Source organism: Crinia signifera, chromosome 1, assembly GCF_055691185.1.
Source record: "Crinia signifera chromosome 1, ASM5569118v1, whole genome shotgun sequence".
Classification (NCBI taxonomy): Eukaryota; Metazoa; Chordata; class Amphibia; order Anura; family Myobatrachidae; genus Crinia; species Crinia signifera.
Window position 1 is genome coordinate 460,756,991 of NC_139217.1, and position 134,026 is coordinate 460,891,016.

The 134,026-nt window shown below is 45.6% G+C and overlaps 2 protein-coding genes across 9 annotated transcripts; both read left to right on the forward strand.

Moving 5' to 3' along the window:
- The first annotated feature begins 12,039 nt into the window (after window positions 1-12,039).
- On the forward strand, window positions 12,040-64,458 carry ZNF532 (zinc finger protein 532). 8 transcript variants are annotated; one of them, XM_083155267.1, is made up of 12 exons: window positions 12,040-12,223; window positions 19,463-19,900; window positions 31,134-31,265; window positions 35,130-35,264; window positions 36,079-38,447; window positions 41,742-41,923; window positions 42,816-42,992; window positions 46,137-46,299; window positions 47,212-47,496; window positions 58,011-58,123; window positions 59,478-59,625; window positions 60,564-64,458. In XM_083155267.1, exons 5-12 carry the CDS (start codon window positions 36,105-36,107, stop codon window positions 61,059-61,061), a joined length of 3,909 nt encoding a protein of 1,302 aa, XP_083011393.1. In that variant the 5' UTR covers window positions 12,040-12,223; window positions 19,463-19,900; window positions 31,134-31,265; window positions 35,130-35,264; window positions 36,079-36,104; the 3' UTR covers window positions 61,062-64,458. The 8 variants fall into 8 exon arrangements, with proteins under 8 accessions (XP_083011393.1, XP_083011390.1, XP_083011395.1 ...); XM_083155264.1 differs by having other exon boundaries at window positions 12,040-12,219; XM_083155269.1 differs by having other exon boundaries at window positions 12,040-12,219; window positions 19,495-19,900.
- A 16,740-nt stretch (window positions 64,459-81,198) lies between these two features.
- On the forward strand, window positions 81,199-113,596 carry LOC146022292 (O-acyltransferase like protein-like). The gene is made up of 11 exons (XM_083155273.1): window positions 81,199-81,247; window positions 83,186-83,353; window positions 85,087-85,189; window positions 94,260-94,361; window positions 95,349-95,514; window positions 96,990-97,069; window positions 101,530-101,643; window positions 103,893-104,019; window positions 107,077-107,263; window positions 110,405-110,547; window positions 112,990-113,596. The coding sequence occupies exons 2-11, from the start codon at window positions 83,203-83,205 to the stop codon at window positions 113,086-113,088; spliced, it is 1,272 nt and encodes a 423-aa protein (XP_083011399.1). The 5' UTR covers window positions 81,199-81,247; window positions 83,186-83,202; the 3' UTR covers window positions 113,089-113,596.
- Window positions 113,597-134,026: the final 20,430 nt, after the last annotated feature.

The following is a 134,026-nucleotide window of genomic DNA, read 5'->3' on the forward strand; positions in this document are numbered from 1 at the left end:
CGCGGCTGTATGGAGGGGGTGAGCAAAGCGTTTGCTTGGGGCCATCTTTCAGAACGTGTTTATGTGATTATATCTGGAGAGAAGAACGTAACATAATGCGAGTCTTTTTCCTGATTAGTTTCTGATTATTTTATATTTGGGGGGGTGTTTTTGTCTCGCCAGAGGGATGAAATCCAATTTGGAACGAGCGGCTGCATTGATTTTTCCAAATAAATGCCAAAATACTCATCTGTAGTGAAGCAGTAACATTCATCTATTTATCAAGTTCTTGTTTAAAAGGACTGTTGCACAGTATAGTAGTTTCCCTGATGACAAGAACATCTATGTAGAGGCAAATAACAAAAAGGGGCATAAAAGTGTAAAGATGGCCGCCGTAGATGTGCATAGGCAGATCCCACCAGTAAGTGGTGAGATTAGGATAAGGCACTATTGGCATGATTCAGGCCTGTTCGCTAGGCAGTAACAAGTAGGTAAACGCTGCCCAGCCGAACAAATCCCTACACTAGCATGTGAGTGAGTGCAGTGGCGTAGCTAGAAATTCTTCTCCCCCCTGCCCAAAAAAATCCAGCGCCCCCCCCCCCCCCCCCCCCCCAAAAAAAAAGGGGTGAGGCGATGGACTACAGGTGCCGCTGGCTGAGCTGACCGGCGACCCTGGCAGCAGTGAGTGAGAACCTAGCGCAGCCCCCCCCCAAAAAAGGGGTGAGGCGATGGACTACAGGTGCCGCTGGCTGAGCTGACCGGCGACCCTGGCAGCAGTGAGTGAGAACCTAGCGCAGTGCATATTGAATGAGGGGGTCCCCACCCCATGCATTTGTAATGAGTGGGACTCGCTCATTACATATGCACGGGGCTGGGACTTGCTCATTCTATATGCACTGCACTTCGTCCCCCGCTCATTAGATATGTACAGGGCGGGACCAGCTCCGCGCTCACTGCAGCCTGGGTCGCCTGTCAGTTCAGCCAGCGGTACCGCAAGACAATACAGGACAAATACAGGGTAAATGATTATAGGAACATCAGCCAATTGCTGCAACATAAGTATCCAGGTGGCAGCAAACAGCGAGCTTTGGTGCAGTCGAAGACTGCTGAAGTAAGAAAGGATAAGCACATGAGGTAAGAGGTCCGTGCTTGTGAGAGCTTACATTCTAAAGAGGGGGGGGGGGGGGCAGACAGACAGGGGTGACACCGGAGGAGTAGATAGGGCAAGGAATACATAAGGATAGAATTCCAAAGCATGGCAGTCCCACCAGATTACAGGACAGTCCTGGTGGGATGCAAATAGATATAAATGCTACTGGAGGTTGTGTGGGGATCCTGAATATGATAGGCTTGCCTGCAGAGGTGAGTTTTCAGGGAATGCTTTTAAGTTTGGAGGCTAGAGGAGAGTCTTAGGGCGGTATTCAATGAGCCTGATTCGCCATGTTTTTATGGCGAATTTGTGCTGTTTGGCGAATTTTTGACTAAAACGGTGAATCACCCTATTCAATGACCAGATGGCGAATACATTTGAAGGTTTTTTTCGCCATGATTCACCGAGTAGCAATCGCTATCTTTTTATGGTGAAGTGGAATGTGAACTTTTTTAATAAAGTGGGTTTTTTTTAACAATTGGTGTAAAAAAATCAGGAATTTTATTCTGAGCAGGGGCATGCTATATTTATTCATGTGCTGTAAGCACATGAATATATATTTAACTAGGTGATTCATCGCGCCCTACGGGCGCTCACTCTTCACACCGTCGTAAGGGGCTGCGCCCCCTTAATTTGTGAAAATTTGTATATGAGAAATATGGTTAGAATTGTATGAAAGATGCCTGTATTGCAACTTGAGTTATAGGTGAAATGTGTTAAATAGAGAGCATATGATGTGGAAGGGGGTGTGTATTGTATTGTTTAATTAAAAAGCGGTTACAGAGTAAGATGTACATTGATAGTGTGGATGGTACAGTGACATTTGTGGGTGTGGGGGGGGGCTGTGTGTGCATGTTGTTTAGGTGTGTGTTGTGTGTGTGCAATAGTATAGTAGGGTGTTTCTGAGTCAGCGGCTCCCCACTGGCGGAGGTCACGACACAGGAAAACAGGAGGCTGGGTAGTGATAGGGGTGTGTGGGCATAAGGGGGACTAAAGAGGAGGGTGGGAGATACTGTGCAGCTTCTGCCAGTGGGTGAGGGTCCAGCGTGGCAGTACAGGAGTACAGGATGGTGGCCCTTAGTCAGTGACTCCTCCTACTGGGTGGGAATTCGGGTGCATGAGAGCAGGAGGCTGGGCTATGAGGCATGATAGGGGCATGTGGGCAAAACAGCGTCAGCGTCTCCCCAGTGGTGGAAGTTACGGTTCAAGAGAGCAGGAAGCTGGGTAGTGATAGGGGTGTGTGAGTATACGGGGGACTAAAGAGGGGCTTAGGGGTGCCGTGAATTGCGGGAGGGGCGTGGGGGTGCCGTGAATCAAGGGAGGGAGGGGGCGCAGGTGTCGGCGAATCGTGGGAGAGGGCGGGGGTCCGCAAAGCGTGGGAGGGGGCGTGAATTGCGCAAGGGGGGGTTGCGAATCGCGGGAGGGGGGGTGCCCGTTGGGTCCGGTGAATTGTGGGAGGGGGGGGGGGCACGGGGCGCGATGAATCACCTAGTTGGTTATATATTCTTGTAGAAGGATGGTAGGATGTTGCTGTCATTCAGAATGCATTTACATAAACAGTAATAGTAGCAGTAAAAGGTCTGACTTAAAACACCTACAGTAAAACAGAACAGGTGTTATATATTATACAAAGAATTGGTTGATGATGTGTAGGTTGACGTGCACATAGTTCATAGTTCATAGGACTTTCATCGGGCTGCTCCCATCCTATGAATGCCCTTCCATGCACAATTAGACTCTCCGCTAGCCTCCAAACTTTCAAGCGTTCCCTGAAAACTCACCTCTTCAGGCAAGCTATCATATTTAAGTTCTACACGCATAACCCTCTGAGGCACTTATGTATTATATAGCTTCCCTTCTGGACTTGTAACTTGTTGGGACTGCTATGCTATTACTGATGCCTGTCCTTGTGTTTCCCTCCTATATACCTAATAGATTGTAAGCTTGCAGCAGGGCCCTCTAACCACCAAGTCTGTCTGTTACCCAGTTTGTTTTATCACTGTCTACTATTGTAAAGCGCAACGGAATCTGTTGCGCTATATAAGAAACTGCAAATAAATAAATAATAAATAAATAGTTGTCACTGGAAAAAAATTGCTACAAGAAAAAAGTTCAACACATGTAAATGTTGACATAAGTGTGGCACTTCATCGGTGTCCATGTCGACACATGAGAATGAATATGAAAACATTCAAAAAAAGAAAAATAAATCTTCAAAAACTCATGTCAACCTTTTTCATTGTCGACCATAGCCGTGCCAGTGTTTTGCATGTGCCATTTAATCCTGGGGTTGCTGTGAATCACGCGTGGGGGGGAGGGAGGAGGTGAGGGGTGTCCGCGAATCACGGGAGGAGGGGTCGTGGGTGAATGCCGTGAATTGTGGGAGGGGGGGTCGCGGGGGGGGTGTGGGTGCTGCAAATCGTGGGATGGGGGGGGGGGGCGGGGGGTTGCAGTGAATCGCGGGAGGGTGGGTCGCAGGGGCGGGGGGTTGCCGCAATGACAGGAGGGGGGGTCAGGGGTGGGGAATCGCGGTAGGGGGGATCGTGGGGGGCACCGTGAACCGCGGGAGGGGGGGCCCGGGGGGTTGGCGCGAATCGTGGGAGGGGGTGTCACGGGGGGGTCGCGGGGTGCCGAGAATCGCAGGGGGGGAGTCACGGGGTGGGGCCGCGAATCGCGGGAGTCACCGGGGGTACCGCGAATTGCGGGGGGTGTGCTGCAAATCGTGGGAGGGGGGTCGCATGGGGTGCCGCGAATCGCCACAAGAAAAAATCAACACAGAAAGGTCAACACATGTAAATGTTGACATAAGTGTGGCACTTCATTGGTGTCCATGTCGACACATGAGAATGAATATGAAAACATTGAAAAAGTGAAAAATAAATCTTGTCAACCTTTTTCATTGTCGACCATAGCCATGTCAGTGTTTTGTATGTGCCATTTAATCGTGGGGATGCCGTGAATGGGGGGGGGGGGGGAGGTGCATACCCAACATGACCCTCTCCAGGAGGGACACATTGCTCTGTTTCTGGACTTTCTTCTTAATTTATGGATTACCATCACCTGTGCTTAAACACCTTTCTTATCAATTACCCTGTTTCAAATGACAGGTGATGACAATCATAAATTAAGATGGAAGTCCACAAACAGAGCATTCTGTCCCTCCTGGAGAGGGTCATGTTGGGAGGTATGGAGGTGTGGGGCGCTCACCTGGTGTGTCTGGGGAGTAGCTGTGTCTTTGCTGTGTAACATGGAGAGGCAGAGGGTGTCTGGCACTGTCTGTGGGCTCACTGGGCTGGTTCTCTGTCATGTGAGTCAGTCATGTGAGTCAGAGGCTCCACTCAGCGTTATAGCTCCAGACACACTTTGAGTGACAGATGTAGCCAAATATATAAGAGATTTTAAAAAAATATATATATTAGGGCGGAGTGAAAAAACTGAAATTGAGAAATTCAAAATCGGCTAGTGTGGAAAAGTTGTGACTTGACCTGAATAAGAAACGTGCAAAAGCTTTTTGATCTGAGTCAACATCTTCTGTTCTGGCAAGAGGCCTGAAGTTTCACTTTTTTGGTGAAAATGACGAAAACTATGAAGATGCTCCGATCTAGTTAAAATTATGTCAGGATGTCTTAAAGTGGTTCATTAATATACTTTAGCATAGTAAAAGAGAGTACGAGCTTGTCCTAGTGCAAAGTGAATGACTTTGGTGGGAGAAAAAATCCCTAATAATTGATCCATTTTCATGGTCACAATTGTGAATATTTTGTGTTTTCTCCTGAACGTGTTTATAATAGAAGAAGCACAAATACTCTAAATGGAATTTCGGTGACACTGTGTGAAATATAACACTGCATAATAGCCCTTAATCAGACCTGATCCCAGTACAAATTTGTTCTCAAAATGGGCAAAACAAATGCTGCATTGCAGGTGGGGCAGATGTAACGTGCTGAGAGAGTTAAATTTGGTTGGGGTGTGTTGAAACTGAAATCTAAATTACAGTGTAAAAATAATGCAGCCGGTATTTACCTTGCACAGAAACAAAATAACTCACACAAATCTAAAGGTGGCCATACATCTACAGATCGATTGTCAGATTGGGCCGGTTGGAACAAACAGCTGGTAATATCTGAATGACAGTTTTTCAGCATTTCAAAGCAAATGGTCAACTGTCATTTGCTCTCATCTTTTACCAGGATTTTGTTCCAACCAGACAGATCGGACAATAAATCTGTAGATGTATGGCCACCTTAAATCTCTCTGCACATGTTACATCTGCCCCACCTGCAGTCCAGCATTTTTTTGCCCATTTTGAGAACAAATTTGTACTGCAATCAGGTCTGATTAAGGGCCATTATGCAGTGTTATATTTCACACAGTGTCACTGAAATACATGAAATTGGATTTATGCTGCTCTCTTTGCAGTGCATATACAAAGATAGACAATCCTGTGTATATAAATAAGAAATAACTGTTGCAGTCTGTTATTGAAAAACAGTAACTGTTACAATAATACCACTTTCACATCGCCGACACGTTTTAAAAACCGGTATTTTAAAACGGTAATTAAAACGGGTCAGAGCCTTACATTGCCACAGATTACTGTTTTAAATACCGGTTTATACCCCTTTCACATCGCACTTTTAAAACGGTAAATTGCCGTTTTTTTTTCCCTTTTTAAAACGTTTAAGCCTGCACTGTGAATGCATAGCATTGTACACATTCACATTGCACAAAAAACGGCAAGGAACCGTGTAGGACTCTGCTTTTTACACGGTTCGAAATGCCAGTTAACTTTAAACGGTAAATCGGCTGTGGTGCATTCACAGTGCAGGCTTAAACGTTTTAAAAAGGGAAAAAAATGGCAATTTACCGTTTTAAAAGTGCGATGTGAAAGGGGTATAAGTATTACAAGTAAGTGTAAACTGACTAATGTATCATTTTACATATCAATTCTGTTTATTGACAGAAAACAGTGTTGCATCCCCTATACTGGGAACATGATTGGGCTGCATTACAGCATATAATTATGCCAAAGATAAGCCAATATATTAACTGTTAAATACGTTGAAGTGTATTATGATGTAATAAATTGTAAGCTTGCAGCAGGGCCCTCTAACCCCCAAGTCTGTCTGTCATTACCCAGTTTGTTTTATCACTGTCTACTATTGTAAAGCGTAAAGGAATCTGCTGAGCTATATAAGAAACTGTAAATAAATAAATAAATAAACAAATATATCTAATGTTTAGGGGAAAAAAAAACAAGAACATTGATTCAAAAAATAACTGGTTAATCATTCTATGAGTGGTGTCCAGCAGTACATATATGCCAATCACTGTGTTCATTTCTAGGCAGCAGGGCCGTCTTAACAGCAGTGTGGGCACCTGGGCAAAGCAATGCACTGGGGCCCTTACCCATTCTCCCCTCCTAGGGGTGGGGGGTGGTATCAGCAGCTTTGATGTCCCACGGGTGGCAGGGGGTGCTCTATCTTCCATTCAACATGTAGGACATGGAGCAGTAACTTCTGCTAATTACTCCTTTACTGCACAGGTGGTGGGAGGGTGAACACTAACATGTGGAAGGGGGCACTGAGCTGTATGAAGGGTCCCTTGTAAATGACTTCCAGGGAGGTAGGGGGTGTTTTATACACAGGGGACGGTTGGATAATGGAGTGGGCTTAATATTCGTCATTTTCCGGTGGAAGGGCAGCTTGTTTGACTGCAGATATCGCCATTATCTGGAAATAGATTTCTTAGCCTAGTATAAAAACCTAGAGTCCATACTTTCAGGAGGTGCTGGGAACTTGGGTATCAGAGATCAGGAGCCAGAGCAATCCATTGACAAAAATATAAAACTAACCCAGACGTTTGGAGCTGGAGCAGGGACCGGCTGCTTGAAGGCTGATATCTCTGGTTCTGGGCATGATAGAGACAAGCCGCTAGTGTCAGAGAGAACCTGAGAAATATGACTGGCAATTGTACTTAACAGGTCGGATGTGGACTGCTGCTTTGAAGTTGGATATCTGCAATTCCCCAGGGCCGATTTTCAAAATTCTGGTATCCCTGGAAAAAGGGGATCCTCAGCTATCAACATAGAGCCCTTATACGCCTGGGGCCCCTGGGCAAGTGCCCATACAAAAAGACAGCCCTGCTAGGCAGGATTGATCAGCAACACTTATTACAGCATAATGCACTTTAATGTATTTAACTGTTAATATATTGGCTTATCTTTGGCATAATTATATGCTGTAATGCAGCTGCAGGTGGGGCAGATGTAACATGTGCAGAGGGAGTTAATGTGGCCATACATCTACAGATTTATTGTCCGATTTATTGGAACAAAATACTGGTAATGGATGAGAGCACTTTGCTTTGAAATGCTGGAAAACTGCCAAAAACTGTCATTCAGATATTACCAGGTATTTGTTCCAACCAGCCAGATCTGACAATCGATCTGTAGATGTATGGCCACCTTTAGATTTGTGTTGAGTTATTTTGTTTCTGTGCAGGGTAAATACCTGCTGCATTATTTTTACACTGCAATTTAGATTTCAGTTTCAACACACCCCACCCAAATTTAACTCTCTCAGCACGTTACATCTGCCCCACCTGCAATGCAGCATTTGTTTTGTCCATTTTGAGAACAAATTTGTACTGGGATCAGCTCTGATTAAGGGCTATTATGCAGTGTTATATTTCACACAGTGTCACTGAAATTCCATTTAGAGTATTTGTGCTTCTTCTATTATAAACACGTTCAGGAGAAAACACACAATATTCACAATTGTGACCATGAAAATGGGTCAATTATTAGGGATTTTTTCTCCCACCAGTCAGTCACTTTGCACTAGGACAAGCTCATACTCTTTCACTATGCTAAAGTATATTAATGAACCACTCTAAGACATCCTGACATAATTATAACTAGATCGGAGCATCTTCATAGGTTTCGTCATTTTCACCTAAAAAGTGAAACTTCAGGCCTCTTGCCAGAACAGAAGATGTTGACTCAGATCAAAATGCTTTTGCACGTTTCTTATTCAGGTCAAGTCACAACTTTCCCACACTAGCCGATTTTGAATTTCTCAATTTCAGTTTTTTCACTCCGCCCTAATATATATATATTTTTTTTTTACACAGACCAGCCAGCAGGGGGCCGGAGCCGAGCCGCTCATTAGATATTCATATATTCACTTCACCCGATCATTACATGATCGGGTGTAGTGAATATACCCGGTCCCCTGCTGGCACCCCCGGGGGGCAGCCTGTGCAGCCTGGCTCCCGGAGAGCCCACCTCCCCCCCACAAACGTTCTGGGGCAGGCAGGGAGACTACCATCTCCCTGCCTGCCACCGTCCTCAGGCTCCCTGTGGCATTGCCGCAGGAGCACAAATTCGCCATTCAGGGGCAGTGAGCCCCTGACTCGTTGAATACCGGAGCTGGCGAGGCTCCGGAACGTGGCGGGCAGTGGCGAATGTGCAGCGAATCCTAAACAGGATTCGCTGCACATCGCCATTTGTCTCATTGAATACCGCCCTTAGTGTGCGTGGAAGGGCATTCCATAGGGTGGGTGCTGCCTGAGAAAAATCCTGCAAGTGTAAGTGTGAGCGAGTAATGATTGTGAATGAGAGACGCAGAGAGGTCGGGTGGGGATATATTTTGACATAAGTGAAGAGATATAAGTCGGTGTAGTCAGAGTAATGGCTTTGTATGTAAGTAGTATTTTATATTGAATGCGGTAAAATACAGGCAACCAATGGAGGGACTGACAGAGTAAAATTAAGTATATGATGTCCCAATTATGCAGTTGTCAGGCCAGAGCACCCCCATATCACTGAATGCATTGTGCTCTCTGCACAATGGAGGCAACTCTGGGAAATCATGTATAACCAATAGCACTGATGGGAATCTGAATACATTAACCCTTTGAGTGCCAATTAGATGGGCCAAGTGGTGCGAGAACTCAGCCAATCAGAGGGCCCGCCAGTGTTTTAAGCTGGTTTTTCAAATTCTGCCACCACCGCTGACCCCTGCTGCCTGCAGCGCTACGCTACTCCGCTCCATAACAGCACTAAGCTACGCAGACGGACTGCACCATCGGTCCTTCCATCCCCCTCTCCCCAAACTTACTGCCGCCGAAAGCGCTCCCTCCACCCACGGATTACAAAAACCATGGTTTGGTTCAAATCCACTTGTGATCGCTCCTGCAAATCTATAGATATTATGTGCAGCACAAACAATCTATTGACACGGCATTCGACCGGCGGGCTCAGGCATCGCGTCGTCTCTAAAATGTTCATACCATTCTTCGATTTATTGAACAGATGTGGTCGAAGTGGAATGATTACATGCAATATCTCATAAGTGTATGGGCTACACGAGAGGCGCAAAATATCCGCTAAAAATGCCGGCGTCACTCACATATGTTATATAAATACAAATAAAAATGTTGTGTAAAAAAAAAAAGATATTTCCTATATAAGGTAACATTACAGGTCATTATAATGAATAAAAAGGTTTGCTTGCCAATTATCACACCTATTTTGACAAATTCACTTGGCACTCAAAGGGTTAAGCAATGATCACTTTACCAATCAGACGCACACACACACGCAAGCACGCATGTACACACACACACACACACACTAAGAGGTACCATAGAATAACTGATTACAGTGAAATAAAGTGTTCTCCATTGTTATCTTGTTCTACAATAAATAAAACAATTAAGAGTATTTCACAATCTGTCTTCCGCGCTTAATAAGATAATTAAGGTCACAAGAACCACCGTGCGGGATGAGATGTCAGCTGGCAGAGTGCTTGCCATTTACCGCTAACATTTCTGTTTGCTTATGTCATTCGACAACAAGGTTTGCCTATTAGAATCTGCAGAGCCCATTCCTCTAATCACTGACGGTGAGCGCAGCTACCCCCCTTCCTTCCCCAGAAAAACAAAGTCTTACCCAAACCCACCTCCCATCCCCTTCTGGCATCTCGTCATCCCACAATCCCCCTCCTCCCCTCCTCCTTCCTTCTCAGTCTCCCTTTCCACTCTGAGAGTACTGGGCCTTAAGCTGTGTACAGACGGCTGCAATAGGGGCAGAAATCACTGGGAATATGGTCGCTGGCGACCATATTCCCAGTGATGGGAGTGTGTCCCGGCGATAAATCGCTGGGTGCGTGCTCCCCTTTTAAGCCCCGTTCTAATCGCTGGTCGCAGGAGCTTGCTCCAGCTGATTACCTCTCCGGCACCTCCGGCGACCATCTCTGGTCGCTGATGAAAAGGAGACACTGAGCAATATATGGCTGAGCAATATATCTCCCCCCATGTGTACACAGCTTTACCCCTTGTCTCCCTGAATAGATTGTGTGCAAATATTGGGGGAAATTTACTAAAGGAAATTTGTAAAAAATAGGTGTACTTGTATACAGAAATACATTTATTTTTTACATTTATTATCCCGAAAATACGGCAATTCATATTCATATTGATAGCACATCAATACGACTATGAATTGCCGTATTTTCGGGATAGTAAATGTCAAAAATAAGTGTATTTCTGGATACAAATACACCTATTTTTTTTACAAATTTCATTTAGTAAATTTCCCCCATTGTCTCTCTCGATATATATTTCCTTATTTTATATATTTATTTTAGAAACCCCTCAGAAAAATGCGTGGTCTTCTTTCCGGAGACGATGCCCCCTCCATATGCCACACTACTCCATTTTTACCGTGCCCCATCCAACCTGTTGGCCCCCCTGTTTGCTACTACTGTATTTCAGGGAATCTCTCTTAAGGCCCCCCCGCCCACTAGTGCGAGGCATCGCATGCTATACCCCGCTAACTCACCCAGCAGCCCCGATGTACTGCAAACAATACATCATATTCTGACCTTTTGCATATTTTGTTTCGTATGCGATCCCAGTCATGGTTGCGGACAAATATTTATGGCAGCCATGATGATCTGCACCTCCGATCTGGGAAGCACGGGAACGAGCCTCAGATCAGAGAAGGAGGAAAAAGACAATGTTATATGGCAATTTCTTATCCATTCCCTCATTCCGGAAGCAGATGAAATGCGGCCATATTGGACTAGTGGATGGGTGTCCTTACATTTAGGGAGAGTTGCAAGTGCTGCATTTATGAATATCTAATTCTGGCGCATAGCGGGTGCGGCTGGAGGGGTGGTGAGCTGGTCAGGGACACGGCATCACAATAGCATCATTGTGGAACAAAAAGAAGTCATTGTATACCAGGGGGGGACAAACGTGAACCTTATCATCGTGCCCCCCCCCCCCCCCCCCACATAGGCCCACTCAACCCCACCACAACCTGCCCCTACCGAAGACATATAATCACTATTTACATTCCTTTAAGATTTTTTTCCTGTATTTCTAAACGAGAACCCAGCGACAGGATCGCGCACCATACACCGCGCGCAGTCCTTTTGCATACGATGCGTTATATGTGATCCCAGTCATGGCTGCGGGATCTGAGAAATATTTATGGTAGCCATGGCGATCTCCAGTTACGGGACTGTGCGTATCGGATCTGAGGTAAAACACATAGAATTTGACACTTTTCATCCGATTTCTCAGCCCGATGCATCGGAATCGTGTGCAAAGGGCCCAAATAATTTACTGACACATTTACTAGAGAAGAAGAAATCCTCACAGATTAATGAAAGACACCAGTGCAATACAACAGAGGTGATTAATGAGGATTAATAAAACAATAACATAAACCCTGATTTCTGGTATAATAATTCCCAATATTTCCTTATATAGTGTATATGGAATTTCTATATACAGTATGTATATAGTATATGCACTGAAGGCAGGCAATGTTGGCTGCAGGTGATACACTGTATCCCTGTCACACTCCCAGTGCCCCCATTGCATTGTGGCCTGTGTGTGTGTGTGTGCAGCCCGGATCAGCTCCCCAGCATGGCTGCCGCGGTGCAGGGCTGAGCAGTGCTGCAGGCGGCCCGGGGATCCCGTGTGTGCGCGCGGCCTCAGCTCCCCCACAGCACAGACTAGAGCCACCACCACCACCAGCAGTAGCAGCCGCCGCCGGACACACAGCCAGCCAGGTAGGTGGGTGCAGCATGGCCTCCCCTCCTCCCTGCATGCTGGTATTGCTCAATAATGATATAAACTGATATATACAGTATGCACAAGAGATGGGGGCTGAAAGGTGCAGGCATGGGGCTGCAGGGCTTGTACATTGCACGTTAGCATCACACAGACTCCCCATGTCATTATATACAATAATTGTTACTATACATATGCAGATACAGTGGTGTACATTGTGTTACAAGCTCCCCCATTCCCATGCTCACGTTTCCCTTATGCACAGTCACAGCTGTGGGATACTTGTATGGACACAGGGAAAATGGAGTCTGGGTGTAGAGACACATGGACTAGTAGTATATATGTACATGTGCATGGTTTTTGCTATACACAGGTGTGCACGGTTATGTATACTTGCACCCGGCGCTTTACGTTGCATGCAGGGGGCAGAATATACAGAATTCCCTGTATATTTTACTGTTCTAGGATTTTAAGGGGATAGGCAATCCTGTGACGCTATTGTGTAAAACCCACTGCGATTGGTGTATAAAGCCTAAGGGGGCGCTACTGTGTGTATATTGTGTGACACCACATACAGGAGGACTATACAGTACATGCTTAGTAAATACCAAAGACTTATTTTCTGACAGATTTGGCAACTGCGGTCATCCTTAATGCCATTCTTGTCCCCTATGCCATCCACCGTGCCATTCCCGTCCCCTATGCCATCCGCCATGCCATCCGCCATGCCATTCCCATCCCATCCGCCATGCCTTTGCCATCCACCATGCCATTCCCATCCCCCATGCCATCCGCCATGTCATTCCCGTCCCCCATGCCGTTCCCATATGTTAACGCAGTGCTGCATTCTTAAAGTAACATGTCGACATGAACACCATATAAGTCTACCCGACTTATATGTGTTCTCTTTCTATGCCCACTTGGACCATAAAGTATGAAAAAACACTTTTTTTTTCAACAAAAAAAAAGTGAGAAACTCATGTTGACCTTATATATGTCAACCATGTCTATGTCGACCGTAAGATTATGTTGACCTGGCAGTGTCCGCAGCAGTCCAATGAATCTTAACCATCCGTGGCAGAGAAGGCGGCAAAGTTTTTTTTTTTTTCTGTCCTAGCAGATTGAGCGGGTGTGGTAAACAGTATCCCGATGTCGGAATCCCGACTGCCGGTGCTCCGCTGATCGCCATGCTGCAGGCTCGGTTCTGTTCTCCCTCTATGGGGGTCGTGGAGCACCGGCAGTCGGGATTCTGACATCGGGATACTGACTGTTGGGATCCCCCCTGTCGGAGCGTCATCCGGCGCCGGATTGAGCATAGACTTTAGCCCCACCACCTTCTCAGATTACATAGCCCTGTCCTATTGCCCGCCACCATACATGTGCCGTCCTTCACGCAGTCAAAGTGTCTGACTATAGTGTTTGTGATGGCCATCGATGCTGCACGCCATTGATGTTTCCCTGCTGATGGCTTTGCAGCCATTGAACACCGTTGGCACCATCGTGGACCCTTTGATGGTCCTAATGTCCATCAGAAATGCAGAAAAATTGGCAGTGTTGGGGCACAGTATTCCATTGACCTGTGCTCACCTGCAAATTGAGTAGGGCCGAAAAAAACAGTATGCCAGCTGCTAAATTTATATATAGAGAGAGAGAGAGACTTTGTTCCCAGTGTCCGTGGTACTCATTGGCTAAATCTGGCAGGCTCGCTGCTTAGTCATGTATACTCCCAGCCAATGGAATAAGCTTCCTTCTAAAGTTCTAATCCTGGATATAGCACACTTATACCGTTTTCCGATCAGGGTCGGACCTGGGATTTTGATACCGGGCCCGACCCTTTTACACAGGGTCACCCAGGTTTAATGCTTCCTATAACCTGGGTCGGATTGTCGGGTTGGTTGACTCCGCTTTCACACCGCACCTCGACTTAGGCCGCCCTGGCAACAAACCAGGTTATTGCTGTGGTCTAAAAAAAGGGGTATAAGGCAGTAGAAAACTAGGGATTGAACTTGGGAAGAAATTTAGACAATGATGAATGGTAAGGTAAGGCACATGGGGGACTTTTTCGAAATGTATATTTTTGGATGCTGGTGGTAGGTGCATTAGTAAGAACTTTCTTTTTTAACATTAAGTTTTCCTGGCCATGCCCCCATGTTTGGCCACACCCCCTTCTGGCACTGCTGTTGGCTTATGGCAGCTCTGTTGTTGTTTAAGAGGAGCACAAGGCCAGATCCTTAGAACCTTTGGAGACCAGTCAGATCAGTTGAACATCGCCCTGAATATTAGTACATCACTATATATTTCTTTTTACTAAGCCAGATATAAAGTGTGGTATTCAATGCCGCCGGCGAGGGGGTGTCGGTGTCTGTGGCAAGGATGGCTTGTTTTGGCCATCCTCGCTGCTTAACCCCCGCGCCAGCCACTCACCCTATTCAACGTTCCCGGGAAATTCTCGCTGCAAGAGGACGGCGAGATTTCCCCCGAAATGCGAGGTTCGCGGCTAATGCAGGGAGCCCTCTGCATTTAGCCGCGAGCCGGAGGCCGCACTCGCCATTCCCACCTTGCTGTAAAAACCCAGCAAGGTGGAAACAGCGAATGCAGGGGGGGGTCGGTTGAATACTGACCCGCGAACTGTGACGGCGAGCAATCAGCACTGCTTGCAGTCACAGCTTGCCAGGTGGCATTGAATATACCCCAAAGAAACAGCCAATCAGCTCCTTACTGCCATGTTACAGGCTATGTTTGAAAAATTACAGTTGGTAGCTGGTTGGTTGTTACTTTATTTCCGGCCAAGACTTAGTAAATATAACCTTATATTTTCTCATAGTGTAAAATGAAGGAATACGCTTAATGAAGCGTATATTGTCTTTTTGTTTAAATCTTGTGTCGTCTTGGCATTGCAGACACAGCAGAACACCGCTCAGTCTGCGCTGGAGATGGTAGACTGGTTTTATTCACGTACAAAGTCACAGATATAGCACAACGGAACTCGCCGTGAGAAAAAGCCGTGGCCGCTGCGCAGGGGAAGCAATAACCCCCATAAAGGGAGACTCACACCGTTATTCCGGGAATACTAGGGGCCAGATTCACTAAGCAAAATGTGATAAAATGGAGAGTGATAAACAGCCAGCCAATCAGCTCCTGTCTGACATTTTTCAAACACAGACTGTGACATGGATACCTCCCAACAGTCCCGATTTTATCGGGACAGTCCCGATTGTCAGGGCCTGTCCCGATGTCCCACCCGCGGGCGGCAGTGTCCCGCGGTGTGGGGGGCTGTTGGGAGTCCCCCCTGTCAGCTGCTAAGCAGCGGGGAATAAACGCTGTGCGCATGCGCACAGCGTCTATTCCCGCAGCCAGGGGGCTGGGGGCATGGCTAGAGGCTCACAGAGCCTCTGGGTCATGCCCCCATAGCGGCAAAATGGGGACGTGGCCTCGCGGAAGAGCCGCGAGTATAGGCCACGCCCCCAAATTAGGCCACGCCCCCGAAAATTTCGCCGCACCTCCGGCGCGCAGGAGCATCGTCCCGACTGCAGAACTTGAAAAGTTGGGAGGTATGGACATGGCAGGCAGGAGCTGCTTGGCTGGCTGTTTATCACTCTCCATTTTATCACTTTTGAAGCTTAGTGCATCTGGCCCTTGGAGAGGGATGTGGGCATTAGGCTGACAGTGTCTAGTCGACCATTTTTGGTCTACAGTCAAAAGGTGGACACATGAAAAAACATTAATTTCTCCACATTTTTTTATTTAAACCAACTTGTTCACACTTTACCAGTTAAACTTAGACATTGTCCATGTCGACATAGACTCTAAAAGACTGTGAAAAAGTCATGTCGACCTTTTTCCATGTCGGCATTTTTCCATGTCAAGTGTATGACCATGACAACCTAATGCTTGTTGACCTTTTTCACGTGTCAACCTTTTGATTGTCGACCAATAGTGGTCAATCTTTTCACTGTTGATCTAGTGACCCATACCATTGGAGAGCCCAGGGTGTTTTCATAAACCATGAGAAAATATCATGGCGAATTGGATACTGTGCCCGGTGCAGCTGAGATGCCCGGGACGTGGCGCCCAGAGACGCGTTGTTTGGCGCGACCGAAGCCGCAGTGTATGAGAACACATCTATAAACAGTGAAACCATTATTGTTGAACTAGGGCCGGGACTCAGAGCACCGATAATCTTATCGCATCCTCTGTGCCGGCCAATGAACTCACACTATTGATGAAGAGGATCATTTCAAAGAAAAAAAATGGTTAAATTGGGCCTTATTCTAGTTCACTCTTTCTGACAAAATCCTTCTTAGATGGACAAAACCATGTGCACTGCAGGGGCGCAGATGTAAAATGTGCAGAGAGAATTAGATTTGGGTGAGTTATTTTGTTTCTGTGCAGGGTAAATACTGGCTGCTTTATTTTTACACTGCAATATAGATCTCACTTTGAAGTAAAACCCCACCCAAATCTAATTCTCTCTGCACATGTTACATCTGCCCCACCTGCAGTGCACATGGTTTTGTCCATCTAAGAAGGATTTTGTCAGAAAGAGTGAACTAGAATAACCCCCATTATCTACATGGGTGACGATACGCATGCACATACAAATCCGCTGATCCCAAAATCAGTGTATTAAACAGATCAGCATTTTGTGAGAGGTGCATTCAGCCTTTTGTATTATACTGTATTTCCTACCCCACTTTATTATGTCTCACTCTATGCCCATTGAGTTAGTGGTGTGCCTGGCGTTTTGAGGTGCCCCGTTCTGTCGGAGCCCTCCGCCGGCTCCCCGCTGCTCCCTAGTCTCCCCCGCAGCCTCCACTCGCCCTGCCCATCTCCCTGAAGTGGAGACGGGCACGGAATCTGCTCCCCGCCGCCGTGCTGACTGGGACACGCGAGCATGTGAGACCAGTCAGATGTAGCTCCTGTCCGCCAGCCTGCGCCAGCTTAGGAGATCTGAAGATAGTTCAGGCTGGCTGACAGGCGCTCCAGCTGTACATCGACATAGACACCCAGCGTGACGAGGCCAGAGGTCACGCTGCGCAGGCCAAGCAGCTGCACTGACCCGTCCTGGGCGCGCAGCATGACATCATCGCTCGTCCGCCCGGCTCCTGGATCCTGCTGCTGCCTCGCGGCTTCACTACGAGGCTGCTCACTCACCCGCCCGCCTCCCGGCATCAGTAATCAGCCGGCCCAGCTTCACCGACTACCCTCCCGGCCGCACCGCACATGTAAGTAAATATGCGGGGTGGCCGGGGCGGGTTTTTTAATTAGGGAAGCCAATCCCTGGATTGGGCATTTTTCAATCCCGAATTCCGGGATTGAAAAAATGCTCTGGGATTGGCAACCCTACCCCCAAGCATAATACATCTGCCCCAGTGCGTGTTACAGTTACATTTATGCTTCTATTGTTCTACTGCATGAAATTTCTCATTGTCCTTTTTAATCTATCTATCTATCTATCTATCTATCTATCTATCTATCTATCTATCTATCTATCTATCTATCTATCTATCTTTTACATCCGTCCTGTAGCTGATTAAAACCAGGTGAGATGCAGGCTTAAATTAGGCATCCGCAGAACCTGTGTAAATCATAGGCGTCCTGGATTAAAGGGAATTTATGGCCAGCCTATGTAAAAGGGTAATCTACTCCGCTGGTTCCTTCTGCATAGGATTATACATTAAAGGGTGTAACCCGTCATTGTACGGTAATATAACGGCCATATTTAGTTATATTGTCGAGTGAAATAAACAGCAGTTAGTACATGACATTATTTTATGTCTCACTGCAAACAAAGGACGTAAGGTGATATATATATATATATATATATACTGTTATATTAATGTCTCTGTTCCAATATTCCTCCCTCCTTTTGTATCTCCTATCTGTACAGGGCCCCCTGTACATTGCAGTAAAAGATGGTGATGAGAGAGAGGGGGGGCTGCCTGCTGCCCGTCCCTGCAATATCTTTCTCATTATCAGAGCAACCTGATTGCGTAAAAGGGGGGTGGGGAATCTAATGCAAAAATATTGGTAGAATTAGATAACGAGGGGCCTGTGATTTTGGGTCTAATGGCTTGCACGGTGGGGATGCCATTGCCCCTTTATGTAGGGATGCTAGATCCGGCTGGAACTGGTTTGAGGCAGATCAGCCTTGTGGACAATGCAGGGGACTCAGCTGCGGTGGGATAGAAGAGATTACAAGAAGGTACCAGGGCCATTCAGTATGACTTTAACTATAAGGCACATATGACGCATGTGACGCGCAGTGACACACGTGTGCAGTTATATGTGTGCGTGTGTGTGTGCAGACACGGGGAGGGGAGGGTTGTCTTCTGCAATAAAGAAAGAAAGCTCAAATAAGACCTCTCTGGATGCAATTGCACTGGCAGGGTTAAGAGGCAGCAAATTGGGCAGGTAGAGAGACACAGGATACTGCCTGGGGGTGGTGGGGGCAGGGTGTGTAGTACATCTGTGCTTGCATGTTCCGACAGTGCACTGCATGCCTCTTCTCTGTGCTTCACCGCAATGCCATGCTGCAAAAACAATTTCACGTACAGTACGACTCCTTCCGCGCCTGCAACTTTAACAGGTAACCTGCACTCCTATCTGTGCGCTCCAGTAAACCGTGACCTGTTTTCAGAGCTTTTTTTTTTATTAACCCTTAAGCCATCAGCTTGCAATGAACCACACTGAAGGGTCAAAGTTCACAGGGCGGGGTTGACCTTTACAGAGCATCCACAAGGGCAAAGTTGTCCTTTTGGCGTCGACGTCCCCTTTATTTATTGCGGTAATATTTCTTCCGTGCACGTCACGTAAACGTACATGTTAATGGGCGCCGGTGCCCTTGTTACATCATAGCCCAAAATAATCCACATGATCATTTCTATTGAACCTTCTATAATATTGCAGCAACCGGTTGTAATTAAGAAACCCCCAAATCTGCAGTTTATTTAACATTAACCATGTGTTCTCTAATATACACGCATCTGTATTTGCAAATACTCATATATACAAATGTTCTGCAGTATATAGCTAACAAATAATTACAAGTACTAATGCGCATGTAATGTATACCGCAATGGGGGCGACTGCATGAGGGTAATTTATGACGTTGAATTTTGCCGACGCAAATTCGCTTTTTTGTTGTTGGTTTAAATGTTTTGTTTATAAACAAATAGAATAGATCAGCGATGGAAATGTTTTACAAACTGTGTCAGTATTGTGTCCAATTTCCCATTACAGTGTGGCAAATGAAAGGAAAACCTGTCTTGTAGGGGGAAAAAAAAGTGCACGCATTCATCTGAGCTCGCTTGTGCATCTTACGTGTGAGCTGCAGGCCTGGAGAGAGAGAGAGGAGAGACCGTGGCAAGCGAGGAACACACAGGAGACAGCTGTAATGGATGAGCACAAGACACAAACAATGGCTTCCTCGCCTCAAAGGATGGACCTCTAACATATTCCGCCTCGGAGAGATCTGGTTACTTCCCATAGCAGGAAATCAGCATCCCCCTGTCTGACGCTAAGTATACTGGCCGCCCCCCCCCAGACCACAGCTGGCATTGTGATAGCTTCAATCAAGAAAAATGGAGGACAAAAGTGATAATGTGCCCAGGTTTTCAGTGTGACACTGGGCTCCTCAGAATAAGGAGGGCCTTTGAGCCTTGGGGATTGTTGCACAGGGTAAGTTGTGAATGACACAAGAGCTGTTTACAAGCTGGCTTTGCTTTAAAGGGTGTCCTGGTTGAGCTGGGGGGGGGGGATTTAAATGTCCTGAGTTCTGTTTGCAAACCTCCATTGCTTGGACGTGAGAATTCCAAGCATTCCTTGTCAGAGGGGAATACACTCTGTGCCTTCTGCTTCCACACAAGGGGGCAGCTATACATGCATTAAATCTATACAGGGGCATATCACTGGCTTTGCAATTCTAATGCTTGTGGTTCAAGTCATCTGTCTTGTGCATTTCGTATGGTGTCATTTCACACATGTCCATCTCTGAAGGTGTATATCTGCCTCCTTCGCTGCTTCTGTTTGCCTACTCTACAGAGGAGGAGGGGGGTTCGAGCTGTGGATTGCAGGCCTTCCTTTGTCAGGTTTAAAGTCGTTTTGCAGCCTTAGCCCCCTGCCGTACCCTCTCGTGTGCTGTGACTGCTTTTTATGAATTAACGCTGCAGTTGAATCCCTTTGCAATTTCAAAAAACAGAAACCCCAACCACTTTTGCCCCCCTGAATTTCACACAGGGGGTGCCCGGGTGTAGCTTTAATTAGACACACATGCGTGTAGGTGGCTGTACTAGGGGACAGTGGATTAATAAGCTAAATGGTTTGAGGGCCTCTTGTTTATTGCTGGTGTTGGAGAGGCAGGGGCCTGCTTGCTGCGTTTGGATTCTTCCCCTCCTGTGATTGCCTACAGCTGTTCCAAAGCTGGAACCAACATCAGCCCACATGAAATCTGTGTTATTGTGGCTGGAAGAGGGCACCAGAAAATCCCAAAAAGCCAAAACGTAAGTCACCGCATAAGGGGATCAAACTGATCAGCTTTTTCTTGTTTTGTTTTTTTCCTTAAAGGGTTAACGGTAACAAGGGGACAAAAAAGACTGGAGAATCGCTGTGTTCTGTGCAGCCTTTTGTGTAGGCCCGATTGGAAGGCCTTCCTACGCTACAGATCTTTGTTCTTTGTCAGGAGGGCCTGGCTGTGTTTGGGAGTCAGATGGAATTTGATAGAACGATTGGGCAGTTTACTGAGATCACTGCTTGCGGTTCTCTGCTTTAAATAGTGCAGTTGTGCATGGGTTAAATGAGCAAAATGAATAAGGGGGGGTTAGGTATACTGCACAATAGTGACAGCATTTATCAACACAAACTCACTCCACCTGCGTTATAATGCTGTGGCAGCAATGGCGTAATCGTGTGCATGAGAATTAGGTGCCGCAATCAGTTATATGCAAATAATCACTCATAAAATCACTGTCATGCATGACAGCAGAATATTGACTATATTTTTCCCTTTGGTTTAAGGGAACTTGTGTTCGAATAATAGGTGCCAGCATCTGTATTTTGTAGCAGTTGCATGTACAATGTATTGTTTTCCTATGCCGTATCATGCAGTTTGTGCACCTTTACATAGGACGCATTTTATCCTATACTCAATGGCCTGCTCATGTTTCTCACTGATTTGCCGAATGCAGTGTCCGGAGCTAAAGTAATTGATGGTAAAACATTTCCTTTTCTATAATAATTTCAGCCAAGGTTGCTGTAGGCATTTGGTAAGTAAGCTGGAAGCAGAGGCTGTGTCCCTGTACAAGGGTGCATGTTGTAAGGCAAATAATGGTGCAATGGCAGCGTCCTCTTCTGTTGGATTATATAGTGTATGGCTACAGATCAGATACATTGAACCGGCTGCAGAAATGTTTTCCACACAATAAAATGGCAAAATTATTTTCATTATACTTATAATTAGGCAGTCATTTGTGTTTCCCTCTGCCAGGTGTTTAGAAGCTTTTAAGTGTTGCTAAAACATCGGTAGGTAGAACACCCTATATCAGGCATGTCCGAACTATGGCCCTCCAGCTGTTGTGAAACTAATAGTCCCATCATGCCTTGCCACAGTTTTGCTGTTAGGGAATGCTAAAACTATGGGAAGGCATGCTGGGATGTGTAGTTTCACAACAGCTGGAGGGCTACAGTTTGGACATGCCTGTCCTATATAATAGGCGAATGCTGCTCCTCACCTCTATGGGTGAAATTCAACATGTTGGCCTACCTTATTTCCTGACTTTCTGGTCAGGGATCCAATTGCCTTTTTTATTTTATTTTTACACTCAATCATCTGCAAAATGGGTGTCGTAAAGCAGGTTGACACATTAAAATGCCAATACAAATTTATTTTATTACTGGCCACATGCAAGTTGATTGACAGGAAGCCGGCATTTGGAGGTGGTAACTAGCCATGTTCTGGGAGTGTCAGAGAAAACGCTGGTGTGCCCAGGTGTTTGAGGGGAAGTCATGTGATGCCAGCTCCGGCCCTGATCAGGCTGTTTCTATGGCAACCACCCAGTAAGTCCTGGGCTATGCACAGACTGCACACACTGGGGGAATCATTCTATGGTGAGGGGCGTGGCCAGGTGTTTGATGGGAAGTCATGTGACGTCAGCTCCGGCCCTGATCAGGCTGTTTCTATGGCAACCACCGAGTAAGTCCTGGGCTATGCTCAGACTGCACACAGTCTGTGAGCGGCTTTCACAGGACGGGGTTTAACTCTGGCAGGCAGTGTATACCTGAAGGATAGGGTCACTAGGTCTACCCTATTTAGGTCGACATTCATTGGTCGACCACTGAAAGTCTACATGGCTTAGTTCGACAACTGAAATAGATCGACATGGCTAAGGTCCACAGGGTTGGATGGTCGACACAAGCATAGGTTTTGACAATGGGAAGTCGACTCGACAGTGAAAACGTTGACAGGAGTTAAAAAAAAAAAATTGAGCTGACATGTGCCGACAGGCGGTATTTAGCCATATCGACCTATTTCAGGTGTCGACCTTCAGTGGTCAACCTAGTGCATGTCGACCTAAATAGGGTCAACCCAAGGACCCATAACCATACCTGCATCCAGGGCTAAAAGCAGCCCAGCGATAATGTCTGAATTAGGCCCCTTGTCTGTTAGGAAATCCCTGCAAAACGCAGAAATGTCTCAGTATATTGCTGACGTGACATGCGGTCGTTGGATTGGCATTGACCTACGTCAACGGTCATGATATCGACCACTATTGGCCGACAGGGAGCAGGTTCGACATGGTCAAAAGGTCGACGCGTGCAAAATATTGACATGAAAAGGGTCGACATGAGATTTTCATATTTTCCATAGGACAGGCTCATATAGGGCCAGATTTTCTAAGCTTCAAAAGTGATAAAATGGAGAGTGATAAACAGCCAGCCAATCAGCTCCTGCCTGACATTTTTCAAACACAGTCTGTGACATGGCAGGTAGGAGCTGATTGGCTGGCTGTTTATCACTCTCCATTTTATCACTTTTGAAGCTTAGAGAATCTGGCCCCTTAACTTTTAGCATTTGCCAAATAAAATTACCCATGAAGCACCATGTGGCCGTCGGGAACCCGGCTGTCAGTGTTTTGACAGTTGGGATCCCGACACCTCTGCCCAGCTGCTCTAGGCAACCGTTCACATTGGCATCAATAATATTGATGTCATCACTGGCCTGGGGATGCAGTGTAAATCCCGACGTTCAGAATCCCGACCGCTGAAATCCCGACACTTTCTCCCTCCGGGGGTGTCCACGACACCCCCGGAGGGAGAATAAATTAGTGTGCCGAGCGTAGTGAGGCACCGGGCCCGCTGCGTGGCGAAGGCAGCGAGCCCGCAAGGGGGGGGGGGGGGCGATCCACGTCCCCCCCTTGTCGGGATTCCAGCATCGGGATTCTGAACGCCGGGATCCCGACCGCCGGAATTTAATACTGAATCCCTGGCCTGATGTGTGTGTGTGTGTGTGTGTATATATATATATATATATATATATATATATATATATATATATATATATATATATATATATATATATATATATATATATATATATATATATATATATATATATATATTCGGTCTAGAACATGGCACTGACAGTCGAGAGAAAGAAGGGAGAGAGGGACTCGGAGTGGAGTGAGACAGATGGAGGGAAAAGGGCCGATATATGGGAAAGGGGGAACCTTGGAGGGAGATAAGCCCATAACAAATCTTTTTTAAACTTTTTCATACTTGGAACTTTTGGGAACGGTAACGTGTGCCGAGCGCAGCGGTGGCGGAGCGGGGCCCTGGCCCCAAGCACGGCGAGTGAAGCAAATGGTGTCTACAAATTGACACCAAATTGAACACAAAAAAGTGGACCATTTGGGGCCATGTACAGCCATGTACTAAATGTTTACACTCCGCCGCCCTACAGTGTTAAATCTGGGCGTGTCACAGTTCTGCATTGCAGCTGGATTCCTGGCCGCTCACCACTAGCCGCCCCATCCAGACGACTCATTTACAGATTATTACTAGCTATAAATCCTTCCACTTCACTCTCCCCTTGGTCTAAAATAGGCCTCTAATTAGCATTTGCCATTCTCTGGGGGAGATAGATCAAGCTGTAAAGATGTTCCGGGAAGCAACCAACCAGCTTCTGTCATGTATCTAGCACAGTCTCTGAAATGACGGTTAGAAGCTAGTCAGTTGCTTTGGGAAACTTTTCCACTTTACCCATGATTGCCCAGTCTCCAGGATTGGCCGGAAGGCTCCTGAAAATCAGATTGTATTTCCTGCTATTGCGCAAAGCGGGCTATGATAGAATTGAATGTAGAATCGTGTCATTGTGGCCTCGCTTCCTGCCCCACAATGCCAGTAACACTGGGCGGCATTGTATGGAGGGGGTGGGGCTATGATCATGTGGCCATGCCCTGTTCCTGCTTTAATAGCAATATGCCACGCCCCTCGCCACACCATGCCCCACACTGTTCTGACTTGGCTGTAAGGTGGGGGAAGCCACAGTGCCTGCAAGTATGACTTTATCACTCTCCAAGGCTTCATACTGTATGTCTCTCCTTCTGTGAGTTTTGACATCTTGGGCTAAATTTAGTAAAGCCTCTAAAAGTGAAGAGGTGCTGTTGCCCTTAGCAACCAATCAGATTCTGTCGAGAATTTTTCTACTGCATCCTAGAAAATGGTTGCTATGGACAATATCACCTCTTTAAATGTACGACTTGGACTGAAGATAACAAGAAGGATGAGTGCTCATGAGAAAGGAATGAATGTAGATTTTTGGGTACTTGTGTATTTTGGCGGCGCCCCCGATGTCCGTCGTACGACGAACAGATCGCATCGCATCGCATGCCATGCACCCGATGGCATGCGATGCGATGCGACGCGATTTTGACCCCCTATACGACCAAAAATCGTATAAGCACCCTAAAGGGTGCTTTTGAGCACCCAAATGGGTGCTTACAATGTTAAATGCACCCCCACGCCACCCCCCACTATAAACGTGAACCCGAAGCGTGGCGAGCGCAGCGAGCCCGCGAGGGGCGGCGGTACGCGTCCTACGACCTTTTCATACCCCCACTATCCACGTCGGCGTGGAGTTGAGAATAGAATAGTGTGGCGAGCGCAGCGAGCCACCGAGCCCGAAGCGTGGCGAGCGCAGCGAGCCCCGCGAGGGGACGCGGATACCTTCACAGTTATACGCGTCCCCTCGCGGGCTTCACAGGTGTCCGTGGCGACGCGGACACCTGTGAAGCCCGCGAGGGGACGCGTTTACCTGTGAAGGTATCCGCGTCCCCTCGCGGGGCTCGCTGCGCTCGCCACGCTTCGGGCTCGGTGGCTCGCTGCGCTCGCCACACTATTCTATTCTCAACTCCACGCCGACGTGGATAGTGGGGGTATGAAAAGGTCGTAGGACGCGTACCGCCGCCCCTCGCGGGCTCGCTGCGCTCGCCACGCTTCGGGTTCACGTTTATAGTGGGGGGTGGCGTGGGGGTGCATTTAACATTGTAAGCACCCATTTGGGTGCTTAACATTGTATAAGCACCCATTAGGGTGCTTATACAATGTTTAATCGCATCGCATCGTATGCATCGTATGCCATGCACAATGGCATACAATTTCAAAATTGTATGCCATCGTGCACTATCGTACGATATCGCGTCGCATCGCATACCATCGTATGTGTTATGGTATGCGATGCGATGGGCGCCGCCAAAATACACAAGTACCGATTTTTGTTGCAAATTTGGAGTTGGGTGAGGTTACGGCGTTGCGTCTGCAAATTTTTTACGGGGCGAACGCTGGGCGTTCTCATGGTAACAAGGCCGTGACGTGGGTGCGGGGCGGCAGGCAGCTGACATCACCGGATATCAGCTGCCCACCCATTTTCGTCCCACCGGGTGGGGTTTGGTGGACTCGCAAGGCTGCCAATTCGCAGTCCGACAGCTCTTGCTCACCTAATCCTATTAAAGGGCTAGGGGCCAGATTCTCTAAGCTTCAAAAGTGATAACATGGAGAGTGATAAACAGCCAGCCAATCAGCTCCTACTTGCCATGTCACAGAATGTGTTTGAAAAATGTCAGGCAGGAGCTGATTGGCTGGCTGTTTATTACTCTCCATGTTATCACTTTTGAAGCTTAGAGAATCTGGTCCTAGATAAGGATGGCTCCATCTGTACCTCCCACCATGACCCATTCCAGGAGGCACAACATGCTCTGCTCCTGGACTTCCTTGCCAGTGGCAGTTGCAGAGGTGGGACTGCACCACTGTCCAAAGTACAAATAGGGGAGCCACACCTGCCAGTGATCCCTGGACTGTGGTGGTTGGGGTGGCAGTTGGTGCAGCTCCCCTATCTGATATTTGGACTGTGCTGAAGCCCTGCAACTCTGCAACTGCCACTGGCAGGGAAGTCCAGGAATAGAGCATCTTGTCCTCCTGGAATGGGTCATCTCATGTTGGGAGTAAACGCACATTAATAGGCAACATTGCAGTAAGTTAGGGGTAGATTTATTAAGCTTGGTGAAGTGATAAAGTGTCTGGTATTTCATCACCGGCCAATCAGCTCCTACCTGTCATTTTTCAAACCAAGCCTGTAACTTCACAGTTAGGAGCTCATTAGCCAGTGATAAAGTACCAGGCACTTTATCACTTCACCGAGCTTAATAATTCTGCCCCTTAGATCCTTAGCATGTGTAGCCTGTGATGTTCCTGGTTAGTGCCCATTTCATGGCCTCTGTAGCGGCTGGTTGGCGCGGCACCTATGATGGGAGAGAGATCCGATGCTGCGTCCTAGAATATCGGTTGAATCACTACTGATATGTAATAGAATTACCATACAGCGATATCACGGCTGCTTCCATGGACGGAACTCCAACCGCAGCTGAATGAGTCTAATAGATTCGGGTCAGGGACCAATTTGCCAAATATTCTGTGAAAAGTGGCGCAGAATATAAATAATTGGTAATAATAATAAAAAAAAATTGTTCTAATACGCAGGGAAGAAAACAGCATGTGAACATCGCTGTGGGTATAAGATGTATGTATGTGAAACATAAATTTTATATCTGATTAGACTTGGATCCAAACTAGGGATTACGCTGATATCCAAAATAATTGTGGTCCCCAGCGTTTTGGATATGGGAGACTCAACCTGTACATCTAAACAAAATGAAACTAAGAAGCTATTTTTTAACATTTATCCCCCCCCTAGCAGAGTCTGGAGCGATGAAATGGAGAGACAGAACATAACACGCATGCATAGAAATTGTTGTAGACCTTCCACAGAGGCCTGGTGACCTCGTGCGACCCTATGGGCTAGTTTTATGAAGTGCATTGCTTCTCACCCAATGGGGAATTTACTAAGACGGGAGTTCAATTTCAGCTGTGCTGTTGCTATAGGCAACCAGTCAGATTCTATCCTATTATATTCTAGAAATTGCTAAATAAGTAAGTAGCTTCTCATTGTTTGCCTGTAGCAACATCCCATCTGAAAAAGAACTAAGAACTCCCACCTTAGTAAATCCCCGCCCCCCCCCCCCCCCCCCCCCCCCCCCGTGTACTGTACCCAGTGTTTGTGCTGAATTACATTTTCTTGCCTAGAGGATGTGGCTCCAGTTGATTATTTGTTGGCTGCGATATTGCCACTGGTCAATCACTACTTGGTTTTTCCATTGAGCTATTAGTGGCTGAGCAGTGATTGGGTTCCGTATTTATTACTTACACTACTGTATGTGAATGTTTTATTTTGTTGGGTCTTCGAGACTCTTCCTGTGACTTCATCTCCCTGCTCTTCCCAAATAATCATTCCTTGACCCCCTTTATGCTAATGAACCTCAAAGCTTCCTCTCCTCCTAGATGACCAAGCACTTCCTAAAACTTGACATGGCTAAGACTGAATCACAACTTTCCGTGAAACTGTACATCTATCTTCATTTCCCCGCCCCCTTCTTCACTCTCTTTATTGCTTTATTGACTTCATCACCCTCTGCTATGCCCACTTGTGTTGTGGCTGCCTCAGAGTCTCTCAAGGAACCCCCCCCCCCCCCCATAATTTTCTCTACCTGTTGTTGCTCTGTAAGGGCCGGGTATATCAAGCTTCAATAAGTGAAAAACAACCAGCCAATCGGCTCCTGTCATTTTTCAAACCCAGCCTGTAACATCATGGGTAGGATCTGATTGGCTGGTTGTTTATCACTCTCTCCTTTATCACTTTTTAAAGCTTGATACATCTGGTCCTAAAGATTTTTCATTGATCTCATTAATTTTTTTCTTTCTACGCTTCCACCCATGTAAATATCATCAACTTCTTCAGCCTCAAATACCATCTTTGTACCCCGATGATACTCAAGTGTCCCTCTCCTCCTCTGACCTCTCTCATCCTCTCTTGACTTGATTGCTGTTCCTGATCCTTTCTTCACTTGTGATCTCCTTCGTTGGCTTCCTGTCATCTCGAGAATCCAAGCTTCAACCATTCAACCCAAATTTGAATAAAACCCCTAATGCTGCTTTCACACTGCAAAACCTGCTTGGACCCGGTATTTAAAACGTTTCTTAAAACGGGTCAGAGAAAGTTAAAACCCCTTTAAAAACCGGGTCTTAAGCAGGATTGCAGTGTGAAAGCAGCTGGAGAACAGGACACACAGTAGCAATGAGACAGGCTGCTGGTATCACCACGGTCAGGGTGAGAGGAGCGCCATAGACTACATCCCTGGCAGGGCTACAGGCAGGTGGCAATACCTGCACGCTGCCCTGCTCACCGCACGATGCCCTGCTCACACTCCCGCTCATTACATATGCGCATATATAATCAGAGGGTCCCGCTCATTAAATATGCACTGCAGCGGGTCCCCGCTCATTAAATATGCATGGAGCCGGACCAATAGTGCTCACTGCTGCCTGGGTACCGTTTCAGACCCGTACAGACTGCAAAAAAAAGTCTGAAACGGGTAGGACCCTGCTTTTTGACCCGTTTTAAAATACTGGTTATTTTAAAACTGTAAATTCACTCTGCACCTTTCAGACAGCACATATTACCGTTTTGAAACAGTAAAAAAACGGGTAAATACCGGGTAATAAATGCGGTCTGAAAGTGAACCCCTTACCGACGCAGCATGTTTTTGCCTTCCTGACAGAGCCCTTTTTTTCAAATCTGACATGTATCACTTAAGTGGGGATAACTTTTTTTTGCTTTTACTTATCCCAGTGATTTTGAGATTGTTTTCTCGTGACACATTGTACTTTAAATTAGTGGTAAATTTTGGTCGATACAGTTTTTTTTTTTGTGAAAAATACCAAAATGTCGTAAAAAATTTGAACATTTTGCTATTTGCAAAATGTAAAATTTTCTGCTTGTGAGACAAATACAGTAATCATACCACTCAAAATAGTTAATAACTAACATAGACCATATCTAAACTTTATTATTACATCATTATTTCAACTTTCTTTTATTTTTTTTGGACACTAGGGGGCAGCAGAGTCTAAATTTTACACATCACACAGTAAACGCTGCTTTTGGCTGTTCACGTTTGAACAGCCAATCGCAGCGATCGCCCATGGCGGGGGGCATCGCTGCCCCCCCTGGGCAATGAGGGAAGATGCCTGCTGTCAGGGACAGCAGACATCGTCCCTCTGTCACCGCGTCTCTAGACGCGGTGACACTTTGAAGTCATGACGTACATTTACGTCATGTGTCGGGAAGTACATCCCGACCATGACGTAAATGTACGTCAAATGTCGGGAAGGGGTCCTTCCCCAGCTGTTTCTCAATCCTCATCTCTGCCATCACTCCCTCTCATGCCCTGCTCCTCTTCCTCCTCTCCTTGCTGCACTTCTACTCTGATCACTCCCTCCCATGCCTACTTACAAGATTCCTCCCACTGTGCCCACACACCTGGACCCTCACCCAATGCGACTTTTTTCTACTCTCCTTTTCGCTATAGACTGCCAGCCCTTCTTTTTACTCTTCTCTCACTCCATCCTCCTATCCACCTTCTCTTCATCCCAGTTTACATCCCTTGGTGAAGTACTCCTTGTAGAATGTGATCTCTCTCAGACAGGGCCCTCTCACTCTTCCCTTTTCTCCTTCCCTGCACTACCCTTACCACCAGTGCTTCCTGTCTTTTATCTCTGCCTTACCCTCAGTGACTCTGACACTGCCTGCTGGGTACAGGATCACTGACTCCTTCCCCTGCCAATCATTAATGCCTGCTGACAGCAAGTGGCCCTTTCCCCTGTCCTTGTGACTCCTTGCCTTGGCTTTTACCGACATACCACTGTAGCTCTTTTTTTTCTGTGTGGATTATTGGGTCAACAGTAGGACGACCTCTATTGCTCAACACATGAAAAAGGTCAATATGGAAATGGTCAACACAGGAAAAGGTTGACGCAAGTTTTTCACGTTTTATTGGTAACTATGTCAATATCTGTTGACATGGACACCGTATTATTGTAACGCGTCCCCTCACCATGCTTCCGGCACACTATTGTATTCTCCCTCTATGCCCACTTGGTTCGCGACGTAAGAACTGGTCCGTTTTCAAACTATATATATCTAAAACTCTCTTGCTCGTATTGGACCATTTTGTTTGTCAACCAAAACTTGTCAACCTTTTTCATGTGTCGAAACTAATGACCGGATACCCTTTTTTTCTATCTTTTTCTGTTTAATTTCCTTTATCTCCTACATTGTATTTCTCTCTGTGTTACTTTGTCTCTCTCCTTTCTGTGTCTGTTTATCTTTGTGTAATATATACTTGTTTCGCTCCGTGTCAGTTTGTCTGTCTCTCCCCCCCCCCCCTCTCTCTCCTGCATTTAGCAGTAGTTGTCTATAGGAAGATTCCAATAACGACACTGAATAAAATATTTTTGGTCTTTGCAGTCCAACATGAGGGGCAATCCGAGCACCTGGGCATCTCTCAGCGTCCCGGCTGATAGAAATGACTGCTGTCCATCTGTCAAGATGCACTAAACAGCCCGTGTGTACTAAGAGGACAGCGGCCATCACACTACGGTAACTACCCCCCATGTGCAGTATCTCCCGTCACTTTCCTGTAGTCCCCGGCAACCATTCATTCTCCTCCGCTTCATTAGCTGCCGGCAAACAGATAAACCTGACAGATAACATGTGCTGGGAGCCTCTGTTTGCACAATTCCATGTAATGGATCTGTTCATCCGGTGACAGACAGGACGGTGCTGTTATCATTATCTATATTATTATTGTATTCCGATTGATGTGCGAGGTGCAACACTAGAGAAGTGTAGGACATACATAATGCATTGGATGCAGCTTTTATACAAAATACGTACAGGCCTGAATACAAAGTTGGGGCGGGTGCATATATACGGGGTGACATAGTGATAGGGGATATAGGGTGTACGCTGGGGCAGGGACTGATGTGAGTGTTCAAATAATTGCAGAATTTATGGTCCATAGTGATCATTCTAGCACCCTGCATCTTTCAAAACGCCTGCAGATCCTCTTCCTTACCTGGGGTGTTGCTCTCTGCTGTGGTGCTTTTAGCACACGTCTGGTCTGCAAATCAGAGCCGTAATACAGACAACACTGTGCTAGGAGCACCACATCAGAGAGCGACACGCCAAGCAGGGAAGAGGAACTGCAGGGGGAGGTCCCTGGCTATGGCGGCGGGAGCTGGGTGCTACCTGCAGATGGCACACGCAGCTCCCGGATGCCGCTGGGAGGCTGGGGGTGACATGGAGGCAGGGGGAGCTACAGGCACTGGCACAGGAAACAGCAATGTGCACCTACCCCCAGGCATCAAGCTTTTATGGCAACGAGCATGTATTCCCCCCTGGGCAATAAGCGTATAATTACTGTACCTGAGACAACAAGCATGTTATTCCCTGTGGCAACGGGAATGAAACCCCTGGCAATGAGCATGTACCCATATGGTAATGAACATGTAACCCCTGGCTATCAACATGTAACTCCTTGTAACTAGCATGTAGGTAAGCGGCACTTATGTGGCATAATATCTACTAGGCATTGCAGCATGTCGCATAATGTGTAATGGCCATTATGGTGTGTGGTATAGTGTGTAATGGGCATTATGGCATGTGGTATAATGTGTAATGGGAATTACAGTAATCGATGCTACAGTGTGTGGTATAATGTGTAGTAGGCATTACAGTGTGAGGCATAATGTGTAGTAGGCATTACTGTGTAAACTTTTGGTGCGCAGTATTCCTTTTTTTTAGTGTGTGACGGAGGTGGGGGGACACCAATTACTTTTGTGGTGCTGCTACTAGGCACATTGTATTTTTTATATTGCAGATAGTGCCAACAGGCGGTGCTAGACACTGGCGGCATTAAAAAAAAAATCTAATGTTTAGTAAATGTTCCTCCAAGTCTACTTCTAATTGGAGGCTTATGGCTGTAGGCGTGAGATTTATGCACCAGTTAGCAGTAGGTGTAGCTGTAATGGCCAGACATGCCAGAGAAGGGCTGCCTGTATACCACTGGTCATGCGGTGTATCTGGAAGGGTTCAGCGTGACGCCAAATCCACACTTTATACCATAATAGAGAATATCTCAGTGTTAATGCTTTTCACACATAAGGAAGAAAAATCTTTTCTCCACTGACTCAAAACCAGAGCTTTTTGCTGGGTCTGTACAAGTCTGGTCTCGCGCTTCCCTGGGGGCACACAACTGTGTAATCTCTTTGGTATTCCTCCCCTGTCTTCCTTCAGGAAGAGAAGCAAATTGCGCAGCCCAGCCAGTCTGGCCCCTTTCCTGTGCATGGGGGGAGGGGGGGTCACCGGACTGGGTCTAAAGCTGATCCTGACGTCTTCTATAAAAGTGGCCTTGTACGGATCTGAGTTGATCTGTTTTACCTCAGTGCGCATTGCTTCTCAGTATAAAAGCATAATGTCAGCGTCCCATTATGGAGAATGGTATATTTGGCTGACTCGTAGAATTCAATAACTTTCTGTGAATCTTGTCCAGATGCAACTGGCTGATTTCCGAATAAACAAGGAGATGTCATATGAGGATAAAGGCCCATTACACAGAACATCTTATTTTTGTCTCATATTTCCCTGTGTCCTACCCAGCCTTGTCACTGCATCGCTAATATACTAGGGTTACACTGAAGAGCCCTGCTAGGACAACACAGTCTGCTGCAGCTGTCAGGAAATGGCTACCAGCACTGGTATTAAATACCCAGCTTGTTTCATTTCTGTGGGGAATGGAAGGCAAGGAATAACATATCGCTGGGTTAAGACTCCATCGTGGTGTAAGTGTAAGGGTGCTTCACATTATGTGTTACCGCTTTCTCTCTGTGTGTCCTGGAATTCCGGGATTGAAAAAAATGCCCCGGGATTGGCATCCCTACTATAGACCTTTCACTCCTAAACAGGGTTTATTCCCACATAATAATAATAATCAGCATCATACTTTTATTTATATAGCGCTTTTTCTCCAATAAGAATCCAGGCGATTAATAGATAGAATGAATGTAATACAGTACAGGAACAATGAAGTATGGAAAGGCTTTTTCATAAACAATACTTAAGGGAATAATGGAAATGCTGGAGTAAACAGGAAAGTCTTGAGTCTTGTTTTTGAAGGATTCTTGAGATGGGGCCTCTTGAACTGTGCTGCAGGGAAGTGAGTTCCATAGAGGTGGCTGAAAGCTTGACCCTCAGATAAATTAGGGGGGATTTTAGGTACTGCTAAATCATTAATCTACAGACCGCAGTAATCGGCTGGGACAGTATGGGATCAGAAGCTGCTTCAGGTACCTTGGGCCTTGGTCATGGAGGGATTTGAAACTCAGTAAATTAATCTTGAATATGATTCGCCATCTTTATAGGCAGCCAGTGAAGGGAGTAGAGAATGGGGGAGTTATGTTGCAGGAGCGGGGCTGGTTGGTTGTCCTAGTCCCCAGTAATAGGATTATTACTGTCATTTGGAAAGTGACCATTTTTCTTAGGGAGGAGTTTGTAGCAACGAGTCACTCTTTTGTGACGAGGACTGAGGGACAGTAGCCTTCACCTATTTCCCAGAATGATAAATAGATCTCCGCTGTTTAGTCTGTATATTATTCATGTTTAGAGTGTGATCTAGAACTGTCACGCACCCATACAATCCCTGGGTATCCCAGATGCACCTAATTGAACATTCGAAGTCTGATTTCATTTTAAGTGTTTGTAATTGCTGCGGTAAAAACACTCCGTGCCGCCGGGATACGGTCACTAGGTCGACATGGGGAAGGTCAACAGTCAAAAGGCTTTTTCACAGTTTATTTGGAACCGACAGGCGGTATTTCATGCCCTACCATCCACTAGGGCGTGGTGGGAGAATTAAATAGTGTGCCCGAAGCATGGTGAGCGCAGCGTTACGTTTCAGTGTCCATGTCGACTGTGTCTATCTTCGGGACAAAAAAAATGTGAAAAACCTCATGTCAACCTTTTGACTGTTGACCTTTCCCATGTCGATATAATGCTTGTATTGACCTACTGACCCTATCGACCTAACCCATGTCGACCTAGTGGTGTCGACCTAATGCTTGTAGACCTAGCTGCTGTCTATCCAATGATCCCATTCCGTGCGGCCTTTCTGTCTGTGTATAGAAATGCATAGGCAGAAAGCCGGAACTGATGACTCTTGAGCCTTTTTTGATTATGCACCAAAATACGCCCAACATTTCTAGTCCGATGACGTACGTCTGTCACGCTATATCGCAAAAGGAAACAACACTAAGCCAAACGCATTCAAAATATTTCACTCCCAAGTTCGGGCGCTGTGGATCCCTTGTGGCGCCATATAAATAAGGATGATGATGGTAATAATAAAATGTTTGCTACTAAGTTCATGAGTAAATGCATTGAATTGTTTTTCTTGTTCTGTTTCAGATGTACTACCATAAACCGTGACATGGCGCAAAGTTACTCCAGACTTTGAATACTGAAAGCACCTACCAATTCTAAGGGGTAGAATAATCTCCCTGCGAGGTCCTGCCGGAGCCTTGTGTAATGTGCTATATTACAGTAAGTAAATTCGGGGATATATTTTTATGCACTTTTATGCGCATATTTATTACCTGGAACATTCAGTGAGGTTCCTACAGATGAATTAAACCATCCTCTAAAAGGGTCTTAAATTTCCGTTCTGGTATCTTCCAGGATCCCTCCATTCTCACCGGCAAACGCAACCCCCAAATGTTTCTATGCGGGATGTAACGCTGCCAGATTTACCAAGCGAGATTTGCCCCTGCAGCTATGGCCATTTAAAGATGGCGTTAGCCCACTGGCGCCTATAGGTTACTTCCTGCTGTTATAAACACAAATAATTTAATGTGATTTCTGGGCGCTAAAAGCCCCCATACACTATGCAATTCACATGCATGTTGGGCTCGATTGCAGTGATTGCTGCGATCAATCACAGGAAAAGAGCCCAAATTGCTGGTGAATGACAGCCGGTCCGAAATGATGTGCGGTCCCGTGCACATTGCACCAGAGCCTGCGAGTCGCAATCTCTTGGATTGCTCGTGCAGCCGGGCAGGCTTGGCTGGAATCGCATGCGATATACCGCCTGCAAAAGGATCGCATGTGATATATTGCATGCAATCCTGCTTTCTAGGCTAAAGGGGGATCACAGGCGACTAATCCGAGCGGACATTTTCGACATAATTATTTACCATAATTTCCATCAGTGGTAATTTACAACCACAATTATGAAGACAAATGTGAACACGAAGCATTGGTACAATTTACCGTAGTGCTGTAGATAAATGGACAGACATATATAGGCTTGGCAGATGTTTTTGATTGTCTTTGTTAAGTAGTTATCTCCTCATTACAGGATTGAATGACTACAAACGTGTGATCATGGGAGATATGAAGACCCCAGACTTTGATGACCTTCTGGCAGCCTTCGACATTCCTGACATGGTGGATCCAAAAGCAGCTATTGAATCTGGACACGATGACCACGATAATCCTATCAAGCATAGCGCTCAAGGAGATGACGAAGCTCATGTTCCTTCATCTTCTGACGTTGGTGTAAGCGTTATAGTCAAGAACATAAGAACCATCGACTCTACTGAGTCATCCGAAAAGGATGGTCATCACACCGCTGGTAATGGCTTGCACAACGGCTTTCTTACCATCTCCAATCTTGAGCGTTTCAACAAAGAAGGGCTAAAAGCCCTCAAAGAAAAAGCTGTGGTATCTGGCACCATCCTTAAAGAGTCTGTTTTTAACCAGTTCAGTCCTATTTCCAGCGCTGAAGAGTTTGATGATGATGAAAAAATCGAAGTGGATGATCCTCCCGATCGACGGGACTTAAGTAGAAGCTTTGGGTCTAATATTTTAATGGGATCGATTTCTCAGCACCCCTATGAACGGGACAAAGTCCAGTTGATGGAACAGTTGATTAAATCTGGAACTGCTCTTTCTGGCAGCGTGGACAAGAGCAAAGAGGGCCAGAAAGACTTTGAGGCTGGTTCAGCTAGTTTAAGTGTCTATGACGCCTTTAAAGGGAAAAAGCTGGACGAAAAACTGAAGGAAAGCGCTCAGAGGCTCTTGGAGAGCAGAATTGTTGATGGGAAACTAGATTCCGATAAAAGTGAAGTCAACGGACTCAGTGTATCACAGTTGAAGTTAAAGACCTCTGCAAAACTTTCTTCATGCATTGCCGCGATTGCTGCTCTCAGTGCTAAGAAAGTAGCCTATGGCCCAAAGGATATTCAAAGCAATACAGAGGAGACCTCAATGGTGTCAAAAGACATTAGTGATTCATTGACGAATGTGAAGTCTCCCGATTCCCAGTTGACCATGCAAAATCTAATTGACAGTACAAAGAAGACCCCTGTGAAACAACCCGATAGTCCAAGGAGCGTGTCCAGTGAAAATAGCAGCAAAGGTTCACCATCGTCCGGTGGTTCCACCCCAGCTATTCCAAAAGTAAGAATTAAGACGATCAAAACATCATCTGGAGAAATCAAGAGAACAGTCACCAGTGTTTTACCTGACTTTGAAGCTGACGTGACAAAACAACCTTCCGATCAAACATCGTCTTTGGTAGTGTCCTCGCTTTTGTCATCGCCTACATCTGCTTCAGCTGTGCTTTCATCACCGAGAGCCTCTGTACAGACAAGTGTTCCTAACAATGCCACCTCTTCAACAGATGTTACTCCGAAACAGGTCACCATCAAACCCGTGGCCACCGCATTCCTACCCGTATCTGCGGTAAAAACTGCAGGCTCGCAAGTCATAAACTTGAAGTTTGGTAATAATACTACGGTTAAAGCCACAGTTATTTCTGCTGCCTCTGTCCAAAGTGCCAGTAGTGCCATCATCAAGGCTGCCAGTGCCATTCAACAGCAGACGGTGGTGGTTCCAGCTTCGAGTCTTGCCAATGCTAAGCTTGTGCCAAAGACGGTGCATTTTGCCAATCTCAACCTCTTGCCTCAAGGTTCTCAAACCACCACCGAGCTTCGCCAAGTGTTAACTAAACCCCAACAGCAAATCAAGCAAACTCTTGTGTCATCCGCCACCGTGATTGCACCCAAAAAGGTGTCAAGAGTCCAAGTAATGGCTTCCTCTCAAAGCTCTGTGGTGGAGGCCTTTAATAAGGTGCTGAGTAGTATTAATCCAGTTCCTGTATATGTCCCCAATCTTAGTCCACCAACCAATGCAGGAATTACCTTGCCTGTACGTGGATACAAGTGTTTAGAATGCGGGGATGCTTTCGCCCTAGAAAAGAGCCTTTTGCAGCATTACGACCGACGGAGTGTACGTATAGAAGTCACCTGCAACCACTGCAAGAAAAATTTAGTTTTTTATAATAAGTGCAGCCTACTTTCTCATGCACGGGGGCATAAAGAGAAAGGTGTGGTCATGCAGTGTTCACACCTCATCCTAAAGCCAGTCCCAGTAGATCAGATGATTGCTTCCTCTCAGAACAGTGTTTCCACCACATCCGCCCCAGCTACCCGGCCGAACCCTGCAACAGTGGCGGCGCACGCAGTATCGAAGGTGCAGACTGGAGCGTCCGCTCCGGTGATTTCAGCTCCCGTGAGCGCTCCCATCACACCCGCTATGCCATTGGACGAAGATTCTTCCAAGCTGTGCCGGCATAGCCTGAAATGCTTAGAGTGCTCCGAAGTATTCCTAGATGAAACCGCCCTAGCGACACACTTTCAGCAAGCTGCGGATACAACCAGACAAGTAGGGTACCATATATACTTCCGAAGGTTACCCAATATTCTGTTATTTCATAATCATTTCAATTTGCGTTGTTCTAAAGCCCAACTGATGTGCAGTTATCCTCTAAGTGCAGCCATTTTGTGATGAAATTGGGGCAACCAGGCAGCCATTTTGTCAGCTTTTCTAGTCACCATGAGGATGCCCTCCTGCCTATTCAAGTTCCAGGAACCACTGAAAAAGGCAACCAGTATTTCCGCTAAGCCATTTATTTATAATCAAGCAGTTTATTGCTTTGCAGTGACCATATTAATTCCTAGAGCATCAACAGCCAGGGTTCTTGTGACCCATAGGCCAGCCGGCAATATGGCTGCCTGTGTGTAGATGACATGTGCTGCTCAGCATCTTATAATTATGTACACTTTCTCATAGGGAGCCAGATGTATCAAGCTTCAAAAGTGATAAACAACCAGCCAATCGGCTCTTATCTGTCATTTTTCAAACCCAGCCTTTGACATGGCAGGTAGGAGCTGATTGGCTGGCAGTTGATCACTCTCCATTTTATCACTTTTTGAAGCTTGATACATCTGGCCCAGGGACTGACAAGCAGAATCAAGAAAAATATAAACCCACACTGGCATAAATCTCCCTTGTCATTTATTGGGAAAATCTCAGTAGCCACAGTGGTGATCTATAAAACTATAAGGTCTATGTACTAAGACGTTGAAAGAGATAATGTATCAGCCAATCAGTTCCTAATTGCCATGTTACAGGTTGCACTTGAAAAATGACAGTGGCTGGTTGTCATGGCCACTGGAAGTATTATACCGGAGCCCTTGAACTGTGGGCCTGATTCAGAGTTGATCGCTGTTGTGCGAATTCGCAATACTATCGATTATTGAATGGTGTACAGGTTGTAGCACGCATGCATGTGGCCAAATAAAAATTTGAATTGAGTATAGATTTGCAGAGAATAGCGATGGGTGTGCAATTCTGTTGCAGACTTGTACGGGGCGGGTTTGTTTTCACTCAGCTATCTGCTCACATTCATCTGCAAATTTGCAGGTCTGAATTAGGCTCAGAGTACGGGATCACAGTCCCAAGCTGCGACACGCCCCCAACCAGTTGTGACACCTACGTTGCTGTCAATCACTTTGTGACTGGTGCTGCAAGACCACCGCAGCGCATGTGCAGTGACAAAATATTCCTCAGCTGCGCACAACCTCGACATTACATAGTTTGTGCAGACTATTACCAGGAAAACTTTCAGCAGGAGTGGAATGTGCGCCAGCTGCTGGACACAAGTAGTACTGCAACCTAATGGTTATTTTGTGTTTCTCACCTTTTTATCCATTGTGTTGTCTTTATATTTACCAGTTCCATGCAGTACTGACGCTTTTTTATATTACGTTTTCCTCTCTTTTATTGTCACTTTCACAGACTCTTTCCCTCCTTGTTCTTCAACTGTTTTCCTAACGTTTAGCCTCCTTTTAAAGGTTTTCATGTAAGGCTATAATTTTGGCCTTATACACAGAAATTAGAATCAGCGGTTAGTGCAGACATTTAAGGTTGTTTTTGAAAAGTGACAGTTAGGCACCGATTGTCTGGTTCTTTATCTCTTTCCACTTTCTCACTCTCCAAGGCTTAGCACATCTGTTTTATAGTCTTGACGCTGTGTTGTCTGGCGAGTGGGACAAGGGGATGGCTGCGGAGACGGTCTTTCGTATGGGAGCCGTTGGGCGCATCGGAGGCTGTTCTCTGACAGTCCGTCCAAGTTTTGATAGTTGTGGCTAAAGTAAAGACACACATGCACTTATTGTATACACCACATCAGATTGTGTGTGTGCGGTTGCTGCTTGGCAGAACGAATGCTATCTAATTGGGTACAGAGTATGAGTATGACCAAAACTTCCAGTGGAAGAGTTGGATTTCTGCTTGAATAGCCACCTAAGGATGTATTGTTATGTATATGGTGCACACATATTACACATCAGTCCCTGCCCCAGTGGAGCGTGTAATCTATATTCCCTACCACATGTATGCACACACACTTAAGATGTGTACACACTAGGGGGGTTATTCTGGTTTACTCCTTCTTGCTAATTCCTTCTTAGATCGACAAAACCATGTGCACTGCAGGTGGGGCAGATGTTACTTGTGAAGAGAGAAATAGATTTGAGTTAGTTATTTTGTTTCTGTGCAGGGAAAATACTGACTGCTTTATTTTTACACTGCAATATAGATCTCACTTTGAAGTAAAACCTCACCCAAATCTAACTCTCTCTGCACATGTTACATCTGCCCCCCTGCAGTGCACATGGTTTTGTCCATCTAAGAAGGAATTTGCCAGTAGGAGTAAACCAGAATAACCCCCTAGGTGGCAGTGTGTGGTTGGGGAGAGTGCAGTAGGTTGAAGTTTCGCCTAGGGTGCCCAGAATCCTTACACCTCCGCCCCCTGCACAGTGGCACCCCGGCCAAAGCATTAAACCCCAAACTAGTTAACCCTGGCTAGTGATTCCAGGTGAAGTGGGGACTCCCTCCAATTCAGGGGTGCCTCCTCTCCAGTGTACTCCAGGCCTGGGCTGAAGCCACTCACAGCCAATCAGTGGCCTGTTGCCATGGTAGTCGGGCCGTACAAGTGCAGTAATCCACGTGGGTTCTGTCACCTGCATGCAAAAGAGCAACATGTGTCCCATAGGTACCAGGGGGCTCTTAATCCCCACATGCTGGTACTTGTGGCTCTCCAAGTGCCGGCATGTGGGGAAGGCTTGCTGGGACCTGTAGTTCTCTTGTAAGAGACAATATTACTTACATCTATCTTTTACTGGAAGATATTAACCCCACACTCAGGGGAGCGGGCGATGGTCGTAGGCGTTAGCCCAGGTCTGGGGTGAGCCCATGAAGTGTGTCCCCCTGACTGCGGCATTACCCCTCTGCTAGTGGAAACCAGCCCTGGTTGTAAAATACAGGGGACCCGACTAGTTTTTTCCCCCTTTATTTTTAGAACCAGCCTCACACTATCAAACGCAATTGCATACACCATCGGAAAACACGGTTCTTAGTAAATTTGAGTGGTTGATCTTAAAGAACTCCCCCCCTATATCCCAGTGGGGTGTAAACTCTGACCCAACAGCGCATCTTAGTACATTTACCCCAGTGTTTCGCGAATGTATTTACTTGTGATAAACTCCTGCATTTTGCATGCACACCTATGTTGGTTATTATAATGCTTATACACAGTGTAAATGACATTTAGGCAGTCTCATTGTATGGTAATAGTAATGATCTAATGGGAAGTTCTTGGCTTTTGCTTTCTAGAGGACGTGTAGTATCTGTATGATGCTCCTGCCCAACCAGTGCAGCTTCACCTGTCACCTGCGCATCCATCAGCACCGATCTCCCTACACCTGCCCCGAGTGCGGTGCAATCTGCAGGTCGGCCCATTTCCAGACCCACGTCACCAAGAACTGCCTGCACTACACACGCAGGATCGGCTTCCGGTAGGTGTGCTGCTATGCCATCAGGCTCGGGTAGTGCCTCAGTGCACATCCACTTACTTCGGTATGGTGGGTCCAGCATTATGCTCCGTGTCCAGCGGTCATCTGAAGATGACTTCTTGTGTACCCGGCGGCAATGGCTCCTGTAAGCATCGCTAACTCTGTCTATGTGCCTCACCCTCTCCTCTCGCAGCCTATCCTCAGCCATCCGCTGCCGCTCCATGCAAATGTCAGCATTGAACATTTTGACATTGTGCACACGCTGGCAGGTTCAATGTCACTATATCCACTATCCATTGCTGATGTGCCACCATATATATTTATTCAGCACTGATTGATAAGAGGACCTATCACTGGCCTCGCTTGGGGGGGGGGGGGGGAGACGGAGGGGGGCGGGCTACAGCAGTATAAAACATGAATGGACAGCCACTCCCAGTTGGGCAGCCGCTGATTGGCTGAGAAGATCTCTCAGCCGATCAGCGGCTGCCTATTCATATATATATGTTTTTGTTATTTTTTTAATTCGCCCGCTGCCCAGCTCCTCAGCCCGGCTCTCCGCAGCCTCCTACACGGCGCCCCCCTGCCCAGCACATCCCGCCCCGCGCCACGGAGTCCTCCGCATCGGATACGATCCATCGTGGGTGCTCTTAAGCCACTGATGGCTGCACATACGAGTTATCTTATTTGCAGCACGTATGACCTCCGAATCTGTTCCAATGCACACTGGACCGCTCATGGAATTGTATATCATACACATGCGATTTGGGATGATTTTAGGGCCCGATCCACCGGAATTGTGTGAAATCGGGCCCATATCGCATAGTCTAAGGAGGGCCTATTGATGATGTAATCAGATTTGACCCGATTCATTCTGATTTCTTCTCCTCCCTTACAGGTGTCTGCACTGCAACGTGGTGTACTCAGAGATGGCTGCGTTAAAGTGCCACATTCAAGGATCCCATTGCGAAGTGTTCTACAAATGTCCCATCTGTCCTATGGCATTTAAATCTGCACCTAGCACCCACACCCATGCATACACTCAGCACCCAGGGGTGAAGATAGGAGAACCCAAGTATGTATACGGCATCTTTGGGATGGTTTTTTTCTTATTACTATGAAATTTCTAACAATACATTTTGCTTGTATGTGTTGCCCCATTTGTATATGTATATATTTTATTAAAGGGTTTCCAACCAGCAGATTAGTTTATTATATTGAGCCATACGTGCAAATGGTAAATAAATACACGTGCGTCATCATGCCGACTCCCCGGGTGCGTTATCCAGGCCTTTATAGCATCAGCCACAATTGTTGTTTTGGTAGGAAACTACGGTTTATTTCTACATTTGGGAAAAGGGTATGGGTCATTAGGTCGACAAATGAAAAAGGCTGACATGCATCAGATCGACATGGTCAAAAGGTTGACCTGACAAATGTCGACATAGGAAACATTTTACATGCGGTTTCACGTTTTTTTGCGTGTATGTCGACATGGACACCATAAATGTCGGCACACTGTTGTATTCTCCCTCTATGCCCACTTTGATGGTAAATTCTGAACAAGTCTGTTAAAAAAAAAAAAAATCATGAAAAACTAATGTCTACCTTTTTACATGTCGACCATTTGCTTGTATTGACCTTTTGACCATGTCAATCTAATGCACCTTGACCTTTTTCACGTGTTGACTTTTTGACTGTCGACTAATAGTGTTCGACCCTTTGAATGTCGACTTAATGACAGAAGGTTTCGGATTTAGGTCGATAATACGATGGTCAACAGCATTTTGTTAGACGTCTTCACCTGGTCGACCACGTTTACATAGACTGTAACGCTAGATCGACAGAAGTAAAGCATTGACGGGAAGGGGTCGACAAATTTTTGTTGTGTGTTTTTTGGTGCCGAATGTCTGAGGGGTGCCCGTGGGCACTGTATATGTGAACAGTGTCCCTTCGTGTAGGGTCCCTCGCTACACTTGGCACACTATTATAATCGTACTCTATGTCCACTCGGATCGTAGAACAGAAACAAGTGGACCGGCACCAAAAGACCCGAAAAAACTGGTGTCGACCTTGCTATTGTTAACCACGTTCCCGTCGATGCTTTACTTCCGTCGGTCTAGCGTCACTCTCTATGGAAACGCCGTTGACCAAGTTTAGACATCTAACTAGACGCCGCCGACCAACCATAGTACTGAAAACTAGCCCTACTGTATTATCTGTACTGTACAGTACTGTACTGTATTGTCATCATCCTTTATATAAACAGAAACAACATAAAACACAACTTCCAGCATAGAACATGGACAAGGATTATAGTATTGCTGCATCCTTCATAGTACTGAAATGAGAATTGGAGCGGCAGAACCAAAGATTTTTTTTTTGCGCTGGTAGGGGCTGGGGATTGGATTATGGTTTAAGTCAGGGAAGGAAATGTTCTTGAGGACTGAGGGCCCTGCTCTTTAGAGCTAACATTCTAAATGCCCAATTCCGGTGTTGCACTTATTGCTTGAGAGATGGAATTATGGAAAATGTCTATATAGGTTATGTAAAAGAAAACTTTTTTTTCTATTCCAATATCCTGGCACAGAAAGGTCTGTCTTTAAAACCAGAGGTGGGCTTCCCACGTCACCGTCCTATCACCAGGGGTCAAAGTGAAGTTTAATTATCTGTTTGTATTTGAAGGTAAAAATCGGAGATTGCGTCCGTAGTTGATTACTGTGGCGGTCTCTTGTTTTAGTACCATCGCTTATCAGCGAAATTCTTTAGGTCATAGTGCCAGACAATTAAATCCGGGTCAACCTATGGCATTTAGTCCAGACATCGTTCATTTCTGTACGTTCCACATTCAAAAGTTATCAGGAAGAATTGTTATCGTTTTGCTCTTTCAGCCGGAGACAATGTCAGACCAAAAGAAAGGTTGGGGGGGGGTCTCATTCATCGTTCAGTATTTCCCTCCTTCATAAAAAAAAAATTTACAACTTTAAAAAATAAAAAAAAATTTGCTCAGGGCTGGAAGGAACGAGGGTAGAATAGAGGACCACAAAGTTTTATTGCTCTGTAAGGCACTGACTAATCAAGTACATCACATTGCTTTTCACAGGGATATAAAACATTCTTTACTGATTACCGCTACGTGGGGGCCATTGTAACAACTGTTTATTCTTTAAGGGGGATGATCACATTTTTTTACCTATTATTCTTTTGGCTTGATTAAAAATTGGGAACATGCTGAGTTTTTTTTTTCTTTTCTGTGGTGCATGCAAACAATATTACTAGTACATACCCTTTAAGTTGAAGTCACGATGCAGTACCCTACCCCGGACAGGTAAAACAATGCACCTGTCAAGGCTGCTTCAACTGTTGAGACAGTTGACCTCTTCTGCCTTCGCTTTTTGGCTGGACTAATCATTTAATGGAGTTGACATGTCGACCAGGCTGCCTAGCCTGCCAGGCCCACTGACGTGGTCACAGGGCTGCCCTGGTTGTACTAGAAAACTTGGAGCAGGGATAGGACACTGGGGAAGCAGGATAGGGCCCCAGTGTAGCCAAGGCATATGCTGCCTGACTACTGTTTCAATAAATCTGTCTGGTTGCTTAACAACCACAGACACACGACCTATGATGTGGTCAGCAGGGAGGCTGTGGTAAAGGGTGTACGAGCATATTTTTATATCATCCCTCTTCTGTCCTTCTATATCATGTGACCACTATGGAGGCACTTCTCTCTCCCGTTCTTGTTTTTCGCTGTGTTCATTATATAATCCAGTGTTTCCCTTCTCCAGTTCTCACGCACTCCTAAAGCTTGTATGTTCAGGAGTTAATCATTCACGTACAGGTAACTTTATGACTCCTCTAAAAAATTATTTTTCTATAAAAATAGCCTTCAAAAAAAATTTATTCGTGTCCCCAGTGATGACTGTTGCGACAATATTCATCAGCATTGCGGATTCGATAGACGGGTACAACCCAAATCCTTCAATAATTCCAATTTCCACAGGATTTTAGGGCTCTCCGCCCTTCAGTCTACATGGCTGGGTGAGTGATTAATCTTACCTGTTTCCACAGACAGACATCCAGGAAACATGAACTTGTAGGAGGTGCTTGAGGACTGGAGTTGAGAAACGCTGGTATAATCAATAGTGTGAGTCTTAAAAGCCAGGTGAAGCGATCGTCTTCCGATAGCCAAAGTGTCTCCTCTCGCTCTTCTCTCTTTCAGAATTATCTACAAATGCTCAATGTGTGACACCGTGTTTACCATGCAGCCCCTGCTTTATCGGCACTTCGACCACCACTTGGAGCACCAGAAAGTGTCCGTGTTCAAGTGTCCGGACTGCTCGCTCTTGTACGCACAGAAGCAGCTAATGATGGACCATATCAAGGTAAGAGGAGATTCCAACTGAAGATAGATCGTCTGTTCTGGTCAAGGTAGACTTTTTTTTCTTGGAAGTCATGATACATAGATTAAACATTATTATTGGCCTATACGTATGTACAGGTAACTTATAGTCAGCTGCATTCCCTCCTTTCAAGGTTATGGAACCCTTTAATAAAAGATGTTTATCTATATATATATTAATCAACAAAGGACCTTAGCCTAGCTGGAGAGGAGGAGGATCCAAAAGTATGTATGAAACCGTGCTAGAGATGGAGCGGGACCGAAAATGCGGCAGGGCGGAGCTGCAGACAGAGATGTGATTGTGCAGAGCAAAGAGCAGAGGGTGGGCGCGGTAGCATACGCAGGGGGATGGAGCAGTGGGTACAGAGGAGGGTGGTGATGCGGAGCTGAGATCAGAAGATGGGTAGCGTAAATAGAGTGGGCAGTGTGTACCCAATGGGTAGAGGGGAGGTTGGGGTAGACAGAGAAGGGGGTGGAGTACGATAGATCAGGGGTATGGAGTAGCAGCATACAAAGGGGAGGTGGTACGGCAGAGAGTGTGGATGGGGTAGCATACAGAGAAGGGGGTGGCGGTGCAGAACAGGGGCAGAGCATTGGGTTGGGCAGAGTGGGGTCAGGATGTGGTGGAGAAACGGGTGGAACTAGTGTATTCTGGTACCTTTACTAGTAGAAATAATAATAAAATATGGGATATAGACTGCAATTTGGTTTGGGGATTTATCATGAATGCACAATTCTATAGATAACTGACATATATTTGTGCAGGCCTCTTTATCAGTTTCCACCAGCAGAATGGTGAATTGTCCTTACATGTGGACATCTAAGCTGCCATTGTAAGCATCCGTATCCTCTCTGTGTGATTACTAACCTACCGATGATTCTGTCTTGGTTACAGTCTATGCACGGGACACTGAAGAGCATCGAGGGTCCCCCTAAACTCGGTACCAATTTACCTCTGAGCACCAAGCCCACCACCCAGAACTCCACCAGCCCCATCAAGGAGGAACCGAAGCAAGTCAACGGGACCAAGAAACCAGAGAAGGAAGAGGCCACTCCAGAGAAGAGGACAAGCCGAGGGGGGAGGAAAAGCTCAAAGCCAGGCTGGACCTGCTGGGAGTGCGATCAGCTCTTCAACCAGAGGGATTTGTATATAACACACATGAGAAAAGAACATGGGAAAGTAAGTTCAACTCCGATCATTGTCATTAGTCTCGTGTCGGTTTGATTTGTTCTGCAGGTCAATCTGGGACTATTATTCTGTATTATTGTAATATTGTAACTTTTCCCCTTTTTTGGGCTGGGTTTTATGGATGTAGAATAGATGCATGGATGTCTGATGCAAGATACTGTCCAGGCTCCACTGCTGCTATGGGGCAAATTCACATTTATTAGGGGGTAGTTTTCAAAGGTTGGATCTTGCCAGTAGGCGGCAACAGAAAATTGTGACTTGATTCCATTTTCCATAATGAAATATCAACCCCACCGCTCCTTGCTTTATGCCAGTAATAACTGGATACATACTTATAACTATACACCGTGAAGACTAATATACACCCCATCAACGGCCTCTAGATTTTGTCTACCGCGCTGCTACGCTTTCACGTGTCCCCAGCTCTCCAGCTTTTCCCTCACATGCCTCTGTACCCCCAGATATTCCCTCACAGGCCCTTCTGCCCACCAGCTTTTCCCCACATGCCTCTCTTCCCCCAGATATTCCCTCACAGGCCCTTCTGCCCACCAGCTTTTCCCTCACATGCCTCTGTACCTCCAGATAGTCCCTCACAGGCCCTTCTGCCCACCAGCTTTTCCCTCACATGCCTCTGTACCCCCAGATAGTCCCTCACAGGCCTTCTGCCCACCAGCTTTCCCTCACATGCCTCTGTACCCCCAGATAGTCCCTCACAGGCCCATCTGCCCACCAGCTTTTCCCTCACATGCCTCTGTACCCCCAGATAGTCCCTCATAGGCCTTCTGCCCACCAGCTTTTCCCCACAAGCCTCTCTTCCCCCAGATATCCCCTCACAGGCCCTTCTGCCCACCAGCTTTTCCCTCACATGCCTCTGTACCCCCAGATAGTCCCTCACAGGCCCATCTGCCCACCAGCTTTTCCCTCACATGCCTCTGTACCCCCAGATATTCCCTCACAGGCCCTTCTGCCCACCAGCTTTTCCCCACAGGCCTCTGTACCCCCAGATATTCCCTCACAGGCCCTTCTGCCCACCAGCTTTTCCCCACAGGCCTCTCTACCCCCAGATATTTCCTCACAGGCCCTTCTGCCCACCAGCTTTTCCCCACAGGCCTCTCTTCCCCCAGATATTCCCTCACAGGCCCTTCTGCCCACCAGCTTTTCCCCACAGGCCTCTCTTCCCCCAGATATTCCCTCACAGGCCCTTCTGCCCACCAGCTTTTCCCCACAGGCCTCTCTACCCCTATATATTCCCTCACAGGTCCTTCTGCCCACCAGCTTTTCCCCACAGGCCTCTCTACCCCCAGATATTTCCTCACAGGCCCTTCTGCCCACCAGCTTTTCCCCACAGGCCTCTCTTCCCCCAGATATTCCCTCACAGGCCCTTTTGCCCACCAGCTTTTCCCCACAGGCCTCTCTTCCCCCAGATATTCCCTCACAGGCCCTTCTGCCTACCAGCTTTTACCCACAGGCCTCTCTATCCACCAGATTTTCCATTACATGCCACATGTCCACCAACTTTTTCCCCTCATATGCTCCTCTCCCATCTTAATACACATGAACTTTGCCCTCTAGCTTTTATCTTCTTCCAAACTGCCCATTGGCTATTTTCTAACTTGGTACTCCGCCTAAATGGAATGAGGCAGTCACTAGCCTGAAAGAGCATCTTTCCCCCTTTGTCCAAAGTGATGCAGCCAGAATAATTTACTAGGGGAGAAGGAAGAGCTTTTCCAAAGGTCTTCCATAGCAGCTGAACATGTAGGATGATACAACACTGCATTGTCCAACATTTCTAGGAGATGTTTTCCCATAATCTCTCGAAACAGCCTGACATTGCCAGCAGCAAATGCTGATTACTACCATAGTCATTGCAGGAAATATTATTCCCCAGCTGTACGGTGCCCAACCCATCAACCACCAGCCACTTATAGTTATTATTTTTCATTTGCATTATAGCTATTCTTTTTCATTTGCAACATCTTATTCCTCTCATCCTCCTGCACCTGAACGAAGTGTCTGATAGGAGAGCAGAGCCATTCTTTCCGAAGTGGGGAAATGGAGTGGTGCAGATAGCAGATTTTGCCGGCACACAGGCGAAGAGCTCATTATGATGTTGCACCATGTTTAAAACAGCATTTTATGTTGCACAAAGCAGCAATTTGCTACTTTTAGATTTGTAGAGTGTTTGAGATCTACCTGGAACAGTAGAGGTTGATTCAAATGTTCCAGGCACCCCCATGCTGGGCATCTGTACGAATGGGCACCCGACAGAGAAATTCAATTGTTGCCGTGGTCAGACTCCCGGTTGTATCGTCCGCTAGAAGTTTCTACAGCTTAATATGTTGGATCTTTATACTGTATACTGCTTTCACTTGGTGCCATGGATGGGAATGTGAAGAACCTGCTGAGCCCAAACTGGGGATAAGTTATTAAGGCAGCAATGCCGCATTTTTGTACTGGATAAAGAGGCGGATTCAGCATGGACGGAAAAGGTGCCATTTAGCAGACAGTGGGGGAAATTTACTAAGAATACGAATACGATTATTCTTAATAGGAATGAATATGACTGCAAACGGCTGTTTTAGCCGTACGCAACTTCGTATTCCAGAGGGGAATTTACGAAGCAGCCGTATATAAGGGCGCTAATACGAATTGGTATAGGCAGTCTGCAAGGATCAGTTAGATCCGTGCAGGCTGCAGTATATAAAAAAAATAGAAAAATAAATAAATAAAAAAAAACGGAGTGGGGTCCCCCCCATGGCCGTAAGCAGCACAAGGCTGAAAGAGCCGGGGCTGGTTCTGAAAAATCAGGAAACCACCAAAATAGGGCTTCGCTGAATTTTTAAAACCAGCCCCAGGCTGGATCCCAAAATAAGGGGTACAAAATGAATAGGGGTCCCTCGTATTTTAAGAACCAGCCCCAGGCCCAACCAGCCAGCAGGGTAATGCCACAGCCGGAGGGAGACTTTTAATACAAGTCCCCCCGGCCAAAGCATTAACCCTACCGACTAGTCAGCCTGGCTAGGGGTCCTGGGGGAGTGGGAACCTCCCCAATAAAGGGGTCCCCCCCCTCCAGGACTTCCCTGGCCAGGCTGAAGCCTGGTGCTGTACCTGGTAACCCTGGGCTGTGGGTACCGGGCTGATAAAGTTTAAAAAAAATAGAAGAGATCATAGGGTTTTGTTGTGGAACTAAGAGTCCCAGCAAGCCTGGGACTTGGAGAACCACAAGTCCCAGCATGTGGTCCATTAGTGCGCTTGCTGGGACTCTTAGTTCCACAACAAAACCAATAGTTAAATAAAAGCACACTGACACATAATAAAAATAAAACTTTAATACACAGAGTCCATACATACTGATACTTGCCTATCTTGAGCCTGTAGGTAGCCCTGTCCTGGTCCACTGCAATTTAGATTTATGTTTGAACACACCTAAAGCATATGTAACTCTCTCTGCACATGTTACATCTGCCCCTGCAGGGCAGCATGGTTTTGTCCAATTGCTTGCTTTTTTTGATCCATGTCATCCCATTGGCTGTCACCCTTACAGCATAACCCAGAAAGCCCCACTGGACTGATTTTTAATTAAGTATATTTCTTTACATCTTTCTTTATTAAACAATATGAGAAGTCTAAAAAAAATCATGTCCTGGGATCTGGGTGGTCATCTAGTGCATCTTACCCTCCCAGTCCGACACTGAGTCACCTCCTGCCACCTGCCAGGGGGTGTGGGGGGGGGGGGTGACTGTGCGCACCTCTAACCTTGCTAGGTGTCCTTGTTGCTGCCGCCGGGTAGCAGGAAGCTGAGCTGCCGCTTGGGGGCCGAGAAATGTTACAAATTGCCAATAATTAAATAAATGTCACCTAATGTGATGCTACAATTACAATTAAGGAGTATTTAGTAGCGGGGCTCTTACCTCTGCAGAGGAGAGTGGCTGCCATGATGTGGGCCCCGCTGCCACTGATGCTGCTGTACTCCCCGCTGCAGCCGCCGCAAATTAATCCCAGCCGCCGGTCCCCTGCACTAGGCCTCCGCAGGTCCCAGGTCCGGCGCATACACAGTATCATCCGCGGTACTGCGCATGTGCAAAACCCGTTTTTAAGGCCACCCCACAGCTGCACATGGAGAGGCATCCCGAACACCTCCCAATGGGATGCCTTGAGTGACTGGCAGGTCGGACTTCCAATAGGAAGTCACTGCCAGTCACAGTGAAGCCGGTGCAGTCTCACAGACTTCATCTGGCTTCACTTAGGCAGAGAACAGTGGTGGATTTTACCTGGGGGGGGGGCTACAGCCCATAGATAAAAACCTCCACTGGTCTTTAGTCTCTTCCACCTTAGTAGTTTTCCTGTTATGTGGTGCAGATGGGATGCCAGCAGTCACATTGCCGAGGCTGGCATCCCAACTAGAGGCCAGAAGACAGGTGCTGGAATTCCCACTTCGATAAGGATGTTAAAAATGTTAATCTACAACAGTTAAAACAGCGCCACCTGTAGGTTATAACAATACAATCAGGAACATTTGTTCAAACCAGTGTTCCCTGCACAATAATAGTTAAAAGCCCATCAATATTAAGGCTTCTGCAATGTTCTTTCACTTTAAGCTGTGACAGTTTTTTTTTTTTTTTTTAATTCAGTGTTTTTATTGAGATTTTTGCATTATACAAAAGAACCATATAAACAATTTCTCGACAGAGATAAAATGGTCAAGTAGCATATAGGTATGAGCAATATCTTGAATTGACATATGATAATGTATACAGAAAATTAAGTTGGGTTGTATCTGTTCCTTTTACCACTATAGATGAAATGTGTTGGCCCGAAGGCGCCATCCGGGCACACACCTCAACAGGAGATACTGAAGCACATATACAGGATTATGATTAAAACGACATTACAACCCCATAGGAGCAAGATAAATCAGGAAATAGTCATCTGTCGGGAAGTCTATACTAAACCTGCTAATCTAATAAAGTAAACCACCCAAAAGCCCTAAGCAAACTTACCATAAAACCCCCCACCCTGTACAACCCACCCCCAACTGAGGCGTACTTGGATCCCATTAACTACCCCTGTGCCCTCCCTAGACTATACTAAACTACCAAACTTCCCTCCCCCCTCGTAATGTCAGAGTATTGTAGAAAGGATATATCAGGGGCAGTGGACTTAAACCTTGAATGAAGTTACATCAAGATTGACAGTTTCCCCGCCAACATAAATAACGCTTTAACGCCTGCCATATATGGTATATAGTACACAGGTTCACTTATTAGAGATATTAGAGATTATCTAAAAAAAATAGTAAGGACAACTTAGTAGGCATCAAAATTCAATCAGAAACAAGTACAAGTAATAGGTATATATGGTATTAGCCCAGCCAGCTTGCAACCAACATGCCAGGATAGTAAACCAGTGTCGTTCTCATCCGTCCCAGAACACTTTAGGGTAGTCAATGGTACTATCAAAATAGCTAGACAGCAATGGACGCAGTTTGGGGATATTTGGTGAAAACACGGTGGTCCCACTGTAGCCAGACATATTACGATTATAGTCCTTTGCTGCAGTATCAAGGGTGTGGACAGGTCCAGAGTGGACACAGGCTCGAGATGCCGAAGGAGGATAGGGCAACAGATTGTAAATATATTGATCTCACTTCCATCCATAGGTGCCTTATTAGCAGAGGAGAGAGGTACTCCAGCCGGGTATGCAAGATCCGGATTATCAAATGTAGTGGTATAGCCACCAAAGGGCTCAGAATTCCCATCCCCACCACCACTTGACATAGAGATAAAGGAAGGTGACACTGTAGATATCCGTGAAGCTGGTGTAGTTGAGTATATTTCAGGCATAGGACATATATGTACAGCTTCCATGACACATTTGTCAAAGTGCTCAGGGGTACATGAGGAGAAGGGTGAATTGAATTGTGCAGGAACAGGATTTGAATAAGCTACCAGGTCATAACATACAGGTTCAGCATCTGCAAACTCTCTATCACCTGTCTCCGGATTATAAGAACAGGAATGTATATCCCATTGAACCGCATCCAGCTCATGGAGGAGTCTGTGAGTGGAGGTATGGATAGCCTGCAGTATTTGCTGCAGAGACGAGGCCATAGTATAGGTAGTATTCCGAAAGAAGGATATCACCATACGGAGGGGATCCAAGCATATAGCAGCAGGTGATTGGCAATGAGATGGCTGTGGCTAGCACACAGCCTAGCATACAGTCATATGTGAAGGAGCAAGGATAGACAGGATATCTGAAAGAGCACCTTAATCCAGTGCACCTAGCCAGGTAACCAGTGGCACAAGAGGATAGCCGTACACACAGCCTTCTCCCACAGTATGAAGGGAGCCACCGGGCAATCGCGGCACACACCCTCAGATATTGTACAGAGTGCAAGTTAAGAAGCCCAAAGCATCAACTTCAGCCGGGCACAGGAGAATTGTACCGCAGGTGCCACAGCCCCGGATTCGCGCGGGCAAGATGGCGCCGGCTCTCCCTGCACGGTCCGCAGCAGCACTACCCTAACTAAAGCGCTTCCCGCTCACTCCGCTCAGTGAACAGAGAGCGGACGGCACCTGTCACTCCTGTCCGCTGCGACACCCGGAGGGGCAGAGGCAGTGTCACAAGATACCTCAGGGATGCAGGAGATCAACAGCAGCGCCCGGTGCTCAGTGTGTTCCGCGGTCTCCTCCACCTCCAGTCCAGCAAACAGAAAGCTACGGAGATCCGGCAGCGGGGGTGCAGAACTGTAGGTGGGATACCCCACAGCTTTAGCAGTGGTCAGGGTCTTTTGTGTCGGCAGAGCAGGATTTTTTTTGAGGATTTATGGAGCTCAGGAGATTTGCTGCCTACTCCATTGAAGTCCAGGCCACGCCCCCCCGAGCTGTGACCGTTTTTCGCCCACAGACACTCCACCCCACACCCTGTCCCTATCTGCTCCTACCCTCCCATCTCTGTCTTCACAGCTCTCTCTCTTCATATCCATCAAGTTTGAAACACATCAGCGTCCCTGCAAAATATGCTTTCATTTTCTGGTATGACATCATTTAACACACAGAGGAATAATTTGGTCCGTTGAGTGCCCTCTAGTGGTCACTAGCGGTACTGACAAAATAGGTGCGAAAATTGGCAAGTAAATATTTTTATCCATCATAATGACCTGTAATGTTACCTTTTATATAATAAATATAATCTTTGTACTCTTTACCTAGCACGGTGCCCACGATTTTGATCGTGGGCATCGCAGGTAAAAAAAATCGCGGGCATTGAATGCACTAAAAATCGGGTGCGACGCGATGCCCGCGATTTCCCATAGGGAACAATGTTAAATTTCTCAATTGACCCGATTTTACTGTTCAATGCCTCAATTGACACGATTTTTCCATAGGAAACAATGTTAAATGGCCCACAGAGGCCAAATAGCCACCCTGAAGTGTGAAATGGCCCCCACAATTGTTAACGCCACCCCACGATCAACGTCAACCCGAAGCGTGGCGAGTGCAGCGAGCCCGCGAGGGGCGGCGGTACCCGTACTACGACCTTTTCATACCCCCACTATCCACGTCGGCGTGGAGTTGAGAATAGAATAGTGTGGCGAGTGCAGCGAGCCACCGAGCCCGAAGCGTGGCGAGGGGACGCGGATACCTTCACAGGTAAACGCGTCCCTTCGCGGGCTTCACAGGTATCCGCGTCCCCTTGCGGGGCTCGCTGCGCTCGCCACGCTTCGGGCTCGGTGGCTCGCTGCGCTCGCTACACTATTCTATTCTCAACTCCACGCCGACGTGGATAGTGGGGGTATGAAAAGGTCGTAGGACGCGTACCGCCGCCCCTCGCGGGCTCGCTGCGCTCGCCACGCTTCGGGTTCACGTTGATCGTGGGGTGGCGTTAACAATTGTGGGGGCCATTTCACACTTCAGTGTGCCTATTTGGCCTCTGTGGGCCATTTAACATTGTTTCCTATGGAAAAATCGTGTCAATTGAGGCATTGAACAGTAAAATCGGGTCAATTGAGAAATGTAACATTGTTCCCTATGGGAAATCGCGGACATCGCGTCGGTCGCGTCGCACCTGAATTTTTGGGTGCATTCAATGACCGCGATGGGCGCCGTGCTAGGTAAAGAGTACCATAATCTTTTTTACACAACATTTTTTTATTTGAATTTACATAACAAATGTGAGCGACGCTGTAATTTTTAGCTAATATTTTGCACATCTCTCACAGATGTTGGCACGCAAAGGGTTAATAATACCGCCTCGTGCTGTCCCAACTTGCGCAGTAGTTGAATTTGCAGATCTATGACCTAAGGAGCCCATACACGGTCCGTTGTGTATGGCTCCGTTCTGTACTATGCGATGCGCGCTCCCGTGCATCACATAGTACGGTACAAAAAGTATGTGCTGCACATACTTTTTGTACTAGGTACACATCGGATTGGATCGCAGTGCATGCACACCGCATGCACTAGGGATTCGATCCGATGTGTGCTAATTAAGTCCCAAACGGATCCGTTAAACGGACCGTGTATGGGCTGCTCTAGTTACTTTTAATCCGGAAGCATCTGAGGGTTCTGGAAATTCCGTCTGGAAGCTCAGGTGTTAAGGAACCAACCAGCAGAATATAAACCAAAGGAAAAGAATTAAAGGCGTTACATGTGAGCCCTGCGAGGCTGGAGCCGCCGCTGGGGATATCACAGCTACTTTGCCAAAGTGCTCCTTAATCTTTTATGAAATATGTTCTTCGCCGTCTAAAAGCAAAGTAACAGCCAGCACAGATCTAACCGTCGCTGGGAAAGTGAGGTGAGATGTGAGATCACCACTAGCAACAAAGCAAAGTTTCTGCCTCTCTTTCAAGCCTCTGTTCTAGACACCGACTTCAATGGGAGCCGATAAGTTTGCATGAAGCTTCTTTATCAACTTGAACCCCAAGACGCGGGACAGCAGCCTGATTCCTTGAGGGAGGGTCGGAGTGGAAAGAATCCGGTTGGAGGACGGTAGACTGTGACCTAAATCTTGCTGGGCCGGTAAAAAATAATGAGCTGCATTAGGGCCCCAAACTGAAGTAAAAGTATCGGCTCTGTGTTGGAGAACCCCCTACTGGGGCTTAGAAACAGAAAAAGGCTGTGTAAAAGGAACAAGGGGGTCATACGGTACAATTGTATGAGTATAACAAGTCCTGGTCCTTTCATGTGTTGCATTGTATCCAAAGAATAGAAGCCGGTTCTCTGTATTTCTCTGCATTGTATTTATCTGTACCACGGGACGAGTTTTGCGCCCCTTTCCTATATATTCACTGACTTCATATGAACTTTATTATTAATTATTCAATTTTTATTTCATTAGCAATTGTTTGTAGATGAAGAGCTCCGCTGCGCTGGAGGGGGGGGGGGGGGTACGCATAACTGGCTGTTCTGCTAATTTGGTTCCACCCCCTTAAAATATGTCACCCGCTGCCGCCCATACCTTGTGACTCCACTGGGGAAATCCAAGCATGGGTACACAGAGAGACGTACAAGGCAGCCAATAGAAATACTGTGTAGAAGAGGGCGTGTCGCTCTAGTATTGAGGCATTTTTATGAATCTAAGACCATTGTAAAGCTGCAGGAGGACATGTACAGACCAGTAAATATATCTGCTGGTGACACGCCCCTTTAATATGCAGGTTTCCGGATGGTTGACCAGACAGTATCTAGGTTGACAGTCAATAGGTCGGCAAAATATGGCTGACTTGGTCAAAGTTGATAAAAGCAAAGTGAAGCACATGAAAAGGTCGACGCGTGGTTTTTCCTTTTTTTTTGTAATTTTTCATACTTTCCATGTGTATTCTGTTTGGGAACAATAAAATTGTACACTAGTTGGGGTTCCACGCGCTCGGGTGTTGACATTGACACAAAAAAACCTCATGTCAACCTTTTTGTGTGTCAACCTTTTTTTCCTTATCAACCTTTTACTTGTGTCACCCGTTTTCCAGTGTCAACCTTGTGCATGGTGACCTTTCTTTGGGGTCACCCCAGACTTTGTCAAGCTGCTATACCACACCCAATATGGATTTGGTATGAAATCCAGACGGTCAAAATACCGACAGCTATTGACCGACGGTCAAAATCCCGACATGGTAAAAATCCCGACAAGGTCAAAATCCCGACATGGTCAAAAAAACGAAATTTAAAATCACGACAAGGCCCGAAGCAATGCTTCGGGCACACTATTGCATTCTCCCACCACGCCCTCGCGACCTGTCGACCGAAAGTCATGTTGACTTTTTCACCTGTCTACATTCTATATGTCGGTATTTTGACCATATAGAGATTTTGACCATGTCGGGATTGTGACTGTTGGTCAATGGTTGTCGAGATTTTGACCGTCGGGATTTTGACTGCATCCTACTGGTTATTTAGGATAGCCCAGTTCACAGCCGAGTGCGGTCTTACATTGTTTCCCCGGAAATGCTCGGCCTTTGTCCTGCCCGTGTCGTAACGCCAGTGACGTCTGTCCCTCTCTTGCAGCACATGAAGAAACACCCGTGTCGGCAGTGTGACAAATCTTTTACCTCATCGCACAGTCTGTGTCGGCACAACCGCATCAAACACAAAGGCATCCGCAAAGTTTACACCTGCACGTGAGTGACTGATCGGCTAATCCTAATGTATTGACCACATGGGAACATCTAATTCCTTTTCCTGGAGACTACATGTGCGTAGGAGATCTCCGCGCTGTGTGTTACCTCCACTCTGTAACCTCCACCACAGTCATGTTAACAACTGAGATTGATGCTGCTATCTGTATATCAGTGTTGCAGACCCGATAACGGCCTTTGGTGCTGGACGCTGTTGGGTTCCGTCATCTACGGGCTTTTATAGGCCGGAGCGAAGGATCTGGCGCTTTTTCGTATAACCTGCTCGTGTTGCGACTCTGATTAATAGTCTTTGACATCTTCACTGTTAAAAAGCAAATAATTAACCAGCCTATAAATGATAAAGCAGATGTACTAAAGTCTGGTGAAGTGATAAAGTGGCAACAGCCACTCAGCTCCTAACTGTCATGTTTTCAAATCCAGCCTGTAGCATGGCATTTAAGAGGCGATTGGCTGCTGCATTATTACCGGCAACTTTTATCTTTTTCACCAGGGTTAATACATCTGCTCCTATGTCCAGTGATCCTGGCATATTAGCTCAGTGTAAAGCCAGATACTCCCAAGAAGGAGCCATTGGGTTGTACCCGACTTGCGTGGGATAACCGGATCTGAATTTAGTTGGATTGCATACCACCCCTTTCCCTTTTCAGGCCCATTTCTGCTAAATATCGAGTGAAGTCCAACTCTGCCAGTGGAACGTATGGCAGCAATGACCTTGTTAACTATGGAGACACTGGTGTCTTCTGCTGTATGAACACACATGGTTTGCTGTCAACCTTGTAATGTCAACAGGAGAATGCCGACACTGTTGTCATTTTACGTTATGCGTTTTTACCGTCAGGTTGTTGTAACTTAAAACATTATCATTAAGCAACATGTTTTAAGTTGCAATGCTGACACGTTTTACATAAAATGATGTCGACATTCTCATGTTGATATAATGCTGTCAACATTTTAGCTGTTGGCAGCTCTGCTTTTGACCAAATGACTACTGCCCTGCTCGGGCTAGACTCAGGCTGATCCCATTGCCCAGCGCTGTCCGACAGGATGGGGCTAACGGTAACCATATATAAACGGAACCGCTTTCCGTTTATATATGGTGGCTATGGTTGGGTTATTGGGTGGATGCAGGTTTGTGCTGAGCTCAGCTAATGTTGCTCTTACATGGAGATAGACGCATGCATTTACCTGTATGCAGCGATTTACGCTTCAGTGCGCTTGGTTTGTTCAGTTCAGCTTTGTATCTGGCAGATTGGGAGCTTACAAGTGACCATTGCCATTTCCCATTGTGACGTAATAATCTTTTCATTGGAACTAAAGCGCATGTTTCGTTGCCTAGGCATTGTCCCGATTCCAAACGGGCCTTCACTAAACGCTTAATGTTAGAGAGACACATCGAACTCGCGCACAGCCTCAAGGATCTGGAGGGTAAAGATGGAGAAGTAACAGACACTGTGGAGACTTCAGAGGTGAAAGAAGTCCCAAAGGTAGGTTTTACAGTAACACCTACCATATATAGGGGGAGATGTCTCAGAAGGCTCGACTATATTCCCCCCTTCTAATTTTACGTTTGTCTAATGGGTATATATAGAGGATGAGGGGCAAATATAGTGGAAGGTGATAGTGCAGCAGTCAGTCATTTTTTAAATCCAGCCTGTACCTTGGCAGTTAGGAGCGGATTGGCAGTTGAGTTATCACCTTTCGCTTTATCGCTTCTCCAAGCTTATTACATCCGTCGCTCTGAGCGTTATTACAGGCTGTACAAGCAGAGAGCCCTCCTGTTATTCTCACTCATGTAATCCTTTAAAACAGCGGTGGGGAACCTCCGGCCCGCGGGCCGTATACGGCCCCCGTAGCTGGTCTTTGTGGCCTGCCCACCCTCCCGGCGGCTGTGAAGGGAAGTCAAGTACAGGGGAAATCTCGCGGACTCCCTGCACAGCCACCGGACCACACAGACCGGCGACTCTCAAACTGCGGCAGCCGTTGGAGCGTGAGACGGCTGCCACAGGGCAATTTGTACGTTTATTTTTATTTTTTAAATGGCCCCCGAGGCATTTTCAACCAATGCAAATGGCCCTTGGCCCCCTAAAGGTTCCCCACCCCTGCTTTAGAAGTATAAAGCTTGGATCGATAGGTGTCCTGAAAGGCATTAGGTGCGTTAGTGTTAAGCCACCGATCTTGGCTGAAGCATACATCGTCCAGTGTGTTATGTTTCAGGGGCTAAATTGCACATTCATTTGCTATCAGTACAAAAAAAAAGAAAGTCCGAAATCGACAAATCATGACCTGTTGGAAAAATGCATTTAACGCTGTGTACAGTCCGAGTGTTCTGATATCACTATGTTCCGATTATGGGCAATAATCATCATAGTAGTCATCAATAGTAATCAGCTTCTTATTCTTACTCGTCCTATCTTCATTTCAGGAGCCTACACCAAAGCGGAAAATGGTGGAGGAGCCTGTCCACGAGTTCCGATCGCCAAAGGGGACAATTACTCAGCCACTGAAGAAACTGAAGATCAACGTCTTCAAGGTCCACAAGTGCGCGGTCTGCGGCTTCACCACCGAAAACCTTCTGCAGTTTCACGAACACATACCCCAGCACAAGTCCGACGGGTCCTCGTACCAGTGCCAGGAATGCGGCCTTTGCTACACCTCCCACGTCTCGCTCTCCAGGCACCTCTTCATTGTTCATAAGCTCAAGGAACCACAGGCATCGGCCAAGCAGAATGGATCTGGAGAGGACGGTCAACAAGAAAACGAACTGAGAGTTGGGAACAAGGCAGCGGACGATCTGACCTCAGACAAGACGTGCAAAGTCTGCGCAAAGACGTTTGAAACTGAAGCTGCCTTAAACACTCACATGAGGACTCACGGGATGGCTTTCATCAAATCAAAAAGAATGACCTCTGTGGAGAAGTGACGATGAAACGCGTCAGTCCCATAGATTTCTGGGGAGCTCTGAGGTCGGATCAACAGTTTTTTATGTGTGAAAAATTGGAGAGGGCCGAAGGAAGGCTAGAACCTTGTAGGCGCTACTTAGATAGTTCATCCAATCTGCCTTTCAAAGACTTTCACGCTCCACCATTAAAGCAGTGTTCCGTGTGAAACGCGTCGTTAACAGATGTGTATATATAGAATACTTTTTTGATACTCTGACTGTATCGATGAAGAAAATTTTCTTTTTTTATACTTTATTATCTCATAGGTGAGAAGGATATTTAACCGCTGCCAGTCTGCTTTCCATGATAGATGAACATTGGCAGTGTACAGGTGGTACAGATAGGTGCCGCTTTAGGCTATTTCTGAATGCTTCAGAAAGATATATGAATGGGCATAGTTATATATACCGGGGCTAGAGATAATCTGGGGGACGTTATCGCAACTGGTGCACATGAAAAAAAAAGGGTAACCCACGGCAACCACAGTCACGTATCACTTTTCTAATCTAGTTTATGAATGGCAAGGAAACATGCCATTGCACTTTTAGCCAGTACACTAATTTATTTTTGTTTTTATTAATGTCCCTGATTGGTCACTTGTCACACAGTGGTAAAGTGGTTCTGTTTTTGCTCTTTGGTGCTGTAAAGAAATGATGTGTAAGTATATTCACATACGGCATTACCTTCTACGGGTTTTACTTCTTTATTATGGGCACTATGATGTCAGTGTTAGGAGCTAATCGCAGCCTGTAGGAGATTGGTTTAAATATCTAAAAAAAAAAGTAGCAATACACCTTAGGTGCCGTTGCCTGGGTAAGAGGATCAGGCCGGCCTGACGTGTTTGGCTGTACCATGTTCTCCCCCCGGTTTTTGTGTTAGATCTACCTTTTTAGGGGGTGCAGCCTTATACCAATAAGATGCTACAAGCTTTTTTTAGGGGGGAAATTTAGCATTGAAATCCCCCGACTGAATGCGATTTATTGTCATCTTTATCTTTTAAGTGGAGAACGGAGGGTGGGCGGGTGGGGGGGACCCACTTTGCCAAGTGTTTCTTATACTGCATCTCTGCCACTACAGGCCACAGGTTACTTCCCTTTATCTTTATATATTCCTTCTCAGCTCCTTTCACATTTGTTTGGGACACTGGGGCAAATGTATTAAGCCTGGTAAAGTGATGAAGTGGAAGGTTATATTGCAGCAGCCAATCAGCTGTGTTTAAAAAGACAGTTAAGAGTTGATTGGCTGATGCGTTATCACCTTCCACTTTACCAGGCTTAATACATCTGCAAAACTCAGACTGCAGTTATTATAGCTGCTGTGACATCACTGATCCTCTCTGCCAATCCGTATACAGCATTTCTGCTTAGCAATACAGTCTGTTTGGGACACCGATCCTAAACTGAAAAAAACTTCACTTCTTTTTTATAGAGTCTGGCAGAACTAGGGACACACTATTGTAAAAGTAATACTCTGCATAGCGCCAGGCTATCAACCTTGGGGTTTGAGGTGCACTATCCAAATTCTGCTGTGGAGCCCGGTGATGCCCCTGTATTGTGCTATTATCCTGGGTAACATTACAGCTCACACAGGCAGCATAATGGTAGATTTCTACAAAGAAGCAGTGTCGGTGATGTTACAGTAAGCCAAACTGACGTGCTGTGCTTTGCACCTTAAGTATCAGATCCTATTACAACGTTGTGCTAAAGATGTGACACGCGGCTTCATCACCCTGTAATGGAAGGGAGAGCAATGCCTCCGTCCCACGTTACACAGCTGCAACGCATTTCACCATCATGTACGATCATTTCAATTTTGCACCCAAGATGCTTTTTAAAGTTCACTGGGGATTTAAATCTAAAAAAAACCCCATTGGTACGGAATGTCCTATATCTGCTATCTTAGAAGAATATTCGGTACTTGTGTATTTTGGCGGCGCCCATCGCATCGCATACCATAAGGCTGGGGTAGCCAACCCTAGTCCTCAAGAGCTACCAGCAGTGCATGTTTTGCAGGTCTCCTCACAGAATCACATATGAGCTAATAAGCTCCATCTGTGGATCTTTTAAAATGTGTCAGTGATTAATGAGTGCAGCTGTGCAGCAGCTAGGTTGTCTGGAAAATGTGAACTGTTGGTAGCTCTCGAGGGCTAGGGTTGGCTACCACTGCCATAAGGCATACGATGGTATGCGATGCGACGCGATATCGCGCGATGCTGTACAATGTCATACAATTTAAAAATTGTATGACATTGTACATGGCATACAATGCCATACAATGCGATGCGATGCGATTAAACATTGTATAAGCACCCTAATGATTGCTTACAATGTGAAATGCACCCCAACGCCACCCCCCCCCCCACACTATAAACGTGTACCCGAAGCGTGGCGAGCACAGCTAGCCCGCGAGGGGCAGCGGTACGCGTCCTCCGACCTTTTCATACCCCCACTATCCACGTCGGCGTGGAGTTGGGAATAGAAAGTGTGGCGAGCGCAGCGAGCCACCGAGCCCGAAGCGTGATATCCGCGTCCGCTCGCCACCGAGCCTGAAGCGTGGCGAGCGGACGCGGATACCTGTGAAGCCCGCGAGGGGACTCCGATACCTGTGAAGGTATCCGCGTCCCCTCGCGATGCATGCCATGCGATGAAAACATCGCGCGATGCACATCGGGGGCGCCGCTATAATACACAAGTACCAAATATTCACCATTTCTTGAGATCACAGAATACCCCTGACACAACCCCAAAAGAAAATTGTATCTCCGTCTTATTTAAAAAGGGAATCTGTAGATAGAATCGTCCTCGACGTTCAGATTTTATATGCATTTTTAATGGTCCATGGGGGTTACAGCGATGTTGAATGTGTGTGCAGCCAAATACCTCATAAAAAATGTAAGGTTTGCCCATTTGTCTTCTTCTTTCATTTTTATTTAAACTGTATTTTTTAGGATCTGCACTCCAGAAGGCAGGGAATGGCCGAGCGTTCATAATTGTGGGGGAACCCAGTATGTACGTAGGGAACGTTAGTAGAGCTGTCGTCATAAGTAACAATTGTCTCTTTGCTGGAACTGGTTCACGTCAAAGAACTTGTGTTGTGGTATAGCTCACAGACAGTGTCTAGGTCAACATGCATAAAGTTGTCGACACAAGGTAAAAGTGGACATGAGTTTTCATGTTGTTTTTTGGTTGGGGATGTGGACACCCAGTTGGTGTACCATGTCCCCGAGCGTAGTTCGAATAGCTTTGGCCCAGTCACTCTGTTACTACTGTTCTTGGCAAACTTTACCATTTGGGGGGAGGGAGGGGGGTATTTAATCTTTGACAAATTTTTTACCAAGTGAAAAAACAGCAAAGCAGGGGTGTAACTAACTATTTAGCGCCCCCCCCCGCCGCACGTTTATTCGGCGCCCCCCACACACACACACACCTAACCTGCCCCCCCTTCTTACCCGCGGTCTGCGTCTCGCCCGGCTCTCTGTCGGGACCTTCCTGACGTCACGGTCCCGGCCGGCTCCTGCTGCTACAATGAAAACGGACTCTTAGAAAATGGCTGCCCCCATACTGCAGACAGAAAACTGTCTGCAGTATGGGGGCAGCCATTTTCTAATTGTAAGTTTTCATTGCAGCAGGAGCCGGCTGGGACCGTGACGTCAGGAAGGTCCCGACAGAGAGCCGGGCGAGACGCAGACCGCGGGTAACTATAGCCCCAAAGCCCCCCCGGCGGCGCCCCCAATTTCTCTGCGCCCCCCCGCCACCGCGGGGGCTGCGGAGCTATAGTTACGCCACTGCAGCAAAGATTCGCCCTTCAGTATTTAATCACGGGCATTTTAGTTTTTGAGTACATTTTCGCCCATGCAATTTCACTTTGTTTTGGGGGGAACCACATGAGCAAAAACGTGTGAAAATGGCCGCGAATTCGACAACACCAACGTGAATTTGCAGCAATTCTGCCATTTTACACCAATGCTGCATTTTTGGCCCAGGCAAAAAAAAATCAGCACTGGAATTAACTAGGGCAAATCGAATTCGCCCAAAAAATGGGCGAAAACGGATGATTTTTCTCTGGCAATAATTTCAGCCGGGATTGGATGAAAAACAAAAATCCATGTCCACTTTTTCATGTCTAGTCCTTTTCGTGGTGACTTTTTTGCTTGGTATTACAGAATTTGTTGTGCAGGGATCTTCCCCTCACATGCAAACGCCAATCAATTATAATATATATAATATACTGTATATACAATATACAGGTTGAGTCTCCCTTATTTGTGTATTCCAAAACCCAAAATATTCCCCCTCCCGCCTTTTTTAATACTTACCTTGTACCCCGTTGTCCTTTTCAGTGGCATCCCCGGTCCCAAGGATGCATAGCTTGTGCAATTCACCCCTGGGACCGGAGATGCCGCTGATGAGGATTCCCAAGGCCACCGTGGGCAACACCGGGGCAACACCAGGAGTCCAGGTAAGTATGGAAAAATGTATATATTCCAAATTCCACAAAAATCCCTTATCCAAAATGCTTGTGGTTCCGAGCATTTCCTATAAGGGATACTCAACCTGTGTATAATACTGTATATATAATATATCATAACACCGCACATACTCACGAACATCATGTTTCATTTGCACATTTATCTGATGCTATAACTTATTATTATATGTAAGATTTAGGACAGAAGATAGGTAGAAAATTGTCCCTTTTTCATATAAATCTTTTTCTCTGTGAGACTTCCAGGATCTATTTTATTTGTCCGTTTTTATTTGTTTCATTTTTTTGTACCAATTCTGTATCCATATGTTTATTTTGTATTCATTTTATATATATATAAATATATATATATTTTCTGTAAATATTTAAAGTGCATGAATACTTTCCGTGGTTGTCCAGGTAAGAGGTCTTGCTGCTGTCAAGGTTGTTACTATATTCATAAATATATATACTTTGTGTCTTTGTAACTGTATTAAACACATTTCACATGTACGTAAATAAAAGTGGCGTATTTGACTGATTTTTTTGCACCATTGCCTGCCATGTTCAATTAAGGTTGTGGGCGTTGGTAAGCCCGGGTCGTCGTGTCGCAATGGTCTGTATTTGCGTCACTCGAGCTTCCTGGCAAGGCCTCGTCTCTATAGGGGACGGGAAACCCGAGACGCGTCCTATTCACAGGTAAAGCTGGGGTGCTAATTGATTCTTTTTCCGTATTATGATTTTTGCTGGAACTCTACAGCTGCTCTGGGAGACGGATTTGTTGTTCTGATTAGTCAGTTGCTTGACCAATTCTCTATAAAAGCCAAAGACAGAGATCATTGGCAGCGTTATTACCTACACACTGCGATGGCCGGAGATAATTCGCGTTGTTCTATCGCAATGTCCAGAGCGTTTGTGTTTATCCTGTGTGTCCTTGGCATTGCTGCCTCTCCAGCAAATATATCACTGAAATGTTTAAAAGACACTATGGAGTACCTATCGGACCTGAATTCCAAGGAACCCAAATCCTATGCTGTTCTCAGTGAGTATTTCAGTTAATATTGTTTATTTGTTGTTGGTTTTTTTTGGGGGGGGGGGGCTTCCCTCTTAATGTATTATTGCCATCACCTGTTTTAAACAGGTTCATTGATAAGGAAGGTTTTTCACCAAATGTGATGATAATCATAAATTAAAAGGAAAGTCCAGGAACAGAGCATTGTGTCCCTCCTGGATAGGGTGATGTTGGGAGGTATACAGTTCAGGGTATTCAGGTCCCCATCAGCTGCACAGGTGTACTCATTACTTAGTCACACGCCACACAGGTAGAGTTAATTATTTCACTTGCGATTTTGTGGGGAGGCCTGGAAAACATGGACTGTTTGGGGGTCCTGTGTACCCAGTCTGAGAACCTAATTATTTAAGCAATTAAAAAAGTTTTTGTTTAAAACCATGGTTGCCTACCTGACCCTCTCTATGCGGGAGAAAATGCTCTGTTCCTGGACTTCCCTGGTAATGTATGGTTGCCAGCACCTGTGGTGAAATGCTGGCCACACATCAGACCAACTTTCCTCCAACCATCCAACTAGTTGGTTGGTTGATGATTGGTTTTTAGTTAAAAATTGTGGTGATGGTGTGCTTTTAGGTGGATAGCCTTGTGGGATATAAGGAGGAAACTGTTTTTGAATCAATATGTTTATTGAAATATATATATTAGATACAATTTACATAAGTGCATGAACTATGTACAGTCTTAACCTTGATGAGCCTCAGGGAGGGATGGGGAAACCAGCAGGTTCCTTTTACCATAAGTCTGTGGGGACTTATGTCTCATGTGAGGTTTGAGGGTGGGTGGATGAGCCCTGCAGTTATGACGCCGCTGGGTATGAGAGTGCCAATAGGACTCTTTGCACCATAAGCTGGGGATAGCTTATGTCTCAATCCGGTATAGTTGGTTGGTTGGACTGAAAATCTGGTACTGTATGGGGCACATTCCAATAATCAATTTGCTCACAAACTCAGGAGAATGGACAAAAACCTTCAGTGAAATTGTTTAAATCAAATAGGTCCAACTACAGTGCATTGTCTGAGTGACAGTTGTCCATTTTCCGATTTGGGAAACAAAAGACTTCATTACAAATTACATTTGCTCCTATCCAGCACCAGGTTTTTATTCCATCCAAGCAACTAATTGGATGGTTGGAGGAAAGTTGGTCTGATGTGTGGTCAGCATTAGCAATTACCCAGCTCCCCACAGGTGATGGCAATCCTACATTACCAGGGAAGTCCAGGAACAGAGCATTTTCTCCCTCATGGAGAGGGTCCGGTAGGCAAGTATGGGTAAAACGTGGACTGATGATGAAATTGACACTGACATTTCCTCATAGGTCAGCACGATGGATCCGATATGATTTCCCGGCGGTCGGGATCCCGGCGGTCGGAATCCCGACACTGGAATCCCGACCGCCGAAATCCCGACAAGGGGGGGACATGGATCGCCCCCCCTTGCGGGCTCGCTGCGCTCGCCACGCAGCGGGCCCAGTGCCTCGCTACGCTCGGCACGCTATTTTATTCTCCCTCTATGGGTGTCGTGGACACCCACGGAGGGAGAAAGTTTCGGGATTTCGGCGGTCGGGATTCCAGTGTCGGGATTCCGACCGCCGGGATCCCGACCGCCGGGAAATTAACCGCATCCCAGCACGATTGCGTTGTTCACAATCTATTGATTGTACTAAAAATTTGTAGAGTGAAGTGGAAATAAACCCTAGGTATAATCTGAGTCCATTTTGCCTTGAAATAGATTATTCGGAAACACTGTGTACATATTCATGTCTTGAACTGTAATGGGGCCTACACACTTAGGAGTTGATTCTGGTTGACTCGCAATATAGCGAGTTCTGCCACGTTCCAATGTTTTGGGGACTAGAGAGGTGCGAGCGCTTTTAAGCTAATTCAGCCTGCCGTAAAGTGCGCCTGATGCGAGTGCGAATCATCGTCAGCCAATAGGATCAACCCCCAAGTGCGTCAGAGCTAAATTGCTCAGATATGATCGCGAGATCTCACAGCATTGTCTCGTAAGCCGCGGCGCTCCGTCTTCTGCAATGGACTGTTCCAGTGATACCTGTGTATGAAATGCAGAGCGTTCCGCAGCACTGTGCTGTATCCTAGGATAGTATGTACTGTGCCGTATCCTAGAACAGTATGTACTGTGCCGTATCCTAGGATAGTATGTGCCGTATCCTAGGACAGTATGTACTGTGCCGTATCCTAGGACAGTATGTACTGTGCCGTATCCTAGGACAGTATGTACTGTGCTGTATCCTAGGACAGTATGTACTGTGCCGTATCCTAGGATAGTATGTACTGTGCCGTATCCTAGGACAGTTTGTACTGTGCCGTATCCTAGGATAGTATGTGCCGTATCCTAGGACAGTATGTACTGTGCCGTATCCTAGGACAGTATGTACTGTGCCGTATCCTAGGACAGTATGTACTGTGCCGTATCCTAGGATAGTATGTACTGTGCCGTACCCTAGGACAGTATGTACTGTGCCGTATCCTAGGATAGTATGTACTGTGCCGTATCCTAGGATAGTATGTACTGTGCCGTATCCTAGGATAGTATGGGATTCAGTATTGAATCCCGGCGTTCAGAATCCCGACAGCCAAAATCCTGACAAGGGGGGGACGTGGATCGCCCCCCCTTGCGGGCTCGCTGCGCTCGCCACGCAGCGGGCCCGGTGCCTCGCTACGCTCGGCACACTAATTTATTCTCCCTCCAGGGGTGTCGTGGACACCCCAGGAGGGAGAATGTGTCGGGATTTCGGCGGTCGGGATCCTGAACGCCGGGATCCCGACCGCCGGGATTTTAACTGCATCCCATAGTATGTACTGTGCCGTATCCTAGGATAGTATGTACTGTGCCGTATCCTAGGATAGTATGTACTGTGCCGTATCCTAGGACAGTATGTACTGTGCCGTATCCTAGGATAGAAGATAGTATGTACTGTGCCGTATCCTAGGACAGTATGTACTGTGCCGTATCCTAGGATAGTATGTACTGTGCCGTATCCTAGGATAGTATGTACTGTGCCGTATCCTAGGACAGTATGTACTGTGCCGTATCCTAGGACAGTATGTACTGTGCCGTATCCTAGGATAGTATGTACTGTGCTGTATCCTAGGATAGTATGTGCTGTATAAACACGTGACTTGGGGCTGAATAACTGCACCCTAAAAGCGAAAAAAAGATTTCAGTGTTTGTATTCATCAAACCATTAAGTATCCCAGAACTAACAGTATCGTGTAGACCAGGGGTGGCCAAACCGGTCCTCAAGATCTACCAACGGTGCATGTTTTCCAGGCAACCTGTGGATCTATAGTAGGAATGAATGCAGCAGGTTTGAAAATGTGACAGTTAGTATTGACTACAGCTGTGCACCAGCTAGGTGATCTGAGACATGTGACAGTTAGTAATGACTACAGCTGTGCACCAGCTAGGTGATCTGGGGAATTTGACAGTTAGTAATGACTACAGCTGTGCACCAGCTAGGTGATCTGGGGAATGTGACAGTTAGTAATGACTACAGCTGTGCACCAGCTAGGTGATCTGAGACATGTGACAGTTAGTAATGACAACAGCTGTGCACCAGCTAGGTGATCTGAGACATGTGACAGTTAGTAATGACTACAGCTGTGCACCAGCTAGGTGATCGGAGACATGTGACAGTTAGTAATGACTACAGCTGTGCACCAGCTAGGTGATCTGGAAAACATGGGCCGTTGGTAGATCTCGAGGACCGGTTTGGCCACCCCTGGTTTAGACTATAACAACGGTTCTGCGTCAATGTTAGATTGTAAACTAGGCGACATAAGCGTCTCCTGGCAGCCTTTACTTAGGGTTAACTAAGGAACTATTTTTTATACGTCTTCTGTGGAGTTTCCATCTCTTACTATTCTGGGGTGCGGATTATTAGACAGATAGGGGGTGATTCAGCTTCGAATTCGTTCCAGTTCCGATGGTGGGAAGGTGCTCACTAGGCAGCAAAAATACGAGCCAACCTGAATCAGACCCATAGTGTTAGATAGACAGTCAACAGGTCTAACCCAAAAGGTCAACGTGCCATGGGTTCACACGGGAAAAGTCTAGAAATTAGACACATAAAAAATGAGACCTCATTTTTTTTTTCACTTTTTTTTTTGGTGTCGACAACTGTGGACATGGACCCCCAGTTAGTGTAACACGTACCCTTGCTTCGGGCTTGGGGCTTTGCTGCGCTGGGCACAATATTCTATTCTCCCTCCCTGCCGACATATATGGTAAAAGCCATTAAAAAATAAAAATAATTAAAAACTCATGTCAACCTTGTCGTGTGTCTTTTTAATGTTGATCCTGTCGACTTGTTGCATGTTGACCTTTTGGGGGTAGACCTATTGAAATGTAGCACCACGTCCCCTCGCTACGCTCACCATGCTTCGGGCACAGTGGCTCGCTGAGCTGGACACACTTTTTTATTCTCCCGCCACGCCTTAGTGGATGGTAGGGCATGAAATACCTGTTGGCACATGTCGGCTCAAAAAAACGTGAAAAACCCCATGTCGACCTTTTGACTGTTAACCTTGCCCGTGATGGCCTAATGCTTGTGTCAATCTAATGACATGTCAACCTAGAACCATGTCCACCTTTCTGCATGTTGACCTAATGGTGTAGACTCAATGCATGTCGACCTAATGACCGTATCTCCCTTGCTCGGTACACTTTACCATTCCCAGTGGTAGTCCATGTGCATCCTAAAGCATGAAACAGTCCAGATAATGTTCAGAAAAATAGTGAAAAACTACTGACGACTATGGTCATGTCGACATTTTGATTGTCTCAGCCTTTTGTCAATGTCACCCTTTTTCAAGGTGAACCTAGTGAATGTCGACCTTTTGGTGTCGAACTATTGATTGTCGACCTAGAGACTTTAGAGCTGTCATCCCGATCCCCGTCGATGCCGATATTGACAGCGTTGGAGACCTGGCGGGGTACACACTTGCGTACATACTTGCCGATGGTGGCGGGAGGGGAGTTACGGGGGAGCGAGGCCCACGCTGCAGCATGGCCGTCATCAGCGCCGTCGAGAGGGAGGGGAGATACTTTTTACCCAGTCCCAGGTCTGCTGGAGGGGCCCAATTCTCGCCCTGCCTCCTTCTTTGCAGGGAGCCGGGCAGTGGTGAGAGAGATCACAGGCTGCCGCCGCAGCACAGCCTCTCTCCCCAGCTCAGCACCCACTGCTCAGTGTCATCTCTTTCCTTCTTTTCATGGGGTGTGGCCCCACCCCCTCCATTTTAACACAGACGGCTGACCCCTCGGCGCCCTGGCCATTGTTAGCAAGGACCTCCCTTGTATGTACAAGCAGTATGAGGGAGGGGGTCATTTACTATACGTGAGACCATTCATACTAGACGAGATAGTCAAATATATCCCTCATAAAGGGGCTTATTCTAGTTCACTCTGAAAGGCACAATCACTCTCTAATGGACAAAACCATATGCACTGCAGGTGGGGCAGATGTAACATGTGCAGAGAGTTAGATTTGAGTGGGGTTTGTACTTCAAACCGATATCTATATTGCAGTTTAAAAATAAAGCAGCCAGTATTTACCCTGCACAGAAACAATAAAACACCCAAATGTAATTCTCCCTGCACATGTTACATCAGCCCCATCTGCTGTGTAGCGTGGTTTTGTCCATTAGAGAGTGATTGTGCCTTTCCGAGTGAACTAGAATAACCCCCAAAGGCCCTTCTTATAGATAGTGATATCTTTATCTCATCTAGCATGTGCTGGGGCATCAAGATTGTTCTCCTACCTTATCGGTGAGGGTGGATTTTTCATCACTTTTTCAGTTCTTTTATCCGGCCAGAGAGGGTTATTCTTAGCACAGAGACGTGTATTCCGTTGTTCTCGAAGAAGTCTCACTTTATGCAAGAAGACTACGAGGAACTGAATGAGCAGCAACTGCCACAATATCACTCCCAGCGCGTAAATATTTACATTCCCAAACAAATGAACATGTTTTCTTACTGGAACTCTAGAACGCTGGCTGCTTCTGTAGAACAAATTGCTTTCTTCTGATATAAGTGCTGTCATTATATCAGTCAAAATGAAATTCATGTTTGCAACACATCACTTGAACAAATGGAAACATTAAAGATTACAGTGTTCTGTGAGTCAATTCTTACATAAAGGTTTAATCCACAGCATATGATCAACGTGGTGGAATGGTTGACCTGACTGGTTGACACACGAAAAGGTCAATGTGAGTTTTTGGGGGGATTTTTTTTAACTTTTTGATACTTTAGCACCTGGCTTGAAGCATGCAGATGAATTGGGGATCCACATGTTCAAGTGCCGACAATGACCCCCCCAAAAAAGAGAAAACCGGACGTCAACCTTTTTCATGTCCATCTTTTGCTTGTATCATTCTTTGTCACAACTTTTTTATCCTAGTTTTAATCAGCCAAAGAACCTGTGTGACCCATGAGCACCCCAATTTAAAGGGATAACATTGTAAGCCAAAGTGCATGCCATCTATTCAGTATTGTCCTTACTTTTCTCGAAAGATAAGGATGTATCTTTAGGTCACCTTTTATACGCTGAGACAAAGCAATATTTCTTAGATCTATGGTTGGTAAAAGAACCATGGCTTCCTTCTGGAAATGAGAGAGGACAATCCGTGGCTGCTTTTATCATCTCTTTACGTTATTGTCGGAGAAATGTTAAGAGGCTCCCAGGCACTGCACAAAGCATAGCCCCAGGCAGACACCTCGAAGCGAGATTCTCTGCTGTACAATCTCATGTTTCAGTCACTTTTGTTTAATACGGGATGATGTGGGGAACACGGACTCTTTTTCTGAGAATTACGACAGTGGAAAATAAATGATTTATTATTATTAACTGTTCCTTATATAGAGCAGCAACTTCCGTTGCGCTTTACAGTTGGACACAGATAAAACAAAACTGGGTAATAAAAAACAGTAATAGAGGTAGTAAGGCCCTGCTCGCAAGCTTACAATCTATAGGGAAATAGGCATTGATACATAAGGTAAGGTTGCATAGTTATACGCCGATTGCAAGGGTTCTAGGTGGGCTGAATTGATATCACACCACTGCAATGAGGAACCAGGGTCAGAAGAAAGAAAAAGTGAAGAAAGAGAAGATATGTGTGGACTTCAGTGGGGACGTTATTGGATAGGAAAGGTTATTGATGATTGAGTGAGCGGTTCTGGAATATAAGCTGCCGAAGAGGTGAGTTTTCAGGGAACGCTTGAAGGTTTGGAGACTGGAGGAGTCTTATTGTGCGTGGGAGAGCTTTCTTCAGAAGAAAGTCCTGCAGTCGTGGATGGGAGTGAGTAATGAGTGTGGGCGAGAGAGGTAGAGAAGAGTGGAGAGGTCAGGTTGGGGGATATTTTGAAATAAGCGAAGAGATGTATGTTGGCGTACATAAAAACAATGAAATACAGTATATGTAAGCTGTAAGTGCGGCAATCGGGGCTGGCTCAAAAAATTAATAAGCTAAATGCTCCTCTCTCTCTCTCTCTCTCTCTCTCTATGGCCCTTATTCTGGTTCACTTGCAAAGGCAAATTCCTTCTCAAATGGACAAAACCATGTGCACTGCAGGTGGGGCAGATGTAACTTGTGCAGAGAGACTTAGATTTGGGTGGGGGTTTTACTTCAAAGTGAGATCTATATTGCAGTGTAGAAATAAAGCAGTCAGTATTTTCTGCACAGAAACAAAATAACTCAAATGTAATACCCCTTTTAGACATACTACCCGGGATTTTCAACCCAGGTCACTCCCGGGATTTTAATAACAGACCCCCTTTCACACTACACCTCAGATCCGGGAAAAACCCGGGTATACCCCTTTCACACATACTGTAAGCCAGGCTTTTCAAGCATTTCAGTGTTTCATCATTAAAATGGGACACTTTGCTGGCTCACAAGAATGACATCATCCAAAGGTGGGAGCTGACTACAAAAGGGCCTGTGGGAAGTTCACACAATACATTGCTGTTATGGCTGCTGAGAACATGTGGAGGATGGACCTGCAGCTGATGACCTTATCAGAAGACGCCCGGGCAGCAAAAAAAAGCGTTGTCACATGTGTAAAACTGAAAAACCCGGGTAAACCCATTCAGACATAAGCCGAGTTAAATACCGGGAAAAACCCTGGTCAATTGCAGGTGCTCAGTATCCGGGAGTGAAATCCCGGGTATACTCTTTCAGACATACGCTAGTCCCGGGTTTGGGCGCGTTCATGTGAAAAAACCCGGGATTTTTGCGTATGTCTGAAAGGGGTATAACTCTCTCTGCACATGTTACATCTACCCCCCCCCCCCCTCCTGCAGTGCACATGGTTTTGTCTATTTGAGAAGGAATTTGCCTTTGCGAGTGAACCAGAATAAGGGCCTATACTTGTGAAAAAAGTGGAGAAGCGCACCATCAGTGCAATGTTTCAACCCTTTACTAATAAAAGCAGCTCGCTTAGGTCATAGTTAGGAGCAGTGGGTATGCCAATAAATAAACAAAATCACCAGATAGCAGCACCGAAGGCCGCAGGTCGGTGGCCGGACCGGTAGAAGGCACTCTTTGGGACCAGATCAGACCACATGTCTACATCAGCATCGGAGGCCACTTCCAACACATTTCATCCGATTGGACTTCCTCAGGGGGTCTCTTGAAAGTTTTATATTTTTATTGTGGACCTGGGCCATCAACTCAAATTCAAGGTATCCAAGGATTGAGATTTTTTTCGATGCCGAATCCTGTGATTGAAAAAAATTATGTGTGATTGGCTTTCTAGTAGAAATGAGGGCAGAGAGGGAGAGACGCGAGTAGTGCCAGCAGGACAGGCCAGAGAATGATCAAGGTGACTATATATATATAAATATATATATGGGCTTTTATGAATCATGGTGCCTTAGGGTAAAAATATTTTTTTCACGGCACCCCTAGGCCAAAAGTTTTAAATCAAGTAAATTGTGTCTATGGGCCTTATTCTAGTTCACTCTTTCTGATAAAATCCTTCTTAAGCCCCGTATACACGGGGGAGATATATTGCTCAGTTTCTCCTTTTCATCAGCGACCAGAGATGGTCGCTGATGAAAGGGAACCTCTGCCGGAGACCAGGTAATCAGCTGGTCGCAGCGATTATAACAGGGCTGAAAACATGAGCGCGCACCCGGCGATTTATCGCAGGGGCACACCCATCACTGGCAATATGGTCGCCAACAACCATATTTCCAGCGATTTCATCCCCTATCGCTGAATGACATCATCAGCCCCTATCGCTATCACAAGAATGACATCATCCAAAGGTGGGAGCTGACTACAAAAGGGCCTGTGGGGAGTTCCCAAAATACATTGCTGTTATGGCTGCTGAGAACATGTGGAGGATGGACCTGCAGCTGATGACCTCATCAGAAGACGCCCGGGCAGCAAAAAAAAGCGTTGTCACATGTGTAAAACTGAAAAACCCGGGTAAACCCATTCAGACATAAGCTGGGTATTATACCCGGGAGTTAAATACCGGGAAAAACCCTGGTCAATTGCAGGTGCTCAGTATCCGGGAGTGAAATCCCGGGTATACCCTTTCAGACATACGCTAGTCCCGGGTTTGGGCGCGTTCATGTGAAAAAACCCGGGATTTTCGCGTATGTCTGAAAGGGGTATAACTCTCTCTGCACATGTTACATCTGCCCCCCCCCCCCCCCTGCAGTGCACATGGTTTTGTCCATTTGAGAAGGAATTTGCCTTTGCGAGTGAACCAGAATAAGGGCCTATATTTGTGAAAAAAGTGTGTACACAGCTTTAGATGGACAAAACCATGTGCACTGCAGGGGGGCAGATGTAACATGTGCAGAGAAAGTTAGATTTGGGCGAGTTATTTTGTTTATGTGCAGGGTAAATACTGGCTGCTTTATTTTTACACTGCAATATAGATCTCACTTTGAAGTAAAACCCCACCCAAATCTAACTCTCTCTGCACAAGTAACATCTGCCCCACCTGCAGTGCACATGGTTTTGTCCATCTAAGAAGGATTTTGTCAGAAAGAGTGAACTAGAATAAGGCCCTATGTTACTTGTGCAGAGAGAGTTAGATTTGGGTGGGGTTTTACTTCAAAGTGAGATCTATCTTGCAGTGTAAAAATAAAGCAGTCAGTACTTACCCTGCACGGAAACAAAATAACTCACCCAAATCTAATTCTCTCTGCACATTTTACATCTGTCCCCCCCCCCTGCAGTGCACATGGTTTTGTCCATCTAAAGCAGCCCATACACGGTCCGGTTAACGGATCCGTTTGGGACTTAAATAGCACACATCGGATCGGATTGCATCCCTAGTGCATGCAGTGTGCACTGCGATCCGATCCGATGTGTACCTAGTACAAAAAGTATGTGCAGCACATACTTTTTGTACCCTACTATGTGAATGTGATGCGCGGGAGCGCGCATCACATACTACAGAACGGAGCCGTACACAACGGACCGTGTATGGGCTCCATAAGAAGTATTTTGTCAGAAAGAGTGAACTAGAATAAGGCCCGATATGTCATCCTTAGGGTTCAGTTATGTGGTGACGGACAGGATTCACTTCTGTTTGTCCGCAGATTTTATGATGGGAAGCCACAATGGTTTGCCTATTGGTTAAAATGACTGCCTCACAGCAATGAGGTCATGTGTTTGATTCCCACCATGGCCCTAACTGTGTGGAGTTTGTATATTCTCTCCGTGTTTGCGTGAGTTTCCTCCGGGTACTCAGATTTCCTCCCACAATCTAAAAATATACTGGTAGGTAAATTGGCTCCAACAAAAATTAACCCTAGAATGTCTGTGTGTGCGTGTACATGTGGTAGGGAATATAGATTGTAAGCTCCACTGGGGCAGGGACTGATGAGAATGTTCAAATATACTGTGTAAAGCGCTGCGGAATATGTGTGCGCTATATAAGAAACTGTTAATAAATAAATAATAAATACACTGACCAATCTGAATTGCTCCTGAACCCCTAACCTGAGGAACTCCTGTAAGTGTACCAAGGCACCCCAGGGTGCCACGGCACACAGTTTGGGAACCACCGGGCTAGGAGGAGGACACAGCATAGATACAGTAGCACACAGCAAGCCCTCTCAATACTCGTCATCCCCCAGTACACAGCATGCTGACATATAGCCCCTGAATTCCTCTCAATATACACAGCCACACCCACACATCACTGGTCACATGTCTTAGGAAGGGTCAGGTACTGAAAGCCCTTGGAGCCTTAAAAGTGGATTTATGTGCCTGATTCAGATCCGAGCTGGGCTGAATCACCCCATATGTACAGTGTTACCTATTCCTTTACCTTGGCTTGTGTTCAGGGCATTTGTACCGTATGAAGTGATGAGTTACCTAGAATATGATCTTTTGCAGTGTACGACGCCTTAGGGAAACCAGGGAGCGGCCTTGTGAATGGGAATGTGGACCGGCTTGGCTCGTACAGCGAATGTCTATCAGTGCAAGCCCCTCAAGGGAGTTTTCAAGGGGAATACTGTAAACTGCACGTGGAACAGGTCTGACGGTTTCATTGTATTATGGCCCATTGTCAATATGATTCAGTAGTCCATCCGGGTGATTATTATTCAGTAGGGTCCAGTGGCAGATCCAGGGGTGGGGCAGCAATACAGTCCAGAATTCAAATAGTGGAGCCACACCAACTGCTACCCCAACCGCTGTCAAACATCACCAGCCAGGACTCACTGGCAGTTGGGTGTGGCTCCACTATTTGAATTTTGAACTGTGCTGCAGCCCTACCTCTGGAGCCGCCATAAGGGCCATAACTAGGGTGTTGTGGAGTGTGCCATCGCACAAAGTGCTGCATTTTTAATTATTTTCACTTGTAGCTTTATCCACTCTTAAACCCAGCATCTCCTGATATCCCTGTCTTTTCGCCCCCCCCCCCTTTTTTGCTAATATCTATACAACATTCATGAACTTAACTTGAGAGACCTTTATTATTTGTTTACACTGCCCTTTATTACATTTTCTGCATTCAAACCCATCACCTCTGGCATTGCAGTCTCAGACTCTATTCATGAGCTATCTGACCTTGCATAGAAAGCTAGGGAAGTCCAACTATTTGAAGCTCCCCTTGTACATCTTGAAAACATGATCATCATTGCAGCTGGGCAGGATCTACTGTATGTAAAATTTTGCTGCAAGGTGTGCGGCTGTACACTACATAGATCTGCTCATTTGCAATGCTGAATATTTTTTTTACAAAGCACAAGTAGCTTAATATAGTTAGATATCTTGTAATTCTTATGCAGGATCAAACAGCACAATGAGTAAGGTGCTTAACTGGAATGTAGTAGGTTATGGGTCCGAATCCAGGGAATGGCAGTACAGTATATTGAAATGTGTTATTTAATAAAGGGTATTGTTACTGAATAACAAAGAGCTCTGAAGTTAGGTGCGTGAATGTGGTATACAGCGGATGTGTGTGTAGAAGTTATCTTATACATTCCACGTTTCCCAGATATTTGTTATTTTAACAATTAACTCTTTCTGTACATATTTTTGTTTTCTCCCTTTTAAAGGCAGGAGTACAGTTTGTGATTGGGATATGTGTCCCAGATTCCTGCAACACCCGGGATATTACATCTCTAGCCTCAATGGGTAAGATACGCTGTGTTCCTACCGGTTCCTTCCTGATACTTTATGCTCAGTTGCAGCAGTTAGTTTATGTCGGGAGATGCAGTATGTGTGTGCAGGAGACATAATGAGCCACTGGTACCACAATTGTCTTAGCTTAATTATGGAATTTATGTTAAGCCATTTAGATAATTAGGCTGGAATCTGAGGTCCATCTGACTGAGATAATACAATACGTACAAGTAGCCTCTATTTGAATCAATTATCGCTTTTAGCCGTTGAGCGATAATTAGCTGCTGCCCATGTGCATAATACAGAGGATTGGATCCCTCTCAGTGAACAAAGGGAAGAGGAGTACAAAGGCTTCTATCTGGAAATGCCATCTACAGATGACAATGACTACTGGGTTCAAGCCAGAGGAGCAACTACCATTGGTGCATCAGGCGCAGTCAACCGGCGCCACTGAGTACTACGCGGCCCACTGTTGCCCCTGTCACCCCCTGTTTTTCCCTGTCACACTCTTCCTCCCCCTGCCTCTTACTGTCACCCTCTGTCTCTCCCTGTCACCCACTGCTTTTCCCTGTCACACTCTGCCTCCCCCTGCCTCTCACTGTCACCCTCTTCCCCTCCTTGCCATCTACTGTTTTTCCCTGTCACACTCTGCGTCTCCCTGTCACCCACTGTTTTTCCCTGTCACACTCTGCCTCTCCCTGTCACCCACTGTTTTTCCCTGTCACACTCTGCCTCTCCCTGTCACCCACTGTTTTTCCCTGTCACACTCTGCCTCTCACCATCACACACTGTTTTTCCCTGTTACACTCTGCCTCCCCCTGCCTCTCCCTTTCACACTCTGCCTCTCCATGTCACCCACTGTTTTTCCCTGTCACACTCTGTCTCTCCCTGTCACCCACTGTTTTTCCCTGTCACACCCCCTCCTCCCCTGCCTCTCCCTGTCATACTCTGCTTCTCCCTATCACCCACTGTTTTTCCATGTCACACTCTGCCTCTCCCTGTCACCCACTGTTTTTCCGTGTCTCTCCATGTCACCCACTATTTGTCCCTGTCACCCTCTGCTTCTCCCTGTCTACTGTTTTCCCCTGTCACCCTCTGCTTCTCCCTGTCACCCACTGTGTTTCCATGTCACACTCTGCCTCTCCCTGTCATCTATAATTTTTCCCTGTCACATTCTGCCTCCCCCTGCCTCCCCCTGTCACCCACTGCCATGTTGCATATAGTGAACTTGGGTTGGGATGGAGGGGGGGGGGGGGGGGTGAGTTGTTACACCACTTATCTAAGCTCCAGGATGCACACTATTCCAGGGCTTGGTACATAATTGAATGCAGCCAAATCTCATAAAATAGCAGTTTGAGAGTTTTGGCAGCATTTTCAACTTTAGTACATTCTTCCCACAGCCTGTACAATGACAATTATGGGGAGGTGCCCTAAGATTTGGTGAGTGATAAGCGCAGAGAGATAAAGTGCCACCAATCAGATCCTAACTGCCATGCCACAGGCTTGTTTTTGAAAAATGACAGTTAGAACGATGGAGCTTTATAAATGCTAATAATGGTAACAATAAATATTTATTTGTAAAGATCTGTTTCAGAATAGGGGCGCATCCTTCCTGGCCTCTCTCCCTAACTTTGTAGTCCAGAATGAAAGCGGTCTCATGGTGGCGGAGACGGTCTGCTCCCGAGGCCTATTTCCTGCCGACACGTTCGCCATTGTCTGTCTGTAAGTACGACTGTAATGCCCGTTCCTGCTCGCAGTTGTGTTCTGTAATCTCCAGTTCTATAGCAGTCACTGTGACCCTTTGTGTCTGACAGGTGCCTCAGCGGCCTGTTAATCATCCTGCCGGTAATCGGGTCCATTTACACCGCGGTTCTAAGCGTCAGAGACTCATCTTCATTTGCGCAGTGCAAGCCCATTCTTTCACACAAAAAGCAGAGAACGGAGGGACAAGATAAACCTGCGGTGAAATCCAATTCCCCACCGGACGAGGGTTACAGAAATGAGAAGACTCAAAGTACAGTAATGTATAGAGATCAATGTATCTGCTTGCGGCTGTTCTGCACAGAATCGTCCAATTAATGCAAAAGATTGCCTGCTGGTATTTACAGAGCAAACTTATACTGTCCTGGGGCAGGTAAAACTCCAATGTACTGAGTATAGACGATATCCCCAGTAGTGCAGTAAGAAGGTTCTAAAGATAAGAAGTTACTTCAAGGCATATTTATCACAATCCGCATCTCAGATGCGAATGGAATGTGATCAGTGGTGGTTTTTACCTATGGGCAGAATTAGGGATGGCCATCGACCATCGATGATTAGAAATCATAGATGGTTTATGGCCGATGTTGAATAGTTTTGCCACCGATGGGGGAGAACCAGATGGTTTCCCACCATCGATGTAAAGCTTAAATGAATAGTTTTGTTTTTGCTTTTACCCTAAAGTGCCGGGACACGAAGCATAGCTCCACCCCCGACACCCGTGAAGCCCCGCCCCCCGCATTTTGATTGGCCCACAGGCCACTCAATCACAGAAAATGGATGACCATCGATATACAAAAACATTGATGGTCATCCATTGAATAGTTATACACTATCGATGGCCTGTTGCACTTTTGCCATCGATGGCAACCATCAATGGCAAACGCAACGATGGCCATCCCTAGGTAGAATTGCTGACATTTTAACCATGAATGCCGACATGGTCAATTTCAACATAGTGACCACTGTACTGCTGTGCAGGGCTGCTGAGAAGCGGCAGGGGGTGCTGCCTGGCTGCTCTAAATGTACTCACCTGTGGCCAAGCAGAGACATCTACATAGCAAGTGCGCACTGATGCATGCAACTCTGCAAACGCATGCATGCATTATTGCCAAGTGGGAGCATTTACGGAAACTTTGCCCTCAACTCAATTACACTTTACATGCTAAGCAGCGTGTGCTTACATTAAGGAGCTCTAATGAGGGGGAAATGGTTTGTCTTTAGGTGGGATGATGTCTCGACAACATCCCGTTCTGTTCTCTGGGCCTGATTCAGAGATATATATGCAATGCCAGTGGTGTATGCAGAGGAGCGATTGTATGCTACTGTGCAGGAGTGTAATTTGCACTGCGCACGTGCCGCGATTGTCTTACGGCACCTGGGTCGCAGTGGACCTGTTAAAAAAAGGGATTGACATTAAGGGACCGTTGGTGGGAGGCAAATATTCTGTACACAGTTAGAAGGGCTCTGGCATCTTAATTGCTGTCTTCAAGCAGTTCACTATTTTTACAATATCATACCTCCCAACTTTATGAATATGAGAATAGGGACAATCAGTGTCAGAAAAGGGGGCGTGGTATATGTAAACGAGGGCGTGGCTTATGCAAATGCCCCCCGCAGCAGGACACTGCAGGCCATAGGTGCCGATTCTGTGGGTGCTTGAAGGCCCGAGCACCCACGGAAATTGATGAGCACCCACCCGCTCAGCAGCAGCCCACCCGCCCGTGTCCCACTGCACTCCCCCTCCCTCGTCGCTGGACAGGTACTGTGTCAGCATTTATGTACCTGCACTGTAGGGGCATTTATGTATTTGGCACTGTTGCCATATTTTGAATATTGGAGATAACTGTGCTGCGTAATATAAATCAGTATTATGTTGTGGCCACGCCCCTTTCCCATGAAGCCACTACCCTATCATTTTGGCTTGAGCACCCACCAGCAAAAACATAAATCGGCACCTATGCTGCCGGCCACGGAGTAAAATAATAATTAATGTAATGTAAAGCTTAAACGAATAGTTTTGTTTTTGCTTTTACCCTAAAGTGCCGGGACACGAAGCATAGCTCCACCCCCGACACCCGTGAAGCCCCGCCCCCGCATTTTGATTGGCCCACAGGGCCAATTATAATAATGATATCAAATGCAACCATTACTTGAATAATATAATTGGTGACAGCATGTGTGTTGTGTGCAGTCTGCGTAGATGGCGTTATGAAGAGCTTCGCCATACAGGAGAACCTCCCAGCTGTGCTGACCGTCACCTCTCGCCAGGACTACCCCACTCTGAACGGCATCCGAGTCCTCAGCCTACTGTGGATCATTTCAGGACACACCAGTCAATTAGCAACTGTGTTCAATATTGGTAGGTGCGCTGCTATGTTGGTGTGTTTATTAAGGCCCTTATTCAGATCTGATCGCAGTACAAATTTGTTCTCAAAATGGGCAAAACCAATTGCACTGCAGGTGGGGCAGATGTAAAATTGCCCATACACTAGTAAGATTTATCTTCAGATCTGGCTGGTTGGAGCAAAAACATGGTTATGGATGAGTGACAGTTTGTCAGTTTTCCAGCATTTCCAAGCAAATGGTCAACTGTCCTTTGCTCTCATCCATAACCATGTTTTTGTTCCAACCAGACAGATCTGCAGATAAATCTGCGTGTGTACGGCCACCTTAACATGTATGGAGAGAGTTAGATTTGTGTTGAGTTATTTTGTTTCTGCGCAGGGTAAATACCGGCTGCATTATTTTTACACTGCAATTTAGATTTCAGTTTCAACACCCCCCACCCAAATTTAACTCTCTCTGCACATGTTCCATCTGCCCCACCTGCAGTGCAGCATGGTTTTGCCCATTTTGAGAACAAATTTGTACTGCGATCAGATCTGAATAAGGGCTTTAGAGCAGGCATGTCCAACCTTGGCCCTACAGCTGTCGTGAAACTACAAGCCCCATCATGCCTTGTCATCATGCATAGCTAAAACTATTGCAAGGCATGCTGGGATGTGTAGTTTCAAAACAGCTTTAAGGCCAAGGTTGGACATGCCTGGTTTATAGCATGCCTCTTGTACGTTTTAGACTGTGACTTGTACCTTCTTACTTGACTTGGGAGAACAATATTGTTTGCCAAGGACACCATTATATTTCCTGCAGCACACTGCCATATTTCCACAAACTCCAGCACCCCCCCCCCCCCCCCCCCCCCCCAATTATAGGCTGTGTAGCATAAATAAATTAATGAAGTGATTTATTAGAATTGGCAAAACTAAAGTGACCTGGGCAGTGGTAGATGAAATAAAATGGGGAAGATGACTGTACGGGGAACAATAATAGGAGGTCAGTCCTCCATCTTAGTGGCCCTGATCCAATCCAAGTTCTTTATCTGCTTTGTCTGTGTTTGTTGAATGTTAATCTCAATCTATGTTCATATGGTTGTGTGTAACGACAACCGCTGACGTCCAACTCCTGGGTTCTACATGATAGGCCCGATTGACCTTGGTTTTTGTAGGCTACATTCTGCAAAATGTTCTGAAAGAGGGATCTGGAGGATCCCACTCCAGCACTCACCACTCGAGCATGCACGGTCAGCACACTGCACATGCTCGGCCGCACGATAGCCTCCTGGAAAACTAAATGTAAAGTGATCATTTTCAGAGCCCCTGTCCTTCTGGGTGTATATTAACACATTCTAGTCATTTCTAGGACCTAAGAATGAATAAAAATGCCCTTTAAACTCTATTTCATTAATAGTTAAAAGCCCATCCAAATGACGGCTTCTGCATTGTACTTTCACTTTGAGCTGTGACAGTTTTACTTTCACTTTGAGCTGTGACAGTTTTTAGCAAACAAACTCTTCTCCCCACCCCCAGTCCCTATCTGCTCCTACCTCCTATCTCTGTCTTCACAGCTCCCTCTCTCCAAATTCAGCAGGTTTGAAACAGATCAGTGTCCCTGCAAAAATTGCGGTCACTCTCTGTTATGACATCTTTTAGCACACAGAGGAGTAATTTGGTCCGTGGAGTGGCCTCTAGTGGTCAGCAGCGGTACTTCACCTCATCGAGCCTCAGTTATATTTTGTTTGTTTCTGTAACACAGATAATCCTTTTGAATGGAAATCGAGAGTCCTGGAGAAACCGGTATATTTCTACACATTGAGCGGCCCAGTGTATCTCGGTGTGGACTCATTTTTCTTCCTGAGGTAACAGATATTTATGTTTCTTGCTTTCACTCATTATAATACAGACAGTCCTAGAGGTAGGAGGACCCTGCTCGCCTCTCTTATTTTTAGCCATGTGCTGTATACACCCTCTGTGAGCTCCCGTGTTTTGTACGCAGTATCCGCGACACAAACCCAACTGGATACCGGTATATAGCGGTTGTCGTCAAGGTAATGATGCTGTAGGGGCGGAGCATGTGGCCGGACCAACATCTGCTAACTATATTCATGCAAATGGTCACAGAAAATTTAGATAGGGATTATTTTTGCAGTAAAATTAAGGTGAACATGTTGCACAATTGTCGACCAATAATGAAAAAAAAAAGTCATCAGTCCCTTCCACCTTAGTAGGGATCTCAAGTCAAACCTGGACAGGATGCCGGCAGTCCGAATACGGACGCTGGAATCCCGTCTAGAGGCCAGAAGACCGGCACCGGAATTCTGACTCCGATGAGGATAATAAAATTTCTCAGCTACAGCAAATTGAAACAGCGCCACCTGCAGGTTATAAGAATACAATAAGGAACATTTATTCAAACCAGTGTTCCCTGCACAATATTAATCTACTAGTTCAGTGGTTCCCAAACTGTGTGCCGTGGCTCCCTGGGGTGCCTCGGGACACATGCAGGGGTGCCGCGGCTTGGTGGTCCAGGACCAACTCAAATTATTAATGGTTAATTATTTATGAGCAAAACCAGTGCTGTTGGCTGCCAATCTTAGAATGTGTACAAACAGCAGCAAATCCTGCCCTTTACCACATAACTAAACCTAAGAATCGCATATAAACCCAATCTAAATAATTATTTTTGGACCTAGGGGTGCCGTGAAACTAATTCTGATTCTCTAGGGTGCCGTGAATCAAAAAAGATTGGGAACCCCTGTACTAGTTGAAAGCCCGTCAAAATGACGGCTCCTGCAATGTACTTTGACTTTGAGCTGTGACAGTTTATTCTTTCACTTTGCGCAGTGACTGTTTTTAGACAACAAACTCTCCAACCCCATCCCCAGTCTCTATCTGCTCCTACCTCCAATCTCTGTCTTCACAGCTCCCTCTCTCCATATCCAGTAAGTTTGAAACCGATTGGTGTCCCTGCAAAATTGCTTTCACTTTCTGTTATAACATCATTTTAACATACAAAGGATTAATTTGTGAGTCGAGTGGCCTCTAGTGGTCACTGGCGGTACTAATTTTATTTTACTAGTAAGGAAGCCTGGAGATACCTGCTGCAGTCCCTCCATTTCATACTTAATATTTTCCCACAAATATTTGATAAGACTGTTTTGGAGATGTCTTAAACCTGGATACACTGGAGAAGTTTCCCAAATCAACCAATCAGCTTCTGCCATTTTATAGACTGTGCTAGATAAATGGTAACTAGAAGCTTATTGGTTGACATCATCTCCAGTGGATCTTTCTCAAATCTTTGATGCATCTCCCCCTAAGTAGAGCGAAAGTTGCAGCAACAAATTGGTTATTGGATATTTTGAGCCCATGTTGATGCAGGTGGGAACTTGTATCCAATAAAGTGAAAGTCTTCACCGGCTGATTGAGAAAATGATGCTTGAGAAACTGATTTGAACGTCTTTCCGCTTAGACAGATACATAATTGGGGAGTTGTATGTCCCTTTTTTTTTTTTACTCTGTAGGCCGGTGAGCACTGCTTCAGAGGTTGCGTGTGAAGTTGGTGTTCGCGAAGGCCATTGAGTTCCTTCCTCTTTGCTAGACAGAGCGGAGACTCACAATATCGACATACTGTAGTTGTTTCTCAACAAACCTTCTTGGCGTAGTGCCAGATAAGGGGCGAACTAACGGAGAACCTTCCCACCACAAAGGTGGAGGAGAATGCGTCTCAATCCACATGGAAAGATTACCAACTATCTACATCACAGGTTCTCAAACTCAGTCTTCGGGACCCCACACAGGTCATGTTTTCCAGGCCATCTGTGAAATGTGACCGTTGGTGATACAAAGTGAAACTTGCCCTGTTTGGGATCCTGAGGACCTAGTTTGAGAACCGCTGGTCTACATGATTAGTTGGGACAAACCTACACCCAGGCCAAATACAAGCCACCTCGTGCTTGATGGTTTCCCGTAGGCAATGACACCCTGTAACATTTTATATAAATGAAATAAAGACAAAGAGACACAATATACAAATAAAGAGAGAGTTCAAATTGTACATATGACTGAATAGGCAAATAGCTAAAAAAAAAAGCAAGTGCCCACTTTGCTAGAGCCACTACACAAGGGGTATGAGTTGTGGAGAAATCATCTCCTCTCCCTGGCACAGACAGAGTACTTCATAAGGTGTCCCTGGCTGCTACACCGCACCAATTGTGGGCTCTTGGCCATTCCCCCTGGATCAGTGTCCCTCTTGTGTCCCCTGCTGAAGGCAATGCTTAAATAAGTTAAGATCTGGAAAACCATAATCACCAACACAACACATCCTCAGAAACTGTGGTTGGGAAGGAATAGAAGCAGCCAACAGAGAGGAAGAACACACTCAAACATTCCATTGTGACACATATCACATACACCAAATTAAATCAAAGTTGTTTCATTCGTAGGAGGTAGACAGCAAACAGGCATGACAGTTTGGAAATTCACAGGTTATAGAAATGTCAGCAGGCAACATACAGCCTTCACAACTTGAGTACAGCACTCCAGGGTCCCTAGAGTCCCCCACACCCCCCAAGCCTATTATCCAGCCACTACCTGGCATTGGAAACCCTGATCCTCTGCTCTGACTTTTAACAGGAAATCACAGGTGATGCTAATCAGCCAAACCATGATTCCAGCAGATCCCCTAGGAAAACCTGGAATGGACCTAATCAGTCCTGCTGCTGCTCTATATCCTGATCCACTTGTTCCATACTCACTTCATGTGGAACTATGCTGGTCCTGCCAGCGGCGTAACTACATTTTGGGCGCCCCCCCCCCCGCCGTTAAAGGGAGGGCGCCCAGCCACTCACCCGCCCCTCCGCCCGCCGCCCGCCGCACCAACCCCCGCAGTCTTACCTAGGTTCAGTACGCGCTGGTCCCGGCTCCCTTCTTCTGCTATGAGGACCACCACAAAATGTCCGCCCCCATACAGCAGACAGTTTCAGAGAACTGTGTGCTATATGGGGACGGCCATTTTGTGGTGGTCCTCAGCAGAAGAAGGGAGCCGGGACCAGCGCGTACTGAACACATGTAAAGACTGGGGATGGGGGGGTTTGCGGGGGTTGGTGCGGCGGGCGGCGGGGTGTAACTATAGCACTGCAGCCCCCGGCGCCCACACATGCATAGCGCCCCCCGCGGTCGCGGGGGCTGCGGTGCTATAGTTACGCCACTGGGTCCTGCCACACCATATATAACCTCTTTACACCCTCCCACTAATTCCTTATTGGGTGCACACCATAAACACCCCAGCAGTCCTTAAACATTAACTATTCACCCCCCAGTCTTCACATATGCTGGATCCTACCCAAAAACTGAGAAATGATTAACCATCAGACTCATTGAGCATTCAATTATCTTATATAATGGACTCAACTTATTTGAAAGTGAAAAGGTCCTTTAAGTGAATTTGTTTATTTTGATATTAGTTACAGAATGTACAATATGTAAATAGATTCCTCTTGTGCAGAGTGTGTGTGTGTGTGTGTGTGTAGTTGTGTGTGTGTGTAGTTGTGGTTAATGGACCTTCAGAGAAGGCGGACGCTTTCTCCTGTCTAATTATGGGATGCTATTGAAGTCTTACAGACATTTAGTAGCAACAGAAATATAATGAGCAGTAGAATTTGAATGTGATTTATCTGTTGCAAATTAGTTCCAGGACGGGACTGATCCCTGACATCTGTATGTGCGCTTTGTGTGACTCTGCCAAGCTTGGAGTTTTTGATGTTCTCCTGATAAATTTTTAGCAGTGACACGGCAGATACAGTATATCAGTATAATCACCCAGCTGAAGGGTTTCCTCATGACTATTTAGTAGACTTCAAAGAAATGACTTCCTTCAATAAAGTTTTGCATAAATATTTACTAGCGAAAACATTTTCATACATAATGTTAACATACCCCCCCATCATTTAGACAAGAGAAACAAGACAAAATAAGTCCCACCATCAATTCTGCACCCAGATCCTTCCAAACCCTGCCCTTAAATCTCTCACACCGTGGGCCAGATGCATTAAGCTTCAAAAGTAATACACCACCAGCCAATCAGCTCCTGCTTGACATTATTCAAACACAGTCTGTGACATGTCAGGTAGGAGCTGATTGGCTGGTGGTTTATAACTCTCCATTTTATCACTTTTGAAGCTTAGCACATCTGTACCCCTGTCCCTAATACTTACAAATCCTGTCCACAATCCTTTCAAACAATACCTCCGATCCTCTCAGACCATGCCTCTGATCCTCTCAGACCCTGCCCCCGATCCTCTCAGACCCTGCCTCTGATCCTCTCAGACCCTGCCCCCAATCCTCTCAGACCCTGCCCCCGATCCTCTCAGACCCTGCCTCTGATCCTCTCAGACCGTGCCCCCAATCTTCTCAGACCCTGCCTCTAAACCTCTCAGACCGTGCCCCCAACCTTCTCAGACCCTGCCTCTGATCCTCTCAGACCCTGCCCCCAATCCTCTCAGACCCTGCCTCTGATCCTCTCAGACCGTGCCCCCAACCTTCTCAGACCCTGCCTCTGATCCTCTCAGACCCTGCCCCCAATCCTCTCAGACCCTGCCTCTGATCCTCTCAGACCCTGCCCCCAATCCTCTCAGACCCTGCCCCTGATCCTCTCAGACCCTGCCCCAATACAGAATTCCAGTTTTGTTGCATAACTGCTCACTGTTTTGATATCCAAAAATACAGTAGGTACAGATGATGAGGTAAAAAAAATGACCGCATATGACCCTGTGGCCATTTACGTGTGCAATAATTTCAGATAACTCACGCTAGTACCTGAGGTGGTATTCTAATGATAATTTGATCCAACATTTTGGTTTATGGGCAATTCACCACAGGACTCTGGAGAACTGCAGAAGTGTGTCTTTACTCATTGCTGTCATTTATTTATTTTTATTTATTTATTCATTAATAGTTTCTTATATAGCGCACACATATTCCGCAGCGCTTCACAGAGAATATTTGAACATTTGAACATTCACATCAGTCCCTGCCCCAGTAGAGCTTAGAATCTATATTCCCTACCACATGTACACGCTCACACAGACATTCTAGGGTTAATTTTTGTTGGGAGATAATTAACCTACCAGTATATTTTTGGATTGTGGGAGGAAACCGGAGTACCCTGAGTAAACCAACCATGGTGGGAATGGAACCCATGACCTCAGTGCTGTGAGGCAGTAATGCTAACCATTACACCATCCGTACTGCCCCAGCCATGCTGAACGATGGTTGCAAAGGTGCTTCCTGTATTACAAACAAACACTTCCTGTATTACAAACAAACACTTCCTGTATTTTAAAAACGTATGGCAGGGATGTAACTTCCACCATCCACATACAGTGAACATCTACAGTCAAAATTAGACATTCCCTTTTTGTTAGACTCGATATGGATTAGTGAAAATATTTGCACATTGCTTATACACATACTGTATACTACGAATACTTTTTTATAAAACAATCATCGCCTAGGTAGTTAGTTTACTATTTGTTGTTATGTTCTTTTTGACCTAATTCTTCAACTCTTGTTTAGGGATGGCCATCAACGCTATTGCCATCGATGGCGATAGTGCAAATGACCATCGATGGTAACATTCTATATCAATGGTTTTTACTATTGATGGCCATCCCGTTTATTTGACTGACTGGCCCATGGGCCAACCAAGCCCTGGGGCGGGGCTTTACGGGTGTTGGGCGCAGAGCCGAGCTCCATGTTCTGGCCACTTGGCTAAAAAAAAAAAAAAAAAAAATCTGTTTGGTTGTGCTTTGACATCGATGGAGAACAAACCCTCTGTTTATCCCCCATTGATGGTAAAACTATTCTACATCAGTCATAAACCATTGATGATTTTGCATCGATGGTTGATGGCCATCGCTCTTCTTCCTCAGTTGTGTTGAGACTGTGGGATGAGGGCTACCTCTGTCTCCATCCCAAGATGCGGGATTGGATCGCTATCGGTACCAACGGTCGTGATGACGTCACCATTGGCCATAGAGAATGGCAAACTCTTGCCCAATTTCGAGTCCAGCAAAACTATGTCAGAAGACCCAAACACTGGCCTCATCACTTACCCAGTGACAACTACCCCCCACAACCCACCCCATCTCTAAATGCTTGCAGCCCGTTAAACCTGCTTCAGCTTGGGGATACTATGGGGGTCATTCTGGTTGGCTCGCTAAGCAGCTGTAATTCGCTGCTTAGCTAACCTTTTAGCGCCGCCCGCCGGGCGTACAAATGCCTGCCCCCCACCCGCCACCGTGCAAATATCCCCGGCACTGTCCGAATGGATGTTTTGCATAAATCTCCATTTGCAGGGTAGTGTGCGGGGCTGAAATCATTCGATGGTCAGCGACCATATCGAATGATTTCTACCCTGGTCGCATATCGAAGTCAATCTGGGCTGACTTAGATTTGCTGCATTCAGGCCGGAGAACATGTCATGTGACATCAGCCCAGGCCCGAGTACATGTCATGTGACATCAGCCCAGGCCCGAGAACATGTCATGTGACATCAGCCCAGGCCTGAGAACATGTCATGTGACATCAGCCCAGGCCCGAGAACATGTCATGTGACATTAGCCCAGCAGACATTAGCCCTGTATTTACATGGGGATGCCCAGCGGTTTCCTGGGTGCACCCATCATTTTCGTGAGTACGCCCATGTATGTATGTTATGTATATTCTATTTAATATAAAGATAGTGTGAAGTCTATGGTCCTGCTAGGAGGGGGAGTCAGCCACAGAAGCAAAATTGACAGCTTTCAATTAACTGATTCAAACTTGCATGGGAGGAGAGGTGCCCCCTTGGGAGCAGGAGCCCGGTGGCGGATGACTCCATTGCCCCCAGAGTTCTGCCTCTGTGTACGGCTACAAATCTATCTGCAGCTGAACGAATATGTCCAAAACCCGTCCGCAGCCATGCGATCCGGTCTGAGTGACCCCCATAATTACTTCAACTTTATTTCTTCTTTGCAATTTGTACTCATTTCCTGACAGTACATTCTAATCTTGTTGAATGCTAGAAGTGACGCTATCGCCCTTGCATCCACTTATGAAGACTCTGCATTAATTGGTTTATTTGTGTTTCATCATCAAACTTTCCCAGATAAGGAGAAGAAATGGGAAGTGGATGTGTCCTGTCGTTATAGGGGGCAGTGATTAGCGGCTATATAATAATGTCAGGGAATATGTCAGCCTAGCGGGGTCACCGCGGGTGCAGGGAACCACATACACTGCTGGAGAGGCTGATATAATTGCAGCCCTTTCCTGGCTGACTCCGCTTGTAGATGGCATTTTGATAAATTCAGCGCAGCAGCTGCGGAAGCTAATGCTGGTTTACAAAACATGAATTACTGTCCCCCATCCCTCAAAACAGAGTGACATAAACCTGACACTAGCACATCGCTCTTTGAATACTATTGTCACATTTACATCCATGAACAGAATTAGATATATATTGGACACTAGCGAACAGTTAGAAGCCGCCACACTGTACAATCGATCCCCTGCCGCAGATCGACTAATTCGGGTCAGGCGCTGTGACGTCAGCTGCCCGCCCCAAGCGGGCATACAGATGTCTGCAGGGGTATGCCCAGCATTTTTTATGGGTAAAGATTCTACTTCTGGAACCGGCATTACCTTTAGCGTGACTTTGGCGCAGACCTGTTGCGGTATTATCCCCTCTATATATAACCCTACCTAAACCCTAACTCTCCCCCAGGCTTAAACTATCCTCCCCTTGTAGCGCCTAACCCTATCCATAGGCATTATGAAACTTTTGAGATTCTACGGGGTAAATTTATTTTCTTCTAGAAGGTGCTCAATAATACCCCTTTTACACCGCAGGAAAATCCGGGTCAGTGGCGGGTCAGAACCAGATCAGCGGGGGTATAAATGGGGTCTGCAGGATATATTCACATGTACATGACACGGCACTGCCTGGGACTGGGGCAGGTGTGAGAGAACTCACCACTGGTTTCTTATACATTTGCTGAAGTTGCACATACTGTACTACAGTGCAATGTTACTCCCAACCACAGGGCTGTGTAATGGGGTATGAAGCTGGGTCCGACCCTGGAAACTCCAGTGTTCAAAGACCAGGGTCCTACCAGGGATTTTCAATTTCAATCTGAAATTGAACTCCATACCTCGCAACATTGGTGGAAATGGAGGAGGGACAATTGCACGCCCGAAAACAGGGGGTGTGGCCTCGTGATCAGGGGGAGTGGCCTCAGACAGCTGTGCTCCCACGAGGCCATGCACCCTCTCCCCTGCATGCACACAGTGCGTATTCACCGCTGCTCTGCTGACTCCCAACTAATCCCCCCTCACCGCAGGACACTGCCAGCTCCGGGTGGGACGTGGGATATTTCCCAAAAACAGCATCTGTACCACGAAAATCAGGACAGTTGGAAGGTATGGATCTTAGTAAATAAACCTTTACATGTCAACATTTCAGAAGTTGACATTGTGAACCTGTCGAGAGTTTGAACCTTGTCGACGTTCTGATGACAACATTGCGGTGCCTGACCTACTGATGGTTACTGTCGACAATTCGTCATGCTGACCCTTTCTCTGCCAATTTGCGTCTAATACTCACGCAATTAGTGGATGCAGCCATTATATCGGATGAACCAGGAGATGGATTCATGCTTAGTAGAGAGAGATAAATATGACCCAATCAGCCCCTGTCTGTAAAAGGACAGTAGAAGCTCATTAGTTAGTACTTTATCTCTCTCCAAACTTTGATGATACACCCAGTATTGAATCTGTCAATGAAAGGATCTGTTTCAAGGGTCTACTCTATGTATATTCATTGATACAGATTCCACTTTTGATCTGTGTTTCATTGTGGGTGTGGCTTATCGCCGTTCTGTTTTCTTTTAGTGGGTTTCTGGGAGCCAAATCATTTCTCAAAGTGACTGATCAATCAGCAAACGAAGTAACTGTGGCCATGGTGATGCGATATGTCTACAAAAGACTAAGGAGGTGAGTGTCATGTACAAATAGAACCGGATTCCCAGGTCTTGATGAAAGGTACCAGGTGCCCTGGGCTAATACACATGTAGCTCCACGTGTAATGCTGCTAGACATGCGTGTATGGGCAATCAGGGATTCGCCAGTCATACTGCCCATGTGCATGTAAGGAAGAATATACAGTTGGCATGTAGGGTCTAATGCTTGTGGCATGTGGAGGAGACTTTGGCTTCAGGCTGCCCGGCTGGCGCTGTCAGTAAGTTACATTGGCACAGACACCTGGCAGTCACCTTAAGTACATTTCCACCTACAGTACATTGGGACGGGTGATATCTAACAAGCATGAAATAAAATAGGTTAATTTTATTCCTTCTCGGCTGTCGTCTGCAAGGTGATGCGGTGGAGAGGGGGAGGCAGTGTGTGATGGGAGAGATAGTGGGTGATAGGGAGAGGAAAAGGCTGATGTGAGAGGCAGTGGGTGATGCCAGGGAGTAAATGATACCAGGGAGAGGAATTGGGTGATTTAGGGCATGACAGGGATAGAGGTGGGGGTGGGTCACGTCTGACCACAGTTGGGGATAGGTTCCATCAGTCTCTAGGCAGGAGCAGTGGCCCTGGAGCAGAGGAGTGGGGGGCAAGATGGTAGCATCTTAGCAAGAAGGGAAGCATGCAAGTTGGGAGCTGCAGAAAGATGGCATCTGCAACCCCAGCTCATAACAGGTTACCTCCACCAAAGACCTTGAAGATGCCTGGAGGTGCCTCCACGGCTCCAAACCAAACATGTGGTGAAGGAGGCAGCTTGGACGCTCTGATTGGCTAGACACTGACCTTTGGACACTCGGAGCAGCAGCCTTAGCCAGATACAGAAACCGCAGGGCAGTCTACGGGGCCCTGCACCCCAGGGACAATTTAGGGAAACTTTAACTATGGGCTCGTTTTATGTTGGTGCATGACTGTTACTTTTGTAGAATCACTAATCGTTTTCTTTTTATGTGACAGGTTGCAGCCTCTCCACCTGGCTTCCATCCCTCTATCCATCGGTCTGATTTCGTTGGTGAAGTGGGGGGCATTTTGGGAGCTCCCCAAACACCAGTGGGACAGCTGCAGGCGCGTGTGGTGGGCGAATATTTTGCTCATAACCAACTTCGTGTCGGTTTCAGATTCTGTGAGTTATTTTTATAACTGATTGTTTCTGTATCAGACGCTGGTTTAAAAAAAAAAAACACATGAACCAAAATATCCAAAGTTTGAATCTAAGTACAAAATAATTTCTGACTTCTTATTAGGTTCATCGAAGGCAAAGCAGTAAATGATTTACACTATTTAGGGTTCACAGTAAATGGAATCAAAGAGATGTGATTGCACTTACAGTATATTGTCCACTTAGTTTCATGTGACTTGCGAATTCGCACCCTTGCAAATCAACCAAACCAAGGCGAATGGCAGGGCATGAAAATGGATGTCCATTCGCAGGCCAGGGGGAACCTCCCACATCTTTTGATGGTCACCGACCATCGAAAGATGTGGAAGGTGCATACCTATATAAGGTTGCTCTGAGCAACCGTACATATGCGTGCACGCTGGGAAGGAAATGGTGATGTGTACGCTAACACGCCTCTCGCTCGGATTCGCAGAGTGGAGAATTCATTCGATGGTTACTCACCATCGAGTAATTTCTCCTCTGTTCTTAAAGACAAGTGACCCTATACTTACTTTTCTCAAGGACGGTTCCCGACGAATTCAGGGCAGGTGCTGACATCATTCGCCCACCTCAAGCAGGAAGGGGCACCCTTGACTTCGCAGGTGACCGCCCAGTGATTCCATGGGCGTGCCCACCATTTTTGTGGTCATGCCCATGGAATGCTGGGTGGAGGAAAAATCATTCGATTTTCACCTTCCATCGGATGATTCTTCCTCTTGTCCCCGGTGCTCACAGCTGTGGCTGCGAGCAAAACAGCCGCTTCCAGGCGGACGCTGATGTCATATGTCCTAGCAGGCATAAACACACCTGCATTATCCCAGACGCTCCCAGCGTCTCATTGGGTGCGCCCACCATTTTTGCAGACATGCCCATGAAATGGCTGGGATCCACCCCCACATACGCCCAGTCCCTGTCAATCACGCTGCGTTCGGTTTGCCAATAGCCATATTTTCCGAAGCCGATCGCAGCCACGTCTCGCGAATGCGCATCGTGGCCAATGCGCGTTCGCAGTAGCCCAAACATCGGCCAGCATCCAATTCTGGACATGGCGGAATAGGTCCGAATCAGGCCCATTGTGACAAAGATCACATAGACTGGGTAAAAAGTTAAAAACAGCACTTTTATTTCTCCAGGCCATCATAATGCCAGACCCCTAGCCTACCACCTGGGCAGCTAGACCTCCATCAGGATCATTGGACTTGTCCACAGAAACCATTTTTAAAGGCAGCTCACAAGTGCCAACCATAAGTTTACTGAAGTAATGTGCACAAAACAGGGAAAACCTATTAACCCTGTATACATATACACACACATACACACACACACATACACAAACACACACACACACGAGCATGGAGCTCTGGGTGCAGAACGGTCATACATACAATAATGCTCCTTGGGAAATAATCAGCGTCCTATGTCATTATCCTTTATTGCAGTGCGTTGGATGGGCCTGGTATCTCTCAAATGATTTCCAATTCCATCTCACAACACCTCTTCTTATCCTCCTGTATGTCAAGTAAGTGTGTCTTCAGGCACATGTGATTATGTGCGCCGCGATGTGTGTCCCCAGCGACAGCCTATATTAGTCACATAGATCACTGAGAGCGGGGAGACGCAGCGTTCTGCCCGCTTTGGGTTGGCACAGTATCCTGTGAACAATATATGTGATATAAACCCTCTGGCAATAGATGTATTGTACAGTATTTATAATAAGCAGCCAATGACTAATATGGGAGACCTGAGAATCCTAATAAAGGATGTTATTACTTATTTGTAGCTACAGCCAGGATGTATTACACTGCCCATCAGTATGTGCCACAGATTAATGGCTTTGTATAGAAATATTATGGATTCCGTCATCTCTACCAATTTATAGAACTCCTACACCCCAGCTGATCATACCAAAGCTCGCCAGTTATTAGTGTTTCGTTTTATGATCTAACCTATCTAACTGTGAGCTGGATATTTGGGCTGGGATGTACCAATGCTATTTGCAAAGGTCACATCTGAGTTGTAATATCTCAAAAAGTCTCATTTATTTTAATACTTAAAGGGGTTGTTCTGAGTCAGACGTCATTTCTGCATCATCTGCCTTTATTACATAGTAACATAAAAATTGGCTGATCGAGTCCATCGAGTTCAACCTATTTAACTTGTAGCTACTGACTTGAGTAAGTCATATCTATAGGATTCCCTTAGTGGCCAAAAATGTATCCTGTTTTTTAAATGTATTAATAGTAGTTGCTGTAACCACCCCACCGGCAATGAGTTCCAGAATGTTACTGCTCTAATGGTGAAGAATCCTCTTCTTAATTCAGTACGGAATTTATTTTCCTCGAGCCTCAGTACATGCCCGTGTGTCCTAAGTATAGGCCTGTTAGTGACCAAATCATGTCCCAGTTCCATATAATTCCCAATCCTGTATGTGAACATACTAATCATGTCACCTCTCAACCTCCATTTCTCCAGTGAAAACATAATCAGCCTGGTTAGCCTATCTTTGTATTCTAATGATTTGAGACCTTTTTCTAGCTTAGTCGCCCTCCTCTGTACCTGTTCCAATTAATTTATGTCCTTTTTAAGGTGCGGTGCCCAGAACTGAACAAAATGTTCCAAGTGCGGTCTCACCAATGCCTTGTAAAGAGGCACTATCACATTGGCATCCCTTGAACCCATACCCCTTTTAATGCATGCCAGTGTCCGGTTTGCTTTTAGTGCTGCACTTGAGCAGTGTGCACTATTACCCAATTTTTCATCTATGATGACCCCCAAGTCCTTCTCTACAGCAGAATTCCCTAAAATAACTCCATTTAGCCTATAAGTAGCGTGTTCATTTTTGTTCCCATAATGAATTACTTTACATTTTTTAATGTGAAACTGTATTTTCCACCTTTCCGCCCACCTTTCCAGTTTATTTAAGTCACTTTGTAGTGTTTCCACATCCACTCCTGAGTTAATTTCCTTACTCAATTTCGTGTCGTTCACAAATATTGCAATTTTACTCACTATGTCACTTCCAATATCATTAATGAATATATTAAACAAGGAGGGTCCCAATATTGAACCTTGCGGGACTTCACTTTGGACCTTATTCCAGCTGGAATGTATGCCATTTACCACCGCTCTCTGTCCCGGATTGTGCAACCAGTTTTTAATCCAATTACAAATTTTATCTCTTAACCCTAAATTACCTAGTTTCATTAGGAACCTTTTATGAGGCATGCGTCAAAAGCTAAGTTTCCCTAAGTCCAGCCCCTTGCTGACTTCCTCATAGAAGCTCATTCAATTAGTCAGACATGATCTATTTTTGACGAACCCATGCTGAGCCTTACTTATTACTTCCTGCTGTTCTAAGAAATTTTGGATACTATCTCTTATTATTCCTTCTAATATTTTCCCCACAATGGATGTAAGGCTGACCGGTCTATAATTTTCAGGGTTAGTTTTGCTACCTTACTTCCATATTGGTACTACGTTAGCTATGCGCCAGTCCCTTGTTACCATCCCCGAGTTTATAGATTCCTCGAATATCAGATATAATGGTAGTGCTATGACAGAACTCAATTCTTTTTTTTAGTATCCTAGGGTGTATTTCATCCGACACAGGAGATTTGTTACTATTTAGGTTCTGTAATCTATTTTGGACAAGTTCCTCATCAAGCATACAGTTTAGGAGCAATCAAGAGCCGAGCATTTCATCTGTGGGAGATCTTCTGAAGATTCTTCGCTTGTAAATACCGAAGCAAAAAATTCATTGAATAATTCCGCTTTCTCTTTTCCTTCTATTACCAGGGTACCCTGCTTATTTTTTAGCGGGCCAATATTTTCCTTCCTTTTTTTAAGCTATTTCAAATTTGACTTTGCTGTTAAGCCACATAGGTTTCCTTTTGACATTTGTTCTTTTATTTACCCTAGGAATACATTTACCAGTGCCCTCCAGCAGTATTTTTTTTAAAGTTTGCCACCTTTTAGTAGTTTCCATAATTCTAAATTATTCCTTTCAGTTTATATACTTTAAGGACATCTCAAACTTACCAACATTTGCTTTTCTGAAATGTAAGGACCTAGTTGCTCCAATAACTTTATCTTTGTTAAAATTGAAATAAAATATGATCATATTGTAATCACTGTTTCCCAATGTCTCCCTTATGGTTATGTTAGTAACAATGTCCCCGTTGTTGCTTATCAAGAGATCCAGGATATTTCTGGTTGGACTTTCAATAAATTGATACAAATAGTGGTCAATTAGGGCATCCAATAAAACATTTCCCTTAGCGGTACTAGTTGACCTATCCTGCCAATTGATTTCTGGGTAGTTAAAGTCACCCATAATAATAATAATGTCCCCTAAGCGGGCCGCTTTTCCCACCTGTAGCAAGAGGTCTTTTTCCTCCTCCGTATTTATGTTGGGTGGTTTATAACATGTTCCTACTAGAAGTTTTTTTAGCCCCTTTAATATTACCTGTGACTTCTATTGCGTGAATGCTTCTTACGATACAAGCCCTTTTCTTGTGTACAGGCCCTTTTCTTGTGTACAGCCTTGCATCTTCCTGTGCAAGGACTGAGACACCCACTTTCTTGGTGCATTTTTACGGTGCAACCATCAGTCGCTTCATGCGCCAGATGCTAGGTGCAAAATCTCAGTGAGCGTGTGGCTTCCAATGTGAGCGAAGAAGCATCTGAGCGCTTAACCAGTTCGACACGCCCACAACACACCCATAACCCACCCATTCAATGGACCTTTTAGCGCATCTGAATAGCCTCTTCTCAGTCACCACCAGGGACTGGTAAACGTTTGACAAAGGCCAGAAGGGACAATAGCCTGATGGACCAGTCTGGCATAACGGTCTGGCCAAGTAGTTTTGCTCTGTTGTATGTAAGACTGGGCTGGCTCAGCAGCTAAACCTCCAAGTGCTCTGCAAGGCTGCCCAACATACCAGAAAGATGCGGGCATCCCACTAGGCCACACCCCTGTGTGCTGTGACCGCACCCCTTGTTATGCATGCTAGATTGCTGTGGCCTTTTCATATCTCAGTCCATCCCTGGTGACCAATCAGGAACAGCCAGCACATTACCAACACACTTTGGATAACATGCTTCTAGACCTGGGGTAGCCAACCCTAGTCCTCAAGAGCTACCAACAGTGCATGTTTTGCAGGTCTCCTCACAGAATCACAAGTGAGCTAATTAGCTCCATCTGTGGATCTTTTAAAATGTGTCAGTGATTAATGAGTGCAGCTGTGCAGCAGCTAGGTTGTCTGTAAAATGTGAACTGTTGGTAGCTCTCGAGGGCTAGGGTTGGCTACCACTGTTCTAGACACTACTGCGCCTCTGTGCATACACACCGTGGGTAGGACACATGCGATGTGCAACTTTTTAGCAACTCAGACGCATGTACAATTGAAAAACATTGACCTTCGCAAAAAGAGCAGCATTGCGTCTGACTCAGAATAAGCCCCTTTGGGAAAAACGACAGTTTGACAATTGCTTAACCATAAAATAATGATTGTTTTATTCCTAAATACCGAATGTAAGATAAATATAGAGCGGGATGTGGTTGCAAAGTACAAATTGCTCTAAAGTCCACCAGACACTGGTCCGAATCGGGTCGATTTCACCTGATTCCGATGGATCAGGCCGAGAATTGGATGCGTTTGACATCGCATCAGTTCCAAGGCACGGTCCTGTGCACATCGAACCAGAGTCGAAAAGTCGACACTGTTGCAAGTCTGACCTCCGACCCTCCAAGAGGTTGAAAAAAGCCACAAGTCCATCAAGTCCAACCCAGTCCATTACCATTGTGTAAATGTTTCCCTGTTTTGCACTGATGCAAGTTTATACAGCGTGATCTATTTGCAATAATCACCTGGGAGTTCGATGTTCGGTTGATTACTCGGCATCTGATGTGGGGCTCAGAGAATGTATGGTATGAGGCTGCAGTATGTAATTGTATAACCTGTTGTGTTTGTCTTGCAGAGCGAAACGCGTTATGTTTGCTGCAGTGACGCTAATATTTCTTGCCTGTACTATCGCCACCACTTTGATTTCCTTCTTTTTAAAACTTTCAATCCGTTACCCAAGAGGCGAAAGGTACTTTTCATAATGATAATATCTATTATTGTTTTTGGTTTTATATTTATATTTATCGTCATCTATGCCTTACTACTGGTCTGATCATATAGTCTATGCATGTCCAAACTATGGCCCTCCAGCTGTAAAACGATGGCAAAGCATGCTGGGATGTGTAGTTTCACAACAACTGGAGGGCCACAGTTTGGACATGCCTGATATAGTCTATAAAGTTCTGGAATGGAGCTGTATATTATTTGTAAATGTATATCTCTATATATAAAAGGCTGACTACTCCTCACCTCTATGAGTGTGAAGTACCGGCGCTGACCACTAGAGGCCACTCAAAGGACCAAATTACTCCTTTGTGAGCTAAAAGATTTCATACCAGAAAGTGAAAGCAATGTCTGCAGGGACACTTTTTCAAAGTTGCTGGATATGTAGAGAGCGAGCTGTGAAGAGGGAGCTGTGAAGACAGATATTGGAGGTAGGAACAGATATGGACTGGGGGTGGATTGAAGAATTTGTGGGCTAAAAACTGTCACATCTAAAAACTGTCCATCTGAAAAACATTTACATAATCTAATACTGTCTATTATTCTGCAATTATGTAGTATATATAAAGTATATATTATACGTAAAGAGGCTGGCTGGAACTCAGAGAGCACACACACTCAGGAGAACAAAAGGGAATATTTCTCAATTCCGCTTGTTTGTGCCGAATTTATACATTGAAAAGTTGGTTGGAAAATAACAAAGTGTCTATTGGGACTGTAAATATCTTTAAGTACTGGAACGGCTATACGTTTTATTGAGTCTTCAATATACAGGTGCAGCTGCACCCAAAGACGTGTTTTTTGTCTTATTATAATAAACCAAGGTATACACCACTATAGAGGACTAAGTCTAGTCTTTCCTTCGACCAGTAGAACAACTATTTTTCAGAGCCTAATTGGGCATTTAATGTATAGAAGAGAAAAAACCCCTGATGAAGTCTCCAAGTGAGACGAAACGCGTTGGGTTCTGTTTTAAAGCTCTGTGAAAATAAAAAGAAAATCATTCCACAAGAAACAAGAAGCTACAAGTGTTCTTTGTTTTTATACTCATTTATTAGTTTTATATATTGATTATTGTTTATGACATCACAAAGTACAGGGCGCTGAAGACACTATTGTTGGTGTTTATGTGTAAGGTTAGTTCCTACTAGTGGGGAACTAAGTGTCTACAGCGACCGACAAATTATTTTACTAGCGCAAATTGGAGATTCTGTTCTGCATATATATATATATATTATATATATATATGTATGAGAAGAAAAGAAAGTTTCAGAGGGCGCTAAGAAACGATTAAATACAGTCAAGACAAATATTTAATACATAAAACTGATATAAAATCATATAAAAATCTCCATTAGGGCAAACTAGAAGTATACAGAAATCACATATACGTCTTCATATTGTATCAGTGTAGTGTCCTTTTGAGCGATTTCACGACCCGTATCATTCGAACAAAGCAACAGGTCCAACGCATTTCTTCATTAACATGACTTCATCAGGGGCAAAGAAATAATGGTTCAACCATATGCTATCTGTAGTATATCTCCAATACAGTATGTTTAAAGCAGTCCAATGAAGAAATATCCAATTTATATCAGTTGTATGTATTAAATATTTGTCTTGACTGTTTTGAATTGTTTCTTAGCGCCCTGTCTGACAGATGATCCTTCAGAGGTGCTGGTTTGAGCGCAGATTGGGGGATAGATCTATCTATCTATCTATCTATCTATCTATCTATCTATATATATATATACACACATATATATCAAACATACACTCATTGGGCACTTTGGTACACTCCATGCTGGTCTGCTCCTCTGTGTGGCACATCAGACACTGCACATGTGCTGGTCTCTGAAAACATGGCATCCGTCAAGTTACTAGTGACCAATCTCTATTATGCATCTTCAGGTCTCCAAAAATATGGCACCCGTCATGTTCTTGGTGACAAAACTCTACTGCACAAATCACTGGCAAAATGGCCACCACACCATTTTCCAAGTTATTTCTGCTGTAGAAGCAGCACTGACACAGGACTCTGCAGAAAGTAAATAAAGATGGATGCGGGGTGAAAAGGTACATACAGTATGCAAAACTTCCCACCAGCTCCTCACATATCCCCAGGTTTATATCACTTGATATTCAAGGTTGCTCTAGCATAATAGGATTGTCATTTTACACCTGGTGTATAAATATATACTTTCTTTTCTACAGCCAATCACGTATGAACTACTGGGTGGAATATTACACAAAGCCATACTGCAGATATGGTCCCTTCTTGGTTGGTATCATCCTTGCAATTATGATTTCCAAAGAGCAGAGCAGTTACATAAAGAACAGGGTAAGTTGGTGCCATTATTATTGTATAAGAACACTGTGCTTGGTAACTCCAGCACAATTGTGTAAGGCCCCTATCTACACTGTCAGGGTCTTCTGCCTACAACAGCTATGCATTGTTTCCTTAGTGTATGACACAAACCGGTACTTAGGATTCCCCTGGTCTTATACATTCGGCAGAAGAGGCTTACAAAGTTGGCTGGTGATCACAGGATAGGAGGCGAGAGTACAAATATACAAATATAAGTACGGACAAATTGATGCACAAAGGATAAGAGCAGGTTGGGTCACCTCAGGAGGTGCAGATGAAACAGAGTGAGTTTGATGAAGCACTTTGCAATTGGAATTGTAGGCTGAGCACAGGGTAAATACTCTGAGGGAGTACACACAGGTACATGACAAAGGTACAAGACAAGGCAAAGAGACTAGGCTACTGACAGGCAGAATATCTGACAAACTGGCAGAGTATTGGAGGAGGGGCAGGTTATGCTTATGCTGGTGGGTGCAGTTTAGGATAGAAACTAGAAGGAAGGGTAGATATTAGGAGGAAGGGTTGGGATTAAGAATAGGAACTTAAACTTAAGCTGGGTACACACTAAGTAATATGCGGTATCACTGATATCGTTAATGATATTGGCGCTGCGGCTGAATGAACTACTGTATCTAGTGCATAGGCGTGCGCAGCCCATTTTCTTAGGGGGTGCACCATTGGAGGGGCGTGTCCATCTCCGCCTACTGGGCGTGTCAATCACGGCCTACTGGGCGTGTCCATTACCGCCTATTGGACATCAATGCAAACTACTGTAAATAGAAGGTGACTTATTTATAAATCCCCCCCCCCCCCACAAACACACTAGAAACAGGGACAATGCGTGCCGAAAGCACTGCAAAAATGTACACTGTAACGCCCAATACACATTGCGCCACACACCATAATGCCCATTACGCCACACACCGTGATGACCACTAACCGTTATGCCTCACACTGTGATGCCCATTACACATTGCGCCTCACACTTTGATGCCCATTACACCGCACACTGTGATGCCCATTACGCATCACACCATGATGCCCATTACACTTCACACCGTGAAGCCCATTACAAATTATGCCTCTCACCGTGATGCTCACTACACATTTTGCCACACACCATGATGCCCAGTATACATTATGCCACACTGTGATGCCCATTACACATTCTTTGACACACATGATGCCCATTATACATTGTCACACACCGTAATGCAAATGACACATTATACCGCACACCATAATGCCCATGATATATTATGCCACACACAGTATTGCCCATTACATATTATGTCACTCACCGTAATGCCCATAACATATTATGTTGCACACTTTAATGCCCATTACACATTATGCTGCACACCTTAATGGCCACTACACATTATTAACATTAAATGTTTCAGTGGCCTGCAGCCCCTGCTTTATTTTAAGAAGTTTTATATGTGCTCCCCCCTATTATAATTGAAGATGCTTCAGCCATGCCCCCCTCCCCTTAATGTAACATATATATATATATATATATATATATATATATATATATATATATATATATATATATATATATATATATATATAATAGAAAAGCAAATGGCGGCACTGCAAGGAATGAATTTTCAAAAATGTGTATTGTAAGTGCACAGACTTGTGTCATTATTGCAAGTCTGACTAGTCCTGCCATTTTCCATAGTACAGTATAGTTATATTAATATTTATATGTACACACACATGTGTATATATATATATATATATATATATATATATATATATAAATATGATATATATATATATATCTATGATATATGTATATATATGATATATATATATATAAACATGGTATACATACAGTGTACAGTATTAATACATGCCATGTGCATGTACTTACTTTTCAAGAAGTGCCCCTAGCTCTGTCCATCCCTAAACGTTTGTTAGTTTGCAATCATGGTGGGACGGGAGGAGGAGGGTGGTGTGACTTAATTCCTGGAGTCAGACAGACTCCGCAAAGGCCCATGGGAGGAGGAGCTGCTGCGGCTGGGCATGCGCAGCAGCCCTCCTCCCAACCAGCGGCCATTTTCCCTAGGGGCAATGATACAGCGGCAGCCCACCGGTGCCGTAGCTGAGTATCTTTAGAAATCATCCGCTCCGGCGCTACCGCCGGCGGGTGGCTCAGTGGCGGCAGCGCACAATGGAATTTCGGCATGCCGGGCGGACGGCAGCACCGGGTCCCTTCCTTCCCTTGGGCCTGGTGCACTGCACCAGCGGTAAGCGCTGGACTTTAGTTTATAAAAAAAAAGAATAAGGATGGCAAAGTCGGCAATCGTGCGGGGGGTCATTAGGGGCTGCCTGTGCACCCCTGGCACCCCCCGTGCGCACGCCTATGATCTAGTGCTAAAACACTGAACAATACAGTTAACTATATCGTTCAGTGACATCACCCAGCCCCTGCCAAAAATGGAGGAAATAGCGATGGGCGCCTATTCAATGCCGTCTTTCCTGACAGCATTGAAGAGGCAGATCGACAGAACAGGCCCAACTTTAAAAGCCGTCAGGCCCGTTTTGCCGATAACGACCGTGACTTGTCTCGATCGCGGGCGAATCTCGACAATCCAGGGCCGTTTACATGGACACACCTCCTTTTCGCCGATCGGCAGGCGGGTCATTGAATCCCACCGGGCGAGTTGCTGTCGAGCAAAACTAAAACGGGCCAGGGTCACCGCTGTCGGGGCGGAACAACACCTGGGATTGCATAGATACCCCCCTTTATCTACTAAAATTGGGCCAGCTATAGAATGTATATGAAGATCAATTCTTTAGTTACACTCGGGGACGGACTGTGACACAGAATGGGCCCCTGCATTGTTGCCAATGGAAATGGGGGCATGGCCATGTAATATGGGGGCACCCCTATATAAATACGTTGGTAAATCAAACTCAAGGGGGTAGAGCTGTCCGGCCATGACTACACTCACTATGTAGGGGTAGATGTGTCCCCTGTGCTCTCACTTATTCCTGTTTATGTTGTGTTTCCTACAGAAGTACGCTGCCACATTATGGCTGTCTGCTTTGCTCATCATGGTCTTGGTAATAACACTGGCGTTCACTCTGGATGATGCTCCCACGTCCTACTCTATCCCGGCTGCCCTTTACCAAGGTGTTCACAGGTCTCTCTGGGCTGTAGCTCTTGCCTTGATCTTTGTTCTGTGTCACGAAGGATACGGAGGTAAAAGAATTTGAATTCAAATGTTTACAAGTCTCTTTCTACCAACAATAATGAAGAACATTGTATATAATAAAATTGTGCGCTGATTAAAATGATGTCATTGCATTGGTGCAAGCACTTCAGACCTTGCATTCATAGCGTGCGCCTCCTGTCAAGTCTTATCAAACAAAAATAACCAATCACTCATCGGATTGTCAAAAAACGGCCGCGAATTTGACAGTCAGTGGCTGTTTCCGACAAAACGGATCTGAATTGTTTAAAGTCGGATACGTTTTGTCAGAAACTGCTTTCAATGCAATCAATCAAAGGTCTTTACTGTCATCAAACAAAACAAAAATGAACTGTTAAACAAAATTCAGTATACACAGCACCGAGAATGCTAATAGATCTATTTCTGATGCAAGAAAAGACATTGATTACAGTTCAGCATACAAACTGATGGTGGGGAAAGCTGTCATGCAGTTGATTTTATACAAGAAATTAGCTCTGAGGGCGTTATTCTAGTTCACTCTTTCTGACAAAATCCTTCTTAGATGGACAAAACCATGTGCACTGCAGGTGGGGCAGATGTAACATGTGCAGAGAGAATTAGATTTGGGTGGGGTTTTACTTCAAAGTGAGATCTATATTGCAGTGTTAAAATAAAGCAGCCAGTATTTTCCCTGCACAGAAACAAAATAACTCACCCAAATCTAGGACCTTATTCTGGTATATTTCCGATTTATTTTGGAGAGGTCCGCACGCCACGCTGTGCGGACATCGTACGAAAAAACGCCCACCGGTCCTCCGCATTCGGACGGACTCACTCTTTAAGAAGAGGGCATCCAAACCTTTGCGTGTGCGGTGGACACACACATATTCTGCACGGTTTTACCGCGTCAGAACGGACGGGAACCTGCCCGTACGCACCGATGCGGTGTATTTACGCACAAATCACCACTATTATCTGAACACCGAAATCTGTAACATGACCCACTTATGCAATTAGGCAACCTCATTAAAAAGGGATTGTTTTTAATGGTCATCTATTATTTCTCAAATTGATAATTAAACACTTTACTACCACTTTAGATTAACCCTTACATCATGCTAAGTTCTCAACATTCTTTCTTGCCCCTTTACGCCCATGTGTTATGAAGCAATGAGAAGAGTGTAATTAATGAGCAATGAGTAAAGGAGTGGATTGTATTGTGTTCAGCTGAAATTGGTTGAGGTGCACCCGTACTGATTGGGCGTTCCGAATGCCTAGTGCATGACCGAGTGGTGTCCGCAAAGCAATACTTGCTTATGAAGACCGCATGTTTCCTGCCTTTTTGTTCATGTGCATTCGGTGTGCTGTCCGAATGTACGCGTACCATAATTAGTGCACTCCCTCGTGTACGCCCATGTTTACGCCCAGTTTAGCCCACTTTGAAACTACGCCCCTGTGTAGTTCCGAATGACGCCCATATTACGCCCATATTTCACGAGTGATTGCGGTGCACATTTCTGTACGGTATTGGTGAGAACAAGTACGGAGACCTTGCGTGGCACATGCGCATAGCGTTGCCCACGCATGCGCAGACGGCTAAAAAACGCCATCCGAAAGAGTGCGCGAAAGTACGCACAGACCAGAATAAGGCCCCTAATTCTCTCTGCACATGTTACATCTGCCCCCCTGCAGTGCACATGGTTTTGTCCATCTAAGAAGGATTTTGTCAGACAGAGTGAACTAGAATAACCCCCTCAGTCTAAATTTCGTTTGATGGTACCAGTGTGGGTGGCCCAGGACATGCATAATACTGCAGGCTTTTTTTTCTTTCGGAAACTAATACATAATACCGCCCTTGGAGAGAGATAAAGTGACAATGTTCTAACCACTCAGCTTCTAGCCTTCATGTTACAGGCTATGTTTGAAAATGTACCATGCGAGACGATGTGTGACGAGGAAACATCCCCTTGAACACCTTCGCTGCAGGCGAAATCATTTCATGGTCCGCTTCCATTGAATGTCTCCTGGCTTTGCAAATAAAAGTCAGTGGGAACTGACTCTTATCCAGGACAAAGATGAGGTTGGTGTCTGACACCCTGTGACGCAGCCGCCCACCCCTAGCAGACATTGTCCTGCCCGCGTGCCCATTTTTTTTTACACAGAGCAGCCAGCAGGGGGCCGGAGCTCTCGAGCCGCTCATTAGATATTCATATATTCACTGCATCCGATCATTACATATGCACGATCGGGTGCAGTGAATACTGGGTCCCCCGCTGGCTATAGGGGGGGGGGGGCAGCTTGTGCTGCCTGGGTCCCGGGGAGCCCACCTCCCCTCCACATTTGTTCTGGGGCAGCCAGGGAGACTTTAATCTCCCTGGCTGCCACCGTCCCACGGCTCCCTGCCAGCTCCCTGCCGCGGACGCTCGTCCGCTGCAGGGGTTAAGACTCGCCGCGAGTGGCGGTGAGTCTTAACCACATTGAATAGAGGGAGCAGGAGTGGCAGCGAGCCCTCCGGAACAGGGCGAGTGCATGGCGAGAGAAAAAATCTCTCGCCATGCACAGCGAATTTTTTTCATTGAATACTGCCCTAAATAGAGATTTTATTACCCATGTTTACTGTATACTTCAGGATAATTATGTTTATCTCTAATGAAGTGAAGTATACCAGTGATCATCAATTAGGAACATATTCAGATTCCTCTACGATTTCACAGAGCTGACATTTCCAAGAACTACAGTAAATCTGCATAGAAAATTATATTGTTTTGACTTGTCCTACTTACGTTTAATATGCAAATTAGTTTGTATTCCTCCGTTACATTGACTCAATAAATAATTCCGGAAAAGGTCTTTGGGTACCAACAAGATGTTGGCTTTAAGCGCTCGGAGAATCATGGCCGGATTTCTTAGCAAGCATTTCTGCAGAACACAAGGGTGTAACGACCATAGCTGCAAGGGCTGCAACTGCTATGGGGCCCAGGGCTGAAGGGGGCCCATCTTTGCTGTCTAACTAATATGTTTTACATACATTTATCACCATCATTTGCTAAATAGGGGGCCCTTACAAACTTTTGCTATGGGGCCTACGAATATCTTGGTACGCCTCTGCTGGTAAAATAAGATTTTCAGACTATACCCCGTAATGCTGACTCTTTTTTTCCCCCCCATAGGTCACTTAAATAAAATGCTCTCCTGTAGCTTGTGGCACATCTTGTCCAGGATCAGTTATGCGTGCTACATGGTACACCCTATCATTATAATATTGTACTGTGGCCTGCAAGAGAGACTCTTTCACTACCAGGATATTAACATGGTGAGTTATTATTACATCAATATCAGTAACGCAGTCAAGTATGGGATACACTATTCCAACGTTATTCTGAAAGTCAAACAAACGTTATTTATAAACAGACAACTGCAAGTATCCGGCGGTCAATTTATCAATTTATTACTAGGTGTTTTTTTTAAAGGGGAGGTTTCAGTAGCGCACGCAGGGGGGGTTTCTGAGTACCCAAAACCCCCCCCAGGAATCCATGGACCCTAGACTGAAAGCTGAGGGTCCCCTCTTTCCATGGGTACAAGAATTTTAAAAATCGGCCCTCGGGAACCGGAGATATCTGACTTCAAAGCAGTGGTCCCCATCCAAGCCTGATAATTGCTCTTCCCAGTCAGATATTTCAGTTTCTGTCTGACTTAGAGTTTTTCTGAGGGAATATTCCAAAAGCTGGGTCTCTCCCCCTTTGATGCACACTAGTAGTTTGTCTCTACTGTGCCCAGAACCAGAGATATCAGCCTTCCAGCAGCTGGTTACTGCACCAGCTCCACACTCCTGGTATGTAGATTTATATACTTGTTGGCAAATTGCTCTGCCTCCTGAACTCTGATCCCCTAGTACCATTTGGTAGGTGGGATTTTCTAGTTTTTAATTCCATTAAAAGCTAAGAAATCTAGTTCCGGGAACTGGAGATATCTGCAGTCAAGCAAGCTGTCCTCCCACCAGAAAATTATGAATAATAAGCCCACTCCACTATACACCCCTCCTCTGCGTATTAAACATACTCTACCACCCTGGAAGTTATGTATCAGGGCCCCTTCATTCAGCCAAATGCCCCCTTCTCCCACCCCATCTCCCACCATCTGTGCAGTAAAGGGGTAATTAGTAAAAATTACTGATCCAGGCCCTACATGCTGAGCGGTTGATATAATACCCCCTACCACCCGCGGACATCAAAGCTTCCACTCATAGCACTCCCCACCCCTACTGCTGGAGGATAGGTAGGGGCCCCAATACATTGCTATGCCTAGGGGTCTACACTGCTAATACTTTAACTGACCCGGCATATACTGGGTCACCTAAGTGTCCATCTCCGTGCTTTGTTCCGCCCCTCTCTGGAAACCCCCTTCTGAAAATCCTGCGTTTGCCCCTGAGGTTTGTTTAATTAGGTTGACAATAAAAAGGTGGCCATTTTCTAGGTTGACATTTTTATTTAATTTTAGAGTGTTAATTGTTAAATTTTAGCACATGGTCACACAATTAGTGTATTGATTTACCGTGGACAAGATGAACCGTTCCCGGTTATGGCCATTACCGATCATAGTCCCCTTGGATGGTAAACTATGAAAAAGTTCAAAACATGAAAAAAATTGTGAAAAGCTCACGTTGACCATATACCGGGACCACCATTGACCTAATGAATGTTGACCCCCTCTTCCTGCCAGCTTCACAAGGAAGCGGTGAGAAACGGGAGATGCAGCCACTTTTCCGGTGGATGCAATGTGCGATAGAGTAAACAAGTAAGATTCAGGATCGCAACTCAGAAATCGCGCATCAAAGAAAGTACAGACGTAACAGCATTCAGGGAGAGATTTCTGACGCCAGGTAAAGTGATAAAGTGGAACGCAGCAGCCAATCATGGGCGGGTCCCAGGGAATGCCGGCCTTCAATTCGGCGTGCAGCAAAAAAGTAAGTAGTGGCTTACTTTCCTGCTGCGAACAGTGCGCAGCAGAATAGTCATCTGATGGTCAGCAATTATCGAATTATTTATCCTCTGTGCGGGGATCTGGCAGGGGGTGGTCATGCGTTCGCCGATGCAGCGTTAACCTCTGAATATGTGCAGAAATAACATTTATGGGCGGCTGAGCTGGGTGACTTCCCCGTTATTGTTATTCTGATGAGAATAACTCAGTCATATGGAAAAATAACCAGCATCCTTGGGCCATACATTTGTGTAACACAGCACTTATAATGTATTCTGTATAAATATATGTATAACCATCCCCGCCTATAGCATTCTCATATACATTTATATCTGTAAAACTGCTGAGATATATTCTAGAACAGGCATTCCCAACCACGGTCCTCAAGGCACACCAACAGTGCAGGTTTTAGTGATATCCAGGCTTCAGCACAGATGGTTTAATCAGAATCCCTCAGGTACTAATTAAGTCACCTGTGCTCAAGCCTGGATATCTACAAAACCTGCACTGTTGGTGTGCCTTGAGGACCGTGGTTGGGAATGCCTGCTCTAGTCCTTTCCAAACACAATTGTGGATGTCAGATGGCTCTCGGTGCTCTATGTCAGACATACTAGCCTCCTATTTATATTGGTAAGGCAGCAGAGGGGTACAGATCTACAGTAACTCGATAAAGCTTCATAACTCACCAGTGTCTTATGACATCAGAGGTAATTCAGCCGTGATCTCATCACTTTTCCCATCCAGGGAACTGACACCGTCTCTCTCTCTTTCTCTCCAGTTCTACCTGTTTGTTGGACACTCCGTACTGACGTTCGTCGCTGGACTGGTTCTCACAGTGTTGATAGAGAGACCCTTCCAACTACTGCTCCTCAGTTAGTACATACGGAATCATGTTAAATTTAAACACGTCATTATGACTCTGTAAATAATTGGGCCGTATTGGGCTACAGTAAGGACTGTAAAGTAGATATTATTGTACTATTAAATGTTAATGTACATATCAGAGAGCATTTGGAGGCATTATATAAGAAGCGGTGGTCTGGCGGGCATGTGGTGGAATGTTAGCGAGGGACATTTGGGTGGAAGGACGCACATGGAAAATAGATGTAACATACTGTGTATATAAGTCCAGATGGATGCTGCAGCCATCGGTACAACATTAGCATATGCATCAGGGCAACAATTTATGCCCTTGGTACCCTTGCCCTCAGATGCATGCCACCCCTCCTCTGGTACCCACGCTGTGTGGGGAGAGAAGCTGTGTCTTCTTCCCTGGTGCTGTGGGAGCAGTGCTTGCAGCCTTTTTTTATATGTTGGAGCTGTGGGTTTGGAAATGACAGAGTGCTCCTGATAACGATATCACTGATGCGAGTATTGGGAGCCCATTCAGAAGGTAAACGCCACCCGCCAAGCCCCCCCCCCCATCCGTGCATGGCTGCGAAAGCATTTACCATGCTTAGGCCGGTTTCACACACTCCGGCTCCTGCCGGACGGTGAAATCCCACACGGCCAGGGAGCTGTGCCGCACACAGTAGTTGTGAATGGACACTATTGTGTCCATTCACACGGGACGGCCACGGCCCGGCCGCACGGCTGCAGCCAGATCCCGCCACTGGAAGGGCTATTTCACACTGTCCGGCTCCTGCCGGACGGCAAAATCCTGCACGGCTTAAAAAATCCCTGCAGTGTATAATGGACTGCTATGTGTCCATTCACACTGGACGGTCACGGCACGGCAGCCAGGTAGCAGCCGGATCTTACCACTGCAGTGTCCGGCTGCCGTCCCGTCCTCACAGGTCAGTGTCTGCTGAGGGCGATGGGGGCTTTTCACACACACCGGTCATTTGGTGTGCGGTTTTAGCTCTCCGTCGCCACCAAACTGACGTCACTTCAGTTTCCACCCTCAAATTTACACAGCACTGGCTCACGGAGCCGGTGCATGTGAAAGAAACAACTGTCAGGCTAAAAACCTGAAAAAGTGTGTCCGACTTTTTGCCGTCCGGTCAAAACCGGAGTGTGTGAAACTAGCCGTGTCCATTCACAACTAATGTGTGCGGCACGGCTCCCTGGCCGTGCGGGATTTCACAGTCCGGCAGGAGCCGGAGTGTGTGAAACCGGCCTTACTCTGCACTGCGAAGGCCGTGGGGAGAAGGAGGCTGCTGCTGCTCTCCCTGTTCTGCTGCACTCCCAGGAAACGCTGATGTTCCGCCCCCAAACACCCGGGACCTAGCCTTCGCATGGTCCGTACACAGGAGACCTCGCGCATGCGCACTGTGGACCGTCGGCATGCACAATCTTTTGATTGTATGGCAGGCTGCGAATTTGGATCCGTCTGAATGGGTCTGAATTGGACCCTTAGAACCAGTGTTCCTCATTTTTGCATACAAGCAGCAAATGTATAATCAGTTGTGAATGAGCTTGCTGTGGCTCTGGGGAGGGGGTGGGGAGGTTGCGTCTCCCTGAATGGTGGAACATGTGGGTGGTAAACCCAGTTGCACCCCAATCCAAGTTCACATTATGGAGCTCGGCATTGGGTGACAGGGAGAGGCAGGGGGTGACAGAGAGAGGCAGAAGGTGACAAAGAGAGGCAGTGGGTGACAGGGAGACAGGGGGAGGCAGAGTATGACAGGGAGAGGCAGGCGGAGGCAGAGGGTGACAGGAGGAGGTATTGGATGACAGGGGGAGGCAGAGTGTGACAGGGAAAAACAGTGGGTTACAGGAAGAGGGTGACAGTTGCAGCAGTGGGCCCCTTAGTCCTCAGGGGCCCCGGTCCTCTGCACTTGCTGCACCAATGCTGGTTCCACCTCTGGCAGCTCCATAGTTTAGAGAATTGCATTTGCATACAATCAAAAATTTGGTCCAATGTGTGTTATAATTAGGAATATGTGTTCCACGTACTGTAGATCTGCTGCTAGTCAGGAGTACACCGCTGTCCGACGGTCACACAGATGACCCGATGTTGCATCTTGGGACGCAGCAGCGGATGGCGGAGGTGAGCGTACTTTTACTTTAAGACGCAGCCTGAGGCGCCATTAGTGCCCATCACGGCGTCAGCCCCATAGTGCGCTATCGTGCGTGAATTCTTTCAGATTGCGCTTTGAACGCTCTATTACAGCGACGGTGAAATACAGGGTTCTGTACACTTCCACTGGATTTCTTAACGCACATTTGCATGAGGCCTCGCGCACCACAAATTCTCCTTCATTTCATTTGACTATTTTGCCTTAAATTATGTGTAAATAAAATTTCGGCATCAGTGGGTTTTCCTATTCTGGACTTGTGTATGAAAAATGTTCTTCAACTGTCGGGAGCTCAAATTTAAAGTGACATTTGGCCTAATTCAGACCTGATCGCTGAGCTTCTAATTAACAGAGCCCTTTGATCAGGTATCTGCCACCCCACCAGGGTGAAAACCCGCCCTGTGCAAGGCTTGTGAAAATTAAAAAAGATGCAGGATTTTTATCAATGTTTCACCTCGCACATTCGCAGTTGATCAATAATCATCCACTCTGCGAAGCTGCACAAACACGATCAGGTCTGAATAACCCCTGTTAATGGCGATTAAATATGAGTTCCTATGTGTGCTGCATGTGCAGTACCAATGAACAGCCACGTGTGTACGTGCGCTGTTCACAGGCCGCCGATGAATCGGCCACCCACGTGTTCTATAGTGTATTTGCAAGGTTGCGCTCGGGTTTCGCTATACGCAGTAATTGCGCCTAAATGTGGAATAAATCCCTTAACTCCGTCCGAAAGTTACGTATCAAGATGCAAAATAAATCCCGCACTTAATCCGTAAATCACGTACAAAGATGCGAAACTTTCCCGATGTGGGCACGTGCGCGCGCACCTTGCGTAATACACAATAGACGCTTTACGTTACTGCAAAAGGCCCAGGACTTGTCGCCACGTGGCGGAGTCCCTGGTTTTGCAGTAACTAATAATAAAAGTTATAGTTTTGCACAGAGGGGATCCTCTATGTACTATAATAAACACAGACTCCAAGTGTGCGAATCTTATCGCACGTGGTACATATACTGTAATGAACAAGCAACTCAAGACACTATACCCCGTTAAACTACTTGTGGCAGGCAGAAGTACAGTTTACTAAACACTTAATATATACTTTAAACACGTGGTTTTCACTTATTGTGCTCCGGGTTCAACGCTAGCACTTCCCAAACCCCGCACCGCCGCGGACCTGGCCTATCCAGCAATGGATAATACTTCCACCCTTTTGCTGGTATAGGTCGTGTCGCACACCTGGTACTGAGTTCTGGAATGTGGAGCGGACGGACGATGCCCCCAATTGTTAATGGCGATTAAATATGACCAGAGAGACAATAAGTGAAAAGCGCAGGTTACGTAATAAGTCCGCAACCTGAGTACCCTTTATACCTAACTATGTGCGAACAAAACGTAGCGCAGCGTAGCGTACCTTTATTGTATATTATACACCAAGAACCGATACCTTAATAAGAGATCCCTTCGCAGTACTTTGTCTCTAATCTGCGAATATACCTTTAAGGACAGTGTCCGTAATATACCTTTATCGCTCAATGCGAATAACAGACACAAACCACAGTATAGAAGTAAGGAGATAAGAACTCCGCAAAAAGGTTGTATTTAAGTCCCTAATGGACAAAAAGGGGGTTACAGGAATAGAAAATACAGGTTTAACAGGTAATACAATAGACTAACAATAAAATACTATAATCAGGCTCTGCTAGGGGGAAGGAAACAGATACAAGACACAATCAGCCAACAATATAATAAGAATAAATACCGTTAATGCAACCGTTACCGTATCATCAAATATGCGAAGCGCAGTCCGGTCAGAGCTCACTATCGTTCAGGGATGAACTATAGTCCGGTGGAAAGTCAGGGAAAGGTAGATGTGCCGGAGTGACTGTGACTGCTCTGGGTTGCCTATCTTATAGGGTCAGAAGGGGGAGGTCAAAGGCCATTTCCATTGGTCAGAGATCGTATGTCAGGTCCACTGTGATTGGGGGTAAGATGATACAACTGGTTTGACTAGGTGCAGGGGAGTGAACTTTAAGAGTCCTTTGTTTGATGGTTTCGGCGTCAGCAGTGATAAGAACCAGTTTCATCCAGATTCCTTTGTTACATACTTTCAACAGAAACTGTCCCTGGAATATGGATTATGTCCATAACTATCGGGCCGTGTATATTGCGAAATATTCGCAATGACCGGAATACTTCGCACAATGAACGGAACGGAACGGTACTAAACATGATACAGACAGATGCGTGCAGGGCTAACTAAGCTATGTGTGGCGTTCTAAACCTTTAACTATATTTCATTTAGTGTAAGTATGTTATTATGAATTTATGTGTGATAGTATGGCTACTCTTCTGGTCCACTTTGTCACACATACTCGGGTATGGAAACTTTATTTGCGCAACTCTGCGAACCAAAATGGCGGCCATACTATCCTAAAATGGCGTGTGTGTAACTAGACTTCCACAGTCCACCCTTTAACAGTAAATATAAAACTGTTACAATACAAAACATTTTACACGACAATACAGAAATTCATAATCCTAACAAAGAAATTGGGATCTATGAAATAAACATATAAGGGGAGTAAACCATCTGCTCTTGGCCGATCCAGGATCACGGATAAACGATGGGCCGCATTTATCGAACAATCTACTCAGGGTCACGAAGGATAATGTACAGTTTTGGGATAAAAATAAAAACAGGGGTGGTTACAACATATACATGTTTTTCAGATATGGCATCCTTTGGTAGGTATTGTTTGTGACAACAGACCCTTGAACTCTTTGTTGTCTCTCTTTTTGGTATGCTTTTAAGTATGATGGTATTATCACTATCAAACATCCAGTCCTGGGTAATGTGTCAAGTTTATAGATTCTACCTTGACCTAAACTGGGACGGGTAACACACTCTCAGAACTCTGTATCGTCCGTCCAATGCCTGGCAGCAGTGCGACGGCGGTAACGGATAGTGGGGGGGGAGACAAGAATAGGACCCACAACAATAGAGAAAACTGAGAAAGGAAAAATTTTGTTAGTGATCCTTCCAACCTGTTACCAGTGGGGTGTGTCACAGTCCCTTTTGTAGCTTGTACAGGTTGCTTGACCTTAGCTGGTCTCCAGTCCTCCCGAAATGGTGCCTCTTAGCGATTTCTTTCTTTCGCCCTCGAGTGTAAGGACCTTTTGGTTTTCTGTTCCTTTGGCAGTAGGACGAACGTACCCGAATCTCTCTCTCTGCGACTTTGTTATTGAGGTAGTGCTGGTCAACAAGATCTGGGGTGGTCCTTTCCAAAGGTCTATCAAGCAACCTGTATATGGCAAAGCAGGGGAAACAACAACAACATCTCCTGGTTCATGGTTATGACAGTTAACAACAGGTGTCAACAAAGTCCTTTTGCTGCAGTTTTCCAGGTGTGGATACATCACTTGCATTTGTGGTCTAGGATCTCCTTGTGGGATTACCATAACCTGTGGCTGCCCGCCAAGCAATGTTTCGATGGGGACCAATGAGGTGGAGTTCTGAGAGTGATTCTACTACTACAAAAAGAGATTATGGGGTGTACCATCAGTCCCTGAAGGTTCACACATGACTTAAACCTTTCATATATATATTTGCATACTCAAGGGTGCTTCTGGGCTGCCATATCTATACACACAAACGTCAACATATATATATATATATATATATATGCAAAAAAAGATGAAAAGAGAAACGCACGAATGAGCAATAAATCAGACAATATTTACTGTTCTTAATATGCTCACATACATTAAGGTTAAAAGATGAATGCTTGCCAGCCGTATGTACAACTCGATTCCAGAATAAACTCTGCAAGGATGTATCACGATACCCCAGGAACAGCTACCAGATGCCTGTCGCAATAACCAAACGTCGGAGCCGCCGAAGGGAAAGATGCAGAGTCTCAGCTGGATCAACAGTGGAAGAGAGACGTCGCCACGTCAGACCATCACAAGCCACGCCCAACGCGTTTCGTCACTGGGAAGGACTTCGTCAGGGGGTGTGTCAGGGGGTGTGACGAAGTCCTTCCCAGTGACGAAACGCGTTGGGCGTGGCTTGTGATGGTCTGACGTGGCGACGTCTCTCTTCCACTGTTGATCCAGCTGAGACTCTGCATCTTTCCCTTCGGCGGCTCCGACGTTTGGTTATTGCGACAGGCATCTGGTAGCTGTTCCTGGGGTATTGTGATACATCCTTGCAGAGTTTATTCTGGAATCGAGTTGTACATACGGCTGGCAAGCATTCATCTTTTAACCTTAATGTATGTGAGCATATTAAGAACAGTAAATATTGTCTGATTTATTGCTCATTCGTGCGTTTCTCTTTTCATCTTTTTTTGCAAGCATTTTCGTTTGGGATTGGTACTATCCTTGAAAGAGGGACTGCACACATTTTGGACATTGTGGACTCATAGGACACTGAGACTTTCTTGCGCTGGGTATCCTGTTTTCTATATATATATATATATATATATATATATATAAAAATAAATAAATAAATAACTAGAATGCTTCTAGAGTGGACTGTACAAAGCCAATTTTGTATTACCTGCAGAGGATCCTGCTGGAGGAGGGATGTGGAGATGGCTCTGTGGGAACAGCCGTTGCAGTTTCTTTCCCCCAGACAAGTAAGGCATGATCCTGTCGTCTTACCTGTCTGTGGGCACACTAGTAATTTCGGACTAATTTTTTCCACATACCTTCCCTGTCAAGACAAGTCAGGCCATGGGCTATCTCTGTCCTGACAGTTTGGCATGTTCTCAGAGTCACTGGTTTTCCTTGTCCATCTTTCTATTCCTGTCCACATCCCTTCGGCTTCCAGACTGCTTCTCCTGCAGGGGACACAAATCTTGTATTTCTATGTGAATATACTGACATTTACAGGGGGAACACAAACATTATTCGCAGAGCGCATGGCTCACCCAGCTGCCTTGCCAGCATGTTCATTATCAAGTGACACTGAATCCTCATCTAAGATGTGGGCTTTACACTTGATAACAGCCACTCTGTCCGGCAGCTGTGTGACTGTCAGAAATCTTTTAAACTTACAACGCTTGCGCCACTGGAGTGCCAGTTACTGAAACAAAACATCTGAGGCGCCATAGGGCCTAAGATCTTCTGTATTACCCCAACAAACGTACTTGGAGTCGGCATGAATATTGGCTGTTTTTTTCTCTCAGCCCGCAGTACTACTAATGAGACTGCTGTTGCTGAGTGAGACGTCCAATGGGTTCAGCCTCTACTATGCCTTTTCCATCTATTACGGTATAGCCAGTGTACAATTTTTCCCTCTCTGTGTTGTGGAAAGAAAAATGATTTTCCTCTTCCAATGGGTTGTTACCACCCTTTGGGGGCATGCTGCAAAGGTCTGATTCAAACATGTCATGCAATCATATTCGTCTCGGCTCCCCCTAAACTCCACCATTCCAGCAACCTCAGCACCACTCCACCCTTTGTGCCTTGGAGGGCACACCTGGTAGGAGTGTTGCTGGGATTACAATATTACCCGTTTTACTGGTAACATCAATGCAAGTTCCCATTTAGTGGACTTGGCTGATGATAATTTTTCACATGTTTAGGCAGAATTTTAGGAATGTCCAGACTATATGAGGAGCATAAACAGTTAAAACACACCCCAACACCACATTCTCAGTTTTGTTTACCAGTAGTGCTATGGCAACTACACTGTGTAGACAAGTATGAAGTGCTCAAATAATAGGGTTTAATTGTACACTGCAGTACGACATTGGTCAGGCTGGCATCACCAGGTTTCTTACGTCACTATATCTGTCGCCCCCTCAGCAGGTCTAATATTCTAAGTCACATGATCTCTTGTGTCAGTTTTACCCATGGCAAAAAGCTGTAATCAGGCCTGTTTCTTTTTCTTTACTATCCACATTTGTCTGTGAAGACATGGGTTTTGCGATTGTACCTATTTATATGTAAATGCGTTTTACAACCCTTTTCATTCTTTGTAGAAGGGGAATGCTTTGTGCATTACTTGGACTGCTTTTCACAAGATGGTGGCTGTGGTTGCCCTGGGTAACATTAGGAGCAATGCTTAAAGTTACTGGGACTTTGTTCAAGATTTACTGAAAAATATCTATATTGTGACTACTCGCTTTACGGGGTACCGCATATTCACAATTGTATTTCTCTGATGGGAGTGCGACAGATTCTTCGAACTATTTTTCTATGATTTGTGGGTTTCTGGAACAGAAGAGTAGGGGAAGGAAAAAAAAATGGAAAAAGAGAGAAAGAAAAACTCAAAAACTAGAAAATATTTATGACAGTAATGTGTACATTTATTTTCAACTGGAAATTTTTCTTTTACCTTTTTTTTTTATGACACCAGGATTTAGCACTATGGGGGAATTGGCTCTCAACTATTTGGTTCTTACCCTGTTCATCTCCTGTTCTGATTTGTAAGCCCTCCCTTTCTTTCTGTTTCCCAGTGTGGTTGTGACTATGGGCTGTGTCTAGGGGTATTTAGTTAAAAGTTCTCTTTTGGGAACCTTGTTATTTCACTGGGTATTTTTCCAGCTCAACCTCAGATTTCAAATGGTGAAGCTGTACTTTGGGGCGCTATACTTTCTGTTTTTAACAGGGTTTCTATTGAAGCTATGGTTGCCATTGATCCTGTGTCCTTCCCATCTTTAGTTCAAAGGGAACTCGGTATTTGTGCTGTAGTTTTTAGCTACCTTAGATGGATTTGACTCTATAACAGTGGAATACAACATTAGCCTCTGAGGATTGTCCAGCATATCTTGCACTTCTTGTGTAAGATTTCTAGGAGTGTCCAGAAATACCCCATCAGGGGTGCAGTAGATGACACATCCCATTTTACATAGTAAATCTCTACCCAGGAGGTTAGTCGGGGCCGCTGCAGCCAACAGAAAAGATTGTTTGGTATGCAGAGGCCCGCTTGTAACATCTGCTGGTTTCGTCAGTGGGTAATGCTGTATTTTTCCTGTTACCCCAATTGCTGCTACTAATTGCTTGGCACAACCTAGACCAGGAGGGAATGTTGTTAACGGGTTTGATGCAAAAAAAACTTTATATTTAAACTATTCCACTTACCCATATCTGAGGCTCCTCCCTCAGATATTGTCTTATGTTACCTGGATGTGGGGTGTATGTGTGTCCTACTCCCTGTTTGCATATATGTGTCATGCTTAGGGCGGCGTTGGCTACTAGGTGGGGCTATGGCTATGTGTTGAGACCTACCTGTCTTCTCCCATTGTGTCTCCCAGTTACTTACATATGTGTTATGTTTCCTATGGTTACTTACCCTGCAATGTCTGGCTATGTGTCCTTTGTTTCCACATTTGAAACATACCATTTGGTTTTGTCTTTCTGTCATAAATCGTTTGTCCAGATCAACAGCAGTTTTCTTTAAAGTGTGTATTGACATCTGTCTGCAGTTGGGGTGAATGGTTTCTGTGTTGGTTCTCAGATTTTCCCTAAGACCTTGTATCAGCACAGAGACAATCCCTCCCTTAAGATGTATGTTGTCCCTGGGGCTGGGGATACCAGAGTGTTTTGGCAACGCCTGTAAAGCACGGTTGAAATATCCGATGGTGGACTCACCATCTTTCTGTGTGATGGTGAACCTTAGGGTATTTTCAACTGTCGCTGGGAAATATACACCCAATTGTATATTTATTAGGCGTATATTTTCCTGGTTGCCCTGTTCAGTTAAAATCTTATCGCCCTCCACACCACTGTCTCGAATGAACTTCTGGACATCTATGTGTGAAGGGAGGCAAGCTCTCAACATGTATCGCCAATCCTTATTGGTGGGCTCATCTGAATTTCCTCGCTCCCTTACAAATTTCTGACACTTTGCCAGATCTTTGCTGGGATCAGGGAAATTTTTGATGATTGAATGACGTTCCAATTGTGTCCATGTATTGTGCATGTCACTATCCTTTACAGGCATTACCTCATCCCCGTCTCCCCGTCCACAAGGAGGTTCCACTGTGTGCAGAGGGTGGATCTGTATCCCCCCTGCACCATTGGACAACATCCCAGGAGCAACTATCTCTGTGTTGTGTTGTGTGTACTTACCTGTGTCTCCAATCGTGTTCCTGGCATCAGCCATCTCCTCGACCAGAATGGCAGCAGCAGCTTGGGCTGTCTCAGCCTCTCTCTCCTTTCTGCTAGCTTCGCAAGGGATGGCTGATGTCAGGAATCTCCCTTGTGGATCTGTATCTTGCTTATAGGGGGTAAAAACAGCGTACAAGTTAGCAATGGATACATTATTACTCATGTCTTTCTTATGAGTCATTAACCCCTTCGGCACATATGGGGGTGGGGGAGCTGATTCTATTGTGGCAGCGGTTGCATTTTTATTGTGGCTGATTGCGTCTGGTATTGCCAGACCTCTGATTCCCCATTGTTCCTGTCCTTCCTTCTGCCACAATTTAAGAATATCTATATGCTTCACTCTCTCCTTACGACTGGAGAGTAGGCATATTTCATCTTTTACTGCCGATAAGATTTCTGGATCGAAGCTACCAACACTGGGAAATTCTAACTTGCTGCCTTGTGTCATTTTTCTCCATTTATTTTGGTAAACAACTGCGAGTTCACCGTGCTTCCTGCACATAATAAAAGCCGCCGATCCTTTTGGCCGGCTTGCTTCCTCCCTAACATGCACGTTATCACAGCGTGACCCGTTATTACCCATAATTACAGGAATAAACGTTCACAGCTTAATAGATACCGGTGGGTTATTTAAGTTGAGAGCTCCCCAACCACTCACTTCTCCACACAGTGGCACTATTCCGCAATCAAGCGTGAAGCCCACAATGCGAGGTAATGTACTCAATCACCAAGTCTTTCAACTAGTAGCGAACTTCTAGTCAACTTGCAAGGCGCGGCCTAATTTCTCCAGGGCACAACAAACTTGTTTTCCTGTGCCCCCAGAAACTGGATTTCTAAAGTAGCTAATCGGAAACAACTGGGTTCCGATGTATCTTCTTGTACCCTCCTAGCGGAATTTAGTTCCACTGAAGGGGCAGTTCCTATGTGTACGTCGGCACGTACACCCTGTCCTAACTGGACTGTCCTACACTGGACTACACTGCGCTTGAGTTGTGCCGTCACACACCCGTTCGCCTCAGTTATTTTTCACACTGGGCGCTAGTTACACCTTGGTCTTATGCTTATTTTTGAAATATTTCTGTACAGAAAATCTTCCCAGGCCGGTAGCTTTTCACTAGATACTTATGCAGGTATAAATCCCTTATTATACGCTATAGGAATCTATTAAAATAATGCTTGAGTTGCTTGCTTAAAAAAAATGAACAAAAAGAAAAACTTATTTTCTTTTATTAATCACCGCCCCATTCGCAGTATATTACTATACTGTTTAAATAAGGCTAGTGGTTTAATACTGTTCACCTTTGAGTTCCTATGTGTGCTGCATGTGCAGTACCAATGAACAGCCACGTGTGTACGTGCGCTGTTCACAGGCCGCCGATGAATCGGCCACCCACGTGTTCTATAGTGTATTTGCAAGGTTGCGCTCGGGTTTCGCTATACGCAGTAATTGCGCCTAAATGTGGAATAAATCCCTTAACTCCGTCCGAAAGTTACGTATCAAGATGCAAAATAAATCCCGCACTTAATCCGTAAATCACGTACAAAGATGCGAAACTTTCCCGATGTGGGCACGTGCGCGCGCACCTTGCGTAATACACAATAGACGCTTTACGTTACTGCAAAAGGCCCAGGACTTGTCGCCACGTGGCGGAGTCCCTGGTTTTGCAGTAACTAATAATAAAAGTTATAGTTTTGCACAGAGGGGATCCTCTATGTACTATAATAAACACAGACTCCAAGTGTGCGAATCTTATCGCACGTGGTACATATACTGTAATGAACAAGCAACTCAAGACACTATACCCCGTTAAACTACTTGTGGCAGGCAGAAGTACAGTTTACTAAACACTTAATATATACTTTAAACACGTGGTTTTCACTTATTGTGCTCCGGGTTCAACGCTAGCACTTCCCAAACCCCGCACCGCCGCGGACCTGGCCTATCCAGCAATGGATAATACTTCCACCCTTTTGCTGGTATAGGTCGGGTCGCACACCTGGTACTGAGTTCTGGAATGTGGAGCGGACGGACGATGCCCCCAATTGTTAATGGCGATTAAATATGACCAGAGAGACAATAAGTGAAAAGCGCAGGTTACGTAATAAGTCCGCAACCTGAGTACCCTTTATACCTAACTACGTGCGAACAAAACGTAGCGCAGCGTAGCGTACCTTTATTGTATATTATACACCAAGAACCGATACCTTAATAAGAGATCCCTTCGCAGTACTTTGTCTCTAATCTGCGAATATACCTTTAAGGACAGTGTCCGTAATATACCTTTATCGCTCAATGCGAATAACAGACACAAACCACAGTATAGAAGTAAGGAGATAAGAACTCCGCAAAAAGGTTGTATTTAAGTCCCTAATGGACAAAAAGGGGGTTACAGGAATAGAAAATACAGGTTTAACAGGTAATACAATAGACTAACAATAAAATACTATAATCAGGCTCTGCTAGGGGGAAGGAAACAGATACAAGACACAATCAGCCAACAATATAATAAGAATAAATACCGTTAATGCAACCGTTACCGTATCATCAAATATGCGAAGCGCAGTCCGGTCAGAGCTCACTATCGTTCAGGGATGAACTATAGTCCGGTGGAAAGTCAGGGAAAGGTAGATGTGCCGGAGTGACTGTGACTGCTCTGGGTTGCCTATCTTATAGGGTCAGAAGGGGGAGGTCAAAGGCCATTTCCATTGGTCAGAGATCGTATGTCAGGTCCACTGTGATTGGGGGTAAGATGATACAACTGGTTTGACTAGGTGCAGGGGAGTGAACTTTAAGAGTCCTTTGTTTGATGGTTTCGGCGTCAGCAGTGATAAGAACCAGTTTCATCCAGATTCCTTTGTTACATACTTTCAACAGAAACTGTCCCTGGAATATGGATTATGTCCATAACTATCGGGCCGTGTATATTGCGAAATATTCGCAATGACCGGAATACTTCGCACAATGAACGGAACGGTACTAAACATGATACAGACAGATGCGTGCAGGGCTAACTAAGCTATGTGTGGCGTTCTAAACCTTTAACTATATTTCATTTAGTGTAAGTATGTTATTATGAATTTATGTGTGATAGTATGGCTACTCTTCTGGTCCACTTTGTCACACATACTCGGGTATGGAAACTTTATTTGCGCAACTCTGCGAACCAAAATGGCGGCCATACTATCCTAAAATGGCGTGTGTGTAACTAGACTTCCACACCCCCATTGCACTTGAAGGGCCTGATTCAGAGGTGGGCGGAGTTGCAACCAGTGGCAGATTCAGGAGTGGGGCTGCAGCTCAGTCCAAAATTCAAATAGGAGAAAGAAACCAACTGCCACCCACACCACTGTCAAACATCACTGGCTGTTACTCACTGGCGGCTCCCCTATTTAAATTTCTATTTTTATTTAAATCAACACATGAATAATGGTGCAAACCGGTGATTTGGATATCAAGAGGCACCACTCTGATTTTATATTTATAATCCTATAAATGACTTCTCGCATAGGTATGTTCTTAAAAAAAGGACCATAAAAATATATACACAGATAGATTTTGTATACGCTGGTACTATCATGTACAATACACTACTGTATACATCTAAAAATACACAAATATTTAATAAAAAATTATGTATAATGCTAAATGAATATATAAATTAAATGCAAATAAATTCAGTGCTGAATAAAAAACTGATTATAAAAATTGAATCGTTATTTCTATGAGAGGTGGATCCAAATATAATTAATGGGCACAGATGTTTAACCAATGTTGATCCACTAATAAAAGGTTTTTATGTCCGTGAACTTGTGGATATACACTTGTCCATGTTAGGTTTGTAAATGCTGAATAATATATTAGTGACAACAAATTGTGAGCTGCAAAATAACCCGTTTCCTCTCCTGGGGCCTTATTTTGGTTCATTCTTTCTGACAAAATCCTTCTTAGATGGGCAAAACCATGTGCACTGCAGGTGGGGCAGATGTAACATGTGCAGAGAGAATTAGATTTGGGTGGGGTTTTACTTCAAAGTGAGATCTATATTGCAGTGTAAAAATAAAGCAGCCAGTATTTACCCTGCACAGAAACAAAATAACTCACCCAAATCTAATTCTCTCTGCACATTTTACATCTGCCCCCCTGCAGTGCACATGGTTTTGTCCATCTAAGAAGGATTTTGTCAGAAAGAATGAACCAAAATAAGGCCCCTGGAGACTGGAATATAGTGGCTGAGGAATCTCCGGAGCTTTTCTTCTCTCCGTGCAGGGGAGAATGTAAAGGGTGCCGCGCCGCTGATTGATAGCCGACCGTGCGCGCCAAGGGGTCGATTCTATTAGTGCCGAAGGGTGCAAGTTGCCATTCAGGTGCCGCTTACACGCTGAAAATGGGACCCAAATGAAGCCTATCTCGCACCCTTCAAAGGGCCGAATTCGCTTAAAAACTGGGACATAATTACTCAGTAGATAAACGTTGATTCTTAGCAGTTGTACAGTCAAAATGATCCTTGATCTGACGCTGAGTCATTTAAGCTTTTAACCCTTTGAGTGCCAAGTAAATTTGTCAAAATATCTGTGAAAATTGCCAAGCAAACATATTTATTCATCGTAATGACCGGTAACGTTACCTTATATATGGAATATGATTTTTTTATTACGCAACATTTTTTATTTGAGTTTATGTAATGAATGTGAGCATTACATATGCGGTTGACTAGCTTTAGGTGTCTAACTAGATGGCAGGGCCACCGACAGGGGTACAGCTGTCCCGGGCCCCGGCCTCTGGTGCCAACCCCCCCCCAGGCACCGGTACACTGCCTCCCCCTCCTGGCGCCGGCGGACCCCCTGCCAGGCACGCACAGTGCATCCTGCAGAGCGCCAAGCCTACGACACAGAGGCACTCTGCAGGCTGCACTGTGCAGTGTGCGCACTACGCTCCACACCTGACCGACGGTGGAGGCTGAAGGAGCCAGAGGTCGCGTGATGGTCAGTAATGGTAATGGGGTAGGGGGAGGCAGGGTGCTGGCAGGCACGGGCAGGTGGGGGGGCGCATGCGCGCGGGGGGGGAGTGTGTGGACTGGGATGTAGTGCTGTGCTGCTGTGCCGCTGTGGGCCCGGACTAGTTGCGGCCCTGCTAGACAGGTTCGACTACGGGTGGTGGTGCATAACCTGGTCGATTTAGACAGCGTTGACCCGCTATACCATAGCCGACGTGAACTGGGCGCCATCATGTCCCAACAAAAATAGTCACGTGACGCTCTAAACAGCAATCTGCACTTTGGCCAATGAGCTGTACTGAGATTTCTGTCCACCTTTAGAAGAATTGGATATAACCACAGAGATAAAGTCTGTGTAATGAGAAAATAAAAACAAATGTAATAATAGAAATAATCTAGTAAAAAGGTCATCTTCTTATATTCTCTACTTTTACACTAAAACCACTTCTCCAGCACTGTCAATATCTTATCTGAAGACCATCCAAATATCAGCTGGTGTTCCTCTGTAGGGAATTGTGTACGCCAGATATACTTAAATAACATGACGATGATATTACACTGACCTTTCTGTTTCTGGGTTTAGTTGAGAGAAAAAAAAACATATTGGTTTTATTGCAATAATTCTAGTTTTGGTAGAAGAATCTTCTCAAACATACCCTGAATCTTTATTAAATGTAAACTCAATATCTGATACATTATAACCTTTCTGTATATCAACAGAACATCGCTGTGCATCATTGCAGGAGTAATATTACATACATACGGCATTATTTCTCAATGGTCGTATTCTGCGATCAACGTCAGAGAAGAAGGGGGGGGGGGGGAGGTTGGGTCGCCAGTAGCCCTGATCCCCAGCCTTCCCTTTCTGTTCTCGTTCACATTGCGAGATGGGTTTAAAGTTTTCCTTGTGTTATCGATGTTTCTATTTCGCGACTTTTGGGTAAATGTTATTTTTTGTCTTCCCATCTCTATTTGTGTAAATTGTTATAGTTCACTGATTTATGGCTCAGTTAGTCAGTTATTTCAGGTCGTTAAAGTTTTCAGCCAAATCCATCCAGAAGAAGACCCAAAACAGGATCAAAGTTCTGCCCAGTGTACACCAACGGGAGGTCCGACCGACCACAACCCCCGTGTTATACCTTCTGGGATCCAATGTTACCACTGTAAAGTTTTCATCCAAATCCTTCATCCAGTGGAAGACCCAGAACAGGGTACACTAAACGGGAGGACCCACAAGAACCCTAACTCCTAAAACCTGTCCAGGATCCAACTGGCCCATCTCATGTTGGTTTCATCCCAAATGGTGCAGGGGTGTCCAAATGCATAACCAGACAAACGAACCAATGAATGTTATATATAAGATGGGAAAGCCAATGGTAGTTCCAGACATCCATGTATCTGTTGACAACGCAACGATAAACCCTACCGGCCAAGCTCGCTGCCTGGGTGTCATCCTTTGCATCCCAAATAGGTTTTCCCTGGTCCTGCCCAAAGATTTGATTATTATACTGATAACTAACTGGTACGTCACATATGTAGTGTTCTATGCTGCTCACTCCGCCTGTCTCAGGGGCCAGGAAGTTTCCGTTTAGTGATGTATGGAGATTGTCGCTCCCCCTAAACAGCAGAGACGCACCTCAATTTTTTACAAAAAAACTAATGTCGACCTTTTGACTGTCGAACGTTCCATTGTCAACCTAATGCTGTCTACCCCCCAACCCTGTCGACATTAGCCATGTCAACCTACAGTATTTCACGTGTCGACCTAAACCCTGTCAACCTTCAGTAGTTGACCTAAAGTATGTGGACCTTCATTATGGACACACGTGGGAGCTGTCAGGACACTGCCCTTGTATTGTATCTGGCCTGCAGTACCTCGTTGCTACCAAAGGTGCTGCTGTGACAGTTGGACATCCTTTTGTGTACTGTAGAAGCTGCCCAAGTGATAGGACGGGGGGTGTGGTAGGGACCATTGTAATACTAAAGAGTGTATACTATTGCTGTGACAGTTGGACATCCTTTTGTGTACTGTAGAAGCTGCCCAAGTGATAGGACGGGGTGTGGTAGGGACCAATGTAATACTAAAGAGTGTATACTATTGCTGTGACATCTGTGTGCTGCAATACTGTAACCCTTCTTACTATGCTGATTACCTGGTAAACTGTGAACCTGCTGCAAAATAAAGACCAAGACTTCATCTTTATCCAGTTTGATTCCTTGTCACAATCTATATTGTGTTGTAAGCCCCCATAATTCTCCAATCAACAAACCGTTTATCAGCGCAGACTGTAGATTCCTTTAACCCTGTGAGTGACAACATCTCTGTGACAGATGTGCAAAATATCCGCTAAGAACGCCGGCGTCGCTCAAGTTTGTTATATAAATTCAAATGAAGAAATGTGTATATTTCCTATAGAAGGTAACATTACGGGTCATTATGGTGAATAGAAATGTTTGCGTGCCAATTTTCGCACCAATTTTGAAAAAAAAAAAAAACACTTGGCAATCAAAGGGATAAACATGGAATTTGACGACGATTACCGAGGAGTCATTTTATCGGGTTCTTTCAATCAATGTAAAGAAAAGTTTACGCTGCCCAATGATTGTTATTACTATGATGAACATTGATATATTTATGCCATGAATTATAAATATTCCAGTAAACCAGAGTCCCCACCACAAGTCCATGGATCTGTCGTCATTTACGGAATAAAAAAGTTTTTTGTCCTTTTTTTTTTTACCTTTCTGCCTTCCTGCCGTTTCGAAGTGTGTCCCTAGATTTATTCCTCGTCTTATTTTTTCTTTTAGCTTCGCCTGCCTGAGTTCCGTTACTGCCTTTTATATATTTGGATGTGTCTATCACCCCTGTCCTTTCTCTCCTCTGTTCGGTACATGTTCCGCTCTTGAAGCCTTTCCTAATACGTCTTTGATTGTTTTCTATTCTAAACATTGTGTGGTCTGCTCTGCTCGTGGGATAAAGTAGATGTATAACCCGTTACATAACCATGTTCTAGCTGAAATCATTTGAAGAACTCTCTGATTATATCATACTTCGGGCCAGATTCTCTAAGCTTCAAAAGTGAGAAAATGGAGAGTGATAAACAACCAACCAATCAGCTCCTGTCTGACATTTTTCAAACACAGTCTGTGACATGGCAGGAAAGAGCTGATTGGCTGGCTGTTTATCACTCTCCATTTTATCACTTTTGAAGCTTAGTTAATCTGGCCTAGAAGCTAATCATTTTCCAAAATTTAGAAGACATATAGGAAAGTTGTACAGTATGTCAGCCCAGACCAGACCAGACCTGGAACATCCCTGGTGCCGGTTGAGAGTTGCACAGGTTCAGAGTTGTTTTCTGGATGGATATTGTGATTATTATCATTGCATAGACACATACGATCATACCATAGCCTGGACACATACGATCAACTGGTGATTCCAAGACCAACGCATCTCAGTCCCAACTCCACCTGTAGATAAATGGGCAGAACTGGGTAACAATGGGGATGTATCTCTTTGAACAATGGTCCCCGGACTTTATTGAATCACAGCACTCTTTATTAGGGATGCGCAAGACATTACGGCCGGCTTTCCGATTGGTAAGTATGCAGGACGGGTTAGAGTCAAGGTTGGAAAGAGAGTTAGGTTTAAGCACTAGTGGGGGGATTTTTGGTTAAGGGGGTTAAGGTTAGGCTGCGGAATGAGGAAGTTAGGTTTAGGAGGTGGGGTGCAAGAGGTTCGGTGTAGACACTGGCAGGGAGGGTTAGTGAAGGCTGCAGCAATGGAGGGTTAAGGGTGCAGGGGGAGGGTAAGTACACTTGCCTGACCCCATCTGGATTCCCACTTTTCTGGATGTCTGGAGTGTCTGTATTCTAACCGACGGCATCCTGATCTGCCAGTCATCCCTATGTAACCCCCAATATTAGCATTTTTGTTTCTGCACCTCTGGGCCCAGAAATGTTTTAATTGTACATTCAGAAACAAATATTAAGTGAATTTGTCAAAATAGGTGTTAAAATTGGCAAACGAACATTTTTATTCATCATAATGACCGGTAATGTTACCTTATATAGGAAATGTAATCTATTTTTACTCAACAGTTTTTATTTGAATTTATATAACAAATGTGAGCGACACTGGCATTTTTAGCAGATATTTTGCCTATCTCTACACCTGCACAATAGAGAAGTCTCTGGGAACAAAGTGCAAGTCCTTATAACTAAGCCCCCAGTCAGTTACAACTTAGCTTACTTCTCATCCATGTGGATCATCAGTAAATGTTCTGACAAACAATAACAATGTACAAAACGTAGATGTTATGGTCATCCATAGAATCAGCACCGGCAACAGGAATCTTGGGTCTCAGAACACTCATTTTTTTGGTTGGCCATTGGCCAGTCTTTCTCCTCACCTTTATCACACCTGTGGCTCCCCAGCACCGTCCTTCCACTCCCCCCATGCCTCTTTGCCTTCCCATTTCTATGAGTCTCTAAACCTCTCTCTTCCACTGTGTCTCCCCATTACCTGTTTCTTATCAGCCTCCCCATTAACTCTCTCAATCTCCCTACTCCCCTGTTTCTCTCAGCCTCCCCACCCCATAGTCTCCCAGTTTCCACATTTTTAATGTCTCTCTCAACTTCCTCCTGATCCACCTGTGTCTCACAGCCTCTCCATTTTTACCAGACTCTCAGCCTCCCCAATTCTCTGCTTCGCAGGCTCCCCATTTCTTTGTGTCTAAGCCTCCGCATTTTAATTTTCTCTCAGTCTCCCCATCCCCCCTGTGTCTCTCAGCCTCCCCATTTCCACGAGACTCTCAGCTTCCAGATTTTCCTATGACTCTTAGTCTCCCCATTTATCTGCGTCTAAGGCTCCCCATTTCCTTGCGTCTCTCAGGCTTCCCATTCCCCTCTGTCCCCCAGCCTTTGCTTTCCCATTTGTCTCAGCTCCCCCCTCCCATTGTGGCTCAGCCTTTCCCAGTGTCTCTTAGCAACCCCTCATCCCTTGGTTTCCCTAAGTCTCCCCCTTCCCCTGTGGCTCAGTCTTCCTGTGTCTCTCATCCTTCCCCCAGTGTCTCCACCTCCCACCTCATGCCTTCCCAGCCCACACGTACCTCCTACATTGCTGTATCTGCTGATAGGCTCCTCTGCTGCCCCACTGTGCGGCGGCATGACGTTAGGAGCGCGGTGTCGGTATCTTCAGTCCATCACAAGTGTCCCCATTGTCACAATGGAAATAACAAATGGATGATTGAGAGCAGGACTCTGCCTTGCACTCAGTACAGATAAACCTGTTACGGAGGTGTACTAAGCCTTGAAAAGTGATACATTGGAGAGAGATAAAGTACCAACCAATCAGCTCCTCACTGCCAGGTTACAGGCTGGGTTTGAAAAATGACCGTTACTAGCGGATTGGTTGGTCATTCATCAATCTCCACTTTTTCGAAGCTTGGCCCATGGAGAGAAGCTGAAGTCTTCCTAACCAATTGTTTTCCTTCTCTGACCTCATGGCTGCTGTTCCTAGGGTAGGGGTCGACATCACTTAGGTAAACACAGGAAATAGGTCAACATGACTAAAGTCTACATGGTTGGAAGGTCGACAATGGCAAGGTCAACATTTGAAATACTTTTTTTTGTCCCGAATGTCGACATGGACACCGTCAGAGTGTACCACGT

What these genes read in the sequence shown, in the direction of transcription:
- ZNF532 (XM_083155267.1), top strand. Translation starts at nt 36,105, where the DNA reads ATGGGAGATATGAAGACCCCAGACTTTGATGACCTTCTGGCAGCCTTC. An exon ending in GTGAAGATAGGAGAACCCAA is followed by an intron (nt 42,993 to 46,136) that starts GTATGTATACGG and finishes TCTCTCTTTCAG; the next exon opens with AATTATCTACAAATGCTCAA. An exon ending in TAATGATGGACCATATCAAG is followed by an intron (nt 46,300 to 47,211) that starts GTAAGAGGAGAT and finishes TCTTGGTTACAG; the next exon opens with TCTATGCACGGGACACTGAA.
- LOC146022292 (XM_083155273.1), top strand. Translation starts at nt 83,203, where the DNA reads ATGAAGAGCTTCGCCATACAGGAGAACCTCCCAGCTGTGCTGACCGTC. An exon ending in GACTCATTTTTCTTCCTGAG is followed by an intron (nt 85,190 to 94,259) that starts GTAACAGATATT and finishes GTTTTCTTTTAG; the next exon opens with TGGGTTTCTGGGAGCCAAAT. An exon ending in GTGTCACGAAGGATACGGAG is followed by an intron (nt 107,264 to 110,404) that starts GTAAAAGAATTT and finishes TCCCCCCCATAG; the next exon opens with GTCACTTAAATAAAATGCTC.